This window comes from Myxine glutinosa, chromosome 5, assembly GCF_964187855.1.
Source record: "Myxine glutinosa chromosome 5, kmMyxGlut1.1, whole genome shotgun sequence".
In the NCBI taxonomy this organism is placed as follows: Eukaryota; Metazoa; Chordata; class Myxini; order Myxiniformes; family Myxinidae; genus Myxine; species Myxine glutinosa.
The window spans coordinates 138,800,016-138,944,194 of record NC_136265.1 but is presented as its reverse complement, the minus strand read 5'-3'; the positions used below and the strand labels follow the sequence as shown (position 1 = coordinate 138,944,194).

The 144,179-nt window shown below is 44.4% G+C and overlaps 5 protein-coding genes across 5 annotated transcripts; 2 read left to right on the top strand and 3 right to left on the bottom strand.

Moving 5' to 3' along the window:
• Nucleotides 1-73,945: 73,945 nt before the first annotated feature.
• LOC144892162 (limbic system-associated membrane protein-like) lies at nt 73,946-88,545 on the bottom strand. Its single transcript, XM_078777414.1, has 5 exons — nt 88,125-88,545; nt 81,450-81,728; nt 74,738-75,022; nt 74,120-74,365; nt 73,946-73,986 (listed from the first exon to the last, which is right to left on the bottom strand). Exons 1-5 carry the CDS (start codon nt 88,231-88,233, stop codon nt 73,946-73,948), a joined length of 960 nt encoding a protein of 319 aa, XP_078633540.1. The 5' UTR covers nt 88,234-88,545.
• Nucleotides 76,780-78,655, top strand: LOC144891977 (uncharacterized). The gene is made up of 4 exons (XM_078777102.1): nt 76,780-77,099; nt 77,397-77,772; nt 78,094-78,617; nt 78,652-78,655. Exons 1-4 carry the CDS (start codon nt 76,780-76,782, stop codon nt 78,653-78,655), a joined length of 1,224 nt encoding a protein of 407 aa, XP_078633228.1.
• On the top strand, nt 78,652-79,949 carry LOC137422211 (uncharacterized). The gene is made up of 2 exons (XM_078777214.1): nt 78,652-78,860; nt 79,080-79,949. The coding sequence occupies exons 1-2, from the start codon at nt 78,709-78,711 to the stop codon at nt 79,654-79,656; spliced, it is 729 nt and encodes a 242-aa protein (XP_078633340.1). The 5' UTR covers nt 78,652-78,708; the 3' UTR covers nt 79,657-79,949.
• Nucleotides 88,546-100,061: 11,516 nt separating the features above from the next.
• On the bottom strand, nt 100,062-105,959 carry LOC144892061 (uncharacterized). The gene is made up of 3 exons (XM_078777213.1): nt 105,807-105,959; nt 101,434-101,595; nt 100,062-100,777 (listed from the first exon to the last, which is right to left on the bottom strand). Exons 1-3 carry the CDS (start codon nt 105,936-105,938, stop codon nt 100,610-100,612), a joined length of 462 nt encoding a protein of 153 aa, XP_078633339.1. The 5' UTR covers nt 105,939-105,959; the 3' UTR covers nt 100,062-100,609.
• LOC137428381 (uncharacterized) lies at nt 105,949-142,647 on the bottom strand. Its single transcript, XM_078777413.1, has 3 exons — nt 142,322-142,647; nt 139,263-139,667; nt 105,949-105,965 (listed from the first exon to the last, which is right to left on the bottom strand). Exons 1-3 carry the CDS (start codon nt 142,428-142,430, stop codon nt 105,949-105,951), a joined length of 531 nt encoding a protein of 176 aa, XP_078633539.1. The 5' UTR covers nt 142,431-142,647.
• Nucleotides 142,648-144,179: the final 1,532 nt, after the last annotated feature.

The following is a 144,179-nucleotide window of genomic DNA, read 5'->3' as shown; positions in this document are numbered from 1 at the left end:
CTCATCATCGCAGAAAGTGCCGCCCGATAAAATCCGGTGCCACACGCATCCCTGTGTTAATCATCTGAAATATGTCCTCCATCAAGTGGCTTCAGCAAAATTATTTGATGAGGTACCTCATTTGACTGGGCACCTGCCCTGTCGTGCGTTCACCTGACGTGGGTGAGCAACAGGTGGACGCACATGAGCCACGGTGATGGCCACTGCTACGTGGCTAGAAGGTACCGGGTATCCACTGCTATGTAACTATGGGTGATGGTACCTATCAGGGTAGCTAAAGCTGCTGCTGTTGGCAGGCCAAGCTGTGATGTTGGTAAAATTCTCCCTCGATACCAATATTACCTTGTTTCGCTCAACATTATTTATTTATGCAGTGAATAATGATAACATTTGTGCTAATTTTGAATCTTCTTTCTGAGTTTACTCACAAGAATTGTCTTACCACCTTTTTTTTTTTGTTTTTTGTATACAGAATCGAGGCTCGTGAAAGAGCTAACATTTATCACACAAACAAATCAAACAGACAAACAAAATATAAAAAAAGAGGGAGCGGTAGACAAGATGGGGAGAGAAGGGGAAGCACACAAACACAACATTTGAGATCAGGGACATCGGGAGATGTGTGGGAGGGAGAGGGCTTGGGGGGAGGAGGTGTGCGAAGGGGGAGGGGGGTGGGAGAAGTACAAAACACAAGGACACCAAGGACTTCTAGGAAAGAAGTTGGTATTTCAAAAAAGTGGATTTGGGGTGAAATTAGCAGGGGTAGAAAAGATCAATGTTTGGGATTGGGGAAGATAAGAGATGGTGGTGAACAGCCGTTTTAAAGACCTGGGGGGAGGAGTGGGATTGAAGAGAGTGAGGGAGTTTGTTCCAGAGGCGGGAGAAAAGAAGAATGAAGGGGTGAAGGTGAGCAGAGAGTCTTGATTTTGGCAGTTTAACCATAAGAGGGTTGCAGGCAGATCTTGTGCGCCCTGTAGGAATATTTGGGGGACAGAGCCCAGAGAGAGCTGGGGGGGGGGGGGCAAGGCCGGAGAGGAGTCGGTAGAAGACGGAAACACCACCAACCTGCCTGCAGTGAGTGAGTGAAAGGCCTTCGGAGTTAGCTTCATCACGGGAGATTCCGATGATTCTGAACGCTTTGGTTTCAACAGCGTGAAGCCGAGCTAGGTGTGAGGCAGGAGCACCAGCCCAGAAGGGAGAGCAGTATTCCATTGAGCTGCGGATGAAAGCCTTGTATGTGGTGAGGAGCTCAGGTGTGCCAAGGAAGGACTTCGCACGACGGAGGATGCTGACGAAGTCGGACTTCTACATGGATTAATTAATTAATACTATCTTGAATTAATTGTTGTTCTTGCAGGAAAATCACAGAAAGTTTGTATAAAATGTCTGAACCATTTTCATCTCTTTATACATATGGAAAATGTATTCCTTGAGCTGAATAATGAGTAATGCTGTATTGGGAATTGTGAGGTGGAAAGAACATGTGGTCGAACCAAATTCTTTTTTTAGCAATGCTTGTATGAAATCAGATGTACATCCGTCAGGCTGACAGATATCCAAAGGGAGTACTGCAGTGAGAATCATGTTAAGAAGTAATGTTTGCTCAGGGAGACCCGAAAGGAACTTTTTTCTACAATACATCTGTTTGCTTATTTCTCAAAGCATACCTACGAGTTCTCATGGTTTGCAGGAGCAAAGCCAGATGGAACCATAATGTGTGCAAACCCCCATCTTTCCCTTGAGAGGGACTTCCAAGGACTTTTACATGCATAAAAGGGAAGTCGGAAAGCTGGGAAGAAAAAGAAGAAGACGACTGACCTGCTCTAGGTTCTGCTGCGCAATTCTATGTTGTAACCAAGTGAACTCTGTGACATTTTGTATGTAATCTGTGCTTATTAAACCGAGATTTCTTCTTCCTAATGATATTTAAGAAATTCTCCTAAAACCAACCGATTGGACATTGATGAGACGAGCACACCTCTACTCACCTCTCTTCTTCCGCACCTCATCTCTCTCCCAAATAATCCTTCTTTGACAATACTGGCTTTGGAGGCCAGATTTGAAATGTGGTTTTCCCAGGAAAGATCATGGCAGATAGTGAGACCCAAAAGCTTGAGTGACAGAACTTCTTGGAGAGGATTATTCAGAAAGTAGATGGGAGGGTTGTCCAGTCAGTCTTTTCGGAGAGACATCGTAAGAGTGTGAGATTTGTCAGGATTGAAAGACATGTTCTACTTGTTTGCCCAGTCTGTGATTTTGTCCAGGTCTGCAGAGAGTGAGGAGGCTGCAGACTGCCGATCTGAGGGATGAGGAATGGAGCGACAGAGAGTAGAGTCATCAGCAAAGAAATAGGGAGGATTTTCAAGAGAGTCAGAGAGATCATTGATGAAGACCAGAAAAAGCACAGGGCCCAGAACACTGCCTTGGGGAACTCCAGCCTGAACAGGAAGAGGAGATGAGAGCAACCCATTCAGGGCCACACGTTCACTACGACTAGAGAGGAAGTCCGCCAGCCATGCGTGGAGATTTCCATGGATACCAAAGGAGGAGAGTTTGGTGAGCAGAGCGGGGTGCCAGACCGTATCGAAGGCACGTGATATGTCAATGAGATTTCCTTCCGTTGGATGGGCTTTCCAGGGGACGAAGGCAAGTTGTTTCTGGGCAACAGCCTTACCACAAGATTCCGTGTACCATGGACGGGAGGAAGGGTATGACAACTGAAGACGAGATGGGATAAATCTGTGCACGAGAGAGAGCAGTTTACTTTGGAAGAATTCCCAGGATGAGTTGATGTCAGAGGCGGTAGAGATGGGAGACCAGTCCAGGTGATTGATGGCTGCTTGAAGACCGTGCCAGTTGGCCTGAGTGAAATGCCAGACTCGTCGACGCTGAGGAGGTCTCTGAGAATGGTCAGAGAGATGTCCACTTTAACAAGCACATGATCAGATGAGCCGATTGGAGCAGAAGAAGAGCAGCAGACATTTTCAGGGAAGTTAGTCATAACCAAGTCCAGAAGAGAAGATGCTCCGTTGACTGAGATCCGGGTCGGGAAATTGACAGACTGTGTCAGTCCCATTGAGTCGCAGAAGTTCTTTGCTGAGGAGCCATGGCTGGTGAGAGGTACCCACACCCAGCCAACTGGCATGGTGACAATTGAAATCACCACATATGAGGAAGAGAGAGTTGGGATGGGTAGATAGAAGTTGGTCCATATTATCAGACAGCGAGCTGTAGATGGAGTCATCACTGTTTGCTGGACGGTTTGGTGGACTGTTTGGTTTATTATATGTGATGGAGACCCAGACCCAGAGCTCACCGTCCGGCAGTTTTGGAAAAGAATTGACACTTTGCAGGATTTCCAGACACCATGATGGAGAGGAATAAAACTGTCGGGTTCGCTTCAGTGCCATTTCCTACATTCCTTTTGGTGTATGACTAACCAGTACCCTCACCTGGGTCGGCTTCAGAGGAGTTTGAGGAGCTCACTGGATTTTAATTCCTCATCAACATTTGAAAAGTTGCGTTTGTGAAATAAAAATTTGAAATGTTACGTTCATGCTCTTGTTGCTGTTGTTGTTGTTTTTTAGTTGCACGGTATGGTTGATTAAGTACTTTAAATAAACTGTAATCGCATTCATTCAATAAACATTGGAAAGGGCACCTCACCACAATGACACTCATGAAAGTTGCAAATCATAAGGGAATTTCAGTGAGCATATACTGTAGAAGAATGGAATCCTTTGCCACAGAAAGGATAAAGTTGCGGAGTAAAGAAACTAAATATTATCGAGTGGAAACTGTGCAATTTGCTATTTTATGAAAATGAAACCTTGCAAGTGAATGACATATTTGAGGTTCATATAGAAGTGGCAAAACAGAATGTCCTAAAGAGTGAAAAACTCAAATTATTCCAAATCAACAATGAGAAACATAACACAACATTACAAATCTTAACACAAAATCAAATCATGCCCAGTTATGTGATTGATCAATAGACACTTGTGGTGAGTTGAGACAGCACACCAAAAATAAAACAAATTTTCACACAAAGTTATCATTAAAAATTGTCCTGGAAATCTAAATGTAGGCACCTTTTGAACAAATATCACAAGGTTCATTGGTACACATGTACACACGAGAAGTTTTGGCCTACACCATGCAGATATGAAGATGATGACCAAATACCAAGATCTCAAACATTAGGTCAAAAGATCTTGGAAACGAATTACTCTCTTTACAGAAACTACATTATATTTAGTGACTCCGACGTTTTCCCCGATTCCACTTGATCAGAGAGAGCAGCTTGCAGGATACACCTTGCAGCAGCAGCTTGAAGCAGTGCCATTTAATTTTTTCTTTGTAACAGTTGTTGTCCTAATCAGGAAGGCTAACTGCAAAGTGTCCTAATTAGGCTAACCCTCGCTCTAGTAGGGAAAATGGCCTTTAAAATGCATGTTGTGTTGTTCTAATCAGGAAGAGTAAAAAGTCATTTATTAGAACCATCGTGCTTTTTCAGGTGCTAATACTAACACACACACACATCTCGTTTTTTCATTTCTGTTCCTCACAATTCTATCCCTCTCTTTCAGACACACACACACACACACACACACACACACACACACACACACACACACACACACACACACACACACACACACACACACACCATTCAAGAAACTCCCTCATTCGTACAATTAAGTGAAAACTATCATTACTTGTATCTGAACGCACAGAAAACAATATAATTCCATATATTTTGAATGTTTTAATATCACAATATCATGAAATCTGGAACAAAGACAAAGACATGCAGTACCATAAAGTGTGGTGAAATTGAACACTTTTTTTGAAAGTTTTTTTTACAAATTTGAAGAACCTAAACAAAATAAATGTGTGGTCTTACTCGGTTTAAATCCCATCCAGAGTGTGACCTTTCCAACACCCCAATTTGATGATCATCAGATTTGGGGTTGATGGATATTCTTTTGATTTTCCCGGATTTCAAAGTCACGTCGTGCTTGGAGCATGTGAACACTTACCGATTCACCAGGTGTAAACGCCTCCCAAGTGATGATATTCATCAAAGTCTTACCCTAATTAGAGGGGGCTGTGAACTCTTTAGAAGTTTTTAAAAACGATGTATGTTATTAAAACATTCATACATACGGACAGACAAACACTGTTCTCGACAGCTTTGCCCCATTGGAGAAAAATAGTTTCAACAAGTGAATCCTCTTGGATTGCGCTGAGGTTCGGGCATGGAATTTCGAGCCTTGATCATGGTTCGAGCCTCGATCTTGTATACAAAAATAATAATAATAATAATAAGAACCTTGGGCCGAATCTCGCGCTTCACCAGTGCGCGTGCGCGAATTTACGTCACGTCGGCAGCGAGAAGGGGTTCCCCAACACGAACCAATCAGGAACTGCCACGTCACACTTATATGATCTCAGAATTCCTGTGACAGGAATTCGCGTTACACTGGCTGGAAGTCATTCGCTAGAGGCGCTTCCTCAGCGCTAATAATCTTATAATTAAACCCATTTTATTATCTGCAAATGTCAGCAATAATGAAAAAAACCCAAAACAGTTATCAATCATCCACTCACCTGAAGCTTACGCCAAAGCCAGATGACAACAAAATCAAGGATCTTTGGCAAAACTATAACAAAAAAGAAAAAACCCCACAAGGAGTGATCTTTCCAAAAGGCAAATGTTGATTTTTGTCTCAGTGGTGTAGAACCACTCAACAAATGTTTTCTCCTGTTCAGGCAGACAACAAAACATGGGAATTAAAAGCAAACCCACATCGAGCGAAAAACAAGTGAAACTATATGATCCAACAACATATTTGTTGAAATTTGTAAAACATCTGAATCGAAAAAGAAACATAGGGGCAATGCATCTGGCGCTCACCTGGAAGAATAAACAGTATACTGCACCGACTAAAGGTATTTTAAACCAATTTCAATGCTTGCTCGAAGACAGGGCAGTATGTAGAATCATACTAAAACAATCATAAGACTTTAAACAAACAAACAAAAAATACCTTTTTGGGGGCAACCCTCGACCCTCTCCCCAACCCCGTATACCTCCTCAGATCCCAATTTTTATTTTGCCTTGAACACACATTGGTACATCATGGATGATGAAGGTTGTGGTGAAGTTTCATCGAAATTGTGTGTGTAGGTTCTGAGAAAAAAGCAAATACCTGTTCTGGGGGCAACCCCCCCCCCCCCTCCTGTAGACCACATTAGACCCCGATTTTTTTAAATTCCAGGAATAAACTCTGTTACAGCATTGGTGATTAAGGTTGTGGTTAAGTTTCATCGAAATTGTAATTGTAAGGTTGTGGTCAACACACAAACAAAAGTCTTCCTTAAAAAGCATACCATCTGTCAGAAATTTTCTACAGACTTACCGGTGGATTCGAAAACATGCTGTTTATCCAATCGATCACTCCCTGCTTTGGTGGAGGCACAAACAGTTTCCCAAAGAAAATCGAGATCGATGCAATGGAAAACAACAGCATAAACAAAACAGCGCTGATACGGTAATACGCAGTTGTTGATTTCAGATTCTGCAAAACACACACCATTTCATACACACAACTGGAGCTCGCAATCACGATAGGTTAATGGTAATATCTGTTCATGATGTACGTATCGAACATTTAAAATGTCACAACATTAATTTAACAACATCCAGTGTTCTCCATAAATAGTGCGGTATGCAGTGTAATTCCGTAGGATTTTTGTGCTAAAATTGATTTTATTTTGCTTTCTCTGATTGATTTTGGGTCAAATTATTGAAAAATGATTGGGTACAAATTTTCCGACCCCTGTACCCCCTCTGGGGGGTCACTTTCCAAATTCGGGGCACACAAACAGACCCCACCCTTATCTCCGCTAATAATGAACCGATTTTCACAATCTGTGTCTTTTTAGGGGGTTTAGATGATACCGAGTCCATTTAGCACACAGCCAAAGTCAATGGAAGTGATTTTATGAGCCCATGGCCCCCTCTGGGTGGTCCCTTTCCATTCCAGATCTAAATCCCATTGAACACATGTGGGGAGATTTGAAATAGCAGTTGGGAGAAGGCACCCTTCAAATCTGGGAGAACTGGAGCAGTTTGCCCAAGAAGAGTGGGCCAAACTGCCAGTGGAGAGGTGTAGGAAGCTCATTCATGGCTATAGGAAGTGCTTGACTGCAGTTATTTTGTCCAAAGTCTGTGCTACGAAATATTAAGTCTCGGGAGTCAATAATTTTGTCCTTGCCATTTCTTTTTATTTTCTGATTTAAAAGGATATATTAAGTTCTGAATCACAAACAAAGGTTCTGTTATATTAACAGTGAAATACAGAATTGCGGAGACCAAATACTTTTGTCAATTTCAACTTATTTTTGGAGAAAATTGTGAGTTATTTGAAAAAGGTGCAAGGGTGCCAATATTTTTGCTCAGCTCACAAGCCTCTCCTCAGTGAAAGACACATGAAAGCCCGCTTGGAGTTTGCAAAAAAGCACCGAAAAGACTCTCAGACAGTGAGAAACAAGATTTCGTGGTCTGATGAAACCAAGATTGAACTGTTTGGCTTCCGTCTGACCACTCTGCCATAAAGCCCAGATCGATGGAGTGTTGCAGTGATGGTTGTCCTTCTGGAAGTTTCTCCCATCTCCACACAGGATCTCTGGAGCTCAGCCAGTGACCCCCTGATTGCTCAGTTTGGCCGGGCGGCCAGCTCTCGGAAGAGTCCTGGTTGTTCCAAACTTCTTCCATTTAAGAATTATGGAGGCCACTGTGCTCTTGGGAACCTTGAATGCAGCAGAAAATTTTTTGTAGGCTTCCCCAGATCTGTGCCTTGACACAATCCTGTCTCTGAGCTCTGCAGGCAGTTCCTTCGACCTCATGGCTTGGTTTTTGCTCTGATATGCATTGTCAGTTGTGAGACCTTATGCAGACAGGTGTGTGCCTTTCCAAATCATGTCCAATCAATTGAATTTACCACAGGTGGACTCCAATGAAGGTCTAGAAACATCTCAAAGATGATCAAGAGAAATGGGAGGCACCTGAGCTAAATGTCGTGACACACACACACACACACACACAGACACACACACACACGCACGCATGCACGTTTGCACGCACGCACACACACACGGACGGAGGGGAAAACCATAGTCCCCCTTTCGCTCCGTGGTGCGACGGGGGACAATAAACGAATTACTAACTTCTAATCTGGTGTGTGGGTGTATCTACGCATAAGGAAGAACGCTATTGAAAATTGGGTCGCCACGTCAAAATCCAAGATGGCTGCCGCCATGTATGTCTGAACCTTGTGAGCGGAATATCTTGAAAAATAAGCGAAGTACCAACTTCTAATCTGGTGTGTGAATGTATCTCCGCATAAGGGAGAACGCTATTGAAAATTGCGTCACCACGTCAAAATCCAAGATGGCCGCCACCATGTATGTCTGAACCTTGTGAGCGAAATGTCTTGAAAACAAGCATTCTGAGTATTGTGTTGCAATACATGTCCCCTACCGGCAGTCTGTCGTCCGTAAAGCTGTTGGGGAAATTACCAAGGGATATTTACCCACAGGTTCTGAATCATTCCCAATCGCTAATTACCTCAGTATGGGCTCACCTGTGATTCGCACTCGGGACACTGATTTATACACTGCAGACAGGTCAGCAGAAGCACGACAAAATAGGTTGTTGATAAAGAACCTTTCGAGTCGCTAAATATCAGTAATTTATTATATTTTCCGGTTCACGATCAATGATCGATGTGTATATACATGTTGCTCGGCTTGGCTCCGCCCTCCCGAAAGCATGCGCTGTGTCGCGCTTTTGACGTTGGCAGACGAGGCTGAGGGCGCGCGGTGCGGCTTGAGGAGAACTCTAGAATAAACAAGAGATATCCATTTTTTAAAATTTAATATTTTAGTTTAATTAACGATATCTGCCAAACCACGTGCCCTATCGCAAATTCCAAAATGACCTTTTAGTAGACTGACATGCTGAACAGATCTGTGAAGTTTCCCCTCGATTGGATCAAAAATGAGGGAGCGGCTCGGTTTTAAAGGTTCATGCTTAAAAACATCATAACTCTGAAACCATGTGATGCATGACGTCATGCTCGCTGACTTTTTTTTGTTTGTCATGGGTATGCGATTCTTCCTGCAAAGTTTGGCCTCGATCTGTTTAGCCGTTGCAGAGAAAAAGGGGTTTTCGTGTTTTCACGAAAAACAATATGGCGGCCGAACGACGTGACCTGTGATGTCATAATTACCATTAAAATATTCTACAGACAGAGTCCCCCCTACCGTGAAAATTTGATCTCAATTGGTCCTATTATTGCAGAGAAAATGGTTTTTAAAGGAAATTAAAACTTAAAATGGCACTGAGTTAAGGATCATCAGAATTATCAGAATTCCCAAAGTTCAAAGTACCATAACTTTGTGAAAAATGATCGAAACGTCGTGAAATTCGAACTTGATCTGTAACTTATCATGAGGAAACCATGTGCCAAGTTTGAAATCATTAGCATTAAGAGTTTATAAAACAAGTCCGTAAAACTGTTCTTTGCGTGATGGACTGACAGACTGACGGACGGACAGACTGACAGACTGACAGACAGACGGAGGGTTGGCGTGCAAACCTATAGTCCCCTCCGGTGTACACCGGCAGGGGACTAATAAGCGAAGTACTAACTTCTAATCTGGTGTGTGGGTGTATCTAGGCATAAGGAAGAACGCCATTGAAAATTGTCGCCACGTCAAAATCCAAGATGGCCGCCGCCATGTATGTCTGAAACTTGTGAGCGGAATATCTTGAAAAACAAGCATTCTGAGTATTGCGCTGCAATACATGTCCCCTACCAAAGTTCAAAGTGCCATAACTTTGTCAAAAATGATCGCATATGCAAATTTATGCACGGTTGATGCTGGTTTTCAAACTTGATCTGAGGTATGCTGAGACACATGTGTGTCACGCCTCGCCTCGTTGATAAGCCTGCAAGGTCGCTCCGTGGAGCGGCCTGCATGTATTGCACTGTGTGAATTATATAATTACCAACTCACGGTCTGAGGTACTCGCGATTCAAGAGATATCCATTTTTTTTAAATATTTTCGTTTAATTAACGATATCTGCCAAACCACGTGCCCTATCGCAAATTCCAAAAGGACATTTTAGTAGACTGACATGCTGAACAGATCTGTGAAGTTTCCCCTCGATTGGATCAAAAATGAGGGAGGAGCTCGGTTTTAAAGGTTCATGCTTAAAGACGTCATAACTCTGAAGCCATGTGACGCATCACGTCATGCTCGCTGACGTTTTTGTTAGTCATGGGTATGCGATTCTGCCTGCAAAGTTTGGCCTCGATCTGTTCAGCCGTTGCAGAGAAAAAGGGGTTTTCGTGTTTTCACGAAAAACAATGTTTTGCATTGATTTTGCAAACTTTTTTGCTTGCATTTGTTTGTTTTGCATTTGTTTTGTTTTGTTTTGCAAATTTGCAAATTTTGCACATTTGCAAACAACATTGCCAAACCACGTGACCTGTGACGTCATAATTACCATTAAAATATTCTACAGACCGAGTCCCCCCTATGGTGAAAATTTGATCTCAATCGGTCAAATGATTGCAGAGAAATTGGTTTTTAAAGGAAATTAAAACTTTAAATGGCACTGAGTTAAGGATCATCAGAATTATCAGAATTCCCAAAGTTCAAAGTGCCATAACTTTGTCAAAGTTTGAAAGTTTGAAAGTCCCAAGTTTGAAATCATTAGCATTAAGCGTTTAGACAAAAAAGTCCGGAAAACTGTTCTTTGCGTGACGGACTGACGGACTGACGGACTGACGGACGGAGGGACGGCGTGCAAACCTATAGTACCCTCCGGTGTACACCGGTAGGGGACTAATAATGCGCTCATGCGCATCGTGTATCGTGTGTGCGCAAGTGCTGTTCAACAAGTTGATGCATGAAGGCTTTCTACAGAGCATTCAAGAACCTGTGCGCTGTATAATCATGATCACTGTTTACATGGCAGATTTTCCACAGAATTTCTGGAAAATTTAAACTCTCCTACTATGACTGAGTGATTCGGACGTAGAATATTTCAGAGGCATAACATTAACAATACGTATTATAATAACCGATTATTACATACTTTATTCAAATGATTGTCCGTGCTCGTGTTGAGCGTCATTGATGTGAATTTGCCAGGGTTCGAAGCGCCGCCCTACCGGAGACCCAGACTCACATCCGACGCTATAACATGACCATTTCGTGGTGGTCGGTAAAAATAAACTGGCTTCACATCCGTAAAGTGTTGTTTGTAAAGTTAATCTGTCGCGTTTAGTATTACTAGGGCATGCCCGTACTATATATATATCTAAAATTATATCCCCCCCCTATTTACATGAAATGGTTTGGTCCAAAGCGAACGGCTTGCGAGTGGTGACAATCCCCCCCCTCTATTTACATGCAATGGTTCGGTCCAAAGCGAACGGCTTCCGGAGTTTGGTAAAGAAATCGCCATCGCGTACACAAACGCGCAGGAAAGCGAATGAATCGCAAATTCGTTTTTATTAGTTGTAAAACATAATGCCCAATTATTCAATTAGCGCCAACGTATTTTGGCTGTTTGCAATTTAATCGCAAGGCAAAGTAGAAAGAGAAGAGGGAAAAAAAGAAAAGCCTTGCCTTGCTGCAAACAGCTGCTGCAAACAACAACAACAGGGAAGGCTGCACTGTCCGGAAGTTGGCATATCGCAGTTACGATTATTTTAGTGTTAATGGCCAATTATTCAATTAGCGCCAACGTATTTTGGCTGTTTGCAATTTAATCGCAAGGAAAAGTAGAAAGAGAAGAGGGAAAAAAAGAAAAGCCTTGCATTAACGCATTAACGCTTGCATTGCATTAACGGTTCGGCACACGTGATAGCTCGCTGCTCTCTGATTGGTTGAAGCGTTTTTTGGACATAGCTCGGTAGGTACTTGTCCGATTAATTTCAAACCTTGAAAAGGCACATCCTCGGGTCCCCAGCAATATACCTGGCAAGTTTCAAGTATATCGGACCCGTGGTTGTCGAGAAACAGCGGTCACAGACAAACACACAGACACACAGACACACAGACACACAGACACACAGACACACAGACACACAGACACACAGACACACAGACACACAGAGATTACTGGAATTATAGATAGATTCAGCAATGACGGCGAGGGGAAAGCGTAAAAATATATTATATAAATATTGCGTGATGTCACCACAAGAGGCGGAGCGCCGCGGCATTGACGCCCTCTTTAACCGCATCCCATCGCATGAACAAAGAGCGCGAGTTTCATTGCCTGATATTGTTATTATTATTACATAGCACAGTTTTATTTAAAATAAGCACTGAAACCAAACATTACATTGACATAAAAAACAAAAGCCTGAGCAGGAAATATATTTGTGCAAACGGTATATGATGACGTCACATCAATCAGCCAATAGACGCTGCCTAATTAACAAACGGCTTCAGTTCCGCATGATACTTTTTCTTTAAATCACAAGAATACAAGATCAGCAGTTAAATCAAAGAAATAAAGTTAAATAATGTGCATATTCCTCCGTCGCAGTTTTGATGTTGGTGCTAATCCGATGGAACATTGCCTGAAGTTGAACTGTGATGTAATCACCAGGAATGAACGCGGGTTCACGGAGCATGTACTCCACGGTCACAGTGAATAGATTAATAAGAACAATGACAACAGTGTGGGCACCAGCCCTATGGAGGAGTGGTCCAATGGTATGACCATGCATTGTGGCCCTTCGGGGTCATGATGCATGCGTTTGAATGACCATGTGCTTCCCCCTCGGGGTTGAGGCACATGTGTATTGTTATGGGGACAGCCTTGTTGACGCTGTGCCTTGACCATGGGGTCAAGGTGCACGTCCGAGGCTGTTCAAATGTTAGGACTTTTTACCTTTTTTCATTGGAAAAAAGGCAGGCCTTCGGACGGGCCCTAAAAGGCCTATGGAGGAGTGGTCCAATGGTATGACCATGCATTGTGGCCCTTCGGGGTCATGATGCATGTGTTTGAATGACCATGTGCTTCCCCCTCGGGGTTGAGGCGCATGTGTATTATTATGGGGACAGCCTTGTTGACGTTGTGCCTTGACCATGGGGTCAAGGTGCACGTCCGAGGCTGTTCAAATGTTTGGACTTTTTACCTTTTTTCATTGTAAAAAAGGCAGGCCTTCAGGCGGGCCCTAAACGCCTATGGAGGAGTGGTCCAATGGTATGACCATGCATTGTGGCCCTTCGGGGTCATGATGCATGTGTTTGAATGACCATGTGCTTCAGCCTTGGGGTTGAGGCGCATGTGTAATGTTATTGGGACAGCCTTGTTGACGTTGTGCCTTGGCCATGGGGTCAAGGTGCACGTCCAAGGCTGTTCAAATTTTGATTTTTTACCTTTTTCACGTAAAAAAGGCAGGCCTTAGCTTTGGCCTAAAATAAAGCCGATGGAGGAGTGGTCCAATGGTATGACCATGCATTGTGGCCCTTCGGGGGCATGATGCATGCGTTTGAATGACCATGTGCTTCCCCCTCGGGGTTGAGGCGCATGTGTATTGTTATGGGGACAGCCTTGTTGACGCTGTGCCTTGACCATGGGGTCAAGGTGCACGTCCGAGGCTGTTCAAATGTTTGGACTTTTTACCTTTTTTCATTGTAAAAAAGGCAGGCCTTCGGACGGGCCCTAAACGGCCTATGGAGGAGTGGTCCAATGGTATGACCATGCATTGTGGCCCTTCGGGGTCATGATGCATGTGTTTGAATGACCATGTGCTTCCCCCTCGGGGTTGAGGCGCATGTGTATTGTTATGGGGACAGCCTTGTTGACGTTGTGCCTTGACCATGGGGTCAAGGTGCACGTCCGAGGCTGTTCAAATGTTTGGACTTTTTACCTTTTTTCATTGTAAAAAAGGCAGGCCTTCAGGCGGGCCCTAAACGCCTATGGAGGAGTGGTCCAATGGTATGACCATGCATTGTGGCCCTTCGGGGTCATGATGCATGTGTTTGAATGACCATGTGCTTCAGCCTTGGGGTTGAGGCACATGTGTAATGTTATTGGGACAGCCTTGTTGACGTTGTGCCTTGGCCATGGGGTCAAGGTGCACGTCCAAGGCTGTTCAAATGTTTGATTTTTTACCTTTTTTCACGTAAAAAAGGCAGGCCTTAGCTTTGGCCTAAAATAAAGCCGATGGAGGAGTGGTCCAATGGTATGACCATGCATTGTGGCCCTTCGGGGGCATGATGCATGTGTTTGAATGACCATGTGCTTCCCCCTTGGGGTTGAGGCGCATGTGTATTGTTATTGGGACAGCCTTGTTGACGTTGTGCCTTGGCCGTGGGGTCAAGTTGCACGTCCAAGGCTGTTCAAATGTTTGACTTTTTACCTTTTTTCATCGTAAAAAAGGCAGGCCCTAGCGCGGGCCCTAAAAGCGCCTATGGAGGAGTGGTCCAATGGTATGACCATGCATTGTGGCCCTTCGGGGTCAGGATGCAAGTGTTTGAATGACCATGTGCTTCAGCCTTGGGGTTGAGGTGCATGTGTATTGTTATTGGGACAGCCTTGTTGACGTTGTGCCTTGGCCATGGGGTCAAGGTGCACGTCCAAGGCTGTTCAAATGTTTGACTTTTTACCTTTTTCATCGTAAAAAAAGGCAGGCCCTAGCACGGGCCCTAAAAGCACCTATGGAGGAGTGGTCCCATGGTATGACCATGCATTGTGGCCCTTCGGGGTCAGGATGCATGTGTTTGAATGACCATGTGCTTCAGCCTTGGGGTTGAGGTGCATGTGTAATGTTATTGGGACAGCCTTGTTGACGTTGTGCCTTGGCCATGGGGTCAAGGTGCACGTCCAAGGCTGTTCAAATGTTTGACTTTTTACCTTTTTCATCGTAAAAAAGGCAGGCCCTAGCGCGGGCCCTAAAAGCGCCTATGGAGGAGTGGTCCAATGGTATGACCATGCATTGTGGCCCTTCGGGGTCAGGATGCAAGTGTTTGAATGACCATGTGCTTCAGCCTTGGGGTTGAGGTGCATGTGTATTGTTATTGGGACAGCCTTGTTGACGTTGTGCCTTGGCCATGGGGTCAAGGTGCACGTCCAAGGCTGTTCAAATGTTTGACTTTTTACCTTTTTCATCGTAAAAAAAGGCAGGCCCTAGCACGGGCCCTAAAAGCACCTATGGAGGAGTGGTCCCATGGTATGACCATGCATTGTGGCCCTTCGGGGTCAGGATGCATGTGTTTGAATGACCATGTGCTTCAGCCTTGGGGTTGAGGTGCATGTGTAATGTTATTGGGACAGCCTTGTTGACGTTGTGCCTTGGCCATGGGGTCAAGGTGCACGTCCAAGGCTGTTCAAATGTTTGACCTTTTACCTTTTTTCGTCGTAAAAAAGGCAGGCCCTAGCACGGGCCCTAAAAGCACCTATGGAGGAGTGGTCCCATGGTATGACCATGCATTGTGGCCCTTCGGGGTCAGGATGCATGTGTTTGAATGACCATGTGCTTCAGCCTTGGGGTTGAGGTGCATGTGTAATGTTATTGGAACAGCCTTGTTGACGGTGTGCCTTGGCCATGGGGTCAAGGTGCACGTCCAAGGCTGTTCAAATGTTTGACTTTTTACCTTTTTTCATCGTAAAAAAGGCAGGCCTTCGCGCAGGCCCGAAAAGCGCATTGTGGCCCTTCGCGGTCAGGATGCATGTGTTTGAATGACCATGTGCTTCAGCCTTGGGGTTGAGGCACATGTGTATTGTTATTGGGACAGCCCTGTTGATGTTGTGCCTTGGCCATGGGGTCAAGGTGCACGTCCAAGGCTGTTCAAATGTTTGACTTTTTACCTTTTGTCATCGTAAAAAAGGCAGGCCTTTGCGCGGGCCCTAAAAGCGCATTGTGGCCCTTCGGGGTCAGGATACATGTGTTTGAATGACCATGTGCTTCAGTCTTGGGGTTGAGGCGCATGTGTATTGTTATTGGGACAGCCTTGTTGACGTTGTGCCTTGGCCATGGGGTCAAGGTGCACGTCCAAGGCTGTTCAAATGTTTGATTTTTTACCTTTTTTTTTATTAAAAAAGGCAGGCCTTAGTGCTGGCCTCATAAGCATCATGAGGATATCCATTGCAATAACGCGCGCACGCGCATCGTTTATCATGTATGCGCATGCGTTGTTCAAAAAGGTACCCCAACAACACCAACAACAACACGGTCCTCTAAAAGAGCTGCTCGTCGCAGCTAAAAACATGGCATAGAAACTTAATGCTCGTGGAAAAGCTTGTATGCTGAATAAAAGGAAAACCTGGTGTTGGCCTCAAGGTAAAGGTGACTGGCTTCTTCTCTTCGGGTCTTCAAAACAAGCCACTGTCGTGACGATGAAATAACACCAGGTGGGTTGACTCAGCCTGTAATCCTTCCAAGGTCGTCAAAATGAGTACCAGCTTACTGGTAACACAGGACACTGCATCAGCGGTGCCGCTTTCCCAGCAATGATGCAACCAGCAAGCACAGGCTGCATTCAAAACAATTCAACATCATGTTAAACACTTGATAGGTCAAATTTCCCAAATTACAAAATTGCTGTTTCCATGGCAACTATTGTTTATTTGGATTTTGCAAGTACCATGCTATTGTGCAAGTGCACGTGCACGTGCACGAAGTGCACGATATCTTTCTTGTTTGTCTGTGTGTGAGCAGGGTATCTCAAAAATTAATATCGGCGAAACTTGGACAGGTTGGGTATGTGACAAGGATGAAATGATTAGATTTTAGTGAAGATCCGGATTCTAGAATTTTTTAAAATTTAAAGTGATTCTTCACCATTGAGCTTTGGTCCAAATACAAGATATTATGCGTATATATATATATATATATATATAGTATATATATATATATATATTATATATATATATATATATATATATATATATATATATATATATATATATATATATATATATATATATATATATATATATATATGTTACGGAACCCAACGTTGGCCTATAGTTCCCCTTTGAGGTGGGATTAGTCCCCTCGCTTGTCACTGACCGACGTGGTCCCTGAAGCTGCACCGCGACCTCCGGAAAGGCCGGTGAGCAGCTTCGTTCGTGACCGCGGATAAGGTGTTAATTTGCCGAGCGGATGGCAGCCGCGGCCCGAACCGTTAACAAAGACTAACCCGATTCTGAACGTTGGCCAAACCGTGCCACAGGTGTCCAATGAGGGAAATCACAAAGATGACGGATGTGAAGAAGAAGAATACAAGAGGTAGGAAATAAGAATATGATTTATTATTACTATTTACAACCAAAAGAAACCAAGGAGTAGGAAGGATAATAAAATAAAGGCAGAAAGAGGGACGGACCAGAAGGACACAGTGAAACTTGGCTTACCTATTACAGTCTTACTTAGAAACCCAAGGACAAGACAAAAGACAGACTACAATCACACTTACACGACTGGGGAATGGAGGCAGGAATGACTGGAAGGAGGAATGGGAAGGTTCAGCTGGGGCAGATGGTTCGGGCTTGATCCCGCACGGGACGTCGGGCTGGACCTCGACGGTCACCGATGCCGCCGATCCTGGTTCCCGCGGGGTAACGGGTCGAAGCTGCCTGGTGGAGCCCACGCTGCCTGGTGGAGTCAACGCTGCTTGTGGAGCCAAAGCTGCTGGTGGAGCCAAAACTGCTGGTGGAGCCAAAACTGCTGGTGGAGCCAAAACTGCTGGTGGAGCCAAAACTGCTTCTCTGGCTCACCTCAGGACGCGTCTCCCTTCTCTCTCCGAGGGCTCGTCTCGACTCATCTGCCGTCTCTGGCGCAACTCTCGGTGGGGGCTGATGCAACGGGTTTTATAACCCCGCCCTCTTGAGCCATACCCACTCATTCTTGGTTGGTCATAGGGGCTTCTTGGCTCCACCTCTTGATGACGATGGGCGTGCCACGCCCTTCTTCTCCGAGTTGGAGCACATGGGCAATGGCGGCAAATGCAGTTGGCAATAGAGGCTTTGGGAATGGGGCTTTGGGAATGAAAGGGGATCTACCTTATTTCACTTGGTGCAATGGAGACTGTCAACTAGTGGGAACAGAGCCTTAACCTACACAGAATAAGGAAATAACTGCCAACAAGGAGGAAATCTATGATTGGCTAACGTGATTGTATATGACCTAACTACGGGACGCCCTTTGACCTTTATACACAACTAGAGGAAGGAGGGTGATATTTTTACAACAATTTACACAACAATAAAATAAACACAATTCTCATATCCACAACACTGCACCCTCCCCCTCTTAGGCACGTCCCGGGCCTATTACTTTTACTTTTACTTTTAGTGTGGCACGTAGGTGTGGTTTCCTCTACATTTAACCTGACCCTGAGTGTGACAGTTTTAAAACACAAATAAATATGTCCCGCTGCTCCATTGCACCCTGCCTAACAGACTCACGCCCACAACTAACCGAATTGCGGAATGGTCTTCAAACTATACATTTACGATGGGGGAGTATTATTTACAGTTGACGCTACTTTTATTTACAATACGCAACCCAGGACCTGTGATTGTTCTTTTGGGGGGGAGACAGTCTGCCCTGCATCGACGCACCATAAAGCACCCAAAGCGCACCAAAGCACCCTCAAGCACCAATCGGTGCACAGTCATCATAGTTCAATAAAAATAACTAACCAAACCCCTGGTGCCGGTCTTGCTCTTCGGCTCCCTCTGCTGGCTAATGCTCTCTTCCAGTTGTTGTCATCTTCTTTGCTGGCGGCCTATTTGGACATAAAACTGGCACAAAACGTGTCCGTTTTTATTTATTTATGGCCCACAGGGCCGACTATTGTGGTTCACCTGTGTGGCATCGGTGCCCTGTGACCAAGGTCCGCCAGCAAGATCTCGGGCCTTCAGAGCCGGTTCCAGCAGAGGGGCCATGCCCCAACCCATGGGGTCCACAAGTGGTGCTCAGCCACAGACATGTGGTCCATAAGGTGGTGCATCGATGCAGACAGCTGGTTCCGGGAGTTTCGGGCGCACAATGGCGGACTCCCGCACGCTCCCCTCGGCGCCCAGTGGCACACAGTCCTCGTGTGGGAGACAAGGGGGGGAAAAGACAGGTGAGCGAGGGGTAAGGTCACAAGGGTACACATCAATAAAGGCAATGCAAGACGAGGTGCGTACGGAGAGCGAAGTGAGAAAGCTCGTCCCTACCGTACGTCACCCCCCCCCCCCTGTCACCTACTCTACCCTTGCCCTTACCCCATATTTACAACAATCTACACATTACAAATTCGTCACTACTGTCTCGTCTTCCCCATATTTCCCCTATACCAAATTCGTCTTCACTCCCACTACTTCAAAATTTGCCATCACCAATTCATCATCAATCCTCATAAGGAGGGAGAGATGGAACATCAAGCACAATGTCACACCCACATCATGATGCGTCTCACATTCCAAACATTTGCACAATAAAAGTAACAAAAACATCCATGGCATGATGTGGAGTAGCATCATTACCTCAGGTGAGTGGATGTAGATGGTGCAAGGAGACTTCAAACCTAACTATCTTCTAAATGACATCAACACACTTTACACTACCCAGGGTCTTTCCCTGCCAATCCATTGGCCAACTTACACTATGGGTTCTGAAAACCAATTCCCATTGACCAAACTGTGGTGCTTCTCAATTTGGGGTCTCACTCCCCCGATTCATCTCCCGGTGCCCTTGCACAATTTCCGGGCTGAGTCGTGTAGCTCTCCCAGCAGGTCTACCCACCTGCACACCTCCACCACTGTAGTTGCCACCCGAGCCTACCTAGCTCCTCACCCTAACCTATCTAACTGGGGAAGGCCCCTCCTGGCTCTGTCACCCCTCGGTGCCTTCTGGCACTGGGCTACCCGGATCCGTCCTCTGGATCCTCGGGCCCCATCCACAACTCTACCGGCTCCCAGAGCCCACCTGCGGCCTCACCTGGCCGACATCCTCACAGTGGTGGAGTGCTCAACCAACTACACACACTAACAGGCTACACGCCCAGCCATTTCCACGACACTAATGCACCCATTCAACCATCATTCTTCCACCACGCACCACAGATGCCAATATCCAACCACAATTTACCTGTACCCTCTACCTAACTCTTAGACTACCCTCCCCGGGTATTCGTGATGGGGGTCCACTCTTCCCCCATTCACACCTTCGCACCATCCACTCCACTCCACAGTTTCCACCATACTCACTCCATGACCATCCATTCCATACTCCATATATTCCACACTCCATGTATTCCACACAACCATTCTCCATTCACCTGTAGTTGCACACCTGTGCAATCTCACCTGGTGCCACCTGCACCCTCCTTCCTTCCTGGACCATTTGGTCAACACCACACACATCACCACTACTCAGTCATACACTGCTCCATACACCTGTTCAGTTGCACACCTGTGCAATCTCAATCGTTCTTCACTCACTGCTCCATACACTTCCACGCTCAATACACTTTCGATCCTCAAACACCATTGCCTCAGGCACCCAAATTCTCCCACGGTCACACACACATCTCTCCCGAGCATTGCCTAGCAATTCCTCATTTGCTCGATATCAACACTCACTCATACACTTTTCACAATACACTTCTGAATACACCTCCAACACTCACACGGCATCATCTGAACTACCTGTTGCCCTGCTAAAACTCGCGCTTCCCAGTCGCCCCTTTAAACTATTGCGCTCCCTCGTCATTATAATCCAACTAATCTACCTGCGTCCCCACTACAGGTATCATTGTCACTACCTAACCTTAGCGTTACCTATGGTCAATCTCTAGGTCCCTACACACTATATCCTAACCCTCCCGGGCTAGTTTTCACTGCCACAAACCCCATAACTAGTGCTCCTTTGCCCCCGTTGTGAGGGATGGCAGAGTTGCCACCCCACCACATCAGGCATCTCTCACTATAAATTTTGCTCTCCAAATTCCAACCAATCAAAAATTTTCTATCCCAACATTTCAAATCTAAAAACACTATCACCATCATCACAGTCCGCTATATCCTAGCCTCGGTGCGTCATGACATCATTAAACTCGGCTTCGCAAAGCCGAGCAATGAATTCGGGTGGTTTGGTCGCCTGCAGGTTGAATCTGTCCGGCTTTCGGTTCAAGGGAGGTGGTTTGGTCCGGCCGAGATTCCACGCACCATCTCGGCACGGTACCTTGCAGTCCCGGGCCCGATGACCGAGGCTCGCCCGGTCGGAAACTCGCCCCCGCCAGGGGGCACCGTTCCGCTTCCTCCTACTCGCCCTTGAACCGGACCGGTCGCCTCGCCCGACAAGGCCCGGACTCGACCGTGCGGGGTGGGGCCAGGCCCGAATCATGCGCGACGCTCCGAAGCGGGGCGACGCAGCATCGATCTGCGCGAGGCTACGCATCCAACAAAGCGCTCCGCGCACCGAGTGCCCGCTATCCGTCGCCCTAGCTGCTAACCCGGTCAACATCGATGCTTCACTTGCATGCTCACACCACACGACCCGTTTCACACTCACAAAGCCCGGCGTTCCAACGCCGTCCGTACATTCCACCAACGCACTCCCTGTTACACACCACACCTCCCGCGCACCTTCTTGCGCATACCCGCCGTTCGCACACCTCGGTCCACACCTCTTCTCCGTTACGTCCTCTGTAACACTCACCATGGGCGTGCACTCTTGCATCCACCCACTACCGCACTCCGATGTGCTCCCTCGCACTCGTGCCACAACCAACTCAGGTGTGCTTTCTCGCACACCCTTGCCGTTCATCCCATACGTGCATCCTCGCACCCGCTCCACCACCAACTCACTCCTCGTGTCACACTCCGTACACCCCGACGTGCATTCTTGCTCGCACTCGGTTTCACTCCCACACTTTATAAAACACCCACTCGCCGACGCACACTTTTTCCTCACACGCGCGCCATTTCCACTCACACGGGACCCTTCACCAACGCCCGGGTGCCATATCGATCCCAATCGCGCGACAATTCTCTTCGCGCCAAACCCCCTAGCTACTGCTCCTTTGCCCCCTTGTAACATTGCCGTGCTATTTCTCACCTCTTTCTCCATATGCTTCTCACCTCGCTTTACCTCCTCGCTTACACCTCGTCTTATTTCCTCCCCCATCTCCTCCATTTCTTTAGTAGATGCCGCCCTCATCTGTTCTAATTCATCCCTCTGAGCATCCAGTTTACCTTCTAACCCGATTTTCACCTCCTCTATCTGGTTCCCCATCTGTTTGATTTCCCGGGCGGATTGCTCCCCTTTTTCCCGCAATTTGCCTTCCATCTTATCTTCTAGCCCCGTTAACCCATTCTTCACCTCTTTTATCCCGTTGTCTAACCCTACAAATTTATTGTCCAACCCCTTAAAATTATTGTCTAACCCCACAAATTTCTTGTCTAAACCCTCAAGTTTATTTCCCAACTGTTCGCTGGTACCCCTCGCTTCGTCCCTCATTGCCCCCATTTGGCCCCCCATTCTGTTTTCCATCCCTTCCATCTTTTCATCTATTTCCTTACTTTGCACCACGAAGCATGCCCTGATTTGCGCCATAAAGAGGTCCAAATTCACCGGTGCTGTTACGCTCACGGGCGCGGCTAAATTTGGTGCCGCTGCAACCACGTGCGCGAGGGCGCCATTTTGCGCGCCTGATACCTCCTCAACCACCTCCTTGTTGTTCTCCTCCTCCCTTTCTCCCACATACATTTCCCCGAGATCCTGGGTTACCCCTAACCCCTCTTCTAGTTCTCCCACTGGCATCCGATCATCTTGACCATCCATGGCACGATTTTCAAATTTTGAATTTTATAACAAAATTTTGGCCAACTCGTAATTTGAGCGCGCTAAGCGCTTCAGGTCCGTATCTCGCTCCCGGCACCAATTGTTACGGAACCCAACGTCGGCCTATGGTTCCCCTTTGAGGGGGGATTAGTCCCCTCGCTTGTCACTGACTGACGTGGTCCCTGAAGCTGCACCGCGACCTCCGGAAAGGCCGGTGAGCAGCTTCGTTTGTGACCGCGGATAAGGTGTTAATTTGCCGAGCGGATGGCAGCCGTGGCCCGAACCATTAACAAAGACTAACCCGATTCTGAACGTTGGCCAAATCGTGCCACAGGTGTCCAATGAGGGAAATCACAAAGACGACGGATGTGAAGAAGAAGAAGACAAGAGGTAAGAAATACGAATATGATTTATTATTACTATTTACAACCAAAATAAACCAAGGAGAAGGAAGGATAATAAAATAAAGGCAGAAAGAGGGACGGACCAGAAGGACACAGTGAAACTTCGCTTACCTATTACAGTCTTACTTAGAAACCCAAGGACAAGACAAAAGACGGACTACGATCACACTTACACGACTGGGGAATGGAGGCAGGAATGACTGGAAGGAGGAATGGGAAGGTTCAGCTGGGACAGATGGTTCAGGCTTGATCCCGCACGGGACGTCGGGCTGGACCTCGACGGTCACCGATGCCGCCGATCCTGGTTCCCGCGGGGTAACGGGTCGAAGCTGCCTGGTGGAGCCCACGCTGCCTGGTGGAGTCAACGCTGCTTGTGGAGCCAAAGCTGCTGGTGGAGCCAAAACTGCTGGTGGAGCCAAAACTGCTGGTGGAGCCAAAACTGCTTCTCTGGCTCACCTCAGGACGCGTCTCCCTTCTCTCTCCGAGGGCTCGTCTCGACCCATCTGCCGTCTCTGGCGCAACTCTCGGTGGGGGCTGATGCAACGGGTTTCATAACCCCGCCCTCTTGAGCCATACCCACTCATTCTTGGTTGGTTGTAGGGGCTTCTTGGCTCCACCTCTTGATGACGATGGGCGGGCCACGCCCTTCTTCTCCGAGTTGGAGCACATGGGCAATGGCGGCGAATACAGTTGGCAATAGAGGCTTTGGGAATGGGGCTTTGGGAATGAAAGGGGATCTACCTTATTTCACTTGGTGCTGTGGAAATGTAACTCATTGATTGTAACTCAGTATAACTCATTGGTTGGAAGCAGGTACTAGCAGGTGGTTGTAAGAATGTCAGGAATGTATCTCGCTCTGTCGAAGCTGGGAGTCCTTTTGTCCACCTTTATTACGACCCCGGGCTAACACACATTCCCAAGCCCGCACTATTTGTTTTTGGACATCGGGATGCAAAGAGGGTGAAGAACCTCCCCAGCAGGGAGGCGGTTGTGGATGACCAAGGAGCTTCAGCGCACGGAGGATTAACATTCAGCGCACGGAGGATTAACTCCAATTTGCCCATATAAGCAAGAGCAAACTTTGAGTCAGGAGGACTTGCCACAAGAACATCTGCCCGACGGACGAACGAGTATGCAATGGGAAAGCAGCGCCAGGAGAGCACCGGCCAATGAGGAAGAACCAACGACTTGAATTACTAAATTCGTTATGGTATTGTAGTTCCTTATTATATTGAAACAAGTGAACTAGTAGTTAATAAAGTCTTGATCTTTTGTAAACCTGTTTCCGGTCATTGGAGTCTCGAGTCCCAAACACACTTCCACGACAACTTGGTGGCTACCGTACGTGGATCGAGTGGACATCGCCAAGGTAAGCATGGCTTCTTGGGGATTGTCCATTATGAAATACGAACCTGTGTTTAGTTTTTGTACATACATGGTGGAGGAGGTGGTGTTGGACTTCCCTACGCACCGATACCACGATATAGGTAACGTAACGATAATCCGAGGAGTGTAACGTATTTTTGCGCTGTGTAAATAGATGCGCCAGTTCGACGCTGGTTATTAGAAGCCTTACCATGAACTAGGAGCAAGATCGTGCCATGAGTGCACCATGGGACGATCTGCTTCCAGGACGTGTAAGGCCGGTACACTCGTTTACCCACCAGCACACGGATAAAGTACTACTTTTTTTTTGCACTTGTTCGAAGCACTTGACTTGATCGGCGCTTGGCGAGCGACAGGGAACCGGGAAACGGAATTATATTTATATATATATATATTTCCAATATGGTACACCGGCCACAACGATTTTAGCGATTATCCGAGTTTTTTTTAACGATTTCTGTAAATACGTATTTTTCCTGCGCTGTGTAATTCTTCTGACACGCGCCACGAAGAAACGCACCACTGATGTGCATGAGGCGATTTGTTTGCCGGGTCGGTAAGGTCCGTACACGTGTACAATCGTGTACACCCGTTTTAAATAGAGAATTTTTTTTCAGTTTTCCCGCCATAACTAAAACCTGTTGTGTTTTTTTTTGACGAAATTTGCTAGATAAATAGCATGGGTGACACGGATTAAATGATTTTATGATTATGAATTAATGAGAAAATGATTTTATATTTAAATATAAAAATTGATCTGCTTGGTGTTAGTTTAAGGGCTGTTCCAAATTTATCTTGATTATGAGACAAAAACAGCAGAATGGGAATCAACAGACAATGGAACAGCTCGCGACGAGTGTTTGTGGGTGACAACCACCCTCTGGTCGAGGCTCATAGAAGGGGTGATGCTTACTGATTCGGCACGCTTAAAATAGGTGTTAATGGTGGGATGTCAGAGGTTTTGGCGTGGGCTTAATAGTCACACTGTTTGAAAAATAATGCTCGATGCAACATGATCCTAAAAAGAACCCATCCCTACATCTACCCCAGAGACAGACAAAAAGAGATAGACAGAGTGAGACAAAGTGAGAAAGAGAGACAGACAGAGAGAGATAGACAGAGAGAGAAAGAGAGAGAGACATAGAGACAAACAGAGATAAAGATGATAGTCAGACACATAGAGAGAGACAGACAAAAAGAGATAGACAGAGTGAGACAAAGTGAGAAAGAGAGACAGACAGAGAGAGATAGACAGAAAAAGAAAGAAAGAGAGACATAGAGACAAACAGAGATAAAGATGATAGTCAGACACATAGAGAGAGACAGACAAAAAGAGATAGACAGAGTGAGACAAAGTGAGAAAGAGAGACAGACAGAGAGAGATAGACAGAAAAAGAAAGAAAGAGAGACATAGAGACAAACAGAGATAAAGATGATAGTCAGACACATAGAGAGAGACAGACAAAAAGAGATAGACAGAGTGAGACAAAGTGAGAAAGAGAGACAGACAGAGAGAGATAGACAGAAAAAGAAAGAAAGAGAGACATAGAGACAAACAGAGATAAAGATGATAGTCAGACACATAGAGAGAGACAGACAAAAAGAGATAGACAGAGTGAGACAAAGTGAGAAAGAGAGACAGACAGAGAGAGATAGACAGAAAAAGAAAGAAAGAGAGACATAGAGACAAACAGAGATAAAGATGATAGTCAGACACATAGAGAGAGACAGACAAAAAGAGATAGACAGAGTGAGACAAAGTGAGAAAGAGAGACAGACAGAGAGAGATAGACAGAAAAAGAAAGAAAGAGAGACATAGAGACAAACAGAGATAAAGATGATAGTCAGACACATAGAGAGAGACAGACAAAAAGAGATAGACAGAGTGAGACAAAGTGAGAAAGAGAGACAGACAGAGAGAGATAGACAGAAAAAGAAAGAAAGAGAGACATAGAGACAAACAGAGATAAAGATGATAGTCAGACACATAGAGAGAGACAGACAAAAAGAGATAGACAGAGTGAGACAAAGTGAGAAAGAGAGACAGACAGAGAGAGATAGACAGAAAAAGAAAGAAAGAGAGACATAGAGACAAACAGAGATAAAGATGATAGTCAGAGTCAGACACATAGAGAGAGACAGACAGAGAGAGATAGACAGAGAGAGAAAGAGAGAGAGACATAGAGACAAACAGAGATAAAGATGATAGTCAGACATATAGAGAGAGACAGACAAAAAGAGATAGACAGAGTGATGACCAAGTGAGATTGGATTGTGGTTTCAAAGTTTTGTTGTTGTTGTTTGCACGCATGTTTTTTGCAAGCACGTACGGGCGAGCACGTACGTGCGGGCACGCCCTAGTATATATAAACCAGAGGTAATATTAAGTTATGGAATTAATTGCTTTCAACAATGCAAAGGGTGACAAAATATGGGATTTTAATGGGATTTTTTAATGGGATATTGGTTTAGGAATGTTTAGAGGTCATTGCAATGTGATAATAACTTGTTGGAACTTGCTGTTGGCACTTGTTGGAACTTGCTGTTGGAACTTGTTGGAACTTGTTGTTGGATCTTGTTGTTGGAACTTGCTGTTGGCACTTGTTGGAACTTGTTGGAACTTGTTGTTGGAACTTGCTGTTGGAACTTGCTGTTGGAACTTGTTGGAACTTGTTGTTGGAACTTGCTGTTGGAACCTGTTGGAACTTGTTGTTGGAACTTGTTGTTGGAACTTGCTGTTGGAACTTGTTGGAACTTGCTGTTGGAACTTGTTGTTGGAACTTGTTGGAACTTGTTGTTGCAACTTGCTGTTGGAACTTGCTGTTGGAACTTGTTGGAACTTGTTGTTGGAACTTGTTGGAACTTGTTGTTGCAACTTGCTGTTGGAACTTGCTGTTGGAACTTGTTGGAACTTGTTGTTGGAACTTGCTGTTGGAACTTGTTGTTGCAACTTGCTGTTGGAACTTGCTGTTGGAACTTGTTGGAACTTGTTGTTGGAACTTGCTGTTGGAACTTGTTGTTGGAACTTGTTGTTGGAACTTGTTGTTGGAACTTGTTGTTGAAACTTGCTGTTGGAACTTGTTGTTGGAACTTGCTGTTGGAACTTGTTGGAACTTGTTGTTGGAACTTGTTGTTGGAACTTGTTGTTGCAACTTGCTGTTGGAACTTGCTGTTGGAACTTGTTGGAACTTGTTGTTGGAACTTGTTGTTGGAACTTGTTGTTGGAACTTGTTGGAACTTGTTGTTGCAACTTGCTGTTGGAACTTGCTGTTGGAACTTGTTGGAACTTGTTGTTGGAACTTGTTGTTGGAACTTGTTGTTGGAACTTGCTGTTGGAACTTGTTGTTGGAACTTGCTGTTGGAACTTGCTGTTGGAACTTGTTGTTGGAACTTGTTGTTGGAACTTGTTGTTGGAACTTGTTGGAACTTGTTGTTGCAACTTGCTGTTGGAACTTGCTGTTGGAACTTGTTGGAACTTGTTGTTGGAACTTGTTGTTGGAACTTGTTGTTGGAACTTGCTGTTGGAACTTGTTGTTGGAACTTGTTGTTGGAACTTGTTGTTGGAATGAATGGGAACATTCAAATGTTGGGTTTTGCTAACATTTCCACAACGTCGCTACAACGTTTCACTTTCGTTGTTGCAACGTTTTGCTCCAACGTTTTGGGGACATTCGAATGTCAAGTGAATCGAATGAGAATTCAGGAATTATTTCATTATTAACGATTAATGAAGTACTTATTTAATTAATTACATTTCTTATTACATTACAGTAATTACATTACAGTAATTACCTGAGGTAATTACAGTAATTACAGTTCCGGTAATTACAGTAATTACAGTAATCATTACAGTAATTGCAGTAATCTTATTACAGTAATTACATTACATTAACTCAGGCACCTTTTGAGTAAGGAAGCTGATATTTGGACATGACACTGACCAAGTGATGTGGCTGTCAAGGAAAATATTGATTTATTGATTAATCATTTAATAAATTAACTCGTTGATTTATAAATGACTTATTTAATTAAAATTCCTGAGAGATACATCTTCGGATGAAATACTTGCAGATTGGTTATGCTATGAGCCAATTGATTAAGGAAAATATTTTGTGATGGCCATATTGGCAATTTCGTGGCCATATTCGTGGCAACTCAGTTAGTGCCACTGCACCTTTAAAATGCATCCCTGCGTTCATTTTTCGATCGATTGAGTTGAAATTTTGAACAATCGGATCTGGACTGTCGTTGTTAACGACTCTAGCACGCACTCGTCCAATCAGGATGGAGCGGTATGGTCCCCGGATCATCACTGCCCGCAGTTTTAATTAATTTTACTTTTTCTCTTGGTCATATAATTTTGAAGACATGCGTGTCATGATAGAGGAAATGTTTGTTCTGTTGAACGGAATAAATGTTGTTTATTTGTGTGGGAGTGTATTTTTGTGTATTTCTTGTGTATTTTGGATATATTTTCACGACTAATTCCAGTTAACATCCTGCAAAATTTGCTCGTTTGCTGGCCGAGTCGAAATTGCGTTGAGTTTCTATGGCATGCGCCATTAAAAGCGCTGTGTAATGGTTGAGCTCCTTTTATTTCGGTTTGGTCATGCGGATGAGCAAACAAAGTGACAAATGCTGCGGCTGGAGCAGTAGAAGCGATGTTTTTTTAAATGGAAACGATGTAATGAGTAATTAAAAGTGGGAGGGGGCAACACCACGCATACCTCTTTTAAGGTGTGTATAAACCCTGGAATATTTCAGCAATCAATACAATGCTGAAACTATGTAAGTTAAGTTAATGAGTAATTTACTGAGTAATTTAATGAGTAATTTAATGAGTAATTTAATGAGTAATTTAACGAATAATTTAATGAGTAATTTAATGAGTAATTTAATGAGTAATTTAACGAATAATTTACTGAGTAATTTAATGAGTAATTTAATGAGTAATTTAATGAGTAATTTAACGAATAATTTAATGAGTAATTTAATGAGTAATTTAATGAGTAATTTAACGAATAATTTAATGAGTAATTTAATGAGTAATTTAACGAATAATTTAATGAGTAATTTAATGAGTAATTTAATGAGTAATTTAACGAATAATTTAATGAGTAATTTAATGAGTAATTTAATGAGTAATTTAATAAGTAATTTAATAAGTAATTTAATGAGGAATTAAAAGTGGGAGGGGGCAACACCACGCATACCTCTTTTAAGGTGTGTATAAACCCTGGAATAAACGTGGGAGGGGGCAACACCACGCATACCTCTTTTAAGGTATGTATAAACCCTGGAATATTTCAGCAATCAATACGATGCTGAAATGATGTAATTTACTGTGTAAGAGGGTCGACCTTGGGTTTGTTTGGGTTTGTTGTTTATTTTGTGGATGTGTATTTTTTGTGTATTTTGGATATATTTTCACGACTAATTCCAGTTAACATCCTGCAAAATTTGCTCGTTTTCTGGCTGAGTCGAAATTGCGTTGAGTTTCTATGGCATGCGCCATTAAAAGCGCTGTGTAATGGTTGAGCTCCCTTTATTTCGTTTTGGTCATGCGGATGAGCAAACAAAATGACGAATGCTGCGGCTGGAGCAGTGGAAGCGATTTTTGAATTGTTCAATGATTATTCGATATTGTTATGACTTATTGTCAATAGGTATACTGAGTGGCCATGAGGTAGCCTGTTGCTATGTACAGTTTTATTCTATTGTTGATTATACCACATAATTGTGGTGATAAAGGAAATGTTCGTTTTAAATAGATGATTATGATATGACCATGACTATAAAATCATGATGATTATTATGAATGATATCATAGGGTTCAAATGCAGAATGATTGCATGAACTTGGGAAAGAACTTTCAAGCCCTATGGGATAAATTGGGTGTTACAAGCAATGGAGCTTCAAAATTTAGCATGATTGAAGGAATTTTACAGTCTTATTTCAGTAGTTTTACGAAATTTAAATTGCCAAGAGATTTTGGGTACTATTAAAGAAAAAAAAAAAATGATGAGATATTTTTTCCAATGAACTTTAATATCTGCCATCCATTTTGGCTGTCTCACGAATGAAGGATGAGTTGCCTTTAGTGGTTGCAAAGAAAATTTGTGGAGACCAGGCAAAATGGGGAAATATGTCAGATATGACCCTAGGACAGGACGGTGATTCATCAATTGACATGAGGTACGAACCAGAGGTGACGACCGATGAGTCGATCTCAGTCAATGGATGGACCTGTCCTGACATCATTGGGGAAAGGGCTTATGCAAGGAGTCATTCAAAATGATTAATTTGATTTATTGATGAATATTGATGAATTAATTGAAATTGAATAATTGATTGAATTGTTAATTGATTGAATCTAATTGATTGAATTTAATTGCATAAATTGAACTGAATAAATTGAATTGAATATATTGATTGTTTGATTGATGAAAATGCGGTCTCAAGAAAGAAGCTTTGATATATTTGCGAGATATTATCAATGTGGAGACAACCTGGGAAAATTGAGCAAGGTGGTGAGTTTATATACAGATATATATGTGCGGTTACCATTGTGTGATTTCCCCGTCAAACAGAGCGGACACCTGAGGATTCACCCATTTCATACTGACCCTCCGGCTCATCTGCAAATACTGATCTGTGAGATTGGATTGTGCAAAAGCCACAGCTGAGGGAGATTCTCTGGAAATCACCGTGTGAACAGGTGGAGAGATCCTTCCTGGAGGTACGAGTGAAGCTTTAGAGGAACCTGGAACAAGCTACAACACATCCAACGCTACTTTGATAAAAGGCAGAATGGGAAATGGAGCCTGCAAGAATACACAAGGACAACCAGAAATTCCACAAAAAGGTACTTGTACACATCATATGTACGACCGTTATGGTGCCGAAGCTATAAGACAGGTCGAGAATTGGTATTTGTGGACAAAGGGACATGATGAGGAGTTTCCAAGAGATGGTACATTCGAGCGAAGTCGATTGGAAAGATTGGAACAAAGATTGAAAGCCAGGAAGAGACAGAATCTAACGGTAGACTGGCTTGCATTCCATCTTTGGGATGGTGAATCCAGACAACGGGAACAGCAAGAACGGATAACGGATCTAGAACTTAAAATAAAAAGGATACAGGATACAGTGGAGGAGACAAATGCACAACTGCCCTCGAAATTAGGAACGAAAGTGACAGTTGTCCCATCAGATTTCCAGTTGTCTCCCCAAAAAGGACGGTACAGAGAATTTTTTCGTGTTTCAGGAGATAACGAGAGATTGCAGTGGCAACTCAGGGATGTAGAGATGCAGCCCAGCAATACAAGTGCACAGGTGCACAGATCAGACAACGACAGAAACCGGTGTTTCAAATGTGGACGGATGGGACATTGGAAAAGAGGATGTCCGTATACCAAAAGGAAGACAAGTTAATAGGGTAAACCAAGATCAAGGGTACCAGTGCTGACCGATACCTCAGACAATGATTAGGCCTTCATTGCTGCAAATCCCAAATGATGATTGGCCTCAACAGATTCGATTACTGGACAAACATGAATAACTGTCGATGATTCTTGTGTCTGAAAAGTTTTCAGAGCAAGAATGATTCATTTTTTCTTTTTGCTTGTTAACAAATTAATAATTAATTGATCAAATGCCAAAATTGGATCTTCTATTTTGGGCACAGCAATTTTAAATTTACAAAGTTTGGAACAATTGCGTTGCAATTTTTGGCAAACCAAGTAACAAGAGTCACATGATGATCAGGTGGGAATTTCGGACTATTGTTCCGCACGATTGATAGGTCAATGGTCGACTGACATGCAAATGGGTGTGTAGTCAAAATTTGGATAGATTATTGTGAAGGCAGAAAGGGTAATTTCAATGTGACATCATAAGGGTTTTCTAAGAATGGACTTTTGGTTTATTTGTCTATAAGCATTTTGAATTTGATTGACAAATTTTATGAAATTGAAATAAAATTGACACCCATCTGATCTGTAAATAATGGTTCCAACGCAAACAAATATGCATAATGCATGTGTGTGTGTGTTTTTGTGTATCAATCTTACAAGATTGTTGACACCGACAGTGTGCCTGTCTGGAAATGGATAGTTATATGTGGATGGGATTGGGATATGTGGATGGGATTGAATATCCAGAGAATCCGTAAAATAAAATAGAAATATAATTTGATTATGAGCATTATCTCTTTTGTCAAGGGAAATGGAATATAAAAATTTGATGTGCTGGGTTATGAGCAGCCATTAATTAATAGTAAAATTGTGAGTAATTTTGGGATTCCATTTTTGATAGAATGTATATGAGAATAACATCTATTTATGGATATGAGCTTCATAAAAGGAAATGAGGAAGTACAAAATCATCCAAATTTGGGAGAGGTCTTACACTGACTTCCCAGAATACTCTGCTCATGGATTTTATATATATAAACTTGAATTTTATCAGCATATAAATTGTGCTGTATGTATGGATGTGTTTTAGGCATAGATGATATGGGAAAAGAGTAAAGAAAATTTTGCTGGTTTGAACTATTGTGGGTTTTCAGTTCTGGAGTTTAAACAAAGTCACTGGTTAACAGATGAGAAAGGATAGTAAATAAATTATTCTCTGCTGGGCAAATTAAGTACGATATTACTAAGACTTATGAGAGCTATTGTTCCGCCTTACAGCAGTGGAAAATTATTGGAAAAAATTAGATCCAACATAATGAATCTATAAAAGAATGTGATAGGGATAATATCCTCAATTTGTACTAATTATTTGATTGTGGGTAAAGGAATTAAGTCATCGTAGTGGATTGTTAACAGCAGCCTGAAAATGTCCTGAGAGTGTGCATCCATGTAATCAGAAATCCCAGATTTGTTTTTACAAACAACATTTTGGTAGAGGTCTTGTGTGGAACACTTCCTTGGTAGATAAAAAACGGTACTGCATGCTGGCAGCCACTTTTGCGGCCAGTTAGGCCAAACAAATTGAGAGGAAATTGTAGTTAAATACGTAAGTTACACATGGCTATTTGTAAAAAGGAAATTTGTTGAGATGGGAAACATTTTTTCGAAGGTTTATTAAGGTGTTATAATATGACATGTGGCAAGGCAAACTATTGGATGGGAAAATTAGATCTGGCTATAGAATAAATTTATTGACCCCTTGAAGTTAATCCTTCAAATCATTGTTTCACTGGCATTTTTGTTCAAATTGGAAATAGTTTGGTAGAGCTTTGGTTAAAACCTTTGGTTGCGGTATCTTGGAACGAATTGATAAACCATAGGAGATTGATAAGAATAGAAACAAATATGGACCCAAAATAGAAAGTTGGATTCATGCCTCTCATTGCAAGCAAGCACATGGGGCTAAGGTGGACGATCCCACAGAAAATGAGGCTGCACCTAGCAGCCCAGCAGAACATTCAGTGGTAGAAAAATGATAGTCATGATTTACAGTCATTTGAATTACATTTTAACACCCCTTGCATTGATAAACATTACATTTTCAACATGTGATATTCCTACTTGGAATAGTGACATTTATTTGCCTACATGACATACAATTACCTGCTGATATTAATACAGCATGAGTGAAAAAATGTATCACAACTACACCCATGATCAGGGGATTGAGTTCAACCCCGGGAGATAGGGGGATCAGGGTAAGACAAATAATCTGATTATGTTACATATTAAGGGATTTTCTTTATTTACCTTTTAGGAAGTTTGTTAGTTTGGTATATAATGTTAAATGTCATCGACATATAACTATGTCATAGATATGAATATATACAAGGAGTAGCAGACTTGTTTGTTGGTTTAGTAGTTATATTGGCAATTGTTTTAGTGGTGGCTTGCTTGAAAGCCTTAGTGACGGTGTGTTTGAATAAGGTAACCAACAACACGATGATAACACATGAAGTGACAAATGAGGAAAGAAATGTGGAACCAAAAAAGGAAGACTTTTATGGCGACATAAACAGTAGAATTAAGATAATGGCATAACGACAATGTTATGAGTTGTGTCAATTACAATATCAATGAACTCATATCACCACGAGTGACACACTGTTAGGAAAAAAAAAAAAAAAAAAAAAAAGAGGGAAAAGAAAAAGTGGAGAGGAATTATGGTAATTATACATTATGCTTAATTTGTTGGTTTGGGAAAATTGTTGTTGGGAATTAGGTATTCCCGTTTGTGATTGTAATCATATACAATGCTATTCTTAGTTTAGTAATAAAATACATACCTGATTGAATATTATTTGTGTGACGCATATAAATGAATATAACTTTTTGTGTTAAGGAAAAACAACAAATTGTTGAATGTGAAACTGTCGGAAGATATACATGATTATGCTGATTTCATGGTAAGATGTACCCTATCTGATTCAGTGTGTGCGGAAAGCAGATTCAGATATGACTGAGCATAAGGATAAGACGAGATCACATTTTGGAGGGATTGCTAACGGAATTGGGAAGAAGAAAGAAAGAAAATTTGTGGCTAAAAAATGAAGTTAATCGTGGCATACACCCTCTTTCTCAAAGAATGATGAAGACATTCTCCCGTGTAACTTGGAGATGGATGCTTACCTTCACCAAGGAAATTTATGTGACCATCTGCCTGGATCACACTGCAACATATGAAAGAAAGGCGATCACTTACTCTTGTTCGAAGGCTTGGAACATTCATCACATCAGAAGTTGCAGGACAACGACATTTTACCTGCAACCTCTGTGAAATGCGGGAACATATGTTATTACTTCACCAACTTGCGGGGAGCCAGCATGGAGCTGCAAACAAATGGCTGTGCCTTTTCACAACAGCTGTGCACAATTCCGCTGGTTGCTCATGGTATGGACCATGGATGACCTGAACACCATGGTCCCAACATCATTGTGGATGCATCCGGCATCCCTGTTCCACATCTTGCTGGCCAATCAACGTCACACCAATACTTGCTGCCCACTCATAATGAGGGAAGAGGCAAGTCGACTACAACTGGGCGAAGGCCTTGTTCAGGAATTATTATGGTTTACAGCAAAAGTGGCAAGAATGCTACATGGAGAGCAGGGTCAGTCTATGACTCCGCACTGTTACCACAACAGCGAAATCCTACACGAAGTAGTGCAGGTGTTATGAAGACAGAAAATGTTTCATACCTGGATTCAAACACAAGTGATCAGCCCTTCCTTTCAAACAAAGAGTCAACATTTGTGTGGAGGCAAACGTTTTTGCCAGATGTTGCAGATGCTTTACAAAACTTGAAAATGAAGTGAAATTGTTGTATCTTGGTGATGGTGAAGTGTTGTTTTGAAAAGATATTTGTGATGCAAATGCAATAGATTGAACAATATGGAAGGAGTCAATGACCAACGAAATGTTTTGTGATTCTTGCAGGATGACGGTGTATGCCCAAGGGAATGTAATTACCAAAGTTGTGGTTTGAGTACTTGTATTGATATTTACTTATACTTGTATTGATATTTACTTGTAGTGATTGATTATTTACTTATACTTGTATTGATATTTACTTATACTTGTATTGATATTTACTTGTAGTGATTGATTATTTACTTATACTTGTATTGATATTTACTTGTAGTGATTGATTATTTACTTATACTTGTATTGATGTTTACTTGTAGTGATTGATTGTTTACTTTTATTGATGTTTAGATTAATGGTTAATATAAACAAAAACAAAAAGATGAGGGAATTGTGGAAATGTAACTCATTGATTGTAACTCAGTATAACTCATTGGTTGGAAGCAGGTACTAGCAGGTGGTTGTAAGAATGTCAGGAATGTATCTCGCTCTGTCGAAGCTGGGAGTCCTTTTGTCCACCTTTATTACGACCCCGGGCTAACACACATTCCCAAGCCCGCACTATTTGTTTTTGGACATCGGGATGCAAAGAGGGTGAAGAACCTCCCCAGCAGGGAGGCGGTTGTGGATGACCAAGGAGCTTCAGCGCACGGAGGATTAACATTCAGCGCACGGAGGATTAACTCCAATTTGCCCATATAAGCAAGAGCAAACTTTGAGTCAGGAGGACTTGCCACAAGAACATCTGCCCGACGGACGAACGAGTATGCAATGGGAAAGCAGCGCCAGGAGAGCACCGGCCAATGAGGAAGAACCAACGACTTGAATTACTAAATTCGTTATGGTATTGTAGTTCCTTATTATATTGAAACAAGTGAACTAGTAGTTAATAAAGTCTTGATCTTTTGTAAACCTGTTTCCGGTCATTGGAGTCTCGAGTCCCAAACACACTTCCACGACAGTGCAATGGAGAATGTCAACTAGTGGGAACAGAGCCTTAACCTACACAGAATAAGGAAATAACTACCAACAAGGAGGAAATCTATGATTGGCTAACGTGATTGTATATGACCTAACTACGGGACGCCCTTTGACCTTTATACACAACTGGAGGAAGGAGGGTGATATTTTTACAACAATTTACACAACAATAAAAGAAACACAATTCTCATATCCACAACAATATATATATATATAAATAATGTTATGTTTGTGGAGGGTAGACAATGATTATCTTCGAGCCAGGTAGAGTGTATAGATTAGTGTGCTCCAGACTGTCGGGAAGAGGAAGAAACCCCATTTAATTAGCAGGAAATTTGTGTCGACCGGATGTAGTGTAAGTGTGTCTTCGTCTCCATGAGAGGAGTGGGGTTTGTTAATTAGCGAGGGATTATGGGTAATTAATCCCCTGTATGTAATTGCCTCTAATATTTTCCTGTGTTCCTGATGACACCGCACTACACACCTTGTAAGAAATCGGCCATTATCCACACCAATTAAAAAACAACCGGAAACCAGGCATCAAGCAAGACCGCTGATAACACCGACTTGGTTGAGCACACAGGCACAGGCAGGGCAATGAACAATGCCCTGAAGAGCAGTGATTGGTCTGGGATTTGATTGGCATGGGGACTGGTAAGATGGGACTCGCTGATAGAAGCAGGGACGGAGATGTTCAGGGATGACATCAGAGCCTCAAGTACAAAATAGTTGGAACAGTGGACATTTTCTCTTCTCGCTTCTTCTCGTTCTGTATACCATAGCGAACGGTCTCATTTTGTCTTCTTGCGATCACACGATGTTGCGAGGCCAGCTGGTGGTGCCCCGATGTGGCTTCCTGCCGGTCTTCTTCCAAAGTCATTGTAAGGGAAGGGAACTAATTAATGTTGCACGAAAGGGCCTATCTAAGTGTTTATATGTGTGCGTTGCCATAAGGGACAAAGGAATGATTACCAGGTCTGACACACAGGGGTGTTGTCTTACTCCCTACAACTATTTAACATACGAACATCCTTGTATGTTCACAGGTATACTCTTACCCCGACAAACCGCCTAAAAACACAGAACTTATTACAGGTAGATTCCCTATCGCGACAGTTTCGATACCTACCAAAACAGATCTACCTGGCCCTAGATATTCCTTTACTCCCCGACATAACAGTATTTTGGTTGGTCTATGGCTTTTCAGACCAATTAACTCAAATCTGCAGGACCAGTTGAACTTAAACGATCCTATTGGTTTCTCTGGGTTTCAGACAAGTTGCATCTAATGGTTCATAATGGTTTCAACCGAATCTGGTTAAATTTCCCCTGGAAACTCCACTGGTTCCTGTAGAAACCAATAGAAAGTGTGATTTCCAATAGAGACCCAAAGAAATGTCCTCCTGGTCCCTATTGGTTTGTATGGGATTTTCGACACGGGCATGCTTCGTGAGCACGCCAACAAAGGAAAGATATTCGTCGAAGGCGACGAATCACTCCATCATAACCCAAAAAAGAGTTGATCTCTGACAATTGTTCACAATTTACCTCTCAGGAAGTTGAAACCTTTCTGAAAGACAGAGGCATAACCAACAGTGTCAGCAGTATACAGTTTAAGTACAAGTAATAAACTGTACTTGTACATATTCTGTTACTGTACTTGCACTTAATCTGTTACTGTACTTGTACTTAACCTGTTACTGTACTTGTGCTTACCCTGTTACTGTACTTGTGCTTGTGCTTAACCTGTTACTGTACTTGCACTTAATCTTTTAATGTAATTGTACTGAAACTGTTACTGTACTTGTGCTTAACCTGTAACTGTACTTGTGCTTAACCTGTTACTGTACTTGTGCTTAACCTGTTACTGTACTTGTGCTTAACCTGTTACTGTACTTGTGCTTGTGCTTAACCTGTTACTGTAGTTGCACTTAATCTGTTGAGGTACTGTACTTGTACTCAAACTGCTGTTGTCCTTGCACTCAAACTGTTACCACGACTCGTATAACTTGGACTCAAACTGCTATATTGTCCTTGTACTCAAACTGTTACAATGACTCGTATAAGTTGTACTCAAACTGTCACTGTAATTGCACTCAAACTGTTACCATGACTAGTATAACGTGTACTCAAACTGCTGTTGTAATTGCACTCAACCTGTTACCATGACTCGTATAACTTGTACTCAAACTGCTGTTGTAATTGCACTCAAACTGTTACCACGACTCGTATAACTTGTACTCAAACTGCTGTTGTAATTGCACTCAAACTGTTACCATGACTCGTATAACTTGGACTCAAACTGCTATATTGTCCTTGAACTCAAACTGTTACCATGACGATTATAACTTGTACTCAAACTGTTACTGTAATTGCACTCAAACTGTTACCATGACTCGTATAACTTGGACTCAAACTGCTATATTGTCCTTGAACTCAAACTGTTACCATGACGATTATAACTTGTACTCAAACTGTTACTGTAATTGAACTCAAACTGTTACCACGACTCGTATAACTTGGACTCAAACTGCTATATTGTCCTTGTACTCAAACTGTTACAATGACTAGTATAACTTGTACTCAAACTGTCACTGTAATTGCACTCAAACTGTTACCATGACTAGTATAACGTGTACTCAAACTGCTGTTGTAATTGCACTCAAACTGTTACCATGACTCGTATAACTTGGACTCAAACTGCTATATTGTCCTTGAACTCAAACTGTTACAATGACTAGTATAACTTGTACTCAAACTGTTGCTGTAATTGCACTCAAACTGTTACCATGACTCGTATAACTTGGACTCTAACTGCTATATTGTCCTTGAACTCAAACTGTTACCATGACTCGTATAACTTGTACTCAAACTGTTACTGTAATTGAACTCAAACTGTTACCATGACTCGTATAACTTGTACTCAAACTGCTGTTGTAATTGTACTCAAACTGTTACCACGACTCGTATAACTTGTACTCAAACTGCTGTTGTAATTGTACTCAAACTGTTACCATGACTCGTATAACTTGTACTCAAACTGCTGTTTTAATTGCACTCAAACTGTTACCACGACTCGTATAACTTGTACTCAAACTGCTGTTGTAATTGCACTCAAACTGTTACCACGACTCGTATAACTTGTACTCAAACTGCTGTTGTAATTGTACTCAAACTGTTACCACGACTCGTATAACTTGTACTCAAACTGCTGTTGTAATTGCACTCAAACTGTTACCACGACTCGTATAACTTGTACTCAAACTGCTGTTGTAATTGTACTCAAACTGTTACCACGACTCGTATAACTTGTACTCAAACTGCTGTTGTAATTGCACTCAAACTGTTACCATGACTCGTATAACTTGTACTCAAACTGCTGTTGTAATTGCACTCAAACTGTTACCATGACTCGTATAACTTGTACTCAAACTGCTGTTGTAATTGCACTCAAACTGTTACCATGACTAGAATAACTTGGACTCAAACTGCTATATTGTCCTTGAACTCAAACTGTTGCCATGACTCGTATAACTTGTAGTCAAACTGCTGTTGTAATTGCACTCAAACTGTTACCACGACTCGTATAACTTGTACTCAAACTGCTGTTGTAATTGCACTCAAACTGTTACCATGACTCGTATAACTTGTACTCAAACTGCTGTTGTAATTGCACTCAAACTGTTACCACGACTCGTATAACTTGTACTCAAACTGCTCTTGTAATTGCACTCAAACTGTTACCACGACTCGTATAACTTGTACTCAAACTGCTGTTGTAATTGCACTCAAACTGATACCACGACTCGTATAACTTGTACTCAAACTGCTGTTGTAATTGCACTCAAACTGTTACCATGACTCGTATAACTTGTACTCAAACTGCTGTTGTAATTGCACTCAAACTGTTACCACGACTCGTATAACTTGTACTCAAACTGCTGTTATAATTGCACTCAAACTGTTACCATGACGATTATAACTTGTACTCAAACTGCTGTTGTAATTGCACTCAAACTATTACCACGACTCGTATAACTTGTACTCAAACTGCTGTTGTAATTGCACTCAAACTGTTACCACGACTCGTATAACTTGTACTCAAACTGCTGTTGTAATTGCACTCAAACTGTTACCATGACGATTATAACTTGTACTCAAACTGCTGTTGTAATTGCACTCAAACTGTTACCACGACTCGTAAAACTTGTACTCAAACTGCTGTTGTAATTGCACTCAAACTGTTACCACGACTCGTATAACTTGTACTCAAACTGCTGTTGTAATTGCACTCAAACTGTTACCATGACTCGTATAACTTGTACTCAAACTGCTGTTGTAATTGCACTCAAACTGTTACCACGACTCGTATAACTTGTACTCAAACTGCTGTTGTAATTGCACTCAAACTGTTACCATGACTCGTATAACTTGTACTCAAACTGCTGTTGTAATTGCACTCAAACTGTTACCACGACTCGTATAACTTGTACTCAAACTGCTCTTGTAATTGCACTCAAACTGTTACCACGACTCGTATAACTTGTACTCAAACTGCTGTTGTAATTGCACTCAAACTGATACCACGACTCGTATAACTTGTACTCAAACTGCTGTTGTAATTGCACTCAAACTGTTACCATGACTCGTATAACTTGTACTCAAACTGCTGTTGTAATTGCACTCAAACTGTTACCACGACTCGTATAACTTGTACTCAAACTGCTGTTATAATTGCACTCAAACTGTTACCATGACGATTATAACTTGTACTCAAACTGCTGTTGTAATTGCACTCAAACTGTTACCACGACTCGTATAACTTGTACTCAAACTGCTGTTGTAATTGCACTCAAACTGTTACCACGACTCGTATAACTTGTACTCAAACTGCTGTTGTAATTGCACTCAAACTGTTACCATGACGATTATAACTTGTACTCAAACTGCTGTTGTAATTGCACTCAAACTGTTACCACGACTCGTAAAACTTGTACTCAAACTGCTGTTGTAATTGCACTCAAACTGTTACCATGACGATTATAACTTGTACTCAAACTGCTGTTGTAATTGCACTCAAACTGTTACCATGACGATTATAACTTGCACTCAAACTGCTGTTGTAATTGCACTCAAACTGTTACCATGACGATTATAACTTGGACTCAAACTGCTGTTGTAATTGCACTCAAGCTGTTACCATGACGATTATAACTTGCACTCAAACTGGTTGTAATTGCACTCAAACTGTTACCACGACGATTATAACTTGCACTCAAACTGCTGTTGTAATTGCACTCAAACTGTTACCATGACGATTATAACTTGGACTCAAACTGCTGTTGTAATTGCACTCAAACTGTTACCATGACGATTATAACTTGTACTCAAACTGCTGTTGTAATTGCACTCAAACTGTTACCATGACGATTATAACTTGTATTCAAACTGCTGTTGTAATTGCACTCAAACTGTTACCATGACGATTATAACTTGTACTCAAACTGCTGTTGTAATTGCACTCAAACTGTTACCATGACGATTATAACTTGTACTCAAACTGCTGTTGTAATTGCACTCAAACTGTTACCATGACGATTATAACTTGTACTCAAACTGCTGTTGTCCTTGTACTCAAACTGTTACCATGACGATTATAACTTGTACTCAAACTGCTGTTGTAATTGCACTCAAACTGTTACCATGACGATTATAACTTGGACTCAAACTGCTGTTGTAATTGCACTCAAACTGTTACCATGACGATTATAACTTGTACTCAAACTGCTGTTGTAATTGCACTCAAACTGTTACCATGACGATTATAACTTGTACTCAAACTGCTGTTGTAATTGCACTCAAACTGTTACCATGACGATTATACCTTGGACTCAAACTGCTGTTGTAATTGCACTCAAACTGTTACCATGACGATTATAACTTGCATTCAAACTGCTGTTGTAATTGCACTCAAACTGTTACCATGACGATTATAACTTGTACTCAAACTGCTGTTGTAATTGCACTCAAACTGTTACCATGACGATTATAACTTGGACTCAAACTGCTGTTGTAATTGCACTCAAACTGTTACCATGACGATTATAACTTGGACTCAAACTGCTGTTGTAATTGCACTCAAGCTGTTACCATGACGATTATAACTTGCACTCAAACTGCTGTTGTAATTGCACTCAAACTGTTACCATGACGATTATAACTTGTACTCAAACTGCTGTTGTAATTGCACTCAAACTGTTACCATGACGATTATAACTTGGACTCAAACTGCTGTTGTAATTGCACTCAAACTGTTACCATGACTCGTATAACTTGTACTCAAACTGCTGTTGTAATTGCACTCTGAAATCTCTGACACACCTTCAACAGCTCTCCCTATTTCTTCCACCTCTTCCACATCTTACCCTACCCCTCCTCCCCCCTGTTCTGTATCTGATGCTCCCCCTTCCTCTTCATTAACGGTATGGACCTCAAACATCCGGGGCCTTCGTTCAAACTTAACTGATCTCTCCATACAGGTTGCTTCTGTCAAACCAGACGTGATCTGCTTAACAGAAACTTTCCTCCTTTATGATGTCTCTGATTCCATAGTATCTCTCCCGGGCTACTCCCTCCTCCGGTATGATAGACCTGAGCCTCGTCCTGGAGGCGGGGTTGCTATCTTTATCAAAAACTCTCTTCCTCACTCGCCCTGCACTGCACTCTCTCCACCTCACCCCCAGGAATACCTCTGGCTACGGCTTCCCCTTCGCTCCCACCTCTTGTTCATATGTGTGTTGTACCGTCCACCAAACAGTGATGACTCCATCTACATCTCGCTGTCTGATGATATGGACCAACTTCTATCTACTCATCCCAACTCTCTCTTCCTCATATGTGGAGATTTCAATTGTCACCATGCCAGTTGGCTGGGTGTGGGTACCTCTCTCACCAGCCATGGCTCTTCAGCAAAGACTTCTGCGACTCACTGGGACTGACACAATCTGTCAATTACCCGACCCGGATCTCAGTCAACGGAACATCTTCTCTTCTGGACTTGGTTATGACTAACTTCCCTGAAAATGTCTGCTGCTCTTCTTCTGCTCCGATCGGATCATCTGATCATGTCCTTGTTAAAGTGGACATCTCTCTGACCATCCTCAGGGAGCCTGCTCAGCGTCGACGAGTCTGGCATTTCACTCAGGCCAACTGGCACGGTCTTCAAGCAGCCATCAATCATCTGGACTGGTCTCCCATCTCTACCACCTCTGACATCAACTCATCCTGGGAATTCTTCCAAAGTAAATTGCTCTCTCTCATGCACAGATTTATCCCATCTCGTCTTCAGTTGTCATACCCTTCCTCCCGTCCATGGTACACGGAATCTTGTGGTGAGGCTGTTGCCCAGAAACAACTTGCCTTCGTCTCCTGGAAAGCAAATCCAACGGAAGGAAATCTCATTTCCTTTCACAAAGCCCGAAACAAGTGTGTGTCCACCCTCAGGAGAGCCAGGAAACAACATCTCTCCGTTCTCAAGACCGAACTCTCTTATCTGTCTCCCTCTTCCAAATCCTGGTGGCGTCTGGTCAAATCCGTTTCTGGTGTTTGTTCTCCCTCCATCCCCTCCCTTACCTCAAACGGCTACACAGCTGACTCCGCACGTGAAAAAGCTGAATGCCTCAACTCTGTGTTTGCCTCTAAATCTTGTGTCCCAAACCCATCCCTCTCTGTACCCACCATACCCAGTCGTACCCTGCTGCTCCTGGACTCCGTGTCCTTTCCTCCTGACAAGGTGGAAAAGTTTCTGTCAACCCTCGACTCTGATTCTGCAACTGGACCCGACGGCATCAGCCCACGGGTCCTAAAATCCTGCTCTGCCGCTCTATCTCACCCTCTCTCTGTTCTCTTCACCCTCTCTTTTGCTCAAGGTCAACTGCCATCTGCTTGGAAATCAGCCAACATCACCGCTTTGCACAAAAAAGGTGCAAAAACAGATCCTAGCAACTACAGACCAATCAGCCTTCTCCCAATTATCAGCAAAGTAATGGAATCCATCATTGCTTCGGATATGAAATCTTTCCTCTTCTCCAATGGCTTGATCTCTGATCATCAATTTGGTTTCAGACCAGGTCACTCTACTCTGGACATGCTGCTTCTGCTGTCTCAACAATGGATGGAGGTCCTCAATGCCAAACAGGAAATTAGAGCTGTCTCCCTCGACATATCACGTGCCTTCGACACGGTCTGGCACCCCGCTCTGCTCACCAAACTCTCCTCCTTTGGTATCCATGGAAATCTCCACGCATGGCTGGCGGACTTCCTCTCTAGTCGTCGTCAACGTGTGGCCCTGAATGGGTTTCTCTCATCTCCTCTTCCTGTTCAGGCTGGAGTTCCCCAAGGCAGTGTTCTGGGCCCCGTGCTTTTTCTGGTCTTCATCAATGATCTCTCTGACTCTCTCGAAAATCCTCTCTATCTCTTTGCTGATGACTCCACTCTCTGCCGCTCCATTCCTCTTCCCTCAGATCGGCAGTCTGCTGCCTCCTCACTCTCTGAAGACCTGGACAAAATCACAGACTGGTCAAACAAGTGGAACATGTCTTTCAATCCTGACAAATCTCACACTCTTACTATGTCTCTCCGAAAAGATCGACTGGACAACCCTCCCATCTACTTTCTCAACAATCCTCTCCAAGAAGTTCTGTCGCTCAAGATTTTGGGTCTCACTATCTGCCATGATCTTTCTTGGGAAAACCACATTTCCAAGCTGGCCTCCAAAGCCAGTCGCCGACTGGGCATCCTCCGTCGTGCGAAGTCCTTCCTCGGCACACCTGAGCTCCTCACCACATACAAGGCTTTCATCCGCAGCTCAATGGAATACTGTTCTCCCCTATGGGCCGGTGCTCCTGCCTCACACCTAGCTCGGCTTCACGCTGTTGAAACCAAAGCTTTCAGAATTATTGGAATCTCCCGCGATGAAGCTATCTCTGAGGGCCTTTCACTCACTCACCGCAGGCAGGTAGGTGGTCTTTCTGTCTTCTACCGACTCCTCTCCGGCCTTGCACCCCCAGCTCTCTCTGTGCTCTGTCCCCCAAATATTCCTACAGGTCGCACAAGATCTGCCAGCAACCCTCTGATGGTTAAACTGCCGAAATCTCGGCTCTCTGCTCACCTTCACTCTTTCATTCCTCTTTTCTCCCGCCTCTGGAACAAACTCCCTCACTCCCTTCAATCCCACTCCTCCCTCCAGGTCTTTAAAACAGCTGTTCACCACCATCTCTTATCTTCCCCCATCCAAAACCTTGATCTTTTCTACCCCCGCTAATTCACCCCAGATCCACCTTGTTTGAAATTCCAACTTCTTTCCTGGAAGTCCTGGCAGTGTCCATATGTTTTATACCTCTCCCACCGCCCCCTTCCCATGCCCCCCCCCCCCCCTCAAAGCCATCGCCCTCTCTCAGATCTCTCGATGTCTCCATGTCTCTCGGTCCCTGCTCTCAAATGTTGTGTTTGTGTCCTTCCCCCTCTCTCCCCATCTTGTCTACCGCTCCCGATGTTATATGTTTTATGTGTCGGTTTGTCTTTCTGTGTGATTAATGTTCGCTCTTTCACGAGCCTCGATCTTGTATACAAAAAAAAAAAAAAAAAAAAAAAAAAAAAAAAAAAACTCAAACTGTTACCATGACGATTAGAACTTGGACTCAAACTGCTGTTGTAATTGCACTCAAACTGTTACCATGACTCGTATAACTTGTACTCAAACTGCTGTTGTAATTGCACTCAAACTGTTACCATGACGATTATAACTTGTACTCAAACTGCTGTTGTAATTGCACTCAAACTGTTACCATGACTCGTATAACTTGTACTCAAACTGCTGTTGTAATTGCACTCAAACTGTTACCATGACGATTATAACTTGGACTCAAACTGCTGTTGTAATTGTACTCAAACTGTTACCACGACTCGTATAACTTGCACTCAAACTGCTGTTGTAATTGCACTCAAACTCTTACCACGACTCGTATAACTTGTACTCAAACTGCTGTTGTAATTGCACTCAAACTGTTACCATGACGATTATAACTTGTACTCAAACTGCTGTTGTAATTGCACTCAAACTGTTACCACGACTCGTATAACTTGTACTCAAACTGCTGTTGTAATTGCACTCAAACTGTTACCACGACTCGTATAACTTGTACTCAAACTGCTGTTGTAATTGCACTCAAATTGTTACCATGACGATTATAACTTGTACTCAAACTGCTGTTGTAATTGCACTCAAACTGTTACCACGACTCGTATAACTTGTACTCAAACTGCTGTTGTAATTGCACTCAAACTGTTACCATGACGATTATAACTTGTACTCAAACTGCTGTTGTAATTGCACTCAAACTGTTACCACAACTCGTATAACTTGTACTCAAACTGCTGTTGTAATTGCACTCAAACTGTTACCACGACTCGTATAACTTGCACTCAAACTGCTGTTGTAATTGCACTCAAACTGTTACCATGACGATTATAACTTGTACTCAAACTGCTGTTGTAATTGCACTCAAACTGTTACCATGACGATTATAACTTGTACTCAAACTGCTGTTGTAATTGCACTCAAACTGTTACCACGACTCGTATAACTTGCACTCAAACTGTTACCATGACTAGTATAACTTGGACTCAAACTGCTGTTGTAATTGCACTCAAACTGTTACTATGACGATTATAACTTGTACTCAAACTGCTGTTGTAATTGCACTCAAACTGTTACCACGACTAGTATAACTTGTACTCAAACTGCTGTTGTAATTGCACTCAAACTGTTACCACGACTCGTATAACTTGTACTCAAACTGCTGTTGTAATTGCACTCAAACTGTTACCATGACTCGTATAACTTGTACTCAAACTGCTGTTGTAATTGCACTCAAACTATTACCATGACGATTATAACTTGTACTCAAACTGCTGTTGTAATTGCACTCAAACTGTTACCATGACGATTATAACTTGGACTCAAACTGCTGTTGTAATTGTACTCAAACTGTTACCATGACTCGTATATCTTGTACTCAAACTGCTGTTGTAATTGCACTCAAACTGTTACCATGACGATTATAACTTGTACTCAAACTGCTGTTGTAATTGCACTCAAACTGTTACCATGACGATTATAACTTGTACTCAAACTGCTGTTGTAATTGCACTCAAACTGTTACCATGACGATTATAACTTGGACTCAAACTGCTGTTGTAATTGTACTCAAACTGTTACCATGACTCGTATAACTTGTACTCAAACTGCTGTTGTCCTTGTACTCAAACTGCTGTTGTAATTGCACTCAAACTGTTACCATGACGATTATAACTTGTACTCAAACTGCTGTTGTAATTGTACTCAAACTGTTACCATGACGATTATAACTTGTACTCAAACTGCTGTTGTAATTGTACTCAAACTGTTACCATGACTCGTATAACTTGTACTCAAACTGCTGTTGTCCTTGTACTCAAACTGTTACCATGACTCGTATAACTTGTACTCAAACTGCTGTTGTAATTGCACTCAAACTGTTACCATGACGATTATAACTTGTACTCAAACTGCTGTTGTCCTTGTACTCAAACTGTTACCATGACAATTATAACTTGGACTCAAACTGCTGTTGTAATTGCACTCAAACTGTTACCATGAGACGATTATAACTTGTACTCAAACTGCTGTTGTCCTTGTACTCAAACTGTTACCATGACGATTATAACTTGTACTCAAACTGTTGTTGTCCTTGTACTCAAACTGTTACCATGACTAGTATAACTTGCACTCAAAAACAGGTTGTTGAAGTCATACAGAAGTTCAGTGGTTGTACCAGAAATATGGTTTTTGAAATAGCATTTCTCCGCTAATATGGAATCAGTACTCAGATGTAATAACTATCGTGGTTTTATGGTTAATTCATGGCATAGCATTGTTTCATTTCATCATCTATACACTGTTATCCACTGAGTTGCAGAATATATTTGGTTAAAGAAAGGGAATGTGATGTGCATATAGTGGACACAAGGGGGCGCCATGGATATAAAGGGCTGGTACTGAGGGAAGAAGGAGGAAGAAGAGTGAGGATGACGTACTATACTGAACGCACCTTCTTGATTTTGAATGAACAAAACCTGCTGAACTCTTTTGATTCCTTCACTCTCCGAATATGTATGACAACACTAACCTCTTTAGACACAAAGTTAACCATTGTGTAGGTCCAGAGGAAGAGACCTACAAATATTTTTCCTGCATTAATGCCAGAGTAATAAATAAATAAATATATAATTTAAATCCCATTGCAGTGGATCCATTTGTTGGTGTTTTTAGTTTTCATTTCTGCAAGATATTTTATTGAAGCCGTGTTCTTATTGTGGTGTGACGTAATCACCTGTTGATGAGCACCATTCACATGCTCAAGCACTTTAATCACATTTCACAAAATCTCTCCTTTTACAAATATAATTATATTTTCAAAAACAACACTCGGAATGTCCTTTATGTTTATCTGTTCAATATTTATTCATATTTGCGAAGATTCAGAAGAGGTGGAAGAAAGAGAAATGCCAGAAGGTATTGCAAATCATTAAATCACCAGAATATGAAAACATGATTATAATATATTGATTCATTTAGAGCAGGTTATAACTTGTAATTTAAGCCAAACATACTGAGAGGTATTATTGTTGAGAAAATGGCTTCTTGGGAATAATAATGCTTCGTATAGTGAACTTATTTCCTCATTAAATGTAGTAGCATAAGCGTGGCGTAATTAATAGTGATATTAGAAATGAGTCGCTTATGTAAAAGATAGACATCGTCTCCCTTTCCCAGTTTTTGTGTCTGAAATTATCAACCCTTTGGACCCAATTTTAATGTCCTCACCAAGGTAAATCTGTCTCTATTTTCTTTTGAAGCATTTGACAGGCCACCAGCGCTAGTTTGGGTGCATTAACGAGAGTTGGAGGTACAATCGGCCTGAATAGACCAATGTCGGTGACAGTCGGAGGGTGAAGGGTCACGGATGGGCTTGCCCTGCCCATGGACTAAGCCAGACACCAATGGTAAGAGAGAGAGTGAAGGGACCTGGCAAACCAGCAATATTTCGGTTTTCCTGAAGGAATGAAATAGTGGAGTGAGGAAGGAAGTGGAAGAGTGCTTGGAAATCTCCGAAGGAGAAGCTTTGTCCCTCGATTGCTCCGAGAATGCCAGAGCCACACCCCATCGAAGCTGGAGCTGTGCCCTTCTCTCTTTCTTTTTGTCTCTCTTTCTTTTTGTCTCTCTTTCTTTTTGTCTCTCTTTCTTTTTGTCTGTCTGTCTGTCTCTCTCGCTCTCTCAATCTCCATGGCAACGGGACGTTCACCCTGCCCAAGTAGCTGGGACTGGACCTGACTCAGCCTGCAATACTGTTCTGGTTTTCCAGAAACTCTTTTGTCTTGTGATTCCCACTGTTGTCTCCCTTTCATGTTATGAATGATTCGGCCCCGTCAAGTTATATAAATCAGTTCTCTATTTGTTTCTTCGTTCATTTGGCATGTATTTGGAGTTGGGTGAATGTTTTTTTTTTCCAATTATTCATTGTCATTGCTTCCTTCTGTTTCCTTCCCCCATTAGTCAGGTTCACGATGTTTTTTCGTTCAAAATCATGGTAGATTAGCAAACCTATACATTTTTGGAAACGTTATTACATGGAAAATCTGAAAATCAATGTTTACATTTGCCTATTCCGACCAATTCGATTCGACCAATTCGACCAATTCGACCAATCGACCAATTCCATTCGACCAATCGCTTCGATCGACCATTCGACCAATTCGATCGATTCGATTCGATTCGATTCATCGAATTCGATTCGATCGACCATTCGACCAATTCGATTTGCCAATCAATTTGACCGACCATTGCTTGTGTGGAACGGACTGTGAAAACGATGCGGACTATATTGTCGGATACGACACACAGGACAGTGATGACGAACTCTAAATGGCATATTCTGTAATCGTGTATGTTTGATGCCATTGACCGCCTGTGTATATTTTGTCATTGACTGCCTGTGTCGATGTGAAGTTATACTGACTGCATGTGTATATATGATTTTGCTGACCGCCTGTGTATGTTTGGTGATATTAATTATTGTGACACATTTTGATGTTATTAACTGCCTGTACAAAATGATAACATGTATTTGATTATGCAACTTATCGCGAATATAAAGACAGTATTTTGCAATTCAAAACCTTTGATTCGTGTCTTACCATTCCCCATAGCACTAATTTGATACTTTCATTGGATTTCTTGTCCCTGAAAATATAGGTTTAGTATATTTTAAAAAGTTTTTAGGGTAATTAGAGGCAGAAATAGAACAAAATATGTATTTTACAGTGGCCATTTTGAAAATCCAAAATGGCCGCCATACAGGTATCTCTCCAAATGTAAACATTGATTTTTAGTTTCCTTATGCTATAACCTTTCCAAAAATGTATAGGTTTGCTAATCTACCATGATTTTGAACGAAACATAATTTATTGGCATAGTGAACCTGACTATATCGTACTTTAATGATGTCGTGCGAGAGTAATCTGGATCTTGCTCTTTTGGTAATCTTGATGTTACAGCACGAGATTAACGCTGGAACGAGATTGGACGTAATATTGCCGAGTTTTGCCATTCATAAAATGTCTGTACTAAGAGAACCATATATATGTGGGAATGATGGGGAACGTGTCAAAGAATGTTGTTCCAATGGGGTAGCTCCTGTTGTTCCGTTGAAACAACACCAGGTGGGTTGACTCAGCCTGTCATCCTTCCTAGATCAGCAAAATGGGTACCAGAATACTGGTAACAGGACAGGGGCACTGCATCAGTGGCATAGCTGCACCTCCTGAAAATGATGCAACCAGCAGCCACAGGCTGCATATGAAACAACAATTGTCTCCAACGATTTTTGATAGGCCTGAACCCTACCCAAGCGATGAGTTGCACTTTACATCAAGAACTCAGTTTCTCTCTGTGCATGAACTGATCTTACACCTCGCAACCTCCTGGAGTAGTTTGGCTGAGACTTCCTCTTTGTCAACACCTCTTGTTTGTCTGTGTGGTATACCGTCCTCAAAACAGTGATGACTACATCGACATCTCTCCTTCTCCCTCTGTGTTTTTGTCTCTCTGTCACTCTATCTCTCCCTCAGACAGCATGGATCAACTTTCAACCAGTCATCCCAGGGTTCTCTTCCGAATATGGGGCAATATCAGTGGCCATGCAAATTGGCTGGGTGTTGGTATACCTCTCACCAGCCATGGCATTCGGCAAAGGATTTCTGTGACTGCATAGGACTAACTCAATCTGTGAACTTCCTGACCTGGATTTCTCCCAAAGCCAAATCCTCCCTGGACTTGGTGATTACAATCTTCCCTGCCAATGTCTCCTACTCTTCATCTGCTCCAATTGGTTCTGTTCAACTGATCATATTCTTGGGAGAGTCAACATCTCTATGGCTATTTGCAGAGATCTTCCCCAGCACAGGTGAGCCTGGAAGTTCACTCAAGCTGATTGGCAGGGACGGTAAGCAGCCATCTCACTTCAGGACTGTCTCCTATATCTACTCGTCTCGTATATGCACAGATCCATCCCCTCTATTCTTCAGTTATTCTCCCTTTTCCCCCATTCATGGTACACAGAATCCCGTGGTGAGGCAGTTTCTCTGAAACAACTTGTCTTCTCTTCCTGGAAAGCAAACGTGACAGAAGGGAATCTCAGCTCATTCCACAAACCCACAACTTGTGTGTCCACTCTCAGGAGAGCCAGAAAACATCATCTGTCCAGCCTCCTTCCTTTCCTCCAATGGCCTCATCTCAGATCACTAATTTGGATTCAGACCACGGCAATCCACCTTGGATTGTCCACCAATCCACCAATCCACGCTGTTCCTACTCACACAACAATGGATGGAGGCCCTCAATGTCAGACATGAGATCACGGTATTTCTCCAGACATATCTCAAGCTTTCAATACAGTCTGGCCTTACTCTTCAAACTCTCCGCCTGTGACATCCAAGGCCAACTTCGCACATTGCTTCCTGACTTCCTCTTTTCTTGTAGCCAAAGTGTGGCTCACAGAGGAATCGTTTCATCTCCTCTCACTGTTAAGACTGACTGTGTGTGGTTCATATATTTTGTATCATAACCTTTTGGTTTTATAACTGCATCAAAACACGTGACTACTGGGAGTTTGGCGCAAACACCATGAATCATCTTAAACCTCCAGATGTGTTGTCTTGGTTTAAATTGCTTGGCCCATCTTATTCAACATACGACCGGTTGTAGCGACAGACCCTTGTTTGAGTTATCTGCATGCCAAAAACCCGAGTCAAATACGGTTTGGGAGTTCCCGGCGGATGTCGATTGTCCGTCACTAAATTAGGTGTGGGTGGGAGATTTTACCTGGCAACCACCACGCAGAGGTCTACCTTGGTGCATCAGGATTCCGATCAGGACACCGATTTGAGTTTGGCGACGCTTACAATATAATTGGATACAAATTCCTTGGGGTAAGTCGAGGTGATGATGATATATAAGGAGGAAAGCTGAGTGAGACTTAAATGGCTTATGCAGATAAACAGACATTGGTACCTCCGCCAATGAAGGTGCACGGAGGTTATGTTTTCACTCCTGTCTGTCTGTCTGTCTGTCTGTGAACAAGATATCTCAAAACGTTGTGGATGGATTCAGACGAAATTTGGCGGAGAGGTAGCATGTGTGACAAGGGCAAAATGATTAGACTTTGGTGAAGATCCGGATCCGACTAGCAGAATTTTTTAAGTGATTCTTCACCATTGGCAGATAGGGCCAAAAACGATACATAGCACGATATGTCAAAAAGTTTTGATGTATTCAGACGAAGCTTGGACAATTTGGGCGTGTGACAAGACCGAATCGATTATATTTTGGTGAAGATCTGAATATGGATTCGGATACGAGAATTATTGAATTTTTAAGTGATTCTTCACCATTGAGAGATCGGGTGAAAAGTGATAATTAACATGATATTTTAAAAAGTTGTGGACCAGTTTTGACTAAACTTGGTGGACGAGTTGGTTAGGTGACGAGAACAGTCTCTTTATGCGTTGACGCCTAATTTCTGTTTCCAAAAATTGTCTCTGAAGATACTGAAAACGAACTTGGGCAATGAAGAAGGCTACGAGAACAAGGTTAAGATAACCTTGCATCATAATCGCCGAGATAACCACCGAGCATCAAGATAACCTAACATGTCTTTGTCCTAGCATGTCCGAGCATCTTGAGATAACTAACCTCGCATCAAGATGCATGTCTTTGTTGAAGAATAAAAATTCCGTGAAACAGCGCGTTGGAGAAGAAAAATGCTCGAGTCGTACACAGGAACACTGCAACCACGGGAAACAGTGCGGTCAATACATAACCTATGACACGGACGTAGCGGACTACTTCCGCTCGCTCGTTTGCGCCTGCGCGAACAGACTCGAGGGTATACAAGGTCAACAAACTTTCGTGAGCTATTCCCCGGCTCGTGGGGTACGTGTAGACGCGATGACAAGGGAGAAGAGTCTTGATCGCATGCTCGATAAGCTGTGTTGAAACGCGAGGTATGACTTCAATGACCCCGATTATTCACACCTTCTTATGGATTCACAAGGGAATTTTTTTTCGCTAAATTGCTTCCCAATCAGGCTGGCCAAGCTTAACATTCAACTGAAGATTTGTAATTTGTTCAGGGTGGATGATATAACTCAATGAAACTCAATTTTCAATTGATCTTCTGGAATATTTACCATCTACATAAGAATGCTGGCATGCGGTCGATCTACCTTGTGATGTAACATCCTGCCTGCGGAACATCAATTTGAAAGTTTTTACATGTCGCTACTAAATAAACACATTATATTTGGAGGAAATAACAATAGCGCAGCATATTTCATGGAGTCATCATGCATGCTCATATGGGTTCCAAATTTTCCAGATTGACCTTCCCCACCTGGTTTAACAAGATTCTCACAAAATGTTGTTTCATAATCCCAAACAGGTCTCAGTGGCACTTCGGGAATGTCATGCACTCCGAGTCTAAGAGGTGGCTGGTATGATTCTGAACCTGACCGAGTCTTCCCAAAGACTAAAATTGGTTCATACTGCTTCACACTCGACCCAAAGTGGATGGAGCAATGATCATTTGACATATAAATGATAAGTGTTGGCAAAAATGACAAAGAAGGAAAGAGGAAAATAGATAAAGGGAGAGGTAATCTGGACATTGTACCAGCAGGAGTGAGGGGCAGGTTGGGTAAATGAAAATGGAGAGAGATACGTGAGGATGGAGGGATCTAATTCCCAATTCTCTCGTACACCTGGGACTCAGGGATGTGGGAAGTCTTTGCCAGCCCCATGTAAATCTTGTCATCATTCTGATCCTGTTGCATGAATACAAGAGTTTTCAAAAATGATTATTTATGATCAAAAATAACAAAATGATCAAAAAAGTTTCAGTTTTCAAAATTGATAAAAAATGATCAAAATAATGTGTCAAACTATCATTATGTTATGTTCGGATAATATATTGTTACGTTTTTGGAGGTAGATATTAAATACCTCAGTGAAGCCAGGAATGTATCGTTTAGCGTGGACCATGTGCCGCGAAAAAGAAGAATCTCCATGTAATAAGGAGGGAATCTGTATAGAATAAGATCGTACATGTGTCTCCATACAAGGGGTGAAGCTAGGCTAATTAGGTCGGGCTTAAGGATAATCCCCAGTGTGTGATTACAACAACAACAACAACAACAACAACAACAGGCATTTTAAGGCCATTTTCCCTGCAAGAGCGGGGGTTAGCCTTGCGGTCCCCATGACAATTTTCTCCAAATTGTCATGGTTCCCTGTTTGAGGCAATGTTTTTATGGCCGGATGCCCTTCCTGACGCCAACCCTTTGAGTCGCCTCTTACGACACGCAGGGATACGGTGTACCTATTCTAAACCGGGGTACACACCTCCTGTAATGACCTCCTGTAATTTTTGCTTATGTTTTTACATTCAGTCGGCCAGCCATGCAATCGGCCCCATTATTATAACATCACCGACAAGGCGACAGAAACACAGCACATTCCATCGGGCAAGGAAACCTTGCCCCACGACCGCCGATGTCATCTGAACATTCCCGAATGGCAACTAGACTCCACCCTGATGACTTGTAACGGATAAACCACGCCCGAGCTTCGTGACTGGTTAAGGAGCCATGAGATAATGTCATGGGACGTCAGGTTTGGTTGGGGAGTGACGTCAGCGAGGGACAAAGGAGGATGCATGCTCCCCCCCCCCCCCTGGTCTCTCTCTTGTTCTGGCATGCGTGGTGAACAGTCGCATTTTTGACTCCCCTTGGTTCTGGCAATCGGATCGGGCGGTTGCTTTTGTTCATTGTCCCTGGCTTGGCTGTTCCAGGCTCGTGTGCGATGGTGGAGAGGAGGAGGAAGAAACAGACTCGCTCTCTCTCTCTTCTGCCGGCTTTGGGATCGAACGGGGGGATGTCTGGCTGCCTGCTGCTGGCTCGGTGTGCGGCCAGCTTGACCAGCGCCATTGTTCGGGCACTTCGACGAGCGGTCCTCGAAGCGACCGATCCTACCAGGGTACTCGTCGAGACCACAGAGCTGAGTACCAAAGACAAACAGGGGATTATATTTTTAGTTTCTTTAATCATTCCCTTGTGTTACGGATTCGTCACTTCCGCTGGGGTGGTTTTCACCCACTGGACATGTTTCTGATATTATGTATTATTATTATTTTCAAAAGGTTTATTATTCACGAACGGTTATCAAAAGTTAAAAAGGATAACTGTAAGTGAAACAGGAAACCGAAGGAGAAGACAATGAGGTGAAGAGGAAGAAGCAGCGCGAGCAAAGCCGGAGAGGACGCGTGACATCAGCGCTCCGCTACGAGCAAGGTTTACCGACAGCCACGAGGGGATTTTGAGTTCCTAGAAGGGACATCCGGCGATAAGAATATTCGCTGGAGTGGAGAAATCTGCGTAGACAGATTTGGGGCACTGAGATTCCGACGAATCCTCGCCTCGTCACATCGGCTCAAGCCAGAGCCGTCGGCCATCTTGAACCCTGTGCTTCGGACACCTGTGAAGGTTTGCTTCGTGTCATCTTCACCCCCAACATTCTACCGGCTGTCAGGGATGTGTGTGTGCGACCGCTTCGTCTCCAATTATGTTGCGGTTTGCTGAGGGAGCGGTGAAGGTGCACCTCTGGAGGGCTCCGTTGTACAGTTTGGCGGGAAGAGCACCCTTGCCCACTGTACACGCTTCGGGTAACGACTGGAGAGCGAGATTCGGGCTTCGACCGGATTTCGTTCTATCGACCGCTGGAGTGAATCACAGTCGCCTTGGGAAAAGTGATAGAGACATTGAGGAGTGTACTTTCACTCGCGGGCCGTGCAGTGAATTATTTGACTTTATATAAGATATATATATATAGTGCACTCTTAATGGCCATCTGTTATACCGTTATTCCTGTGTGCGATTTCTTATACAATTTTGTTCATTTTTAATCATTGGTGTGGTTTCACTATTGATTTTCAACACAGGGTAATATATCTTTCTGCCAGGGCTCCTCTCGTAGTTCGGAGGTTACCGAGACCAGGAGATTGTAGAGGACTCCGTAACAGAAATTGGGGGCTCGTCCAATTGACTCCAATTGACAATTGGGTCTTCATCCGGGATCTAAAATTCGGGATCCGGTTACCGGGATCTAAAAACCGGGACCGGGACCGGGATCTAAAAATCCGGGATCTAAAACTGTTACAGACGTGGCTTAGATGTTATTTACCGAGCGGTTTTGGTATGACCACGTCTGCACAAGTTACCCGATTATACTCGAACGTTGACTAATCGCGCTACGCTAGGTCAATAAAGGCAATAAAGGAAAAGGACACACGGCTGGGTTTCAAATGACACGACACCCAGGGTTCAGTTCTCAAGACCTCCGGAGGAGGTTATATTGTTACGGAAGGTTAGATTACAAGGACGAGAGGTACAGCATAGAAAGACAAGCACTTAGACACACTCTTATATTATTCCCAACAGACGACAGATAAACGGGACAAAAGGCTGACTCACACGGGGTTTGATGGCTAGGAAAGGCAGGATCGATGGCTCCAGGTGCACCTGGGCTCAAAGGTCAGAATCGACTCGGTCCGGTCCAGAGATGCGGGAGGTTTCACAGCGCTCGAGGTGGCAACTTCTCTCTCCAGGCTGGGGGCGCATCTGACCTCACATCCGGTGAGTCCTTCGTATCCCCGGCGGGGAGTGACACGCCCTCGGCTCGTTAGCTCCGCCCCAGATGGAATCGGCACGTCGCCTCTCATTGGGTGCGTGCGGGGGGGTTACCGGCTCCGCCCTTGACGGGGGACTGACAAGGAGCCCCTTCGTGGTAACCCCGTGGAGCGCATGGTCCGGCGCGCATTGTCAATGGCGGCTAACCGAGCCGGTGTGATGACGCACACTCCCCCCGCGCAGCGTCGTTGTTGTTGTAATTGTTGTTGTAGTTGTAGTTGTAGTTGTTGTTTGGGGAAGAAGATGGAAGGAGGTATGGGAAAGGTCCTAAACTCACTACTGGTGCCATATAATCACATTCTGGTGCAACGAAGAGTCAGAATTAATGGAAAGGAGTCCTTAACTGACATAGACTAAGAATAACTAGCAAGATGTCCGAAAGTTGTCTACGTGTGATGCGGTGGACCTGGGCACGACATTTAATGGGGGAAATAGGGGAAGGTCGGCTCTACTGATTGTTGTTTACAGACAATGGGACTAGGGGATGGGGGATTGGGGATAGTTGGGGAGTATTGGGGAAATAGGGGAATATTTACAAGCGGATATGGAGGCCAAATTCCATATTCGCAACATTGCACCCTTCTCTACCCTCGGGGCGTCCCGACCCGATAAATTTTTACCTACTTTAGTGTGGCACGCAATGTAGTTCCCTCTACTATTAACTCTACCCTGAGTGCGACAGTTTTACAGATATTCACAAATGAGTAAATATGTCCCCCTGCGACGTTGCACCCTTCTCCTCACAGAAACACACCCACAGGATAACCGAATCCGGAAAGAATCCTCAAACTAAACATACAGCCGGTAGGGAGCATTATTTACACAAGACTACGCTGATATTTACACTACGATCCAGGACCTGTTTTTGGAGGAACACATGCAGATGTTATGCATAGAGGGAGCACGCATGCTAGCATCGATACACCAACCCACGAGTGCTCTGTGGCCTACGGCCTTTAATAAGGTGCAGAGCACCCCTTCCAAGCATCAAGCACCACCCCATCACACAGTGAGCACCATCCGGTGCACCAATAAAGTGTTTACAAATCACCGGTGGTGTCGCAGCCGGCCGATGTTCTGCCGCTGGTCTTGCCTTCATGTGGTGCACTTGGCCTTCTTACTTCTTTTAAAAAATAAAGAAAGGCGCCAACCGCGTCCATTTCTATATTGTGGCCTTCAGGGGGCCAACTATAAGTGGTTCACCTGTATGGCATAGGTGCCACGTTGACCCATAGGTCCATCCACGGGTGGTGCTTGGCCGCAAAAGAGCTGCGGTCCATTGTGGGTGGCCACAAACATTGCGGTCCATATGGTGTATCGATCCAAGCAGCAAACAGCGAAAGTGCAGGCCCACAACTGCGAAGCCAGCACCTCTCTCTCCTCTCTCTCTACCCCAAAGCCAGATCCTCGGAGGTGGGAGACAAAAGAAGCAGACAAGTGAGTAAGGTGGTAAGGGCGCAAAAGTGCACGCAATGCAAGGTAATGCACACTGGGGGCACATGGGAACCAGGTGAGACAGGTACGTTCCTACCGTACGCCCCCCCCCCCCACCAGGTAACCTACATGGCCCCTCCCTTACCCCTTACTGTATCCACAAAACACAACACTACCCATAAACATCTACTTTACAAATCCACAAACGTCCCTACTGTCTTCCCCGTTCCTCCCATAAACCAAATTCGTCTTCTCTCCCTCCTAACCAATCAAATTTGCTATTTTCAACTTTCATCAAAATTTGCCATCTCCAACTCAACATCAAAATTTGCCATTACCAATTCATCATCAGTCCCTCCTAGGGAGGGAGAGATGGAATCACCCCAATGTCTCATCCACGTCGTGATGCGTCTCACAATCCACACAGCAATTCCATTTCCTGCAACAAAACAAAGAAAACACAGGTGTGGAGTCATCATCATCACCACTGGTAAGTGGCTGCGTATGGTGCGACAGGTTCATCAATCCTAACTATTTCCTAAATGACTTTAACAACTTTACACTACCCGGGGTCTTTCTCCGGCCAAACCATTGGCCCTCTTACACTATGGGTTCTAAAAACCAATTCCCATTGGCCAAACTGTGGTGCTTTTCAATTTGGGGTCTCACTCCCCTGATTCATCTCCCGGTGCCCTCGCACAATTTCTGGGCTGTGGCGTGTACCTCTCCCAGTGGGTCTACCCACCTGCACACCTCCACCACTGCAGTTGCCTCCGAGCTTACCTGCTCCTTACCCTAACCTAACTACCTGGGGAAGGCCCTCTGGCGCTCTCCCCACTCAATGCCCTCTCTGGCACTGGGCTGCCCGATCCACACCCGGGATCCTCAGGCACCCACTCACAACTACCGGCTCCCAGAGCCCACCTGCGGCCTCACCTGGCCGACATCCTCACAGTGGTGGAGTGCCCAACCAACTACACACACTAACAGGCTACACGCCCAGCCATTTCCACGACACTAATGCACCCATCCAAACATCATTCTGCAACCGCACCACAAATGCCAATATCCAACCACAATTTACCTGTACCCTCTACCTAACACTTACACTACCCGCCCCGGGTACTCGTGAAAGGGGTCCACTCTTCCCCCATCCACACCTTCGCACCATGCACACCACTCCGTACCACTTACTCCAACTCTCTCCACACACCTGTACTTGCACACCTGTGCTCTCACACCTGGTGCCACCTGCACCCTTCTCTCCCCAAGCGCATTCGCGCTGATCCACAACACTCACTACTCATACACGGCTCCACACACCTGTCCAGTTGCACACCTGTGCAATCACACCTGTTCAATTCTCACACACACGGCATCATCTCAGCTAACTACTCCCTTCTGAAACTTGCGCTTCCAAGTCGTCCCTTTAAACTATTGCGCTCCCTCGTCATTATCATCCACACTAATCTACCTGCGTCCCCACTACAGGTATCAGTCACTAACTAAACTTAACGTTACCTAATGTCAATCTCTTCTAGATCCCTACAATATAACCTAACCCACCCGGGCTAGTTTTCACTGCCATACACCCCATAAACTATAGCTCCTTTGCCCCCACATGGGAAGGATGGTGGATTTGCCATCCCACCACATCGGGGGTCTCTCACTACCAATTTCGCACATCAAATTTCAACAAATTAAAAATTTGCCAATCACTACCCATCATCTGCCAATCACTACTGCCAATCCCTTGCCAATCATCAAATTTTGTTTTTCTCTAATTTTGGGTCCAAAACACTAACCTCATCACCCAGTCTACTCACTACTGCCTCTCGGTGCGCCAATTCCCGTCCAAAGCCCGGCTTCGTAAAGCCAAGCCATGAATGCGGATTGTTTGGTGACAGTGGCTGGACACGTCCCGCATTCGGTGCAGGGACGGGGGCTTACCCGGGCCGAGATCCCACGCACCACCTCGGCGTGGAGCCATCCAATTGCCCGATCTCGACCTGCCGGCACGTCTCACCAAAAAGTGGTCGCCATGACGACCCTTTCTATCCAGCCGCCCGCTCCGCCTATTGGAGCACAGACGCGGCCGCTCAAAGCGAGGCCCAGCGTGGATCGCGCACGGCGGTCCTTTCGAACCCGCCGTGGCTCGGATCCCCGCTGGTTCTCGCGGCACGCGAAGCCCGGCACGCACCGAGGGCCCGATTCGGCTATAAGTCGTTCTAAACTCTACCCCGTCTAACGTCGATGCTTCACCTGGACGCTTACACCCCGCAGCCCGTTCCTTGCTCACACATCCAGCCGTGCCCATGCTCCTCGTACCTTTCCTTACACACCCAGGTACACCCATTCCACTCACAGCCTTGGTCACACACCTGACCACCGAACACTTTGGCACACATTCGTTGCTCGCACACCTCACCAATACACCTCTTCGCGCCCCCTCCTCAGTCACCTCCTCTGTGACAATCACAGGTGTGCCCTCATTCGCACACCCAACCACGTGCCTCACTACCAACTCAAATGTGCCTTCCCACACACGCTCTACCATTCCAGGTGTGCATCCTTCCATCCCAGGTGTACATCCTCGCTCACCTGTCACAACCAGCTCACTCTCCTTGTCACTCTCACTACTCTCACCTCCATTCTTGACAGCGCACTCACCCTTACTCTTGACAGCGCACTCTTTCCTCATGCACCTGTCCGTCACACACCTTTCTCGCGCACACTCTTGCGCACACTCTCCCGTCACACCCTCTGCAACACTCACCACAGGCGTGCATTCTTCCTTGCCTTTGACAGCGCACTCTTTCCCCATGCACCTGTCCGTCACACACCTTTCTCGCGCACACTCCTGCGCACACTCTCCCGTCACACCCTCTGTAACACTCACCACACCACGCTCCCATGTGCTCCCTCGCACACGCGCTACGACCGACTCACTCTCGCCAGCACCCTCACTCCTTGGCACGCACTTTTTCCTCACACACCCCAGAGTCGGACTTTCTTGCACACCTCCTTTTTCGCACACCAGACCTGTCGCACACTTCACCAACGGCCTCTCACGAACACCCGGGTCTATCTCGACCCCCAAGCTTATTAAATCCCCTGGCGCATCATACGCACGACCATATTGGTCACCACTTACACCGGGTCCTCTTCCTCTTCGCTTCTCCTCCATCACCTGCGAATCCCTCATCCGGTTAATGAGCACATCATCACGATCCAAACACAGACTTTGGACCAATTCTTTTATCTCCTCTTTTATCTCCTTCTTATCCTCTCTCCGTCGCTTCTTAATTTCGCTCACCCCTTCTTCCACTTCTTCTAATTTCTGCTTCACCTCCTTCATTCCCCGGTACGTCTCCTCAAGCTCGTCCTCCAAGGCTACCTTGACCGTTTCCATGTGCGTCCTCACCTGCCGGTCCTTCGTCTCCATTACCTCTACCACCTCGTCCAACCTCGTTGTCAGTCCCTCACGTACCATCTGACATTCCCTCTTCGTCGCTACCAAGTCATTTTTTAGGTCATTTTGTGTCGCTTTTAAACCTCCTATTACCGCTGTGTTCTTCTTTACCTGGTCCGTTAGTTCTTTTTGTCCCTCCGTCAGCTGTTCCACCTCCTGCGTCAGGACCTCTATGCCCCCTTGTAACTTTACAGTCCCCTTTCTCACCTCCTTCTCCATGTGCTCCTTACAGTGCCTCACCTCCTCGCGCACTCCTCCGACCTCCTCACTCACTCCTCTTCTGATCTCCTCTCCCATCACTTGCATCTCCTGCCCAGATGCCACCCTCATCTGCTCCATTTCCTCCCTGTGAGCATCCAGTTTGGTTTCTACCCCCATTCTGACCCCCTCTATCTGCTGCCCCATTTGGTTAACTTCCCTTTCCGCTTGGTCCCTCATGTCCCTCAATTTGCCTTCCATCCTGTTTTCTAACCCCTCTAACCCATTTTTCACTCCCTCTATCTGATTCTCTTGAGCGGTCATTCTGTTTTCTACCCCCGTTAACCCATTTCTCACCTCTTTTATCCCATCGTCTAACCCCTCAAAATTTTTGTCTACCTTCTCACCAGTACCCCTCGCTTCGTCCCTCATTACCCCCATTTGCTCACTCTGAGCATCCATCCAGTTCTCCAATCGCTCACTATTCTGGGCCATAAGGGCCTTCATTTTCTCCATAAATAGGCCCCAATCCATCGGCGGCGCTGCCACGGTCGCGGGCGTGGACGCCGTGGCCATCTGCGAGGCACCATTTTGCGCGCCCGCAATGTCGGGCACAACGACGCTATTTTGTGCGTCTGCTACCCTCGCTGCTTCGCTCTCCTCCTGTCCCTCATGTCCCTCAATTTGGTCCTGGACCGACCCTGCCTCACTCTCCCCTACCGGACCCCAGCTGTCTTGGTCTGCCATAGCGCGACTTTCAAAATTCGGGTTTTTATACAACAAAACAAATTTCGGCCGTTATAATTTCGTCGAGCGCAGTAAACGCGCTCTGAATCGATTCTCCCTCCCTGGTTTGGGCCTAACAACGCGCGGGAAACGCGCTCCGAATCGATTCTAATTGTTACAAATTTGGGCCTAATAAATTTAGTCCCGGGTTCGAATTCCACTCCTCGACACCAATTGTTACAGACGTGGCTTAGATGTTATTTACCGAGCGGTTTTGGTATGACCACGTCTGCACAAGTTACCCGATTATACTCGAACGTTGACTAATCGCGCTACGCTAGGTCAATAAAGGCAATAAAGGAAAAGGACACACGGCTGGGTTTCAAATGACACGACACCCAGGGTTCAGTTCTCAAGACCTCCGGAGGAGGTTATATTGTTACGGAAGGTTAGATTACAAGGACGAGAGGTACAGCATAGAAAGACAAGCACTTAGACACACTCTTATATTATTCCCAACAGACGACAGATAAACGGGACAAAAGGCTGACTCACACGGGGTTTGATGGCTAGGAAAGGCAGGATCGATGGCTCCAGGTGCACCTGGGCTCAAAGGTCAGAATCGACTCGGTCCGGTCCAGAGATGCGGGAGGTTTCACAGCGCTCGAGGTGGCAACTTCTCTCTCCAGGCTGGGGGCGCATCTGACCTCACATCCGGTGAGTCCTTCGTATCCCCGGCGGGGAGTGACACGCCCTCGGCTCGTTAGCTCCGCCCCAGATGGAATCGGCACGTCGCCTCTCATTGGGTGCGTGCGGGGGGGTTACCGGCTCCGCCCTTGACGGGGGACTGACAAGGAGCCCCTTCGTGGTAACCCCGTGGAGCGCATGGTCCGGCGCGCATTGTCAATGGCGGCTAACCGAGCCGGTGTGATGACGCACACTCCCCCCGCGCAGCGTCGTTGTTGTTGTAATTGTTGTTGTAGTTGTAGTTGTAGTTGTTGTTTGGGGAAGAAGATGGAAGGAGGTATGGGAAAGGTCCTAAACTCACTACTGGTGCCATATAATCACATTCTGGTGCAACGAAGAGTCAGAATTAATGGAAAGGAGTCCTTAACTGACATAGACTAAGAATAACTAGCAAGATGTCCGAAAGTTGTCTACGTGTGATGCGGTGGACCTGGGCACGACATTTAATGGGGGAAATAGGGGAAGGTCGGCTCTACTGATTGTTGTTTACAGACAATGGGACTAGGGGATGGGGGATTGGGGATAGTTGGGGAGTATTGGGGAAATAGGGGAATATTTACAAGCGGATATGGAGGCCAAATTCCATATTCGCAACAATATATATATATAGTGCACTCTTAATGGCCATCTGTTTTACCGTTATTCCTGTGTGCGATTTCTTATACAATTTTGTTCATTTTTAATCATTGGTGTGGTTTCACTATTGATTTTCAACACAGGGTAATATATCTTTCTGCCAGGGCTCCTCTCGTAGTTCGGAGGTTACCGAGACCAGGAGATTGTAGAGGACTCCGTAACAGAAATTGGGGGCTCGTCCAATTGACTCCAATTGACAATTGGGTCTTCATCCGGGATCTAAAATTCCCTAAATTTCGTCCGGGATAGAATTCCCTAGCATTCCCAAATTTTCCAATTTTGGAAATTTTTTCAACATTCCCAAATTTTTCAAAAAACAACCAAAAAAAAAATTTGTGTTTTTTTTGGAAGTTTCTTGTGTGAAGGTTAACAGGTGTTAACGGATAGTCACCATGGAGTTTGACGCAGAGAAGTTTACAGCAACCCCTAGTGAGGCACAGTTCCGAGCGTTACTAAAATCGGAACTCTTGATATTGGGCAAACATTTTAGCTTGGAGGTCCGAGCTAAAATGAAGAAAACAGAGATGCAGACAGTGGTGATGGAATCTATGGTGGAATGAGGAACATGGAGAGAGTGAGCCTTGGATTGGTTACGAGAAGAACAAGAAAGTGTGGAGCTCCAAAAAACGGAGATGCAATTGAAGAGCCAGGAAAGGTTAGAAGAGGAAAAAGCAGAGGAAAGGAGAGTGGAAAGAGAACTCCAGGAAAGGTTAAAAGTACAAGAAAGAGAACTCCAGGAAAGGTTAGAAGACAAAAAAGCAGAGGAAAGGAGAGCTCCAAGAGAACTCGAAGCAGAGGAGAGAAGAGCCGAAAGGGAGTTAAAGGACCGTGAATTGGTGCGTCAGCAGGAAATTAAAGTCAAGGAGCTGGAGTTAATGAGAGAACGGGAGTTTGACGCAGAGAAGTTTACAGCGACCCCTAGTGAGGCACAGTTCCGAGCGTTACTAAAATCGGAACTCTTGATATTGGGCAAACATTTTAGCTTGGAGGTCCGAGCTAAAATGAAGAAAACAGAGATGCAGACAGTGGTGATGGAATCTATGGTGGAATGAGGAACATGGAGAGAGTGAGCCTTGGATTGGTTACCAGAAGAACAAGAAAGTGTGGAGCTCCAAAAAACGGAGATGCAATTGAAGAGCCAGGAAAGGTTAGAAGAGGAAAAAGCAGAGGAAAGGAGAGTGGAAAGAGAACTCCAGGAAAGGTTAAAAGTACAAGAAAGAGAACTCCAGGAAAGGTTAGAAGACAAAAAAGCAGAGGAAAGGAGAGCTCCAAGAGGACTCGAAGCAGAGGAGAGAAGAGCCGAAAGGGAGTTAAAGGACCGTGAATTGGTGCGTCAGCAGGAAATTAAAGTCAAGGAGCTGGAGTTAATGAGAGAACGGGGAGAGGTATCACCCATGCCGACTGGTTCGACAACTAGTCAAAACACCTGGGATGTTGGCAGACATGTGAGGCTGGTTCCACCCTTCAATGAAAAGGCGGTAGCCAAGTTTTTTTTACACTTTGAGAAAGTGGCTCAAATGCTAAAATGGCTGGAGGAGTCCTGGACCATATTAGTGCAAAGTGTTCTGGTGGGTAAAGCTCAAGATATTTATTCGGCTTTACCGATTGACCAATGTGCAGATTATGAGATAGTGAAGAAAACCATTCTCAAGGCCTATGAATTGGTCCCTGAAGCTTACCGGCAAAAATTCCGTAACGCCAGAAAGAGGGAGAATGAGACCCATGTGGAGTTTGCCAGAATGAAAGAAATCATGTTTGATCGGTGGTGTGATTCAAAAGGAGTCGGGAAAGACTTCGAACTATTGCGACAATTGATCCTGGTGGAGGAATTCCAACAGTGTGTCCATGAGGACATTAAAGTACATCTGGAGGAAAGGAAAGTACCAAAGTTGTATGAGGCGGCAACCATGGCAGATGACTATGCCTTAACACACAGGATGAGGTTCCATAAACCTAACTTCCTGCCTAGAGTTCACATGGAGAGTTATGATACATCTGGTGCGGAGAACGAAGATTCAGGGAGGCGGCCTCGAGATGACTATGAGGACCACTCTGATACTACGACTTCTAGAAATCAGAAGACAACAGGTCCAAGGCAGACTTATCCTCCGGGGGGCTTGAGGCAGACCACGAGGTTCTCCTCCGGGCCTACTTACGTTTTTTGCCATAAACCTGGGCACTTGATGTCCCACTGTTATGCTCTGGGAAAGGAAAATAAGGAGCGGAGTTCGACTAGTACCACTCCGAATGCAATGGCAAATGTGAGTAATCACCCTCAAAAGGGTTACCAACCATTTATTTCAGAGGGGTTTGTGTCACTGCATGGAGCCTCGACTAACCGGAGACCTGTTAGGGTATTGAGGGACACCGGAGCACATCAATCTTTAATGCTTCAAGGCATCTTGCCATTGTCAGAGGAGACGGCAACTGGTGATAGTGTTCGTTTACAGGGGATTGGTGGCTGTGTTAGAGCTCCACTTCATGCCATCCATTTGGAGTCCGATGTGGTGTCAGGACCGGTCAGCGTAGGTTTACAAGCCACTCTTCCTGTAGAGGGAGTATCTGTTGTTATCGGGAATGATTTGGCCGGTGGTCAAGTTTATGGTAACCCGATGGTTGTTAAAAAGCCCAGTAGGGAAAATAACACCACACCTGTTAGGGATGGCAACAAATTTAGCAAGTTATTTGTAGGTGGACTGAACTTCAAAACAAAGGAAGATATTCAGGAGTCTGCCTTCAGCAAATATGGACCGCTTTTGGAAGTGCTGCTGATAAAAGTCCGGGAGACACAAAAGTCAAGAGGGTTTGGCTTTGTCACCTTTGAAAACTCAAAGGACGCCAGAGATGCAGACAAGGATTTGAATAGCAAGGAGTTCGGGGGTCGGACCATAACAGTATGGAAGGCATTTCATAAGTGTCGTGGGATCTACAGAAGAGGACCACGGAGTAGTAGTTTTGGTGGTGGCCACAATCGATATTATTATGGAGGCTCCCAGAGTTACGGCAGCTCCCGAAGGAAGGATTGTCAGAGTAGTGGCCGAGAAGGAGACCGCTATTCATGTGACTACCATGACAAGCGGTCCCACCGTAAGTATTATGAAAGTTCGGAAAAAATTGAAGCACTGAATGCTGCGGAGCCGCCGAGCCAAGATTCCTACACAGATTAACTGTGAACGCCACATTCCTAAAGGCGCCCATGTAGTGAACTTTCCTGCATGGACTAACCGTGAACGCCACGTTCCTAAAGGCGTCCATGTAGTGAATACTTCCAGGCCTCACCACCCCAACCATCATGGAACCTGGCTTTCAGCTCGGCCTCCCGGGAAAAGTGTTGTAGTTCTGCTTGACTTGGGATTTTGATTACTACCCCTTAACCTTCATTCAAAAGAAACAAAAAGTAAAATCAGAGGGCGATGAGATGGAGTTTGGCTTTGCAGGAGTCCAACTGGGAAATTGAACATGTAAAGGGCAGGGACAATGTCGTTGCTGATGCTTTGTCCAGAGTGAATTAACTTTAGAAATCTGTGGGTTGTGTGAAATTTTGTTGATTTATTTTTGAGATGTTGACAATTGTTGCTCACGGGAATTGGTGATTTGGGTTGTGAGTTTATTTTTGTTTGTTTAAAGAGTTTGCATGCAAAGAAAATTTTCTCTGTGTTCAAACTTTCTTTCTTGAGGGGGGGAATTGTTACGGATTCGTCACTTCTGCTGGGATGGTTTTCACCCACTGGACATGTTTCTGATATTATGTATTATTATTATTTTCAAAAGGTTTATTATTCATGAACGGTTATCAAAAGTTAAAAAGGATAACTGTAAGTGAAACAGGAAACCAAAGGAGAAGACAATGAGGTGAAGAGGAAGAAGCAGCGCGAGCAAAGCCGGAGAGGACGCGTGACGTCAGCGCTCCGCAACGAGCAAGGTTTACCGACAGCCGCGAGGGGATGTTGAGTTCCTGGAAGGGACATCCGGCGATAAGTATATTCGCTGGAGTGGAGAAATCTGCGTAGACAGATTTGGGGCACTGAGATTCCGACGAATCCTCGCCTCGTCGCATCGGCTCAAGCCAGAGCCGTCGGCCATCTTGAACCCTGTGCTTCGGGTCATCTTCACCCCAACATCCTAACAGCTCTCGGGGATGTGTGTGTGCGACCGCTTCGTCTCCAATTACGTTGCGGTTTGCTGAGGGAGCGGTGAAGGTGCGCCTCTGGAGGGCGCCGTTGTACAGTTTCGCGGGAAGAGCACCCTTGCCCACTGTACACGCTTTGGATATCGACTGTAGAGCGAGATTCGGGCTTCGACCGGATTTCGTTCTATCGACCGCTGGAGTGAATCACAGTCGCCTTGGGAAAAGTTATAGAGACATTGAGGAGTGTCCTTTCACTCGCGGGCCGCACAGCGAGTTATTTGACTTTATATAAGATATATATATATATAGAGTGCACTCTTAATGGCCATCTGTTATACCGTTATTCCTGTGTGCGATTTCTAATACAATTTTGTTCATTTTTAATCATTGGTGTGGTTTCACTATTGATTTTCAACACGGTAATATATCTTTCTGCCGGGGCTCCTCTCGTAGTTCGGAGGTTACCGAGACCAGGAGATTGTAGAGGACTCCGTAACACTTGTTTGTATACGAGTCTGAGTGGAGATGTCTCAATAAAGAAATTAGTTATCCTTCACCTTTCGTTTTTGTTATTCTTGCATTAATTTTATTAAATTCATTATTTGTTGCAATTTACTTTTGTGTCGTGTCTGTTTACTTGTTTGTGGGTCGAGTAATAAAACCCCGTGGCGGCCGTCGAATTAGATAAGGCTTCGGGCCTTTCCCAGGCGCGCAAAAAGATAATTCCGCCAAGTTTCGGCATTCGCCTCGGAGTGAAAGCAACGTTTGGTATCTGTCCAGGGCTGGTCTTTATCAGCTACGGACTTGACAATATCAATGGTATATCCTTTATGAGACATAACACACAGAAATTATGGAAATGTGTTTATTTACTCCATCACCAGCCATTTATAAATATGGAGAAAAAGAACGGAAGAGAGAAAGGGGGTAAAGAGGAAAAGGAGGTTGGCAGGATAAAATATCCAGAAAGGTATGAGCAAAGGGATCATATCGATCTCTTTTGTCCAGTCAACTTCATTTTTTTATGTTACCTTCATTTTCTCTACATTCTCATGTTCCATTCTTTGCATAAATTAATTTTCTTTCTCAAAACCCTTTCCACCCCCAAATCTACCCCACCTGTTCCACCACTCCATCACTTTTTATACATATGTAATATGCAAATTAAACCAAATATGAAACTTGTTGAAATGAATATATTGTGAACAGAGCAATGAGATGACCGGAGAGTGATCACACTTGCTCGCCATTTTAAGTTAATCTTTAGATATCTTCCCAGAAAAGTGCAATAATTGAACTCCATGACGAGGTGCAATGTGCAGATAGAAATGCAGGAGATTAAATAAACATCAAAATAGGTTTGATTAATGATGGGCCAAGCTCCCCCTTGCTGACCCCACAAGAAACCTTGGATAATGGCGGCCGTTATAGAAGAAGGTTTCATGAATGAAAAGGAAGGAGGAAGAATGTTAGATTGATTTGTAGTGTTCAGTTGAAATGCAACATTAAATGGGGCTCACCTGATCGTGGATATTGCTTGTCCCTGCACGACTTGCTCTTCCTGCACAAGGAAAAAATTTAGATCAATCAGCAATTTGATGATGACAAGAAAATACAGCGACAGTAACAAGATCCTTACCTCAAACAGCTGCACAGCGAACACCGCACGTGAATAAGCCAAATGCCTCAACACTTTGTTTGCCTCAAAATTTTGTGTCCCGAACCCATCTCTCTCTGTACCCACATTACCCAGTCGAACCCAGCTGCTCCTGGACACTGTGTCCTTCTCTCCTGACAAGGTGGAGAAGTTTTTGTCAAACCTCGACATTGATTCTGCAACTGTACCAGAGGGCATAAGCCCACGGGTCCGAAAACCCTGCTCTGCCGCTCTATCTCACCCTCTCTCTGTTCTCTTCACCCTCTCTTTTGCTCAAGGTCAACTGCCATCTGCTTGGAAATCAGCCAACATTACAGCTTTACACAAAAAGGTGCAAAAATAGATCCTAGCAACTACAGACCAATCAGCCTGCTCCCAATAATCATCAAGGTCATGTAATCCATCATCGATTATGACATCAAATCCTGCCTCTTCTCCAATGGCTTGAGCTTGGATCATCAATTTGGATTCAGACCAGGTCATTCTACTCTGGACATGCTGCTTCTGCTGTCTCAACAATGGATGGAGGTCCTCAATGCCAAACAGGAAATCAGAGCTGCCTCCCTTGACATATCACGTTCCTTCGATACGGTCTGGCACCCCGCTCTGCTCACCAAACTCTCCTCCTTTGGTATCCATGGAAATCTCCACGCATGGCTTGCGGACTTCCTCTCTGGTCATCATCAACGTGTGGCCTTGAATGGATTTCTCTCATCTCCCCTCCTGTTCAGGCTGGAGTTCCCCAAGGCAGTGTTCTGTATGGGCCCTGTGCTTTTTCTGGTCTTCATCAATGATCTCTCCAACTCTCTGGAAAATCCTCTCTATCGCTTTGCTGATGACTCCACCATCTGCCGCTTCATTCCTCATCCATCAGATCGGCAGTCTGCAGCCTCCTCACTCTCTGCAGACCTGGACAAAATCACAGACTGGTCAAACAAGTGGACATGTCTTTCAATCCTGACAAATCTCGCACTCTCACTATGTCTCTCCGAAAATACTGACTGGACAACCCTCCCATCTACTTTCTGAACAATCCTCTTGAAGAAGTTTTGTAACTGAAGCACTTGGGTCGATATACGCCATGATCTTTCCTGGGAAAACCACATTTCCAAGTTGGCCTCCAAAGCCAGTCGCTGACTGGGCATCCTCCGTCGTGCGAAGTCCTTCCTTGGCACACCTGAGCTCCTCACCACATACAAGGCTTTCATCCGCAGCTCAATGGAATACTGTTCCCCCCTCTGGGCTGGTGTTCCTGGCTCACACCTAGCTTGGCTTCACGCTGTTGAAACCAAAGCTTTCCGAATCATTGGAATCTCCTGCGATGAAGCTAACTCCGAGGGCCTTTCACTCACTCACCGAAGGCATGTTGGTGGTCTTTCTGTCTTCTACCGACTCCTCTCTGGCCTTGCTCCCCCAGCTCTCTCTGTGCTCTGTCCCCCTAATATTCCTACAGGTCGCACAAGATCTGCCAGCAACCCTGTTATGGTTAAATTGCCAAAATCTAGGCTCTCTTCTCACCTTCACTCTTTCATTCCCCTTTTCTCCCGCCTCTGGAACAAACTCCCCCACTCCCTTCAATCCCACTCCTCCCTCCGGGTCTTTAAAACAGCTGTTCACCACCATCTCTTATCTTCCCCCATCGAAAACCTTGATCTTTTCTACCCCCGCTAATTCACCCCAGATACACCTTTTTGAAATTCCAACTTCTTTCCTGGAAGTCCTTGCAGTGTTCATATGTTTTATACCTCTCCCACCCCCCCCCCCCCAAGCCCTTTCCCTCCCACATTTCTCTCGATGTCCCTGTTCTCAAATGTTGTGTTTGTGTTCTTCCCCCTCTCTCCCCATCTTGTCTACCGCTCCCCTTATTTTGTGTTTTATGTGTCAGTTTCACTTTTTGTGTGATTAATGTTAGCTCTTTCACGAGCCTCGATCTTGCATACAAAAAAGAAAAAGAAAAGCGAAAACCATTTTAAAATCTTCTCTGAAAAAGCTGAATCGATGGATGTGGAAGATTAAATCACTGTGTGTCTGATCAAAGCAGGGTTGTCTCAAAATGGAACAGCTTCGACCCCAACCATAAATGATTGCAGATATAAACCATGCATCTAGTTGTTTTTAGAATCAATAGGTCAAAGGTCAAGGTCATCACTAATGTGAAAAAAATTCTAGCTATAACTTTTGAACAAATAAGCGTCGAGACTTCAAATCAGTGCGAAATTGTTCTTCGTCAAATTATCTTTCAGAATTGTGCTCTCAGGTATGATGTGCGACCTCTCGTGCCATATTCATCTTCATTGATGCAATTAATGCACAAATATGGTCATTAAATATCCTAATAATCAAAAATAATGAAAGTATGGATAATGGCAATGTATGTGACATAATAGGGTGAAGGCATGATAGGGGTGTCTGGGCCATAACAGCAGTGGGTCAAAATAGTAGCGTTTTCAATTAACGATTGTATTTTTGGTCAGGATGACCGAACGAGGCAAGACTATGCGATCTATGAATGCTGTTTGTTTATAAAGATTTACACGTGCAAATAAAAACATTCAATTCAAATCATTCACCTTCTTGCGGTTTCCATTTCTTTCTGTAGATACAGATTCCAATGGTAACAAGAAGAAGAAATAGGCAAAGGGAAGTTGACCATGCAACCACAGTAAAGATGATCTGAGGATTCTTTCTTCCTGATCCTTCATATAAAATGTATGCCCGTGCTGTACCGTGAATATTCTTCACCAAGCAGGTGTAGTTTCCTTCTGGATCATCTTCTGTTCGTTTCAAAAAACTGAGATATCGTATCTTGTTTTGATCAATTGCAACCAGTGTGGCCTCACTCCCATTAACCTTGCGTCCATGTGGGTTCATCCACGTGATAGTTGGACTCGGTTTGGCCTTAGCTTCACAAAGCAGCCCCCAAGAGGTGCTGGAGTTCAACTCTGGCTGGATCCGCAGGATCTTCGGACGCACTGAGGGACCAAATAAATATAATTAATATAAATTACAATACAATGCAGAACATCAACAACAATTTTACTTCACATGACCCGAATATACCAAAGACTAAACAAAACAATATTTATCAAAATTCCTCATCAGATGATAATTAGCACGTCTGTATAGAATTATAAACTTGCCCTGATGTACAATAGAAATGTTTATCCATCACAACAAAAGTGTTCAAGTTTCTGCCTCAACTCTTCAAAAGTGACAAAGTTGAATGGAAATGAGATCCTCAGGGTGAACGGAAGAGTTGGAATAAACAAAATAAGAAGAATGAGGCACGAGGAGATGGACGAGACAATCACAAACCACAAGACCTCCCCCGTTCGGTGCCTTACTGGAGGGTATGTCGAAGATCACATTCCCCGTGGCGTTTCCACAGTTGTTCTTCACCAAGCAGGTGTAGTTTCCTTCTGGATCATCTTCTGTTCGTTTCAAAAAACTGAGATATCGTATCTTGTTTTGATCAATTGCAACCAGTGTGGCCTCACTCCCATTAACCTTGCGTCCATGTGGGTTCATCCACGTGATAGTTGGACTCGGTTTGGCCTTAGCTTCACAAAGCAGCCCCCAAGAGGTGCTGGAGTTCAACTCTGGCTGGATCCGCAGGATCTTCGGACGCACTGAGGGACCAAATAAATATAATTAATATAAATTACAATACAATGCAGAACATCAACAACAATTTTACTTCACATGACCCGAATATACCAAAGACTAAACAAAACAATATTTATCAAAATTCCTCATCAGATGATAATTAGCACGTCTGTATAGAATTATAAACTTGCCCTGATGTACAATAGAAATGTTTATCCATCACAACAAAAGTGTTCAAGTTTCTGCCTCAACTCTTCAAAAGTGACAAAGTTGAATGGAAATGAGATCCTCAGGGTGAACGGGAGAGTTGGAATAAACAAAATAAGAAGAATGAGGCACGAGGAGATGGACGAGACAATCACAAACCACAAGACCTCCCCCGTTCGGTGCCTTACTGGACGGTATGACGAAGATCACATTCCCCGTGGCGTTTCCACAGTTGTTCTTCACCAAGCAGGTGTAGTTTCCAAAGGTGGGCGGTCCGCTTCGAAAGTCCGCTTATCCGCTTATCCGCTGCAGCGGACTAACGTTTTCGAAGCGGATAAGCGAATCGGAACAACCCCCGGAAACCGAAGCGGATAAGCGTAAGCGGACTACCGAAAAATTAAAGCTCATCGCGATTCGCCAAATCAGCTGTTAGCCTGAGCCGTTACTCTAGAATTGTGAATATTTATTTAAGTGAATAATCTATCTATAATTCCAGTAATCTCTGTGTGTTTGTTTGTTTGTCTGTGACCGCTGTTTCTCGACAACCACGGGTCCGATATACTTTAAACTTGCCAGGTATATTGCTGGGGACCCGAGGATGTGCCTTTTCAAGGTTTCATATTAATCGGACAATTACTTACCGAGCTATGTCCAAAAAACGATTCAACCAATCAGAGAGCAGCGAGCTATCGCGTGTGCCGAACGTGGCGAACACACTCTGCCTCGGATGGCACATTTGAGAGCGTATTCATTTATTTCACGTTTGCAAACTATGTTGGCGCTATGTTGGCGTTAAACTATGTTTTAAAACTAATAATAAAACTAATAAAAACTAATTTGCGATTCATCGTAACTGCGATATACGACCTTCCGGAGCTCCTGTGAGAGCGTGCGCCATTACGGATAGTACGGGTACGTGCATGCCATATGTTGGCGTTAAACTATGTTTTAAAACTAATTAAACGGACAAATTTCATGTCATGTTTCATGTAAATAGAGGGGGGGGGGGGGATTGTCACTGTACTCGCAAGCCGTTCGCCGTTCGCTTTGGCGTTGCGAATGAACCAAACCATTTCATGTAAATAGAGGGGGGGGTTCTACCGTACTCGCAAGCCGTTCGCTTTGGCTTTGCGAATGGACCAAACCATTTCATGTAAATAGAGGGGGGGGGGGTTCTGTGGTCGTTACTGCCACGTGGTTTCAAAGTTTTTTTTTGTTGTTGTTGTTTGCACGCATGTTTTTTTGCACGCACGTACGGGCAAGCACGTACGGGCAAGCACGTACGTGCGGGCACGCCCTAGTAAGTGAAAACTGAATATTTTATTGGACGCTAGAGCGGCAATACGTCAAGATTGAGAGATTTCTGACTCTCCAGCCCAGCGGCAGTGCCAGGGACAGGCACACGAGCGACGCAAACCAGCAGTCCCAGCACAGCGACATCCACAACCCGGCGGTCAACATGATGGGGGACGTGGAGGACAGTCACGAGATCTGCGCCCTGACCCCTCAGCTCGCGCGCAGCGAGAGCAGGATGTCGCTGGACTCAATCGAGTCGGCTGAGATCAACGTGACAATGGACACAGACAATTCCAGCCTCAGCCAGAAGTGGAGGCACATCGCCCCCTTCTTCAAGGTCGTGGACAGCAAGGCCACGTGCACCAAGTGCTCAAAGACACTGAAAGCCCAGCCCGGATCAAGTTCAAACTTGAAGGTGCACTACCAGAGGTACCACGCTGCCCAGCACAACGACCTCAAGGCGGCCCTCGACGGCGGCAGCAGACGCGGCCGCCACAAGTCCTTCCAGGACATGGCCGGCGCCAGGAGGCAGGCCAGCATCGAGGAGACCTTCAAGGAGAAGTTCAGCCAGAAGAAGTTTCTCGACCTTTACTATAGGTAGGTAATTTTATATTTTAATTAAACTCATTTTCATTTGTCAACTTAAAGTAAGAATATATTAATAACTTCGGAATAAATCGGTCCGTTCTATTCCGATTTAATCGGAATTTATCGGATTCAATCGGAGGCACGTTAATAATTATAAATTCAATGTTAAAGTTTTTTTGACTGTTCAAAAATATCTTTCAACAATTTATATGTCTCATATAAATAATTTATATGAGACATATAAATTGTTAAGAGTTTTCATTCATTATATCAATTTATAATAAATTGATATAATGTATAATTCAGGTCCTTCATTGGCTGCATGAAGCCCGCCTCGGAGACAGACAACGAGCACAACAGGGCCCTGTGGGCGTACGCCTGCCCACAGTTCCAGGTCCCCTCCCGGCGGAAGCTCACTCGGGACATCAGGGCGATGGGGGACCAGGCCAAAGCCGACCTGACGGACCTCCTCGCCAAACAGGAGTTCGTCGCCACCACGGCCGACAGCTGGTCGGCAAGCAACAGGGCCTTCCTGGGGATGACGGTGACCTGGCTGGAGAGGGTCACCTTCGAGAGGCAGTCCGCCGTCCTCGGGATCAAGGAGATCACCGTCAGCCAGACGGGCCAGTACCTGGTAGAGGCGATCTCCGAGCTGCACGATGACTTCGGCATCAAAAGAAAGGTGTGTAAACTCTGTAGTTTTAGAATTTAAAATTGTTTACAAAATTTATTTTCAATAGATTACAATTAACAATAAAAGTATGCGTTTTTTATGACAGTGTTTAAATATAATAGTCAAGATTAATTAGATTATTCAGGCAACTTAAAATGAATTGTTTTAGCAAAATATAATGTGTATTAAGTGACGTATTACAGTAATACGTCACCTAATACACATTATATTTTGCTAAAACAATTCATTTTAAGTTTGAAAACTTTTAATATTAACTGTAAGTGAAAAATGGAAAAAAACGTTGTTTTAAAACAGTATTTTGCTTTTCAGGTTGTCAGCACCACCACTGACAACGGCGCCAACTACATCAGCGCCTTGAATCACTACGGGGCCCTCGGGCACGATGACGAGCAGCTAGACGTGGTGGAGGTGGACCCAGAGGTGGTGCAGACCAACACCATCCTCGTGGTGGACGCCCTGGAGGAGGTGGACCAGCAGGAAGAGGTGGTGCACGTCCCCAAGCATCGCCGCTGTGCGGCACACACAGTGAACCTGCTGGCCTCCAGGGACGTCGAGAAGGTGCCCGGCTGGAGCGGCCAGCCCAGGCCGGCCTTCAGCAAGCCGGCCGCCAAGGCCCAGGGCCTGTGGAACGCCCAGAACAGGAAGACAGTGACCGCCAATGACATTAAGACGGCCCTGGGCAAGAAGCTTGTGACCCCCGGCGTCACCAGGTGTAACTCTAGCCACGACGCCTACAAGTGCCTGCTGACCGAGGTGCTTGACATGGACAAGAGGAACAACCTGAACCAGATCTGTCAGCGGCAGCACCCCCACCCCCTGCCGCACATCACGGAGTACGACGTGCAGATCTGGTCAGAGTACGTCAAGGTGACCGCCCCCCTCGCCGCCTGCCTAGACGTACTCCAGGACGAGGAGAAGGCCTACATGGGGTGCCTTCTCCCCCACCTCCAGGTGCTCAAGGACTCCCTGGAGGCGCTGTCCATCGACGGCAGCATCGTCCACGCCCAGAACCTGGTGGCCAGCCTCCTCCAGCAGCCGTCCTGCGCCAGGAAGGGAACAAAGGGCTTTGATGGCAGGTTAGTTCTTATATTATTATTATATTTTATCGCAACGAGTTGAAAATTAATAAGTGCTTCTTTCTTCTTATATTATATTATTATTAAATGATTTAAAAATCCTTGCCGGTCTAATGATTCATTTGAAATGAATTAAAATCAGTTGAATGACATTTAATTTTTCAATTTACAAATCTGAAATTATTTGACATTTGTTTTATAACTTTTCTTTTACTTCAGGTTCAGCCACCTCTTCGTGGACATGGACCTTTTGATGGCCACGGCGCTGCACCCCCAGCACAAGCTCGCCACGGTCAGGGCCATCTGCAGGAGGCAGAACAACGACGCCATCTGCGACCTGGTGAGGGACAAGCTCATCAGGGACCTGCTCGCCCTCGTCCTGCCTGACGAGCACCTGGACCCTGCCCCCCAGCAGGGACCCCAGCCCGGCTCGAGCAGTACGGACTACCTGTTCGCCATGGAGGAGGGGCAGCAGGAGGAGAACCTCGAGGAGAAGATCAGGGAAGAGGTCAACAACTGGTCGAGGAAGCCGCTGAGGGGGAACCCGGGGCTCTCGCCCAATCTCTTCCCGCTCGAGATCCGTGATGCTTGGGTAACTCTATTTCTCAGGCATAACACGCCGCTCCCGAGCTCTGCCTCGGTCGAGCGCGTGTTCAGCTACGGGTCGGACATCCTCAGGCCTAAGAGGTCGGCCCTGGCTGCACCGAACTTCGAGGCCCTCGTCTTCATGAAGGGCAACCTCCAAATCCTCAAGAAGGCCCACGAGGTGGAGGTGGAGGAGGAAGACGAGGACTAGTCAACAGACTGCTAGTCTGTTGACTAGTAGACTCTCTTGTCAAAGAAAGGATGGGCAAATTGATTTTTCTTTAATGTTACTTGCATATATTAAAATTATATTTAAATTAACTGTAGAGTAGAGTAGAGTCGAGTGGAAAACTTTATTTCAATAAATTTTGAATAAATTTTATTTAAATAAAAATGTATATTTTTGATCTTAAAAGCTTTGTTTGTCTTTGTAGTAGTTAGAAATGGCTATTTAGGCTTAAAAAGCATTAAATTCCCTTTAGAAACGTCAAAAATCGCTTTAAAAACGTCGAAGCGCTTTAAAAAAAAATCGAATCGAAGCGGATAAGCGGATAAGCGGTAAGCGGACTAAGATTTTCGGCCGCTGAAGCGGATAAGCGAATCGGACTACACGGGCTGGCGGAGCGGATAAGCGGTAAGCGGACTTAAAATTTTCCGAATCGCGCCCACCTATGCTAGTTTCCTTCCGGATCATCTTCTGTGCGGTTCAAAACACTGAGATATCGTATCTTGTTTTGATCAATTGCAGCCAGTGTGGCCTCACTCCCATTAACCTTGAGTCCATGTGGGTTCATCCACGTGATAGTTGGACTCGGTTTGGCCTTAGCTTCACAAAGCAGCCCCCAAGAGGTGCTGGAGTTCAAGTCTGGCTGAATCCGCAGGATCTTTGGACACACTGTGGGACCAAATAAATATACTTAATTTGGCCGAGGTTGAGATCATTTATTCCTGTAACATGAAACACCTTGCATATGCATGCCTACAGAAAACAGACTTATGGAATGCCGGCTATATTTTCCATCCAATCATCATGCAACTTCATTGAAAAGTGTCCATGCTAAGGTGCTCCCATGTTGAAAATGTTGCGCAAATCGCTCAAGTCATTGCATTAAAACGAATTTAAAAGCGAATAAAGGTGAAAAAGTGAGGGGTGGGTGGAAGAAAAAAAAGATTTCCTGCTACATGAAACACTGCAACCAATTCCTGGAGATAAATGATTTTTTGGAATGCTGTCCGCCGCATTTTCCATCCAATCATAATGGAAATCTGCATGAAGATAGATTTTACCATTGCAAACATTTCTTGTTAAGTGAACTTGGTTGTGGGATGGCTTTGAAGGCCACAAAATACAAGTTGATGAATCTTTCCTTCGTGTTGGGAAAGGAGGTGCACAGAGCACACTGCACAAGCATATCTACACTTGCCACTGGAGAGCTCAAATTTTCCGAGCCTGAATTTAAAAATCTGTGTGGAATAATTGGTGCCGTTGTGGTACAACAGACAACATAGAAGACAATGAAGACTAAAATATTATCCTGAACTTTGTGAATGACCAGAACTTTCAGTGAGGTCCTTTTTCATCGCAGTCACACAAGGGCCTCGGCAGACGTTCCACAACCTGGTCACAGCTGGTTGTGGACATCTATTAATCGTATAGATTATAATACATGGCAGAACATCAACAACAATTTTACAATTGTACTTTACAATACCCTAATATACCACAGACTAAACAAAACAATATCTATCAAAATTCCTCATCAGATGATAATTAGCACGTCTGTATAAAATTATAAACCTGCCCTGATGTAAAATAGAAATGTTTATCCATCACAAAAAAGTGTTCCAGTTTCACCTCAACTCTTCAACAGAGATGAAGTTGAGTAGAAATGACATAAATATGGCAAACGGAAGAGTTGGAAGAATCAAAATGAGAAGAATGATGCACAAGGAGATGGACGAGACAATCACAAACCACAAGACCTCCTCCGGTCGGTGCCTTACCGGAGGGTATGACGAAGGTCACGTCCCCCATGGCGTTCCCATGCTTGTTTTTCACCAAGCAGGTGTAATTTACTTCTGGATCTTCTTCTGTGAGGTTCATCGAACTGTGATATTTCATCTTGTTTTGAACAATTATTTGACTCCTTGTAATCTTTCTCCCAATAACAAGTTGTCCGTGTGGGTTCAACCATGAGATGTTTGGACTCGGCTTGCCCTCGGCCTCACAAACCAGACTCCAAGGGTTCACATCTGATCTCATCTTCAGGATTTTCGGACGCACTGTGGAACCACAGAAACACATTCTGTTTAAAGTTCTACACTGTGTTACATCAAACACTGGTAAAGTTTATGCTTTGGTGAATTAACCCTTTAAAAGTATTATTCTTCATAAAATCTGAAACAATTTCCTGTAAATGTGTCGATCCACATCGTAACTACCAAGGATGTTCCAGAATTTTCTATTTGGTTATAACTTCAGATTAACTGCAGTAAACTTGTTAAAATTTACATTTTTATCCTCACATGTTCATAATTTAATGACCAACTTGTAGTGAAATTATACCAAAGTTGAACCGAGGAGAGTTACTCGCTTCGGCCACTGAAGGGCATCTATAAAACCTGGGACGTCCGCGACGCGAAGCCACACCTGTGACATTTACTTTACATGTAGTCGTGAATGGTACGTATATGCTAGACTCGCACATATATGCTAGACTAGCTTGCTTTGTCTATTATTATCGGTCCGCTCAGTATGATACCAAGATCCTGATATCTACTGCATGATTGTATTTTACAGGATGATGTCAAAGATCTAATTGAGATTAAACCTACCTTTGGGACAAGTTGTGGATCTGGTTGATTTCCACAACACTTAATCTCAATTAAGATCTACGGAAGTGGCGGGACACAAGATGATCAACGTACCGATACTCGGCTCCGACCCACAAGCTGAGGAGTCGGGCTCGGTGTTCGCTCACTGGCTCAAAACGCTGAAGAACCAGTTCGGCGCCCATGATGCCGTACCCACCACTGAAACGGAGCTGTCTGTGCTACAGACCAAAGTCGACCACAACGTTTACAGGAGCATTGTTCGATGTACGACGTACGATACCGCCGTGGCAGAACTAAAGCGACTCTACATTAAGAAACGGAGCGTGGTGTACAACCGGCATCTGCTCGCCACGCGACGTCAACAGCCAACCGAGTCGATCGACCGCTTCGCTCAGGAGCTGCGGCACCTCCTCGCGGACAGTACTCAAGAGGTACGGACACACGAGCAAGTCCAGGACGATCTTGTCCAAGACGCTTTCGTCTCTGGAATCAGCTCTACAGATCTGAGACTCAGGCTCCTGGAGACAGCTGACCTAACGTTTGCGGAGGCTCTGCGGGTGGCCAACGTTTACACTGAGGCCCGGAAACAATCCACCGCTTATGACCACTCTCGGATCGTTGCGGCGACTACTCAACTCGCGCGATTGGAGAGGGCTACCGCCGAGGATACGGGTGCGGACTCGACTACGGCCGAGTCCCTGGCCGCTCCCGAGGTGGACTCGGATTCCGGCCTAGCAGCAGCTACAGCAGCCAGGCCCAGGCCTGACCGGAACGCGACGTGTTACTTCTGTGGCAACCGGCAGCATCCCAGGTCAGCGTGTCTGGCTCGGGAAGCCATATGCCATTTGTGTTCTACGAAAGGACACTTTGCTAAAGTCTGCAAGAAGGCCGCGCGGGGCACACGAGCACGCGCGACCTTGAATGGGCTTATCGCGGAGCCAGCGGACCGAGCACGGAGCAGGGCGCCTCACCCGGCCTTGATGAGCTGTCCTCCTCCTCCCGGGCCCCTGGCTGCACGCATGTCCTTGGTGAAATACATCGGGCCGCCACAACAAATGTCGCGAACGCGACCAGCCGCGGAGCGATCGACCTTGACTGGCGTTTGAACACCTTCCTCAAACAAACAAATAGTTCCGGCTTTGAAAGCTCCTCCTATTGTGCATGCGCATGCGCCATCTGACGGCAGTGAAAGTACAATTGACTGCGATCTTTCGCACGTGACACGAGCGCCCTCTGACGGCAGCTCGTACGACCTACACGCTCTTGATCGAGCACATGTTGACTGCGATCTTTCGCACGTGACACGAGCGCCATCTGACGGTGGCTCGTACGAACTACACGCTCTTGGATCGGCACGTCCAACTATGCGTTTGGCACGGGGGCCCTCCGGAGGCTCCTTCGACGACCGGAAAACTGCAGCCGGTGTGGGATCCACGCATGAGGCGCGATCTTCTTGCTCGGACGGCGCAATACCTGCCGGATCTTCTGGCCTTGATCAGGCCATTATCCCGCTCTTGGTCGAAGGCATTTTTGCATGGGCCCTAATCGACACAGGATCTACGGATAGTTTCATCGATCAGCGGCTGGTGCGTCAACATGGTTGGCCGGTCATCGGGACTACACGACGGATGTTCATGGCCTCCCAGGGACTTCGGCTCAGCACGAAGGGGGAATGTCGATTAAAACTTGTGATAAAGGGACGCATGTTTTCCGATGTACATCTCATGGTCTTGCCTGCCTTATGTGCTGACATCCTGTTAGGACACGATTTCCTTAAGCGACATGGACGTTTGGAAATTGAATTCAGTGGGACGGACACGCTTGCTGTGTGTGCACTCGCGAAAATGGAAATTGAGCCTCTTTCGCTGTTCCCCAACCTGACCACTGACTGCGCTCCTGTAGCAGTAAAGTCGTGGCGCTACTCACGAGTGGACGCGCAATTCATTGCGGAAGAAACGGCCCAACTCTTAAAGGACGGTGTTATCGAACCTAGCTGGTCGCCGTGGCGGGCCCAGGTCTTAGTGGTGCGAAGTGAGGCCCATCGCCGGCGCATGGTAATCGACTACTCACAGACGGTTAATTGCTTTACACAGCTGGACGCCTACCCCTTACCGGGGATGGACGCGCTAGTACGACTGGTGGCCCAGTACTCCGTCTACAGCACTCTCGATCTGCGTAGTGCGTATCATCAGATCCCCATCTCTAGGGCTGATCGCATCTACACCGCCTTTGAATCGGGTCAAAGGTTATACCAGTTCACCCGATTGCCTTTTGGGCTAACGAACGGGGTCGCCTATTTTCAGAGGGCTATGGACGACCTCGTTACTAAGGAGAACTTGACAGATGTCTTTGTCTATCTGGACAATCTTACGGTTTGTGGGTATGACCAGGAGCATCACGATGCTAATCTGAGGCACTTCCTCGAGGTCGCACATCGGTATCGCCTAACCATGAATGAGGCTAAGTGTCGTTACTCTCAACGCATGATAGATCTTCTGGGGTACACCGTGACCCATGGCTCTGTCTCTCCGGATAAGGAGCGGCTGCGACGTTTGCTCGATATGGCCCCGCCCGGCGATCGAGCTTCGCTGAAGCGTGCTCTCGGGCTGTTCGCCCACTATTCGAAGTGGGTGCAAAATTTCTCCGCGAAGCTCCGCCCCCTCGTGGCCTGCGACATGTTCCCCATGAGCCCGGCGGCCTTGGCGGCCTTCGGGGGCCTTAAGGCCGACATCGCTGGCGCCGCTGTGGCGACAATCGACGAGAGCGAATCTTTCGTCGTAGAAAGTGATGCCTCGGATCATGCGATAGCGGCAACTCTCTCCCAATGGGGGCGCCCGGTGGCTTTCTTGTCGCGGACTCTCACCTCCGCTGAGCGGAGGTGAGAGTCCGCGAAAAGAAAGCGTATGCGATCGTCGAGTCGATTCGGCGGTGGTGACCGTACTTACTCGGGCGATGCTTCCAAATCATCACGGACCAACAAAGCATTGCGTTCATGTACGACACCTTACATGCTCAACGTATTAAGAATGAGAAAATCACTCGCTGGCGTATCGAACTCGCTGACTTCTGCTACACCATCAAATACCGCCCGGGGAAGGACAACCTGGTCACCGACGCCTTATCGAGGCCGGCTACGTGCGCGGGGATCGTAACTTTGGAGGGGCTGCACACTCTGCACGACACTATGTGTCATCCAGGGGTGACGCGTTTTGCTCATTTTGTGCGTAGTAGTAATCTGCCGTACTCGGTTGAGGACATCCGCCGGATCTGCCGTGACTGCGCTATATGTGCGGAACTCAAACCGCATTTTTACAACCCTCCCATGGGGTCGCTGGTTCGGGCTACTAGACCGTGGGAGAGATTGGCAATGGATTTCAAAGGACCGTTGCCGGTGTCGAGCAACTCTCGTGATCTGCTCACTATCGTTGATGAGTACTCGCGATTCCCCTTTGCTTACACATGCGGGGATATGATGGCTGCCATGGTCATACGGTGCCTGCAGAATTTGTTTTCTATGTTTGGGTATCCGGCCTACGTGCATACCGATCGGGGTGCGGTGTTCCTGTCGCAGGAGGTGAGGTTTTTTGCTCCAAAATAATGTTGCTTCGAGTTACACCACACCGTACAGACCCCAGGCGAATGGGCAGATCGAACGCTTCAATGGGATTATATGGAGGGCCGTCACGCTAAGCCTCCGGACCCTCGGCCGTGGTCTCGATAAATGGGCTTGGTCGCTACCTGCGGCTCTGAACTCGATCCAGGCTCTCCTATGTACGGCCACCAACCAGACTCCTCACGAACGACTGTTCCACCACCCTAGAAGCTCAGGTAGTATCCGATCTTTACCCCACTGGCTCGCTGAGCCGGGGCCGGCTTATCTCAAACGAGCGGTGCGCACGAGCAAGTACGACCCCTTTGTGGATAAGGTGCAGGTACTCCAGGCTAATCCCGAGCATGCTCGTGTGCTGACGGCAGATGGACGCGAGTCCACTGTCTCCGTACGCCATCTCGCCCCTTGTGGAGTCATCAACCCTTATAGGGATATCGACGAACCGATCTACGAGTCTATGGACTCCACCGAAGCTTCCTCTATGGAACCTTTGCCGTCACCTCTGTCGTCACCTACACCCCTGCCTGAAGGCTGTGAGGTCCCCCCTCCGACACCTGCCTCCAGCGGCTACTCCGACGGGGACTCCGGGCTTGGGGACGCCACACCCGGTAGTTTCCGGACGCGGGCTGGCAGGGTAGTTCGCCGCCCCGACCGCTACGGGTGGACCGACTGACATGGAATGACGTACCCTAATCAATTAATGCTGATGCACGCTTACGATCTGCCTAGCGGCAGTATAGTTCTAACGGCGGGGAGAATGTAGTGAAATTATACCAAAGTTGAACCCAGGAGAGTTACTCGCTTCGGCCACTGAAGGGCGTCTATAAAACCTGGGACGTCCGCGACGCGAAGCCACACCTGTGACATTTACTTTACATGTAGTCGTGAATGGTACGTATATGCTAGACTCGCACATATATGCTAGACTAGCTTGCTTTGTCTATTATTATCGGTCCGCTCAGTATGATACCAAGATCCTGATATCTATTGCATGATTGTATTTTACAGGATGATGTCAAAGATCTAATTGAGATTAAACCTACCTATGGGACAAGTTGTGCATCTGGTTGATTTCCACAACACAACTCATGTAATTATGATTAGGAAATGTATCAAAATCAAGGAAATCGTTTGATGAATGAAACTTGTGAGTATGTTCGTTGGAATCCTCTGCATTTACATGAGTTACCTGCACTGTAACAACTTGATTCAGGTGTTCAGGTATTTAAAAAAAAGGGGAAGAAAGTTGTAGATTGGATTTATACAACACCTTTTATGGTAAAAACTGCCTTAAAGGATTTCCTTCTATTAAAACTACAACAGTATTGGAAGAACACATACCTCCGCCAGAATGAACAGTTTATGTTTTATATTCCACAGACAGGCCAGATCTGGATCCAGATCTGAACCAAAATCGAATCGGCTTGTTGTTGTTAACGACACAACTCAACCAGCAAGTTTTGTCATAACTCCTCCACAACTTTTTGAAATATCATGCTAATCTGTTTTGGCCCCATCTCTCAATGGTGAAAATTCACTCATATCCGGATCCGGACTCGGATCTTCACCAAAACCGAATCTATTCGTGCTTTTCACACACCAAACCTGTGCACCAAGTTTTGTCTGAAACCATCCATATCGTTTTGAGATATGGAGTTATATATCGTTTTTAGCTCAATCACTCAATGGTAAAGAATCACTTAATAAATTCTAGTATCTGAATCCAGATCTTCACCAAAATCTAATCATTTCGTCCTTGACAAATACCGAAACTTTCCACCAAATTTCATTCAAATCCGACCACACATTTTTGACATATCCTGTTCACCGACAGACAAACAGACACAGGTGAAAACATAACCTCGGTCCACCTTTGGTGGCGCAGGTAACAAAAGTTGTTTCACATCGTGTAACAGTGTAAATAAAAGTGACGTTCACTTAATATGCATTCAAAACACTTTATAAATAACATGATACAAACTTTCTACAAAGTCAGTTTTCAAACAATTCGACATAAATGTTAAATTAACAAGATACAAGTGCTATGTAGGTCTTATGTTCAAAATTATATTCTTTACTTTCAATATCAACTCACAATTGTAAATTTTGTTGTTGTTCTTTTTATAATCATTATTATTATTATTATTAATGACTGAGAACATTATAAATTGCAGCAAAAACCGAGAACACATTTTGATGGTAATTTCAAGTTGATATACTTTACATTTACTCACCATCGACTTGAAGGTTTGTTCGTTTTGTGTGACGTGTTTCAAATCCATTTGTATGTCCATTTGACTCTCTCCATTCAAACCGACACACGTACATCCCCTCATCCTCCATTGTCAGGTTTCTGATCCTCACCGAGCAATCACCTTTACGTGGGTTCTCTACAGGTTTGATCCTGTTTATTAAATGCCCAGATTGGGAATCTGATGAATTGCTGTAAACTAAAATTTTTTGGGGGATTTCTTTGTTCAATTTGTACAACAAGAAATGTAGAGATGTGAATGTGCTTGGTTTACTGTGACTAAACCGACAGGTAAGAACTACATCCTCGCCCCAAAAACCGATCACTTCCTGATCTGCACAAATTCCAATTTTAACCCTTCTAGATCTTTCCTCAATTGTACAGTTTTCCGTGTCCAGAATTCGTGATTCTGTGGGAAATAAAAACACCACCAGCACTTATGTTGATAATCACCAAGTTGGTCATTCTGTAAAATCTATAAACAACTAACACGAAGATATAAAACAGTTACAACCCAAAAAGGAAGTTTAAAAGTTTAATTTTTGATTGAGGAAATGTATTCAAAACGTAAAAAAATCGAAAAATAGCAAAAACTGGAAAAACAACAACCAGATGAGGATTTTATCCAAAGACAAAGTTTCCGAAGATTCATCTGAGACAAAATGTCTATAAAGTGACATCTAAATATAATGTACGTGTGGAATAGGGAAGCGGTGATTTGGCAAGATTAATACATTTATAATTGATAAAGAAAGAGAAAAAGGAGGTAAGAGTAATATTAGGGTAAGATTCAAGCTCAGGACTACAGACTTTGTGTTTTCCGTGAGGCCGAGTGAAACAAGATCGAGGGAGGCCATATATGTCCATATAAGTAAGGATGGCCATATATGTAAGGAGGCCATATATGTAAGGATGGAGAAAATTTACCATGTTTGTGTACATAATAAATAGATGGTCAAAGTTATGGAATTGTCAATTCGTTATGGTAATTGTGAACACTTTAAATAGGTTTTGTTTGAAATACATGAAGGTCTTCCATCAAATTAAATTAACGTTTAATAAGGGAGAGGGAGTGGTGTGGGGTCATGGATGATCAGAAAAGTAATAAATGACTTACCGGTTATTACAGATCCCGAGATCATCATCAGAAGAGCGGGATAAATGATAAAGATCATTGTCTGAAGGGAGAAGAAGATCCTCAAATTGGTGCCGATGTGAAATTGGTACCTGAGATCAGAGATTATGAATCGAGCACCGAGTTCCAGATCCCGATATCAAACACTCCCAATAACACCAAGAGCACTTGTGGACAATTCACTTCACATCCAATCAGAACGTTCCACAATCTCCTCCCACAAGGGGGCGGAGCCTGAACGATATCGAGGAGGTTTGAGACAAGAGAGGTCGAGGTGATAAAATAATAAAAACCGCAATTATCCCTCATGGACACTCATTGTTAGCATGTCTGAATTTCCTCATAATAAAAATACATTTGCAACTATTGTCCACAAACTAACTTTGGAGACATGTCTGCAGCTTTGTCAGAAAATGGAGAAGGAAGAAATCGAATGCGTTCAGATTGCAGAACTTGAACTGGGAACGTTTTGTCACATTTGTTCCACCAATCCTGATATTTTTATCCATGGGTTTTCCGGTAATTTCTCAATAATTAAAATTTCAGGATCTTTCATTGTGTCGATATTAAAGGATCTCAATCCCACACCTAATCCCTCCAGGATCTGGAATTAAAACGAATATGGTCTACAAAGTACACCCCAATGTTCTCAAACGAACAAACCAAACTAACCTTCGGGGCAGACTTCGTGATTCTGGGGCCCAGGGCAGAAGTCAAGGATAGGGCCCTCCACACCAACCCCCCAATCCCCACCACAGCCGCACACACCCCACCCCACACCCCCACCCACACACCCCAACCCCCACACCCCCTCTATTCCCACCCAACCCATTCTGAACAAGAATAAAGAGTCCAATTTTAACAATGCATGTCCCTTCAATAACACACCACAGTTTGCGATTTCACTTCACTCTATTCTCCAACATTCACCAACACAACACAGAAAATGTAGTGATTACAATGAAGAAGAAAATTAATAATATAACATGAATGTAATGTTTCTAAATTCATTTGACATCACAGTGTTAGTGCATTGTGTAAGGTTAAAAAATGACAAACTCGAGCTATAACTCGGAAATAATGAGGTTAGTGAGGTGCAAATGTTTTTACCTGTTAGTCCTAACGTTACCACTGCTGCTTCATTCTCCGTTTTACTATTGAAGAAATTGGAAACTGTTAAAAACTTTCATGTGACTTCTCATCTACTTTTAATTTTCTAGTTTTTCTGCAGCACTTCGATCATTTTGTTTCATCGCTTCCGGCTATCTTTGACTAGGGCCGAGGTAGGCCGTAAAATAACGTCACTCCATTGATGACGTGTGTGCATCAATTTTGAAAAAATAAATTACGACCGGGGAATCACGTTAGCTCATCTATCATGGGTCGAGGTTTGGGCGACATTACATCATTTACGTCATTACCTCAATTATCATGACGTAGTTGTTCCACAGTTCCCACATTTCTCGAGGGAGGGTATTTACTGCCCATGGCAATAGTATCGCCTGAGTGACTTGGAGGGAGACATAATTCCTAGAATAGACATAATTACTCGACTAGGCATAATTCCGAGACTAGACATAATTCCGAGACGAGACATAATTCCAAGACCAGACGTAATTCCTGGACGAGACGTAATTCCTGAACCAGACATAATTCCTAGACCAGACATAATTCCTAGACTAGACATAATTACTCGACTAGGCATAATTCCGAGACTAGACATAATTCCTAGACCAGACATAATTCCTAGACTAGACATAATTCCTAGACTTGACATAATTCCTAGACTTGACATAATTCCTAGACTAGACATAATTCCTAGACTTGACATAATTCCTAGACTTGACATAATTCCTAGACTAGACGTAATTCCTAGACTTGACATAATTCCTAGACTTGACATAATTCCTAGACTAGACATAATTCCTAGACTTGACATAATTCCTAGACTTGACATAATTCCTAGACTAGACATAATTCCTAGACTTGACATAATTCCTAGACTTGACATAATTCCTAGACTAGACATAATTCCTAGACTTGACATAATTCCTAGACTTGACATAATTCCTAGACTAGACGTAATTCCTAGACTTGACATAATTCCTAGACTTGACATAATTCCTAGACTTGACATAATTCCTAGACTTGACATAATTCCTAGACTTGACATAATTCCTAGACTAGACGTAATTCCTAGACTTGACATAATTCCTAGACTTGACATAATTCCTAGACTTGACATAATTCCTAGACTTGACATAATTCCTAGACTAGACGTAATTCCTAGACTTGACATAATTCCTAGACTTGACATAATTCCTAGACCTGACATAATTCCTAGACTTGACATAATTCCTAGACTAGACGTAATTCCTAGACTTGACATAATTCCTAGACTAGACGTAATTCCTAGACTTGACATAATTCCTAGACTTGACATAATTCCTAGACTTGACATAATTCCTAGACTAGACGTAATTCCTAGACTTGACATAATTCCTAGACTTGACATAATTCCTAGACTTGACATAATTCCTAGACTTGACATAATTCCTAGACTTGACATAATTCCTAGACTAGACGTAATTCCTAGACTTGACATAATTCCTAGACTTGACATAATTCCTAGACTTGACATAATTCCTAGACTTGACATAATTCCTAGACTAGACGTAATTCCTAGACGACATAATTCCTAGACTTGACATAATTCCTAGACTTGACATAATTCCTAGACTAGACGTAATTCCTAGACTTGACATAATTCCTAGACTTGACATAATTCCTAGACTTGACATAATTCCTAGACTTGACGTAATTCCTAGACTAGACGTAATTCCTAGACTTGACATAATTCCTAGACTTGACATAATTCCTAGACTTGACATAATTCCTAGACTTGACATAATTCCTAGACTAGACGTAATTCCTAGACTTGACATAATTCCTAGACTTGACATAATTCCTAGACTAGACGTAATTCCTGAACGAGACATAATTCCTGGACTCGACATAATTCCGAGACGAGACATAATTCCAAGACTGGACGTAATTCCTGGACTAGACGTAATTCCCAGACTAAACACAAATAACTAGTACGTATTGTGGATGTTGTCCTGTTTGTAAGTGGGCTAAGGCTAAATCACGTTGAATTTTCTAAGAATTGAATTCGTCCAATGGAAATATTCTCTGTCTGAGTGAAATGTAGCTTTCACTTTGATAACCCCTTCGATATCGTCAGGAGATAGCGGATGTACAAGATATTCATTATCTACTCTTGTGTGATCATGTAGCCCCTGATCCTCATCATTCACTCTTCTTCCTCAACATTGTGACCAACATTAATTTATTTATTCAGTTTGATTAATTTAGAGTTAATTAAACTGTTTTATTTTCGTTATCTTTGTCCTTACATCTCATTTTTATTGACCTTATTTTCCTGTCATTCTCGTTATCTTTAAGTTTCCACTTAACCCCAGCCTGTAGAGCTAACCGCCAGTATAGCGAAGCAACTCCTGGTTATTTGGTAATGTCTTCCTGGAAATTGAATAAAAGAAGAGAGAAGAAAAACTAAAAAGGAAGTTCTGCATCGACAATAGAACCACAAGAACAGAACACTGTACAGCAAATAAAAACCACAACAATCTGATAAATCAGGACTGTACATCTTTCACATTCACCATATTTAGAACATGTTTGATCCGCCAAGGATACACATTTAAAATGTTCTCCAACATGTAATTCATGAAGCATCACTTATTGTTTCAAAATTTGACGAAATGTCTCATTTTCCACGTTTAAAGTGAGATTAAGTGGGAGTAACCCCACTTTTGGCCTTTCCTTGGGTATCTTCATCTCAGCACCCAATTAGTGACCTCTCCAAGCATGCAAAAGAGAAAAATCCCACGTGGTAAAGAGAGAACGGTGTCCATGACAACAATTTCACTCCATTTTCATCAAATTGGATATTTTTGTGATTTGATTATTGCAAAAACATCAGGAATTTTTCAAAATATCAAATTTAAACTTACACAGCTTATTTGTACATTTGTAGTCTATGTGAATAAAATCAGGTCAAAATTCTTTAAAGGTCAAGTTCAAGGCCAATGCCATCCAAACATGTGAAACACATATATGGCAGCAATTATGAAACGCATCAACCAAATTTGTTTTGCACAACATTCAATCTTATGAAAAGCGTGGTGTTGGCTTCACGGATAAGGTGTCTCTGGCTTAAGGTAGCTGTTCTCGAGTTTAAGCTGCTATGGATTTCAGAGATATGGAGACTTAAGGTGTAAAAGTAGAATAATATGTTACGCAACTCATGACACTTGCCATCATACATGTTTGCACTTCCTCGAGAGGTCATGTGACAGTTTCAGGGAATTGTATTCCAAGCGGTGCCATGGACCGCGCACCAATACGTCTCTCTACATGCATGGGTTGCAGGGTGTTTCACGTATCAGGAATACATGGCCTCCCTCGATCTTGTTTCACTCGGCCTCACGGAAAACACAAAGTCTGGAGTCCTGAGCTTGAATCTAGCAGAATCAGGTTTGTGATTGTCCTGATCCTTGATCCTGATACAGTTTACGTTTTGTCTCCCACTGATAGGCTGGATCTGCATTGGGACCTGAACCAATATTGTTCTTGTCACCTACCCAACTACAACAACAACAACATCACATTTGTGCAGCACAAGGCTACGAGATGGCATCATTTGCCTATAATGGCATGGATGTGTCATTGATGCAATGCCCTCTATAGGTTTTGGAACGGTAGGAATTTGCAATGTGGCAAGGGTGCCGGCGATAGTTTGCTTACTCTTTGCGAAGGACACAGTGGGATGCCTATCATCTACTAACGAATACCTGGATATTGTTGTTTCATATGCAGGATGTGGCTGCTGGTTGCATCATTTCTCTGGAAGCGTGGCTGTGCCGTTGATGTCGTATGCCTGTTACAAGTAAGCTGGTACTCATTTTGCCGACCTCCGAAGAATGACAGGCTGAGTCAACCCACCCGGTGTTATGTCAATGGCACGACAGGGGCTTGAATTCAAGACCCTAACATCTTAAGCCAGTGACCTTGACCGTGAAGCCAACATCAGGCTTTGTCTGCAGAGGGTCGCCAAGTTTAACGTCCACCCAAGGGACGGCACACACATTCATGAACTACGCTGCATGTGAAACCCCGGGGTAACAGTTTATAGCTCCCTCTACCTTCTTCCTCCGCCCTTCTGTTGGCATTTCCCCTTTCTCCTGCTGTTCCCTTTGCAGTGTTGTGTCCTGATCTGTTAAGTGACCTTGCTCTTCCATGAGCCAAGACCTTGTATAAAAAAAAAAAAAAAAAAAAAATCCACCAAGTTTTGTCATAATCCGTCCACAACGTTGAAATACCAGGCCCGATCTCTCAATGGTAAATAATCACTTTTTTTTTTTTAAATAAAACATTCTCGCATCCGGATACAGATCTTCACCCAAATCGAATCAATTCATCCTTGCCACACACCCAACTTATCCACTAAGTGTCATCAAAATCAGTCCATAATTTTTTGATATGTACTGCTATTTTATTTTATTTTTATTTCCCCCCCAAAAAAGTGAATTATTTTTCTTTTTTATTTCATTTAATTTTTTGAGATATCTTTTTTGCAAACAAACAGACAAACAGGGGTGAAAACTTCACCTCCATCCACCTTTGGTGCCAGAGGTAGCCAGTGGGTTTCCAGGGCACACTCTGTGAGCTCCCGCTGTGTGCTCCATCACAGAAAATGTTTTGCACAATAATTTAAAAAGAGTAATGCTCCGCAAATGGCGAACACATGCTGGGCCAAATGTGACAAGTTTGGCTCAAAGAGGCCGAGAGAAGCCGTTTTTGATTGGCCGCATAGATTTGTGAATGAAGTCGTGTTTATGTGACCAACTGCATTGAAAGGAATCATCACACTTCGTTTTATTTAAATGGTTCAAGTTCTTTATAGGCCGCGTAAATTATTGAAAGATCAAAATCCTTCTTGCTTTCCTTCACGACACTCGACTAACATTGAAAATAACATGTCCCTGCCGATAAATTCTCAGTCACGAAACTAATTTAATTTTCCCCTCTCATCATCGCAGAAAGTGCCGCCCGATAAAATCCGGTGCCACACGCATCCCTGTGTTAATCATCTGAAATATGTCCTCCATCAAGTGGCTTCAGCAAAATTATTTGATGAAGTACCTCATTTGACTGGGCACCTGCCCTGTCATGCATTCACCTGACGTGGGTGAGCAACAGGTAGATGCACATGAGCCACGGTGATGGCCACTGCTACGTGGCTAGAAGGTACCGGGTATCCACTGTTATGTAACTACGGGTGATGGTACCTATCAGGGTAGCTAAAGCTGCTGCTGTTGGCAGGCCAAGCTGTGATGTTGGTAAAATTCTCCCTCGATACCAATATTACCTTGTTTCGCTCAACATTATTTATTTATGCAGTGAATAATGATAACATTTGTGCTAATTTTGAATCTTCTTTCTGAGTTTACTCACAAGAATTGTCTTACCACCTTTTTTTTTTTTTTTTTTGTATACAGAATCGAGGCTCGTGAAAGAGCTAACATTTATCACACAAACAAATCAAACAGACAAACAAAATATAAAAAAAGAGGGAGCGGTAGACAAGATGGGGAGAGAAGGGGAAGCACACAAACACAACATTTGAGAGCAGGGACATCGGGAGATGTGTGGGAGGGAGAGGGCTTGGGGGGAGGAGGCGTGCGAAGGGGGAGGGGGGTGGGAGAAGTATAAAATACAAGGACACCAAGGACTTCTAGGAAAGAAGTTGGTATTTCAAAAAAGTGGATTTGGGGTGAAATTAGCAGGGGTAGAAAAGATCAATGTTTGGAATTGGGGAAGATAAGAGATGGTGGTGAACAGCTGTTTTAAAGTCCTGGGGGGAGGAGTGGGATTGAAGAGAGTGAGGGAGTTTGTTCCAGAGGCGGGAGAAAAGAAGAATGAAGGGGTGAAGGTGAGCAGAGAGTCTTGATTTTGGCAGTTTAACCATAAGAGGGTTGCAGGTAGATCTTGTACGACCTGTAGGAATATTTGGGGGACAGAGCCCAGAGAGAGCTGGGGGGGGGGGGGGGCAAGGCCGGAGAGGAGTCGGTAGAAGACGGAAACACCACCAACCTGCCTGCAGTGAGTGAGTGAAAGGCCTTCGGAGTTAGCTTCATCACGGGAGATTCCGATGATTCTGAACGCTTTGGTTTCAACAGCGTGAAGCCGAGCTAGGTGTGAGGCAGGAGCACCAGCCCAGAAGGGAGAGCAGTATTCCATTGAGCTGCGGATGAAAGCCTTGTATGTGGTGAGGAGCTCAGGTGTACCAAGGAAGGACTTCGCACGACGGAGGATGCTGAAGAAGTCTGACTTCTACATGGATTAATTAATTAATACTATCTTGAATTAATTGTAGTTCTTGCAGGAAAATCACAGAAAGTTTGTATAAAATGTCTGAACCATTTTCATCTCTTTATACATATGGAAAATGTATTCCTTGAGCTGAATAATGAGTAATGCTGTATTGGGAATTGTGAGGTGGAAAGAACATGTGGTCGAACCGAATTCTTTTTTTAGCAATGCTTGTATGAAATCAGATGTACATCCGTCAGGCTGACAGATATCCAAAGGGAGTACTGCAGTGAGAATCATGTTAAGAAGTAATGTTTGCTCAGGGAGACCCGAAAGGAACTTTTTTCTAGAATACATCTGTTTGCTTATTTCTCAAAGCATACCTACGAGTTCTCATGGTTTGCAGGAGCAAAGCCAGATGGAACCATAATGTGTGCAAACCCCCATCTTTCCCTTGAGAGGGACTTCCAAGGACTTTTACATGCATAAAAGGGAAGTCGGAAAGCTGGGAAGAAAAAGAAGAAGACGACTGACCTGCTCTAGGTTCTGCTGCGCAATTCTATGTTGTAACCAAGTGAACTCTGTGACATTTTGTATGTAATCTGTGCTTATTAAACCGAGATTTCTTCTTCCTAATGATATTTAAGAAATTCTCCTAAAACCAACCGATTGGACATTGATGAGACGAGCACACCTCTACTCACCTCTCTTCTTCCGCACCTCATCTCTCTCCAAATAATCCTTCTTTGACAATACTGGCTTTGGAGGCCAGATTTGAAATGTGGTTTTCAGCAGGAAAGATCATGGCAGATAGTGAGACCCAAAAGCTTGAGTGACAGAACTTCTTGGAGAGGATTATTCAGAAAGTTGATGGGAGGGTTGTCCAGTCAGTCTTTTCGGAGAGACATCGTAAGAGTGTGAGATTTGTCAGGATTGAAAGACATGTTCCACTTGTTTGCCCAGTCTGTGATTTTGTCCAGGTCTGCAGAGAGTGAGGAGGCTGCAGACTGCCGATCTGAGGGATGAGGAATGGAGCGACAGAGAGTAGAGTCATCAGCAAAGAAATAGAGAGGATTTTCAAGAGAGTCAGAGAGATCATTGATGAAGACCAGAAAAAGCACAGGGCCCAGAACACTGCCTTGGGGAACTCCAGCCTGAACAGGAAGAGGAGATGAGAGCAACCCATTCAGGGCCACACGTTCACTACGACTAGAGAGGAAGTCCGCCAGCCATGCGTGGAGATTTCCATGGATACCAAAGGAGGAGAGTTTGGTGAGCAGAGCGGGGTGCCAGACCGTATCGAAGGCACGTGATATGTCAATGAGATTTCCTTCCATTGGATGGGCTTTCCAGGGGACGAAGGCAAGTTGTTTCTGGGCAACAGCCTTACCACAAGATTCCATGTACCATGGACGGGAGGAAGGGTATGACAACTGAAGACGAGATGGGATAAATCTGTGCATGAGAGAGAGCAATTTACTTTGGAAGAATTCCCAGGATGAGTTGATGTCAGAGGCGGTAGAGATGGGAGACCAGTCCAGGTGATTGATGGCTGCTTGAAGACCGTGCCAGTTGGCCTGAGTGAAATGCCAGACTCGTCGACGCTGAGGAGATCTCTGAGAATGGTCAGAGAGATGTCCACTTTAACAAGCACATGATCAGATGAGCCGATTGGAGCAGAAGAAGAGCAGCAGACATTTTCAGGGAAGTTAGTCATAACCAAGTCCAGAAGAGAAGATGCTCCGTTGACTGAGATCCGGGTCGGGAAATTGACAGACTGTGTCAGTCCCATTGAGTCGCAGAAGTTCTTTGCTGAGGAGCCATGGCTGGTGAGAGGTACCCACACCCAGCCAACTGGCATGGTGACAATTGAAATCACCACATATGAGGAAGAGAGAGTTGGGATGGGTAGATAGAAGTTGGTCCATATTATCAGACAGCGAGCTGTAGATGGAGTCATCACTGTTTGGTGGACGGTTTGGTGGACTGTTTGGTTTATTATATGTGATGGAGACCCAGACCCAGAGCTCACCGTCCGGCAGTTTTGGAAAAGAATTGACACTTTGCAGGATTTCCAGACACCATGATGGAGAGGAATAAAACTGTCGGGTTCGCTTCAGTGCCATTTCCTACATTCCTTTTGGTGTATGACTAACCAGTACCCTCACCTGGGTCGGCTTCAGAGGAGTTTGAGGAGCTCACTGGATTTTAATTCCTCATCAACATTTGAAAAGTTGCGTTTGTGAAATAAAAATTTGAAATGTTACGTTCATGCTCTTGTTGCTGTTGTTGTTGTTTTTTAGTTGCACGGTATGGTTGATTAAGTACTTTAAATAAACTGTAATCGCATTAATTCAATAAACATTGGAAACGGCACCTCACCACAATGACACTCATGAAAGTTGCAAATCATAAGGGAATTTCAGTGAGCATATACTGTAGAAGAATGGAATCCTTTGCCGCAGAAAGGATAAAGTTGCGGAGTAAAGAAACTAAATATTATCGAGTGGAAACTGTGCAATTTGCTATGTTATGAAAATGAAACCTTGCAAGTGAATGACATATTTGAGGTTCATATAGAAGTGGCAAAACAGAATGTCCTAAAGAGTGAAAAACTCAAATTATTCCAAATCAACAATGAGAAACATAACACAACATTACAAATCTTAACACAAAATCAAATCATGCCCAGTTATGTGATTGATCAATAGACACTTGTGGTGAGTTGAGACAGCACACCAAAAATAAAACAAATTTTCACACAAAGTTATCATTAAAAATTGTCCTGGAAATCTAAATGTAGGCACCTTTTGAACAAATATCACAAGGTTCATTGGTACACATGTACACACGAGAAGTTTTGGCCTACACCATGCAGATATGAAGATGATGACCAAATACCAAAATCTCAAACATTAGGTCAAAAGATCTTGGAAACGAATTACTCTCTTTACAGAAACTACATTATATTTAGTGACTCCGACGTTTTCCCCGATTCCACTTGATCAGAGAGAGCAGCTTGCAGGATACACCTTGCAGCAGCAGCTTGAAGCAGTGCCATTTAATTTTTTCTTTGTAACAGTTGTTGTCCTAATCAGGAAGGCTAACTGCAAAGTGTCCTAATTAGGCTAACCCTCGCTCTAGTAGGGAAAATGGCCTTTAAAATGCATGTTGTTGTTGTTGTGTTGTCCTAATCAGGAAGAGTAAAAAGTCACTTATTAGAACCATCGTGCTTTTTCAGGTGCTTGTGCTAACACACACACACACACACACACACACACACACACACACACACACACACACACACAACATTCAAGAAACTCCCTCATTCGTACAATTAAGTGAAAACTATCATTACTTGTATCTGCACGCACAGAAAACAATATAATTCCATATAGTTTGAATGTTTTAATATCACAATATCATGAAATCTGGAACAAAGACAAAGACATGCAGTACCATAAAGTGTGGTGAAATTGAACACTTTTTTTGAAAGTTTTTTTTACAATTTTGAAGAACCTAAACAAAATAAATATGTGGTCTTACTCGGTTTAAATCCCATCCAGAGTGTGACCTTTCCAACACCCCAATTTGATGATCATCAGATTTGGGGTTGATGGATATTCTTTTGATTTTCAGGAATTCAAAGTCACGTCGTGCTTGGAGCATGTGAACACTTACCGATTCACCAGGTGTGAACGCCTCCCAAGTGAGGATATTCATCAAAGTCTTACCCTAATTAGAGGGGGCTGTGAACTCTTTAGAAGTTTTTAAAAACTATGTATGTTATTAAAACATTCATACATACGGACAGACAAATACTGTTCTCGACAGCTTTGCCCCATTGGAGAAAAATAGTTTCAATAATCTTATAATTAAACCCATTTTATTATCTGCAAATGTCAGCAATAATGAAAAAAACCCAAAACAGTTATCAATCATCCACTCACCTGAAGCTTACGCCAAAGCCAGATGACAACAAAATCAAGTATCTTTGGCAAAACTATAACAAAAAAGAAAAAACCCCACAAGGAGGGATCTTTCCAAAAGGCAAATGTTGATTTTTGTCTCTCAGTGATGTAGAACCACTCAACAAATGTTTTCTCCTGTTCAGGCAGACAACAAAACATGGGAATTAAAAGCAAACCCACATCGAGCGAAAAACAAGTGAAACTATATGATCCAACAACATATTTGTTGAAATTTGTAAAACATCTGAATCGAAAAAGAAACATAGGGGCAATGCATCTGGCGCTCACCTGGAAGAATAAACAGTATACTGCACCGACTAAAGGTATTTTAAACCAATTTCAATGCTTGCTCGAAGACAGGACAGTATGTAGAATCATACTAAAACAATCATAAGACTTTAAACAAACAAACAAAAAATACCTTTTTGGGGGCAACCCTCGACCCACTCCCCAACCCCGTATACCTCCTCAGATCCCAATTTTTATTTTGCCTTGAACACACATTGGTACATCATGGATGATGAAGGTTGTGGTGAAGTTTCATCGAAATTGTGTGTGTAGGTTCTGAGAAAAAAGCAAATACCTGATTTGGGGGCAACCCCCCCCCCCTCCTGTAGACCACATTAGACCCCGATTTTTTTAAATTCCAGGAATAAACTCTGTTACAACATGGGTGATTAAGGTTGTGGTTAAGTTTCATCGAAATTGTAATTGTAAGGTTGTGGTCAACACACAAACAAAAGTCTTCCTTAAAAAGCATACCATCTGTCAGAAATTTTCTACAGACTTACCGGTGGATTCGAAAACATGCTGTTTATCCAATCGATCACTCCCTGCTTTGGTGGAGGCACAAACAGCTTCCCAAAGAAAATCGAGATCGATGCAATGGAAAACAACAGCATAAACAAAACAGCGCTTATATGGTAAAACGCAGTTCTTGAAGATTTCAAATTCTGCAAAACACACACCATTTCATACACACAACTGGAGCTCGCAATCACGATAGGTTAATGGTAATATCTGTTCATGATGTACGTATCGAACATTTAAAATGTCACAACATTAATTTAACAACATCCGGTGTTCTCCATAAATAGTGCGGTATGCAGTGTAATTCCGTAGGATTTTAGTGCTAAAATAGATTTTTTTTTGCTTTCTCTGATTGATTTTGGGTCAAATTATTAAAAAATGATTGGGTACAAATTTTCCGACCCCTGTACCCCCTCTGGGGGGTCACTTTCCAAATTTGGGGCACACAAACAGACCCCACCCTTATCTCCGCTAATAATGAACCGATTTTCACAATCTGTGTCTTTTTAGGGGGTTTAGATGATACCGAGTCCATTTAGCACACAGCCAAAGTCAATGGAAGTGATTTTATGACCCCATGGCCCCCTCTGGGTGGTCCCTTTCCATTCCAGATCTAAATCCCATTGAACACATGTGGGGAGATTTGAAATAGCAGTTGGGAGAAGGCACCCTTCAAATCTGGGAGAACTGGAGCAGTTTGCCCAAGAAGAGTGGGCCAAACTGCCAGTGGAGAGGTGTAGGAAGCTCATTCATGGCTATAGGAAGTGCTTGACTGCAGTTATTTTGTCCAAAGTCTGTGCTACGAAATATTAAGTCTCGGGAGTCAATAATTTTGTCCTTGCCATTTCTTTTTATTTTCTGATTTAAAAGGATATATTAAGTTCTGAATCACAAACAAAGGTTCTGTTATATTAACAGTGAAATACAGAATTGCAGAGACCAAATACTTTTGTCAATTTCAACTTTTTTTGGAGAAAATTGTGAGTTATTTGAAAAAGGTGCAAGGGTGCCAATATTTTTGCTCAGCTCACAAGCCTCTCCTCAGTGAAAGACACATGAAAGCCCGCTTGGAGTTTGCAAAAAAGCACCGAAAAGACTCTCAGACAGTGAGAAACAAGATTTCGTGGTCTGATGAAATCAAGATTGAACTGTTTGGCTTCCGTCTGACCACTCTGCCATAAAGCCCAGATCGATGGAGTGTTGCAGTGATGGTTGTCCTTCTGGAAGTTTCTCCCGTCTCCACACAGGATCTCTGGAGCTCAGCCAGAGTGACCCCCTGATTGCTCAGTTTGGCCGGGCGGCCAGCTCTCGGAAGAGTCCTGGTTGTTCCAAACTTCTTCCATTTAAGAATTATGGAGGCCACTGTGCTCTTGGGAACCTTGAATGCAGCAGAAATTTTTTTGGTAGGATTCCCCAGATCTGTGCCTCGACACAATCCTGTCTCTGAGCTCTGCAGGCAGTTCCTTCGACCTCATGGCTTGGTTTTTGCTCTGATATGCATTGTCAGCTGTGAGACCTTATATAGACAGGTGTGTGCCTTTCCAAATCATGTCCAATCAATTGAATTTACCACAGGTGGGCTCCAATCAAGCTGAAGAAACATCTCAAAGATGATCAAGAGAAATGGGAGGCACCTGAGCTAAATGTCGTGTCGCACACACGCATACATACACACACACACACACACACACACACACACACACACACACACACACACACACACACACACACACGATGGACTTTTTTTTATTTCATATGATGATGCTTTTTTTTTCAGGTTACAATTGTGGGTGGAGTCAGGCCAGCTGCCCAACCAATGCGTATAGAGAAGACACACCACATAGACACTGGGGAGCCTCATGAGTGGAGGAGACCAACGGGCCGACCATGTGCCTCGTGGTTGCAGCAGGTTGATTGGCATCTCAAGGAGATAGGGATGGGCCAGGTATCATCCTGGGGGATGGCCAGATGGAGGCCCCTGGAGTACCTTCGGAAAGTGGATGCGGAGACGCGCTGCTCCGGCACGTGCACCCATACCTCACCTGACCTGACCTGACACTACATACACAGATTTATTCAATAGATATTGTTATGTCGGGTGGGGTAGCAATATGTAGAGCCAGATAGATCTGTGTAGGTAACGTGCTTCGTCTGTCGCGGTAAGGAATCTACCTGTAATAAGTTTCATGTGTAGGCGTTTTGTCGGGTAAGAGTATACTTGTGAGCATACAAGGATGTTCGAGTGGTAAGTAGCATAGGGATTAAAGAATAAAGCCCCTGTATGTCTCACCTGGTCAGCCAAACCTTTGTCCTGTATGGCAATGCACACCTGTAGACACTTCGTTAGGATCTCCTTAGTGCAACATTAAATGACTCCCTTCCCTGACAGTGACTTTGAAAGACGAACAGGCAAGGAAAGCAGGTCGGGGCACCGCCGATGATGGCCGCCGCCAATTACACCTCCGACAGGCCTAACCACACCGAGTGCCACGCGCTATCACCAGCTGCACCTACAAGCTATCACCATGCTACATGCTACGAGCTATCGCCACGCTACGGTCCTGTGATTGGTCGGCACGCAGGGTGCGAGAGGCACGACGCTGGAAGGTTCGGTGGAAGTCGCTGGTTGGTAGCGCGCCAAAGCTGACGTCACCGAAAAGGTTATTTAAGAGAGCGCCGAACGCCATTTTTCAGTTGGTTTGGAGAGTCTCTTGCGGTTCGTGCTCTTGTTTGCGCAGCTAGTTTTGTTTGGACATCCGGCGCCTCATCTTGTGCAGCCCGAGTTGAGTTGAGTCATAGCCCGAGTGGAGTTCGCTTGCTTTTGGCACGTTTGCTTCGGGAGAGCCGACTGGGACGTGGCAGGCCGATCGTGTGTGAAGATCGACCTCGCTTGGAGCCGCTAGCCTGCATTGGACGCATGGTGCTTTTCCTGCTGTGGGACCACGTGGTGCTTGGAGTGGTGCTCGGTGCTTTGGAGCTTGGTGCACGGACCTCGTGAGCGGCGGGAGGCTTGGAGCGGGGCCTGGTGGCGCGTGAGCGGGGCCTGGTGGTGCGCGAGCGGGGCCTGGTGGTGCGCGAGCGGGGCCGACCGGGGCCGTGTTACACTGCAAGACGACAAGACCAGATAAGACTGCACACTACATTACCCATTTCCCCCAAACATAACGAACGTTTTTATTTTGGTGATTCTTATCCCTCGGTTGTATTTGAGGTCTGTGTGTGTGTGGACGTCCCGATTAGGAATTAGGTTTATCGTCGCGTTTCCCTGTCCCGATTCTTATTGTGAATAAATCCTTGTATTATTTTGCTGTACATACTTGAACGCAGTTTCCCATGTGATTGATTTAATAGGTACGGCTGCAGGGCTCTAGCGCCCCCCTCCATCCCGCACGCTTTGGTGTAGCTTTTTGGTTCAGGAGTCCGCCATTGAGTTTTCACCTCAGGGGTTAAGGCCTTCGAGGTCGGCTTCCGTGACCGTCTGATGTTAATCAAAGACGGCCGCGCGACAATATAATCACAATACTGTTCTAAGCCTTTAAGGGTAGAATCCGATATACAATGAGGAACTTCTTACATGGGCGGCGACAGTTATAGTCTTGTCAGGTCAATCAAACTTGCTGGACAATGTAGGTTTAGATTCCATTCACGTTGTTTCAAGTGATCAAATGGAAAATATGTGCATCGACATACACTGCTCTTTATCTGTAGTGTGGAACCATCTTACACTCTCCATGTCAGGATTGCTGGTCTTACTTTGTCTCACTCAAACTAAAGCTACCGGCCTAACTTTAATCTCTTTCTCGCAAACAAACATCATACACTTTTCTTCTATTTTATTTAAGGCCTGGCCTCGATGAGGGCTACATAGTCCGTGCCTGGAGCCTTCAACATAAAAAATTTTAAAAAATAAATTCTATTATTTTTTAAAACCATTTTCTATTGTAATTCGTCCTTTTATAAACCCATTGTCCTATTACTTTAATAGACTCTTGCAATCTACAAAACCCATTGTTGAAACTAAATCGGTATAACAAAGCACTGAGACCCACCATAGCACTGAGATGAAATGATATGGCCGCCATCTTGGTTTTCTGGTGGGCCTAACACATTAGGCCTGTAGGTTTCTGCTGATTATACACTGCCAGGATTTGGTGCATCACACTCCCATTGGCTTTGTTTGGGTCAAGTGTTATTTACAATTAGGGACCCCAAAAATTTACAATGAGTGGCTTTAAATGTTCATTTCCCAATCGGCCCGTTACCCGATTTTGTCGCAGGTTGTGACTACAGTGCGGTCATTCTTGTTTGTCTAACAAATTGCAGAACAAATTATAAAACAGCATCATTGACTTACCGGAGGAAGCCGTTGCCAAATCCAACGAAGAGAATGAACTATCCCAGCCAGCACCAAGAAACAATGAATTGAACTCCAGCAAAAGGTGACGAATTGCCAGAAGCATGGGGGAGCTTCCTGGTTTTTTGGCATCCAAAACCAATCAAAGATCGATTTCTCCTGTTCAAACAGAACACAAAAAATGAGGAATATAAGACAAATGTAGTTCAAAGTCAGTGCACACATTGGAGGAGACCTGATCAATCTTTAAACCCATAAATAAAATCCACCATTCAATCCACTTTTTTTTTTTTAAGTCAAAGGTATTGGCCACCAGAAGTTTGTTCCTCAAGAACAAACAATGAAACAACAATTTTGCTGTGAAATTTTGGAGTTCTATACAATGTGTTTTGAGCATCAGGAATCAGAGCTTGTGCCGATCAAGTACATTCTCCATCATGACTATGCTCCCGTACAAACAACCCTCTCTGTGAGGCAATTATTGGCAGAAAAACATGCTGCTGTGCTAGTGCTGGAATATCCTCACGACTCTCCCGACTTGGTTCCATGCGATTTTTTTCTTGTTTCCAAGACTGAAAACTAATGAAAGGAACTCATTTTGTATCAATCGAAGAGATCCAGAGAGCCATCACCAATGAGCGAAATGGCCTTTCAGACAATGACTTCCAAAGGTGCTTTGAAGCATGGCAGCGACGTTGGCAAGCATGTATAGACAGGCTCCCAGATTACTTTGAAGGCAACCACTGAACTTAATTGGTACGTTTACAATAACATTTTTTATTGCTATAATCCTGGAACTTTATTGTTGGACCTCGTATGGCATTATAATTGAAAAAGTTGTCGACGGATTCAGCCAAAACTTGGTGGACACGTTGGGTGTGGAACAAAGCCGAATTGATTCGATTTTGGTGAAGATCCGGATCGGGATAAGATAATTTGAAGTGATTGTTCACCATTGAGAGATGGAGCCAAAAACTATATGCAGCAGGATATTTCAAAAAGTTGTGGACGGATTATAACAAAACTAGGTGGCTGGGTTGAGTGTCTGCCAAGGGCGATTTGATTGGATTTGGGTGAAGATCGGGATGCAGATACGAGAATTTTTTTCGTGAATCTTCACCATTGAGAGATCGGGCCAAAAACGATTTCTAACACGATATTTCAAATAGCTGTGGACGGATTATGACAAAGCTTGGTGGATGAGTTGGTTAGGTCTCAAGAATAAGCCGATTACATTTTGGTTAAGGTGCAGATGTAGATCCGGCCTATCAGTGGAAAACAAAATGTAAACTGTTTAGTCTGGCGGAGGTATGGTTATATGTTTATGTAATGGTTGGAGTGTCTGCTCTGAGTTTGGGAGGTTGGTGGTTTGAACCCATCCCTGTCAAAGTCACACCAAATACTTTTTTAAATGGTGCGTGCTGCTTCATTGCTTGAAACTCAGCATTTAAAAAGACAGAGCATCATGGACAAACAACGATACATTGGTAACCATTGCACAGGCTTGATCGATCTCATGGCCTCCTCCTGCATTGAAGTTCTGAGTGAGGGAATTCTTATCTTACGATAATTCACCAAATGTCCGTCTGTCCGTTCGAAGGTTCTGCAAAAACGGCTGAACCGATCGCAACAATATTTTGGGAGGGTATTCCTGGGACCCCTTGGAGTAAAATAGGGTGTATAGTTTTTGCAATTTTTCCAATTTTCCAGGTTTTCCAAACACGATGGAATAATATTTACCAATATTAACAGTGATGTGGCTTTTGTTGAAATTCTACGTACCAGGAGAGAGTAGATCGACTCCTGACGAAACTCTTCCCATACGCGGATACTTGAGGCGGTGCGGAATTGTTTATGTTTATTGTGCTCTATAATTTATGATGTGCTATAATGCCTGCTATATATAATATATAGATGGCGCGCGCTGTTGTAGGTACCGTTGAAAATTAGAAAAAATTTTTTAAAATGTTGACGCGCGCTGACCAGAGACCGGAAATATATTTTTCTCGGCCTAAACGTGCGGCTCCGAAAACGAAAAACAAAAGAAACACGTCAGCATCTGCAAAGTGACTGAGAAACAGGTGTAGCAGCCGCTTCCATGTTACAGATTCGGCGCGCAATCTTCACACATAAGGCCCCATGAAAAAAAGTATTATCTTATCACCCTCGCGCGCGCGCATCACTTTTGGTAGAATTGCGATATTTTCTTTTTTACGATCGTCTTTTCAGGCTTTTTTTCCTCAAAGCGGACGATTCCTTCCGAATTACAACGAACGATTCCTTTCGCGCTCCGGAAGTCATCGGATCGATAGTTTTCACCCCTCAGCCCAAATTGGGCTAAGGGGTATTGTCGTCCGGGCGTCCGTCAACTTTTGGTTTCCGTCAATTTCAAACCACTTTTCAAACCACAAAGTCAAATTATGTTTTTAATTATGTGGTGATGAGGTGTTTTGAATTACTTGGTGGTGAGGTGTTTTTAAATGATGTGGTGGTGAGGTGTTTTTAATTTCGTGGCTGTGAGGGGTTTTTATTACGTGGTGAGGCTGTGAGGGGAGAACGGCTTGTCCGATTAAATCCATTTTTGCAGTGTGTGTTGGGGTTGAGTAGAGGAAGGTTCCTTTCGAAAATGGGCACGCTGCGATTTTCAATAGCCATCCGGGTGTCCGTCAGCTTTTGGTTTCCGTCAATTTCGAGCAGAACGGCTTGTCCGGTTAAATCCATTTTTGCAGTGTGTGTTGGGGTTGAGTAGAGGAAGGTTCCTTTCGAAAATGGGCGCACTGCGATTTTCAATATGGCCGCCACGGCAGCCATCTTGAAATTGGTTTCCGTCAATCCTTTGTTTTCACTGACGTCACAAATTACCCATCTCGCATTGCGTGGCGGCCATTTTGATACCCAAGCTAATCTGTCCGTGTGCGCTGATATTGATTTGTTGCGTTGGTTTATGGTGAATGCGGATCGCAAAAAGTCTGTTTTATAAAGTAATTTTGTTTGTTTTGTCACGTTCATGTGGAGTGTGGTGCCATCTAGTTTATATTACGTATTGTTGCCCAACAAACACAGAACATTCGGTTTAAGTTTGCCGTGGACCAGTGAACTGGTGAACACCTGGGCAGTGGGTCAACCTGCAACCAACTACCTGTAGAACAGACTTGGAGTGTACGTAAGGATACGGTAGATCCAGGCTTGAGTATGGCTAGCAGTGCGAGTGCCAACCTTGGCTACCAAGAGACGCTCCCCCCGGACGTTCTTGTTCGTTACAAAGAGAAGATTTCTGTCATTGGGTGTGACCCTTATGGTCTATCAAATGATCAATTTGAGAAGAATGTGAGCAAGTGGCCTCAGGTGACCCACATCGACGTGATCAATTACCTGTTGTTCAGCAAATCGGCCTATACCAAAGATGAGTTGAAGAAGTATAAATCCCTTGAGGCATACAGGTTGTACCAAGATGGATGGGTGCGACAAATCCTACACAAAGAACTGAATGACGTCCACTTGATTCGATCCAAGGTATTAATATATTAAACAAACATGTATTTTTTAAAGCTGCTTGTGTTAATGTTATGGACCTGATTGATTAAGTGCCCTCCATTTGTTCAAAAACCACTGCAGTTTTAAGCTGTGCATGCATGTGTGCATACTTTGTAGACATGTGACGCACAGTGCGAAGTGAGTGCCGCCATGTGTGCTTTGTGCATATGGCCATAAGTCATCACCTATATTTATCATGTAAGCAACGAATACAGAGCACGTTCTTCACATGATAAAATCGAGATTCATTTTGACCGAGTTGATAAGAATACATAACTTTAGAAAGTTTATTGGACAGTTTCAAATTCAATACTTTTATGTTCCAGGTTTCGCATTCCATATAAAACATGTTCTTACTTACTGTTAACAAAATGCTCGGAGCAGACAGGTGTGCGATCCCACTGTGATTCTGTTTGGATGTCACTGCGATTGATGGCAGCCTTCCACAAACGCCGCCTCTCTTCACTTAAATTTCTTGTTTCCTCACCCTGATTCAGTAGAAGTTTGGGCGTTTTGTAAAACTTAACTCCTGGCCTAACGCCTGGCCTGTTTGAACAACGAAATACGCCGCAAATTGGCATGACTGGTCGTGAACAAAAACTATTTAATGTGAATCCGCTGACGACGTTGTTCGAGAGGGTATCAAAATGGCCGAGGTGTCCCAGGGTGCCCTGCGCGCGTGCTCCGATGACGTCACAAGAAAACAAAGAATTGTTATCGAGGAGGAAAAACACCTTGGCGATGTGGGGTATGTGATGTATGAAGCTGCAAATATTCACCGTTGTATCCCTACACCGTGACCGCATGGTATCCATACGCTCCAGCTCGGATGGCGCTGCAGTTAATCGGGCCTGTATCGGCAGAGTCAATAAACGTGTGCTACAATCGATCGTAGTTTGTCGAGATACCTGACATGGCGACGAGGATAAACATCTAGAGCATGACTTCTTTCGGCCATATCGATGAATTCGACCCTCATGAGGGAGATTTTGACACGTATTCTGAGCGGTTGTCTTTCTACTTCGAGGCGAACGGCATCGCGACCGAAGCCCGGATGAAGGCCGTCTTCCTGTCCGTTTGAGGAGGTGAGACGTTCACACTTGTTAAAAACCTGATTCGACCTCCGACAATCCAGGAGCTCACTTATGCAGAGCTGAAGGCCGCTTTGAAGGAACATTGTAATCCATCTCCTTCAGTCATCCTGTGTCAGTTTAATTTTTACATGTGCAGCCAGCAGGAAGGTCAGTCGATCGCAGACTTCATTGCACACCTCAAAAAACTGTCACATCTGTGTGAGTTTGGGGACACGATTGATGACATGCTCCGTGATTTGCTGGTGGTTGGCATGTCCGATGACCGCACTCGTAGACGCCTGCTTGCTGAGAGAAGACTGACGTTCCAAAATGCCAGAGACAATGCCATTTCCATGGAAAGTGCTGAACGCAACGCTACAAGCATCGGTGCCACTCGCTCATCTGGTACCCGCCCTGCTGTGAATTGGTTGGATCATGATCAGCCAAAACGTTGGAACAAGTCTCTTCGTCAGAAGCCAGTGCAGTCTCAAACCCACAACAAATGTTTTCTGTGCAACGGAAAGCACCCTCCGGAGACGTGTCGGTTCAAAGATGCCACCTGCCATTTCTGTTCGAAAAATGGCCATATTGCTCCAGCTTGCATCACTCGCAAATCGGGAAAAGGGAAAGCTGCTGACAAGAAGATTCATCAGTTTATCGGTTCGGAGGAACCTGAGTTTGACCAGGTGAGCCCTGTTTCTGACAACTCAGAATCGTGTGACCTGTTTCACATTGATTCTCACCATAAGCGGGACCCTCTTCTTGCCACTGTTGTCGTCAACAATCGACCATTGCAAATGGAGGTCGACACTGGTGCAGCCGTCTCGCTCATCAGCCATGCTGTTTTCACAAACCTGTGGAGTGATGCTGACTGACCCCATCTGAAACCTACTACCTATGGACTCTCCACCTATACAGGTGAGAAGATTGTTCCCTGCGGTACATGTGACGTCACGGTGGGCTACGATAACCGTGAGTTTCACCTACCCCTGATCGTCATTCCTGGAAAGGGCCCTTCCTTACTCGGCAGGAACTGGTTGAGCATAATTCGACTGAAGTGGAAAAGCATTCATCAACTCCGGGCAGCCAACGTTTCTCCTACCGCAGCATACACACTCAAAAATGTGCTGGATACGTACCCGGATGTCTTCAAGGATGAGCTTGGAACCTTGAAAGGACATACGGCTAAACTCAGTGTTGACCGGGATGCCAATCCTAATTTTGCAGAGCTCGCCCAGTCCCTTTCGCCCTGCGGGAGCGGATTGACAAGGAACTGGATCATCTTGAAAATCTGGGCATCATCGAGCAAATCCAGTATGCCGAATGGCGCCCATCGTTCCGGTCATAAAATCGGACCAGTCCATCCGCATATGTGGAGATTATAAAATGACCGTGAACAAGTGTTCTTCATTGGATAAATATCCATTCCCGAGGATCGAAGACCTCTATGCTCATCTCACGGGAGGCAAGACTTTTACTAAACTCGATCTCAAATCCGCCTATCTACAGCTCCGCTTGGACGAGATTTCGAAACAGTATCTTACCATCAACACACATCCTGGGTTGTACAGGTACCACCGACTCAGTTTTGGAGTGAAATCTGCACCTGGAATTTATCAGCGTGTCATGGACAGTTTGTTTGCTGCCGAATGCAGCGTCGTTTGTTACCAGGATGATATTCTGGTTACTGGTCGTACAGATGCGGAACATCTACAAAACCTGGATAGAGTTCTGAAGAAGATTTCGGACTCCGGCCTACGTTTGCGTCGAGACAAGTGCAAGTGTATGGTGCCATCAGTCACGTACCTGGGTCATACGATTGATGCCGAGGGTCTACACCCGACAGATGAGAAAGTCCGAGCTATCAAGGATGCTCCTGCTCCATGAGACGTGACCGAATTGAAGTCATACCTCGGTTTGCTTCAGTTCTATGGTCGTTACATCCCGAATGTGACCGACGTTTTGGGCCCCCTTTATTGGCTTTTGAGGAAAGGAGTCTCCTGAAGCAGGGGGGTCAACTGAACAATCAGCATTCAAGACCTCTAAGGATCTGCTCAAATCGTCCAATGTTCTCGTTCATTTTGATCCAGAGAAGGATCTTGTGCTGACATGCGATGCCTGTCGGTATGGAGTGGGGAGTGTATTATCACACGTGATGCCTGATGGTACGGAAAGACCTGTTGCATTTGCATCCAGAACGTTGTCCCCGGCAGAGAAGAACTATTCCCAACTTGACAAGGAAGGATTGGGAATCGTTTTCGGCATCAGCAAATTCCGCCAGTATCTTCTTGGACATCATTTCACGATTCGCACTGATCACAAGCCGCTGATCAGTCTGTTTGGTTCAACTAAGGCGACATCTGACACACTACCGCCCAGGATCATCCGCTGGTCCCTGTTTCTCGCTGCTTATGACTACACCATATGTTATAAGCCCGGTTCGTCTATCGCAAATGCAGATGCCATGAGTCGGTTACCCCTTCCAGAATCCGTTAATGATTCTCCTACACCAGGATCCATTATCGCACTGATGGATCATCTGGAAGATTGTGCTGTCGACGCCGGCCAGATTCGCACTCATACTCGACGAGACCTTGTTCTGTCCAGAACTGTCCAGGCTGTACAGCTTGGATGGCATTTGCTACCTGAGGGTGACCCAGCTTTTGCGGCTTTTAAAGCACGTAAAAACGAACTCGGCGTGGAAAATGGTTGCCTACTCTGGGGATGTCGTGTCGTGATCCCGGAAAATCTGCGTTCCAGGGTCATGGATGAAATCCATGACTGTCACCTCGGGATTGTGAAGATGAAGTCACTCACTAGAAACTATGTGTGGTGGCCGAATCTTGATGCTGATATCGAACATCATGTTCTACATTGTTACCCCTGCCAGAGCACCCGGAATACACCTGCGAATGCGCCACTGCATCCCTGAGAATGGCCCAGCGAACCGTGGCATCGCCTCCATCTCGATTATGCCGGGCCTATTAACGGCAGCATGATTCTAATCATCACGGACGCGCACACAAAATGGATTGATGACTATGTGACGCGTGGTACTACGTCAGCCATTGTCATCGAAAGACTCAGACGCTGTTTCGCCACTCATGGTCTCCCCAGGATGATCGTGAGTGATAACGGTTCGTGTTTTTCCAGTTCCGAGTTTGCCGAGTTCACACGTCGGAACGGCATCAAACATATGTTTGTCAGCCCACATCACCAGGCTTCAAATGGCTTGGCCGAACGATCCGTGGGAATCATCAAATCTGGATTGCAGAAACTTCAGGAGGGAACCCTGGAAACAAAGCTTTCTCGTCTCCTGTTCAAATACCGCATCACGCCACAATCAACAACCGGTGCAGCTCCGTCTGAGTTATTGATGAAACGACACTTGAGATCGACACTTGACAATCTCAAACCAGACATATCATCAAACGTTTATCAGAGCCAGCTTAATCAAAAGTTGGTGCACGATAAGACGTCCAACAGTCGCTGTATCAACATCGGAGATCCAGTGTTTGCCCGAAATTTTGGTGCAGGTGTGACGTGGCTACCGGGGGACATCATCGAGAAGCCAGGTCCACTGTCCTGCGTGATTCGCCTGCAGGACGGCCGCGAAATTCTTCGACATCAGGACCACATAACCTACCGTCACTGTGAGTCGATAGAGCCTGCAGCATCGTCACAGTCAGGACAACAGTTTGACCTGCCACTGCCGGAGATCGTCGTGGCCGCTCCAGCCGGCTCGGATGCCCCGAAAACCTCTGCGAACGCCACACCCTTCGTGGAGACCAAAGGAATCACCTCGGACTCTGTATCCACTGGTCCACCACCACCCAAAGGGATCACTTCGGACTCTGTATCCACTGGTACACCGCGACGCTCAATGCGTAAGAGAAAAGCACCCAACCGGTTGAATATTTGAACATGTTTTTTTTCACGTTGACACATGTTCTATTTTCACGTTGACACGTTCTACTTTCACCTATTTTCATTATTTTCATAATCGTTTGCACACATATTTTCACATGTTTTGGAAATGTTGCTTTTGAAATGTCAATTCTGGAAATCTAGCACGTATTGCTCTTGGTAATTTTGGACTTAAAGGGGAGGATGTCATGTATGAAGCTGCAAATATTCACCGTTGTATCCCTACACCGTGACCGCATGGTATCCCTACGCCCCAGCTCGGATGGCGCTGCAGTTAATCGGGCCTGTATCGGCAGAGTCAACAAGTCAAGTGAATCCACTTGGATTCCGCCCAGGTTGGCACATGGAAATTATGATGTAGCATAATTATCATCTCGGGTCAAGATTTGAAATTATGCCATGGTTTTTGTAAAATTGCTACTAGTATTCACATTATGTACTTTCACCAAAACATACATCATCATAGAAACATACATAGAATTTGGGTCCTCTGGGTCATTTGGGTCCTCTGGGTCATTTGGGTCCTCTGGGTCATTTGGGTCCTCTGGGTCATTTGGGTCCTCTGGGTCCTCTGGGTCATTTGGGTCCTCTGGGTCATTTGGGTCATTTGGGTCCTCTGGGTCATTTGGGTCCTCTGGGTCATTTGGGTCCTCTGGGTCATTTGGGTCCTCTGGGTCATTTGGGTCCTCTGGGTCATTTGGGTCCTCTGGGTCATTTGGGTCATTTGGGTCCTCTGGGTCATTTGGGTCCTCTGGGTCCTCTGGGTCATTTGGGTCCTCTGGGTCATTTGGGTCCTCTGGGTCATTTGGGTCCTTTGGGTCATTTGGGTCATTTGGGTCCTCTGGGTCATTTGGGTCCTCTGGGTCATTTGGGTCCTCTGGGTCATTTGGGTCCTCTGGGTCATTTGGGTCCTCTGGGTCATTTGGGTCCTCTGGGTCATTTGGGTCCTCTGGGTCATTTGGGTCCTCTGGGTCATTTGGGTCCTCTGGGTCATTTGGGTCCTCTGGGTCATTTGGGTCCTCTGGGTCATTTGGGTCATTTGGGTCCTCTGGGTCATTTGGGTCCTCTGGGTCATTTGGGTCATTTGGGTCCTCTGGGTCATTTGGGTCCTCTGGGTCATTTGGGTCCTCTGGGTCATTTGGGTCCTCTGGGTCATTTGGGTCCTCTGGGTCATTTGGGTCCTCTGGGTCATTTGGGTCCTCTGGGTCATTTGGGTCCTCTGGGTCATTTGGGTCCTCTGGGTCATTTGGGTCCTCTGGGTCATTTGGGTCCTCTGGGTCATTTGGGTCCTCTGGGTCATTTGGGTCCTCTGGGTCATTTGGGTCCTCTGGGTCCTCTGGGTCATTTGGGTCCTCTGGGTCATTTGGGTCCTCTGGGTCATTTGGGTCCTCTTGGTCATTTGGGTCCTCTGGGTCATTTGGGTCCTCTGGGTCATTTGGGTCCTCTGGGTCATTTGGGTCCTCTGGGTCATTTGGGTCCTTTGGGTCCTCTGGGTCATTTGGGTCCTCTGGGTCATTTGGGTCCTCTGGGTCCTCTGGGTCATTTGGGTCCTCTGGGTCATTTGGGTCCTCTGGGTCATTTGGGTCCTTTGGGTCATTTGGGTCATTTGGGTCCTCTGGGTCATTTGGGTCCTCTGGGTCATTTGGGTCCTCTGGGTCATTTGGGTCCTTTGGGTCATTTGGGTCATTTGGGTCCTCTGGGTCATTTGGGTCCTCTGGGTCATTTGGGTCCTCTGGGTCATTTGGGTCCTCTGGGTCATTTGGGTCCTCTGGGTCATTTGGGTCCTCTGGGTCATTTGGGTCCTCTGGGTCATTTGGGTCCTCTGGGTCATTTGGGTCCTCTGGGTCATTTGGGTCATTTGGGTCCTCTGGGTCATTTGGGTCCTCTGGGTCATTTGGGTCATTTGGGTCCTCTGGGTCATTTGGGTCCTCTGGGTCATTTGGGTCCTCTGGGTCATTTGGGTCCTCTGGGTCATTTGGGTCCTCTGGGTCATTTGGGTCCTCTGGGTCATTTGGGTCCTCTGGGTCATTTGGGTCCTCTGGGTCATTTGGGTCCTCTGGGTCATTTGGGTCCTCTGGGTCATTTGGGTCCTCTGGGTCATTTGGGTCCTCTGGGTCATTTGGGTCCTTTGGGTCCTCTGGGTCCTCTGGGTCATTTGGGTCCTCTGGGTCCTCTGGGTCCTCTGGGTCATTTGGGTCCTCTGGGTCATTTGGGTCCTCTGGGTCATTTGGGTCCTCTGGGTCATTTGGGTCCTCTGGGTCATTTGGGTCCTCTGGGTCATTTGGGTCCTCTGGGTCATTTGGGTCCTCTGGGTCATTTGGGTCCTCTGGGTCATTTGGGTCCTCTGGGTCATTTGGGTCCTCTGGGTCATTTGGGTCCTCTGGGTCATTTGGGTCCTCTGGGTCATTTGGGTCATTTGGGTCCTCTGGGTCATTTGGGTCCTCTGGGTCATTTGGGTCATTTGGGTCATTTGGGTCCTCTGGGTCATTTGGGTCCTCTGGGTCATTTGGGTCCTCTGGGTCCTCTGGGTCATTTGGGTCCTCTGGGTCATTTGGGTCCTCTGGGTCATTTGGGTCATTTGGGTCCTCTGGGTCATTTGGGTCCTCTGGGTCATTTGGGTCCTCTGGGTCATTTGGGTCCTCTGGGTCATTTGGGTCCTCTGGGTCATTTGGGTCCTCTGGGTCATTTGGGTCCTATATTCCTATCCTATAACATATATATCTCCTATAACCTATCCTATAAATATAGATTTGATGACGTCATGTTTACACATCTGAGCGACAGAAATGAGCGACAGAAATGGGTGACAGAAACTAGCTTCACTTTTGAGCGCCCGAAATTCCCAGGCAAACGCTATAACGCACCAGGTTTACAACCTGTGCGTTAATAAACGTGTGCTACAATCGATCGTAGTTTGTCGAGATACCTTAAAGGGTATTAATGGTATGAATATATTGTTTTTTAATAACATTAATACCATGCTATTATTGTTAGTTTTGTTATTCGAAGTGGCCTTGGAAAAACGCCACGATAAAGCTAACTTAATTTGGATATACACCTCAACATGCAACCCCGTTGACTGCAATGGTGGGGAAAACCTGCTCGGGGGAGAAACCCCCTTGGGGAGGGGGCAAATTAATGTGCTACAACCTTCATTGTGTAACCCTTCGTCATCCTGTCAAGTTTGGTTGAGATTGGATAAGTAACGACGGGATGTATAGGGGTCAAAAATTTATCAGAGAGACAGACAGACACCAAATGGCCTATTTTAGTATGATGAGAAATACGGGGCTCTTCTTGGGCATTGACAATATTGTCATCCGCCCCTCATCCCCCTTCGCACGTTTCTCCCCTGCCCCCGCACGATCCCACAACCCCCCTCCCCCTTGCTCGTTGCCACAACCCCCCCACCCCCTTGCACGTTCCACAACCCCCCCCCCCCCCACTTGCGCGTTGACACAACCCCCCCGCCCTCCCCCCTTCACACGATACCACAACCCCATCTGTGTTGTTCCACCAAAAGAACACCAATTCAGCTCAATTCAGAGTGGCTTTTATTGTGCGAGCAGCAAGCACAACGCCGCTTCCCGGTCCCGCCAACCTGGAAGTGACGTGTACACTGTACATCCATATCCGCTTGTTATATGTTGTCGACGGTGAGGTATCGATGTTGCATACATCACGCCATCATTTCGGTGAATTCATCAGTTTATTAACCCATGAGCAAAGTGCAAAGCACAGTTAAGGAGTTGGTTCACCATGTCTGTCTATGATCGAGGAGCAAACTTGATTTCAATTTAATTTGATATTTTGAACACAACGACACGAATGAGAACATGAAACGGCAGATTAGCAGAAGTTTGACTGGAATTGGTACGGAATCTCGTCCCGAGCGCACAGAGGAGTAAGGTAATTGTGTTAGTCTGTCTGTCTGCCTGTCAGGAGAATTAAATTGAAAATCATTCCAAACACGATACCACAACCCCATGGAAAAAATTGAGACCTAGCTCATTGTCACCGATTCCCCATGTGGAATAAGATATAATAATGATGATGTCATCAGTGCCTTGGGTATGACGTCATAATTCGTCAAATACAACACATCCATCCGATCATTATTTTAAAAAATGTATCAACTGTTGGTCTGATGGGCACGAAATTTTCACCATAGGAGCGCCTCCTCCTTTATAATATTTTAATGATAATCATGACGTCATAGGTCATGTGTTACAGGCGCCATCTTGGAAAAACCGAAAAACGTTGCACCTCTATATCTCCAAAACCTCCTATGTAAAAATTTGAAACGTGGCTCATTGCAAATAACTCCATATGTGGAATAGGTGTTGTTAACGATGAAGTCATTGGTGCCATAATTATGACGTCATAATTCGACAGGGACAATGCTTAGTCTGATCAGTTTGAAATTTATTGAGCATGATCTATGCAACAATTATTTAGAGAATATAAATGTATGATGTCATCGCTCACGTGGTCTGGCAGCCATATTGGATCAAAAAAAAAGAAACGTTCAAAAACAGAAGAGTTGGCTCACACCAAGTTGACTGCGCAGGGGAAGTATTCTATGAATACCATCTAGTATTTTCTTTGTTTTGTTCCATTTCTGACATGAAACTTCCCTTTTATTATTGTACTAGCGAGGTACCCGTGCTATGCACTGGTGGGTGGTCAAAAGCAAACAAACAATGTGGAAACGGTGAATGCTAAACTATAGAACCAATAAATTTCACATTCCTGTGCCACCTTCAGTCGAACGTCATACTTGGACAGCCGGTTCGTGAATGACTTGCAGAAAAAGGTACCCGTCTGTATGGTTCTATCCCCATTCAATGGTGAATCTGCATATGGTGAATCCATTAAATCCATGAATGTTCAATTCCGGATTCGGGAGTACGTCAGTATCGAGTCAATTTCAAAATCATAATTTTATGGAGGAACTTGTGAAAACTCCTACCTTACAACATCCGGTGGGACCCCAAAAACGTTACACATAAGGTTTGCCCGGGCAAGCTCCAAAACTGAGGGAGTAGTTTGGGGACAGATGGACAGACAGACACTCCTGTTTTATAATATTGTTACGAATTCGGGGGTCGGCGCTCCCCTTACCAAGGGAGGATTAATCCCCTTGTCCTTTAAGCTGGCCGTTCCCCCAACCCTAGAAGTTATAACGCTCCTTCTGGTCGGGAGCAGCCAGGGTGATTGGTCAATGAAGTCCCAAATACCTGAGTGCTACCCCCGGCCGTGAAGCAGGGAGATAACTCCTGACATGCTGAACAGATTTGTGAAGTTTCCCCTCGATTAGATAAAAAATGAGGGAGGAGCTCGGTTTTAAAGGTTCATGCTTAAAAACGTCATAACTCTGAAACCATGTGACGCATGATGTCATGCTTGCTGACTTTTTTGTTCGTCATGGGTATGCGATTCTGCCTGCAAAGTTTGGCCTCGATCTGTTCAGACGTTGCAGAGAAAAAGGGGTTTTCGTGTATTCACGAAAAACAATATGGCGACCGAACCACGTGACCTGTGCCCTCATAATTACCATTAAAATATTCTACAGACCGAGTCCATCATATGGTCTAAATTTTATCTCAATCGGTCCTATTATTGCAGAGAAATTGGTTTTTAAAGGAAATTAAAACTTAAAATGGCACTGAGTTAAGGATCATCAGAATTATCAGAATTACCAAAGTTCAAAGTGCCATAACTTTGTCAGAAATGATCGAAACGTCGTGAAGTTCGAACTTGACCTGTAACTTATCATGAGGAAACCATTTGCCAAGTTTGAAGTCATTAGCATTAAGCGTTTAGAAAAAAGGTCCGGAAAACTGTTCTTTGCATGACGGACGGAGGGATGGCGTGCAAACCTATAGTCCCCTCCGGTGTATACCGGTAGGGGACTAATAAGAAGAAGCAAAAGGACACAGGGCAAGCTTACACAGTCTTAAATATCACGCCCAGGACAATACAGACAGACCTACACGAAAGGACTCCCCCCCCCCCCCCCCTACACGAAAGGGGAATAGCAGGAAGGAGGAGAAGGTCCAGGCAGATGGCAGGGGAGGAAGGTCTGGGCAGATGGTTCCGGCGTTGAGGTGCGGCTCCGGTCCACTCGAGTCCGGCTCCGGGTGTTGACTCGACCGTGGCGAGAACCCGGGCAGCAGCGAGCGCCTACCGTTCGGCGCGCGCAGACCTTATACATGGCGGGGGGGGGGGGGGGTTGGGGGGGGGTAGTCCTTCGCACGGCCGCATGCGTAGTTAAATGCAATCGATGATGCAATTCCAATTGCTTACGTGCAATTGCAACAATCTCTCACTCCCTCCTTCTCTCTTCGAACTCGCTCACAACTCCTCCCCACTCCGAACTTGTGCTCCACTCTGACTCCGAACTGTATAAGGGCGCCGCGCTTGCGCTTATATCGGGCGCGTCAAAATCAAGCCGCCTGCTTTTAGACACACCCACCGGTGAGCTCGCCTCGGCCCTGGTTGGTCGCGAGGGCTCACCGACTCCTCCCTTCGTGACACATTGCTGGGGCCACGCCTCGCCCCGACAACTCCTCCCCCTTTTTCTCCGCTCTGACCGCATGGTTAATGGCGTTTGGAGCGAGCACTGCGGCAGCGAAGGCTCAATGCAGTGAACGCTGCTGGCAAAGGCGCGCAATACAATTTGGAGGGAGGCAAGCCGCAAAATGAATGGCATTTGAAAAGGGGCCTAGGTTATTTGATTAATGCAACGCAGAGTCAAACTATTGGAAACAGACCCTTACCTGAAATACATACGAATGAAATAACTGAAAGGTTCCTATGGTGTCCTACGTGTTGCTTTTCGACTAACTATGGGTGCAACCTTTTTAAGTGAAGAGAATTATTTACAAGAATTATTATTTACAAGTGAAGGTTCTAAAAACCGTAACACTGCACCCTTCTCTCCTCCAGGCACGTCCGGTGCCGACAAAACTTTAACTTAGTGTGACACTCGGGTGTCGTCACCCTCTACTTTTAACCTCACCCTGAGTGCGACATTTTAAACAATTAAGTATGTCCCGCCTGCTGCGTTGCATTCTACCTAACAGATTCACGCCCACAGAATAACCGAATTGCGGAATTAATTTTCAAACTAAACATTTACGGTGGGGAGCATTATTTACAAAGACACTATTTTGATTATTTACACTAAAACCCAGGACCTGTATTTTGGGAGACAAAAGCAGAACTTTTGAGAAGAGGAAAGGTCATGCACTGCACTGCACCGGTACACCATACCCACATGCACAGAAATGCATAATCAAAAAATAAGGTGCACTAAAAAGCACAAAAGCACCACCATGCACGAAAAGCACCAATAAGCACCACCATGCACGAAAAGCACCAATAAGCACCACCATAAGTACAGTCATACACATTTCAACAATAATCAAATGGCGTCTTCTCAGGTGGGTCGATGGCTGCTGGGCCGATGTTTCTGGGCGTTTTCCTTGCTTGCTGCCTATTTAATAACAAAAGGGCACAATAGCGTCCACTTTTCTTTTAATTACGGCCAGCAGGGGCCAACTAAGGGTGGTCCACCTGCATGGCTTAGGTGCCACCTCAACCGTGGTCCGCAAGCAGATGCCGCTGGCCACAATGGCCGGTCCCCAGCAGAGGTGCCAGGCCCTAAAATGTGGGGTCCATATGTGGTGTTCGGCCACAAAAACGTGTGGTCCATAAAGTGGTGTACCGGTCCAGGCAGGCAAGCAGCAAGGGTGCGGGCGCACAACTGCGACACCTGCACACTTTCCCCTCGGCACACAAAGACCACGGTCCATGAGTGGGGAAGGAAGACAAAGCAGGGTTAGCGGGGTGCAAGGGCACAAGGGTACACATCAATACAAGGAAATAATGCAAGGTGAGGTGCGCCGGAGAGCGAGCCGAGAAAGCTCATCCCTACCGTACGTCCCCCCCATGTCACCTAATCTACCCTTGCCCTTACCCCGTATTTACACAATTTACAAATCCGTCGCTAACGTCCTGTCTTCCCCATATCTCCCCTAATTCCAAATTCGTCATCAATCCCTCTAAACCAAATTTGCCATCAATCCCAATTCCTCATCAATCCCTCCCAAGAAGGGAGAGATGGAACCACAACCACAATGTCACCCCCACGTCATGATGCATCTTACAACCAACCAAACATTTGCTCAAATCGGTGTGGAGTCTGTCACCTCGGTAAGTGGATGCAAATGGTGCGAAGAGATTTCCAATCCTAAACTACCTTCTAAATGACATTAACACACTTTACACTACCCGGGGTCTTTCCCTGCCAAACCATTGGCCGTCATTAAACTATGTGGTTCTAAAAACCAATTCCCATTGACCATGCTGTGGCGCTCATCAATTTGGGGTCTCACTCCCCCGATTCTACTCCCTGTGCCCTCGCACAATTTCAGGGCTGGATCGTGTGGCTCCCCTAGCAGGTCTACTTACCTGCGCACCTCCGCCACTGCAGTTGCCTCCCGAGCTTACCTGCTCCTCACCCTAACCTACCTGGGGAAGGCCCTCTGGCTCTCTCACCCCCTCGGTGCCCTCTCTGGCACTGGGCTACCCGGGTCCGTCCTCCGGATCCTCGGGCCCCTTGAACTCTAACTCTACCTGGCTCCCAGAGCCTACATGCGGCCTCACCTGGCCGACAGACAAACAGTGGCGGAGTGCCCAACCAACCATTCTCACTAACAGGCCACACACCCAGCCCATTTGTCTCACTAATGCACCCCTCCAGCAGTACTCTGCTACTCTTGCACCACAGATGCCAATATCCAACCACAATTTACCTATACCCTCTACCTACTCTTAAACTACCCTCCCCGGGTACTCGTGGAGGGGGTCCATCCTTCCCCCATTTACACTTTCGCACCATACACTCCACTCCACGTATTCCACACTCCCACTCCACACCATCCATTCCCTACTCCATTTATTCCATCTAACCATTCTCACTTGCCACCATGCAAGTCAATCACCCAGTGCACAATCACATCTTTCACAATACTCTGCTCAACACACTTTCACTTCTCCAAACCATTGCCTCACTTCATCACCCTCACTACAAACACACTGCATCATATAATCTACCTGGTTTCCCCTCTGAAACTCGTGCTCCCCGTCTTCCCTTCTACTAAGCACTCCCTCGTCGTTATCATCCATCTAATCTACCTACGTCCCCTACTACCTGTACAAAAGTCCCTACTTTAATCTAACGTTACCTATGGTCATCTCTAGATTCTATCAATAACCTAACCCTCCCGGGCTAGTTTGTACAGCCATACCCCATAAACTATAGCTCATGTGCCCCCAACGTGTGAGGGATGGTAGAGATACCACCCCCGACACTGGGTATCAATTTCCAATTATCTCTAGTGCCAATTTCAAATCACTATTTCCAAATACTATTACCAATTCCAATTTCGAATCACCGGTATCAATTCCAACTCCTCTACGTCGGGTATCAATCCAAACCAAAACACGATCATCATCCATTAGTCCGCTAAACTTGAGCCTCTCGGTGCGTCCATGCATTTTCAAAGCTCGGCTTCGCAAAGCCGCGCGATGCATACGGGTGGTCTGTCTCCTACAGGTTGGGTCCGTCCGGCATTTGGATTCAGGGGAGGAGGTTTGGTCCGGCCAAGGCTCCAAGCACCATCCCGGCGCAAGGCCTTGCGCTCCCAAGCGCGATGGCCTAGCCTTGCCCGGCCGGAGCACCGCCACCACAAGGGGGCGATGCTCCGATCCCTCCTACCTCCCCTCGAACCGGGCCGCCCACTTTGCCTGGCAAAGCGCGGAATCGACCGTGCAGGGCGGGGCCCGGCCCGAATCGTGCACGACGCCCCGTGTAGGGGCGAAACGGCACCGATCCCGGCCGGCCCCCGCAGCACACAAAGCCCGTCACGGACCGAGAGCTCGCGTCAGCTATACGTCGGGCTAGACGCTAACCCGGTCAACGTCGATGCTTTACCCGCATGCTCACATCCACACGCGTTCCTTCCCATACTCACAAATTATCGCGCGCCAACGCCTTTCGTACATCCCGCACACTCCGTGCATTCCATGCATTCCTCTCGTGCATCCATTCTCCTCGCACACTCTGTCATCATACACTCCTCCGTTACACACCTCTCTCGCGCACCTTCTTGCGCACCCTCTCCCGGTACATACTCTGTACCACTCATGGGGGTGCACTCTTGCATCCACCCATTCAGCGCACACCTACTCAAGGGTGTGCAAGCCCTCGTCGCACACCCAATCACGCACTTCACCACCAACTCAGGTGTGCCTCCTCGCACACTCGCCACAACCAACTCATTCTCCGTGTCACAATCACTCCCACTATCACACTCTGTCATGCATTCATTCTCACTTTCGCTCTCTGTAATACACTCGCTCCCCGGCGCACACTTTTTTCTCACACGCGCGCCATTGCCATTCACACCGCACCACGGACCTCCCACAAACGCCCGGGTTATGCTGGAATCCCAAGCGTGCGAAAATTCTTTTGGCGCTAAACACTTTCCCGCCAAATCTCTTAGCACCATATATGACCCGGCTCACCTTGGCGCTTCTTCTTCCTCGCTCCACCACCTGCAAACTTTCATTTTGGTTATTAAGCACGGCATCATGATGTGAGCACGGACTTTGCATGCATTCCATTTCTTCACCCCGCGAGTGCTCTTCTAAGTCCGGCGTCTGCTTAATCCCAATTTCCACTATTATTAATTCTTTAATTTCTCTTTCCTTTCCCTCGATGACTGCTGGCTCTATTAAAAATTTCTTCTCTACTTCGGCGGTCGCCGGCTTCCCCATACCCCAGGTCGCAATTTCTATACCCGCCCACGTGACTTCGCTCTGCTCAACATTGCTCAACCCGCGCTCCTCGAGTCGCACTACCTCGTCGCGTACCGGTGTGCCTTTCCCGCTCGCCCCGCGGTCAATGTCTTTCTGTATTCTTTTCACCGTGGCGTTTATTTGCTCCTGAAATCCATCCGGGTTGTACCTTGCTTCGTGCCTCACTTTTTCCATGTCGATCCCCTGGGTAGCCATCATTGCATCGAATCCCTTACTGTCACCCCTCATAGATGCACCGAAGTGCACCATCAAAAGGCCCCAGACCATTGGCACTGCGGGCCCGACCCTCGCCGCCATGTGCGAGGCGCCGCCATTTTCTTTGCCAGCTACACCCACTACGACACCCTCTTCAACCCCCTCTTCCATCTCTCCCAATTGTTCCCTGGGGTCCTGGGTTGACTCTAACCCTTCCTCTACCCCCTCATTTCCCCCCACCGGCATCCGATCGCCTTGGGTATCCATGGCATGACTCAGTTTGGATGTTAAATAAAAATTTTGGCCGCTCGTAATTTTGACCAAATTTTTTCACAGTGTCCAACATTTGGTTCGGGTCCCAAATCCTACTCCCCGGACACCAATTGTTACGGATTCGGGGGTCGGCGCTCCCCTTACCAAGGGGGGGGGGGTTAATCCCCTTGTCCTTTAAGCTGGCCGTTCCCCCAACCCGAGAAGTTATAAAGCTCCTTCTGGTCGGGAGCAGCCAGGGTGATTGGTCAATGAAGTCCCAAATACCTGAGTGCTACCCCCGGCCGTGAAGCAGGGAGATAACTCCTGCTCGGACCGCGAACAAGATGGAAATTGCCGAGCGGTTTAGCAATCCGAAGCCCGAGCCGTTATCAAAAAGACTAACCCGATTCTGAGCGGTTGGCCAAATCGTGCCACAGGTACTCAATGGAGAAAAGACTAAGACGATCGAATGGAGGAACAGAAAGCAAAGTAAGTAAGAACACAGAATTTATTAACAATACTGAAGAGGAAACGAAAGAAGGGCATATACAATAAGAAGAAGCAAAAGGACACAGGGCAAGCTTACACAGTCTTAAATATCATGCCCAGGACAATACAGACAGACTTACATGAAAGGGGAATAGCAGGAAGGAGGAGAAGGTCCAGGCAGATGGTAGGGGAGGAAGGTCCAGGCAGATGGTTCAGGCGTTGAGGTCCGGCTCCGATCCACTCGAGTCCGGCTCCGGGTGTTGACTCAACCGTGGCGAGAACCCGGGCAGCAGCGAGCGCCTACCATTCGGCGCGCGTGGACCTTATACGTGACGGGGGGGGATAGTCCTTCGCACGGCCGCATGCCTAGTTCAATGCAATCGATGATGCCATTTCAATTGCTTACGTGCAATTGCAACGACCTCTCATTACCTCCTTCTCTCTTCGAACTCGCTCACAACTCCTCCCCACTCCGAACTTCTGCTCCACTCTGACTCCGAACTGTATAAGGGCGCCGCGCTTGCGCTTATATCGGGCGCGTCGAAATCAAGCCGCCTGCTTTTAGACACACCCACCGGTGAGCTCGCCTCGGCCCTGGTTGGTTGTGAGGGCTCACCGACTCCTCCCTTCGTAACACGTTGCTGAGGCCACGCCTCGCCCCGACAACTCCTCCCCCTTTTTCTCCGCTCTGACCGTATGGTTAATGGCGTTTGGAGCGAGCGCTGCGGCAGCGAAGGCTCAATGCAGCGAACGCTGCTGGCAAAGGCGCGCAATACAATTTGGAGGGAGGCAAGCCGCAAAATGAATGGGATTTGAAAAGGGGCCTAGGTTATTTGATTAATGCAACGCAGAGTCAAAGTATTGGAAACAGAGCCTTACCTGAAACACATACTAATGAAATAACTGAAAGGTTCCTATGGTGTCCTACGTGTTGCTTGTGGACTAACTATGGGTGCAACCTTTTTAAGTGAAGAGAATTATTTACAAGAATTATTATTTACAAGTGAAGGTTCTAAAAACCGTAACAATATAGATTTTTTTTCTCTTTCCTGTTTTCAAATCATTGCCAGAAATAATCAGCAGTTTCTGTGCCTGGTACATTGAGTTGCAGTTTTAAACTGGGGATGAGGGTAACGGAGTCGAAAATATATATTTATAATGTAAGCAGGTTGGGTTTAAAATGACAGCATAGATGGGGTAAAAACTGACAGTACAATTGTGTTAATATCTGACAGCCCAGTTAGGTTAAAACTGACAGCACAGTTGGGGTACAAATGACAGTACAATAGTGTTAATATCTGACAGCATAATTGGGTTAAAACTGACAGCACAGTTAGGTTAAAAACTGACAGCACTGTTGGGTAAAACTGAGAGCACAGGAAGGTTAAAAATGACTGCACAGTTGAATTAAAATCTAACAGCACAATTGGGTTAAAACTGACAGCACAGTTGGGTTAAAACTAACAGCACAATTGGGTTAAAATGACGGCACAGTTGGGTTAAAATCTAACAAGACAATTGAGTTAAAACTGACAGCACAGTTGGGGTACAAATGACAGTACAATAGTGTTAATATCTGACAGCATAATTGGGTTAAAACTGACAGCACAGTTAGGTTAAACACTGACAGCAAAGGAAGGTTAAAACTGACAGCACTGTTGGGTTAAAACTGATAGCACAGAAAGGTTTAAAATGATGGCACAGTTGGGTTAAAACTAACAGCACAATTGGGTTAAAAATGATGGCACAGTTGGGTTAAAATCTAACAGCACAATTGGGTTAAAACTGACAGCACAGTTGGGATAAAAACTGACAGCACGCTTGGGTTAAAATGACAGCACATTTGGGTTCAAAACTGACAGTGCAGTTGGGTTAAAATCTAACAGCACATTTGGGTTCAAAACTGACAGTACAGTTGGGTTAAAAGCTGACAGCACAATTGGGTTAAAAACTGACAACACAATTGGGTTTGAAAACTGACAACACAGTTAGGTTTAAAATGACAGCACAGTTGGGTTAAAAACTGTCTAAGTTGGATCAAAACTAAAAACTAAGTTGGATTGAAAACTGACAGCACAGTTGACAATCAAGAGATAGCCTAGCTTTTTCCAATGGTGTGTCGACTCTGTCAGTTCCGGTTCGACAATGCCATCTGTCTGTGCACAGTTCCGGTTCGACAATGCCATCTGTCTGTGTTGCAAGTTTAAAAAAGGATCACATGTATCCATAAACAGCTGCACAGAACCGATACATCACGAATTCGTTACTGTTGAGTAATAACATGTCCAACAACAGCAGTAATTAAATTAATTTGTTTATTTTAAAGAATGGTTTTCCATCTCTATAGAAACAACAGCATTTAAACAAGTTGCATTTCAAACTGGCTTGTTCATAAAACAATTTAATATTGTAACAAAAAAACGTGTGGGTCGATATTGCGTTATCCTCAGAACACCACATGAAGAACGTTCGGACAATTTGTCAACTCATATGAAGTGATTTCTTCTGTTAATAAACTTCATTCATCATATCTCAAAACTAAGAAAAAGTTCATATTTCACACACAATGCCTGTGAAATGTGATACACACTAATCCTGAAATTATCCAAACATGGTGACGTCAATGGTACCTTGGAAAGGGTTCAAAAGAAAAATTGGTTTTGGGCACCTGCAAGTTATTAGCTCGGCTACAGAAAGTGGAAGAAGGTTATTTTTTACCCCTGTCTGTTTGCTTGTCTGTCTGTCTGTGAGCAGGATATCTCAAAAAGTTATGGACGGATTCGGGCGAAATTTGGTGAACAGGTTGTGTATAATTCTGTGTCACCAGGTTGTGTATAATTCTGGGGTCAAAGGGTGTACAGGTGGAAAGGATTAATTTATTGGATGTTGGTGAAAACCTGGATCCGGATACGAGAATTTTCTGAGTGATTCTTCACCATTGAGAGACGGGGCCAAAAACACTATATAGCACAATATCTCAAAAAGATGTGGACAAGTTCCGACCAAACTAGGTGGAAGAGATGGTTTGATGAAAAGAACAAGCCGATTATATTTTGGTTCAGGTCCGAATCCAAAACCAACCCATCAGTGGGATACAAAACATAAACTGTTCAGCCTGGCAGAGGGATGCGCTCTACCGAGTGCCGTTCTATTATTTGAATATAACAATATTTGAGCCCCATTCCATGCAATTAAAAGTATTGACTGAAAAGCCTCACTCATGTTCCCATGCTAAGTTTGTGTAAGCAACTATGCCTCAAAACTACACACATATATTTAAGAAATGGAAGAAATTTAAGAAATTTAAGAAAATATATAATATATATAGATGTATACAGTAGGACATAGCGATATATACAGTCACGTGAAAAAGTAAGTACACCCCATGTAAAGTTTTGACTTTTTCAACATATACTGAAACGCAAAAGAAACTTACCACCTTTGAAACCTTTAAATATCAACAATAACACTGCGTGTAGTAAATGTGTGAACTTATTTGTGGACAATAGTGTCCTCACTGTCAGACAAAACGGTCACGGATGGTCACTTGAACCTTCAATGGTCACTTCATAGCACAGCTGTTGAACAGCCGTTTTGACTGTCAGTGATTAGCCAAGGGGTACGGGATGATTTTAATGAGCTGCACGTGATGTCTTGATATTGGCTTTAAAAAGGCCAGTGCAAAATGGGCATTTCAATCAACATGCCACGATTGTCAAGGGATCAACGGCAGCGTGCCCTGGGCATGCTGCAAGGTGGACTGAGCTACCGTGAGGTGGCACGTCGCCTTGGCTGTTCACACCAGACGATATCGGCCCTGGTGGACAGAGACACCCTCCACAACTCTGCAGATGACAGACCTCGATCAGGGAGGCCAAGAGTCACCACTGCAAGGCAGGACAGGCAGATGGTCCGAAGTCACCTGCGGGATCGATTCCGTCCAGCATCCCGCACTGCGGCAGAAACTCCGGGGCGTGCAAACCCACGGATCTCCAATGATACTGCACGAAGACGACTGCATGACTATGGCCTGACTGCCAGAAGACCATACAGAGGAGGCCCCGTGATGACGGCTGCCCATCGGCCCAACCGACAGACATGGTGCCAGCAGCATCAGCGGTGGACCTTGGCACAGTGGAACGTGGTCGCTTTCAGCGATGAGTCAAGGTTCTGTGTGGACAGTCCTGATGGGCGTGAGCGTGTCTGGAGAAGAACTGGCGAGCGATATGCCGATTGTTGCGTGCGTCAAGCCAACAGGTGGGGTGGCCCAAGTGTGATGGTGTGGGCCGCCATAACAGGCCGGTACAGGACGCCACTGGTGGTTGTGGATGGGAATCTTAACGCCCAGCGGTATGTGGATAACATCCTGCGACCTCATCTGCTGCCATTCCTGCTAGACCACCCAGAACTGAGAACCTTTCAGCATGACAACGCTCGTCCCCATGCTGCTCGCTTTACCACTGCATTTCTCCAAGGCGAGAACATCAACACCATGCAGTGGCCTGCGCTCTCCCCTGACCTGAATCCCATCGAGCACCTGTGGGATGAGCTTGGGAGATGCGTAGTTGGCAGGGCCAGGACATGGGCAGAGCTGCTTCAGACATTGAGGACTGAGTGGGACAGAATCCAGCAGCAATCCATCCAAAGACTGGTAGGCAGTATACGCCGATGATGCACTGCCTGTATCCAAAACAATGGTGGCCACACACGCTATTGAAAGGGGACTGACATTGCACCCTGTGCTGTTCTGTACTGTAGAACAAACTGATGAGATGGTGTATCTTGGTCAAAAACTTGACATGTCATCAATAAAATGCCAATGTTTCAATTAGCAATTGTTGGTTTGTTTTATTTTGAACTGTTACAATTTTATTACATTTCAAACAAGTGGTAAGTTTCTTTTGCGTTTTCGGTCTTTTTGAAGTTGGTCAAAATGGTCAAAATGGTCAAATCTTTCGGTCAAAATGCCCATTTTGCACTGGCCTTTTTAAAGTCAATATCAAGACATCACGTGCAGCTCAATAAAATCATCCCATACCCCTTGGCTAATCACTGACAGTCAAAACGGCTGTTCAACGGCTGTGCTATGAAGTGACCATTGAAGGTTCAAGTGATCATCCGTGACCATTTTGTCTGACAGTGAGGACACTATTGTCCACAAATAAGTTCACACATTTACTACACGCAGTGTTATTGTTGATATTTAAAGGTTTCAAAGGTGGTAAGTTTCTTTTGCGTTTTCGTTCTTTTTGAAGTTGGTCAAAATGGTCAAATTTTTCGGTCAAAATGCCCATTTTGCACTGGCCTTTTTAAAGCCAATATCAAGACATCACGTGCAGCTCTTTAAAATCATCCCGTACCCCTTGGCTAATCACTGACAGTCAAAACGGCTGTTCAACAGCTGTGCTATGAAGTGACCATTGAAGGTTCAAGTGACCATCCGTGACCGTTTTGTCTGACAGTGAGGACACTATTGTTCGCAAATAAGTTCACACATTTACTACACGCAGTGTTATTGTTGATATTTAAAGGTTTCAAAGGTGGTAAGTTTCTTTTGCGTTTCAGTATATTTCAACATACCGTTATTTGATCTTCATTTCAACAATATTGATAGATAAAGGTGATATAATATTACAAATATCATGAAACATTTACATTTTGTAGTCCATTGTATAACTTAAATAAACATAAATGCAAATTTCGCATGTGGAAAAAGTAAGTACACCCCTACATTTATCACTACTTCAAATACCTAAAATTAGACTCAGGTGCACAAGTTCAGGTGCAAATGATTAGAACATCGTTAGAGAGGATCTTGGAGGAACCTGTCTTATTTAAACCTCAGATATTTAGTTTGGTTTGCTCTTTGTTGTTGAAGTGTGCTGTGTCACCATGCCTAGATCAAAACAGCTCTTTGAGGCCTTCAGAAAGAAGGTTATCGATGCCAACGAGTCTGGGAAGGGATTTAAAAAGATCTCCAAACAATTTGAAATCAGTCATTCGACTGTCCGGAAGATCACCTACAAGTGGAGAAGATTCCAAACAACTGCCAACTTGTTCAGGCCAGGCCGCCCCAGCAAGTTCAGCCTGAGAGCAGACCGCAAGATGCTGAAATAAGTCTTTAAGAACCCCAGAATGTCATCACGGGACCTACAGGTAGCTCTTGCCACTGTTGATGTCAAAGTGCACGAGTCTACCATTAGAAAGAGGCTGCACAAATTTGATCTACATGGGAGGTGTGCCAGGAGGAAAACTTTGCTGTCCAGAAAGAACATCAGGGCAAGACTAAAGTTTGCCAATGAACACCTCGGCAAAGACCAGCACTTCTGGAACAATGTGCTCTGGACAGATGAGTCAAAGGTAGAGCTATTTGGCCACAGTACCAGAAGACATGTTTGGCGAAAACCAAAGACAGCATTTGACCACAAGAACCTGATACCAACTGTAAAGCATGGTGGTGGAAATATTATGGTTTGGGGAAGCTTTGCTGCATCAGGGCCTGGGCAGCTCACCATCATAGAATCCACGATGAATTCTTCATTGTACCAGAGGGTGCTTGAGGATAATGTGAGGCCATCTGTCGGAAAGTTGAAGCTCAACCGAAGGTGGACCTTGCAACATGACAATGACCCTAAACATACCAGTAAATCCATCAAGGAATGGCTGAAAAGAAAGAAATGGAGGGTTCTGGAATGGCCAAGTCAAAGCCAGGATCTAAATCCCATCGAGATGTTGTGGGGGGATTTAAAACGAGCTGTGCATGCAAGAAACCCCTCAAGCATCGCACACCTGAAAGAATTCTGCATGGAGGAGTGGGAAAATATTTCTCCCAGTCGATGTCAGAGACTGGTCGAAAGTTATAAGAAACGCCTGCTTGAGGTTGTTTCTGGCAAAGGGGGCAATACCACCTATTAGAGCCAAGGGTGTACTTACTTTTTCCACATGCGAAATTTGCATTTATGTTTATTTAAGTTATACAATGGACTACAAAATGTAAATGTTTCATGATATTTGTTATATTATATCACCTTTATCTTTCAATATTGTTGAAATGAAGATTAAATAGCTGGATGTTGAAATATGTTGAAAAAGTCAAAACTTTACATGGGGTGTACTTACTTTTTCACGTGACTGTAGATTATAGATGGATGCCAAAGTGCTGAATTGTCAATGGTGGAGGTTAAGATGTCTAATTTTGAACTACAGCGTAGACACAGTTTTCTTCCCCTGAATCATGGAACGTATTAAGATGATTTTCTGATTTTGTTCCTGGAGAATCAGCCTTGATATCTCTCAGGGTGGCATACGTCACCTCACCTTCTTCTTCCTGTAAAAAGAAAATCAGGGATAAATATGGTATTTAAAGTAGTAAATTATATGAATGCTCTTTATTTCATGTTGTTCTCCATTCGACTGAATTAAACAAACAATGCAAACTAGAGAGAGCAATCAGAAATTGCAGACACTCGCCAGGGATAGTTTTGTGTGGTATATTTTGTGGGTGAAATAAATGGAAAGATGTATGAAGTGAAAGGTCGTAGATTGCAAATGAAAGGTCTAAACAGTCGAGATGGAAATCTGTAAAGGTTAAAGGTCTGAAATCTTTAAAGGTCAAATGGTCTGCAGGTCTAAAGGTCATAATTTCTGAAAAGGTAATAATCAGTCTAAATAGGTCAAAATGGTCTAAACTTTTTGAAAGTGTTGAAAGGATCTTAAAAGGTCGAAGGGGGTATAAAAGGTGTAATTTAAGGTCCAAAGAGTCATAACTGTCTGAAGGAGTCTAAAGGGTCTTAAAATGTCTAAAAAGGGTCCACAGGTCAACAGGGAATTTAAAAGGTCTGACAGGTGTGAAGGTCTTAAGGGTATAAATGAGTCTAAGGGACTTAGGAGTTCTCAAGTTTCTTAGATGTATAAGGGTTCTAAAGGGTGTGATTGGGTGTATGGGGTCTACATGGTCTTAAGCATCTTATGGGTCTTTCTGGTCTTAGGAATCTACTGTGTCTTAGGGGTCTATGGAGGCCTAGAGATCTTCTACCATCTTATTGTTCTAACGGTCTTAAAGGTCTTAAGGGTTCTTAGAGTTCAAAGGGTCTTCGGTTTAAAGGTTCTGAAGTGTCTTAGGGGTCTTAAGGTTGTAAGGGGTATAAATGGTCTTAAAAAGGTATTAAAGTTATAAAGGATCTAAAGGGTCTAATGTAATTAATACACATACTCACATTCTGTGCAGACAAACAGACAGACAACCAAACAGACAGACAAACAACCAAACAGCCAGACAAACAAACAGACCCAAATGCAATACCATATCCCCTGACAAAAGTAAAAAATAAATGGGTAGTGAAGGACAGAGAATGAATAACTGATACAGTGCGGTAACTATGGAATGAATGGTACTTACAGGATCCTGATGAAGTGAAGTTCCTGAAATAAATCATCGCAGTCAATCACAACTCAAAATAGATAAATGATTAAAATTCAAATTGTGACAAACTATATTTATCTATATTTACCCAACATAAAAGTCTTACTTATCATCATTCACTTGTGGACTTCAACTATCTCATGATGCGTTTTGAAAAGAATCCCATTGTGTGTCCGAGACAAATTCCACATTACACTGCAATGGAAGCACACCGAGTGTGTTTCTAGCTAGGCATGAGACTTGATTATACAAATGCATGGAAAGGGGGTCGGAGAGGTTGGGCGGTGAGGGAATACTTGGAGGATCAAATAACAATTCGGCTTCAATAGTGAAAATGACAGTTTAAACTTCTGGATGATCGTGGGTGATGATTGTCATAACAAGCTCCACAAGCAATAGAGAAACTGGACTTTCTCTGTCTCACTGAAACCTGGCAACAACCTCTGGACTACTTCTCACTCAACCTCACTACACCCAATGGATATTCTTACATCAATAAACCATGCTCGGAGGGCCGAGGTGGGGGAATTGCCGTAATTCACCGACAAGACATCAAGACCAGCCTCATCTCCATCTAATCTGCTCCATCATTTGAACACCTGGCTTTTAAACTCTCTGGTCACACACAGTCAGTCATGGCTGTCGTCTACCACCCTCCCAAACCACACCCATCATTCCTGTCTGACTTCTCCTACTTTCTGACCCAGCTCTGTTCCCCCTCCCCCTCAATCCTCCTCAGTGATTTCAATATCCACATGGACTCCACTGACTCCACAATAACCACTGACTTCACTGATTTACTCACCTGCTTTAACCTCACTCAACATGTCAACTTTCCTACCCATAACCATGGTCACATTCTGGACCTTATCTGCTCTACTGGATTAATTTTGCACCATCTCTCTGGCTCCGACCTCACCCTCTCTGACCACCTAGCCATCACTATGACCATCAACATCCCCACCCCAGCACCAAGGCATTATCGCACTATCAACTTCCGTAAGCTAAACGCTCTTTCACCTACCTCATTCTCATCCACCCTCTCTGGAAAAATGTCCACTTCTCCCTTCGTTGACCTCCACACCCCTTCTGACCTCACTGACGACTACAACCACACTCTCTCCTCCTGCCTTGACCAGCTTGCACCTATAAAAACCAAAACAGTTTCTTTCACCCATTCTGCTCCCTGGTTTACCCCTGAACTCCGCCTGATGAAAACTCGTGCTCGCCAACTTGAAAGACTCCGCAATAAAACAGGTCTCACAATTCACTCCCAAGCCTACAAGGACCACCTGCAGCACTACAAAGATGCCCTCTCCCGCGCCCGCTCCGCCTACTACTCTCAAATTATCCACTCTGGCTCCGGAAACCCAAAAGTACTCTTCTCTACAATAAACAAACTCCTCAGCCCCCTGGACACCACCACCCAGTCATTCACAGTAGACAACTGCATCTCCTTCCTTTCATTCTTCCAATGCAAAATTGACAACATCTACAACAGCTTAACCACCACCGCACCCGCTCCCCCTCAAACCACCTGCCCCCCCTTATCCTGCCAACCCCTGTCTCAATTCTCCCCAGTCTCCCTACTGACCTCTCTGAACTCCTCATAGGAATGAAAACTGCCACCTGCACTCTTGACCCCATCCCCTACAGCTTTGTCAAGGCCTCCCTTCCTGCTCTCTCTCCACTTATCACTGAAACAATAAACTCCTCCCTGTCTACAGGCATCGTCCCACCATCCCTCAAAATTGCTGCTGTTACCCCCATTGTGAAAAAACCTGGACTCAACCCTGACACCCTAAATAACTTCAGACCCATCTCCAACCTACCCTTTCTGTCAAAAGTTTTGGAAAGCGCTGTAGCCACTCAACTCAAACATCACCTCTCTGCCAATAACCTGTATGAAACATTCCAATCCGGATTCCGCTCCAACCACAGTACTGAAACTGCTCTCCTCAAAATCACCAACGACCTTCTCCTCTCCTCTGACGCTGGCAACCTCAACATTCTCATCCTCCTTGACCTCAGCGCCGCCTTTGACACCATCGATCACACCATTCTCCTCACCCGACTTGAAACCACCTTTAACATTACCGGCACTGCCCTCTCTTGGATCAAATCATACCTCTCTGACAGATGCCAGTTCATCTCCATCAATAACTGCAAATCCCCCACTGCTCCCCTCCCCCAAGGTGTCCCCGAAGGTTCAGTTATTGGCCCCCTCCTCTTCATCCTGTACCTGTCCCCCCCTTGGTCACTTAATCCACCGTCATGGTCTCCAATTCCACTGCTTCGCCGATGACATCCAGCTTTTCATCTCCACAAAGTCCATGTCCACCGCCACCCACTCTATCCTGACAAACTGCATCACTGAAATAAAATCCTGGCTTCAAATCAACTTCCTCAAACTTAACTATGATAAATCTGAAATAATCATCATTGGCCCAAAAACGCTCACCAAATCCACCCATAACTTTGCCCTCAACATCGACGGTTTCCCAGTATCTACCTCCCCTCACATCCGGAATCTTGGCATCATCTTTGACCAAACCCTCTCCTTCGACAAATACACTAAACACATCACAAAGACAGCCTTCTTTCACCTGAAAAACATTGCCCATCTCCGTCCATCCCTCTCCTCCACGGCTGCAGAAACCCTCATCCACGCCTTCATCACCTCCCGTCTGGACTACTGCAACAGCCTCCTCTATGGTTCACCCTCAATAATCACCAATAAACTCCAATACATTCAGAACTCCACTGCCCGTCTACTCACCCATTCCCGGACCCGTGACCACATCACCCCCGTCCTTTACAAGCTTCACTGGCTCCCCATCCCCCAGAGAATTCAGTACAAAATCCTCCTCTTGACATACAAAGCCCTCCATAACCTGGCCCCATCCTACCTGGCTGACCTCCTCTCCAGACACACTCCCACCCGCAACATCCGCTCTGCTGGTACCAACCTCCTGACCCCCCCCCCCCGCCCCCATCCGGACCAAATTCAGATCCTGGGGGGACAGGGCCTTCTCCATCGCTGCTCCCACCCTCTGGAACTCACTACCTCACACCATGAGAGACTCCTCCTCACTCACCACATTCAAAACTTCACTCAAGACACACCTGTTCAACACTGCATTCAACATTTAACCCACAGCATTTAACCCCTGACTATCTCTTCTCCTTCTCCTTCCTTTTGCTTTGATTATTTACCTATTGATTTTTGGCTTTTTGCACTTGTTTTTTGTACTCTGTCAAAGCGTCTTTGGGCTTCTTGAAAAGCGCTATATAAAATAAATGTATTTTTATTATTATTATTAATTTGCCCTAAAAATTGGTGAGGATCAAAGAAGGTAACTGACACTTTCATCCGAGAAGAAAATCTCAATTTGTGAAATGTTATCTCCTTTTACCTTCGTGAGTTACAGGTGAAACAGTTATGATTTGGAAACGGAAGTTGGTTTTGATAGTTGGTGTCCAACTACACATAAGTGCCAATAACATAAAAGCCACAATCTACAAAAATCAACAAGAAATGTTATCATCATTGACTGATTTATTTGATTGAATGATTAATTGATTAAAGTTTGATTCTTTTACAACAGGGTTGATTATAAACAATTTTACATCAACAGGTTCATAATCGCACTGATGAGTAGTCAAAGCAAGCAGTAAAATATCGATGAACCAGCACAAACTTAATGTGAGATTTAATAGGAGGTTATGAGTATACTAGAGGGAGAGTGGCAGGGGGAGGGGGCATAGTGGTGAGAAGGGGCAAGTGAAGAAGAAGAAGAAGAGAAAGTGATGAAGTATTTGCTGGACTTGCTTTCAGAACAGAAGGAGATGTAATATAATGTCATATAAATAATGTGATATAATAGGATATGATACGTACAATGTATTATAATATGCACGATATTATATGTTACGATATAGTACAGATAACAGAATGAACCAGAACGGCACGCAATAGGAGCATACCTCCGCCTGGTTGGCCACATCACTCAATGGTGAAGAATCACTCAAAAAATTAAATAATTCTCATATCCAAATCCATATTCAGATCTTCACCAAAATCGATTCAATTTTGCCTCGTCACACACACAACCGGTCCACCAAGTTTCTTCCAAATCCATCCATAACTTTTTGAGATATCCTGCTATGTATCGTTTTTGGCCCTATCTCCCAATGGTGAAGAATCACTTAAAAATTAAATAATTCTCATATCCAAACAATATTCAGATCATTACCAAAATCGAATGTATTTGTCCTTGTCAGACACCCAACCGGTCCACCAAGTTTCGTCCAAATCCATCGACAACTTTTTGAGATATCCTGCTATGTATAGTTTTTGGCCCTATCTCCCAATGGTGAAGAATCAGTTTAAAAATTCTATTAGTCGGATCCGAATCAGGATTTTCACCAAAATGTAATAATTTCGTCCTTGTGACATACACTACATCTCTGCTAAATTTCGTCCGAATTCGTCAACAAATTTTTGAGATATTTTGTTCACAAACAAACATACGGACAAATGGACAAACAGACAGGGGTGAAAATATAACCTCCATCCACTTTTGGTGGCGGAGTAAAAATACTCCAATATTAATGAAGCCCAGTTCGAAACATTCAGATTTGTAAAGAAAAATGTGGATTCAGATCTTTCACCTTGGTTTTTGTATTTCTTCTGGAAGATATAGAATCCAACAGTGAGAAGAAGAAGAAGAAGTAAAACAATGCTGAGGAGAGTTGTCCAGAGAACCAGACTCCAGGAGACTTTTTGTGATTTTTGTTCGAAGGTCACATATTTGTGATCCTCTCCATGCATGTTCTGTACCAGGCACTTGAACTTCCCTTCAATCAGTTTGTTTGTGATTATCAAACCACTCATGAAATGTTGTGGTTTTCTTTGATACATTTCATCAACTCCCACTTGGCTTGCATTCAGATTGAGTCCTTGAGGGCTCCACCAGGTGATGTTTGGTTCCGGCTTGGCCTCGGCCTCACAGAACAGTTTCCAGGAGTTGCTGGAGTTCACAAACGCTCTTGAGATGTTCAGGATTTTTGGACGCACTGTGGGATCACGTGGTCATGTTTATACACCATATACCGTGGTACATGATACATACATGTACCGTAACATACAATCTATATGATAAGGAAAGTAATATTATTAAAATTGAATTGTCATTTGATATCATGATTATTTCATTTCAATTAAGATGGAAATGTTTATCCCTGATAGCTTCTCCCTCACATTATTTTCCCAATCCATTGAAATATCCAGACCTTCCTGAATCTGATCTCCTCCCTCTCGGTTATCGACCAACTATTGAGGATTTGTTTTATCTGCAAATTTGGAAATCTGAACCTTTTCCTCATTATCAAAATAATTTTTGTAAATTCGAAAAAATATAACGACACTCTTCAACATCACGACGTCGACCGATATGCTTCCTCCCACATTCTTACATCATTATACATACGTGTACGAAGTTTGATTTAAATCCATTCAGCTGTTTTGAAGTATCACAATTTTACCCGACATGACCTCTGACCTCACCAAAATAGAAAATCACCTCACTCCTCACCGTTGATGCCAAAATCTAATCAGTTCAACTTTGTATAATAATATATATTCTTACAAAGTTTGGTCAAAATCCCATCACTTGTTCACAAGTTAGAAGAGTAACATAATTTTTACTTAACATGACCTCTGACCTTTCACCAAATAATGCCAGAATCTAATCGGTTCATCTTTGCATAATAATATATAATCTTACAACGTTTGGTCAAAATTCCATCACCGGTTCACAAGTTAGAAGAGTAACATAATTTTTACTTAACATGACCTCTGACCTTTCACCAAATAATGCCAGAATCTAATCGGTTCATCTTTGCATAATAATATATAATCTTACAAAGTTTGGTCAAAATTCCATCACTGGTTCACAAGTTAGAAGAGTAACATAATTTTTACTTAACATGACCTCTGACCTTTCACCAAATAATGCCAGAATCTAATCGGTTCATCTTTGCATAATAATATATAATCTTACATAGTTTGGTCAAAATCCCATCACTTGTTCACAAGTTAGAAGAGTAACATAATTTTTACTTAACATGACCTCTGACCTTTCACCAAATAATGCCAGAATCTAATCGGTTCATCTTTGCATAATAATATATAATCTTACAACATTTGGTCAAAATCCCATCACCGGTTCACAAGTTAGAAGAGTAACATAATTTTTACTTAACATGACCTCTGACCTTTCACCAAATAATGCCATAATCTAATCAGTTCATCTTTGCATAATAATATATAATCTTACATAGTTTGGTCAAAATCCCATCACTTGTTCATAAGTTGGCATGGCAACATAACTTTTACTTGACATGACCTCTGACCTTTCACCTAATAATGCCATAATCTAATCATTTCATCTTTGCATAATAATATATAATCTTACATAGTTTGGTCAAAATCCCATCACTGGTTCACAAGTTGGCATGGCAACATAACTTTTACTTGACATGACCTCTGACCTTTCACCTAATAATGCCAAAATCTAATCAGTTCATCTTTGCATAATAATATATAATCTTACATAGTTTGGTCAAAATCCCATCACTGGTTCACAAGTTGGCATGGCAACATAACCTTTACTTAACATGACCTCTGACATTTGACCTTTTGACCCCAAAGTATAACTTCATGTTTTCATCATTATACATACCTGTACCAAGTTTGATTAAAATCCCCTCAGCTGTTCTCAAGTTATAACATTTTTACCTGACATGACTTCTGACCTTTGACCTCTTGATGCCACAATCCAATCAGTTCATCTTTGCATCATATATACTTCTACCAAGTTTGTTCAAAATCCCATCACTTGTTCACAAGTTGGCATTGCAACATAAATTTTACTTAACATGTCCTCTGACATTTGACCTTTTGACCCCAAAGTATAACTTCATGTTTTCATCATTATACATACCTGTACCAAGTTTGATTAAAATCCCCTCAGCTGTTCTCAAGTTATAACATTTTTACCTGACATGACTTCTGACCTTTGACCTCTTGATGCCACAATCCAATCAGTTCATCTTTGCATCATATATACTTCTACCAAGTTTGTTCAAAATCCCATCACTTGTTCACAAGTTGGCATTGCAACATAAATTTTACTTAACATGTCCTCTGACCTTTGACCTCTTGACCCCAAAATATAATCAGTTCATCTTTACCTAATTCCACATACCTGTACCAAATGTGACTAAGATCCCTTCAGCCATTCTCAAGTTATTGCAGAAACGAAAACCTATCAGGACGGACAGATAGATGGACGGACCGACGGACAACCCAAAGACAGAATGCCTCCGGCGACTTCGTCCTTTGGCGAAGGTGACAATTGGTAAAGCCGTGTTTAATACCTTAAATATTTATATTTGTATAATTGGATCCACATCTGATCCATATTTAACTTCTCCAACATCGTCGCCACAACTTAAGTTAAACTAACGAGTCTGTCGTTCTCTGATTCCTCTCCTGATCCGTTTATTAAATAAAGGTGTAACATTTACGACTTGATAAACCTCTGGTACCTGTCCTGACAATTCGTGTTCTCATAATAAACATTTTTATTATTGTTATTCATTATTTTACAATATAAAACGATAATCCTCATCATGATTATAATCTGAAATATAATGTGGGAACTTACCATCGACCTGAAGATTTGTTCTTCTGCTTTCGCCGATTGCACATCCATCTTTTTTTCCATTTGATTCTGTCCATTCAAACCGACACTGATACCTTTCCTGATCCTCCATCGTCAGGTTTCTGATCCTCACCGACCCATCACCTTCACCTGGGTTCCCTGCAGGTTCGATCCTCCCTTTGAAATCATCAGCTGTATAGTTTGAGGAACTGTTATAAACTAAATTTTGTTTTGGGTTGTGTCTATTCCCTTTATTTTTGTACAAAACCAAATATAAATCTTTGAAGGTGTTTTGTTTAATGTGATTAAACCGACAGGGAAGAATCACCTCCTCGCCCCTTATACCGATCACCTCTTGTTGTGCACAAACTTTAAATCTAATCACTCCACCTTTTTCCACACTTGTGCAGTTATTCGTTGCATGGATTTCTTGTGCTGTCGGAAATGTAAATAACAATATCAGTTACACACATGATATACATTATGCATAAACTATATAAACAATGAAGGTGAATGTCACACAGTCTATACATTATGCATAAACTAGATAAACAATGAAGGTGAATGTCACACATTATATACATTATGCATAAACTATATAAACAATGAAGGTGAATGTTACAAATTATATAAATTATGTATAAACTATATAAACAATGAAGGTGAATGTCACACATTATATGCATTATGTATAAACTATATAAACAATGAAGGTGAATGTCACACATTATATACATTATGTATAAACTATATAAACAATGAAGGTGAATGTCACACATTACATACATTATGTATAAACTATATAAACAATGAAGGTGAATGTCACACAGTATATACCTTATGTATAAACTATATAAACAATGAAGGTGAATGTCACACATAAAATACATTATGTATAAACTATATAAACAATGAAGGTGAATGTCACACATTACATACATTATGTATAAACTACATACACAATGAAGGTGAATGTCACACATTATATACATTATGCATAAACTATATAAACAATGAAGGTGAATGTCACACATTATATACATTATGTATAAACTATATAAACAATGAAGGTGAATGTCACACATTATATACATTATGTATAAACTACATACACAATGAAGGTGAATGTCACACATTATATACATTATGCATAAACTATATAAACAATGAAGGTGAATGTCACACATTATATACATTATGTATAAACTACATACACAATGAAGGTGAATGTCACACATTATATACACTAGGGCATGCCCGTACTATATATATGCCCGTACTATATATCTATCTAAAATTATATCCCCCCCCTCTATTTACATGAAATGGTTTGGTCCATTCGCAACGCCAAAGCGAACGGCGAACGGCTTGCGAGTACAGTGACAATCCCCCCCCCCTCTATTTACATGAAATGGTTTCGTCCATTCGCAACGACCACAGAACCCCCCCCTCTATTTACATGGAATGGTTTGGTCCATTCGCAACGCCGGCACACGCGATCGTTCGCTGCTCTCTGATTGGTTGAATCGTTTTTTGGACATAGCTCGGTAAGTAATTGTCCGATTAATATGAAACCTTGAAAAGGCACATCCTCGGGTCCCCAGCAATATACCTGGCAAGTTAAAAGTATATCGGACCCGTGGTTGTCGAGAAACAGCGGTCACAGACAGACAAACGTACAAACGTACAAACGTACAGAGATTACTGGAATTATAGATAGATTATGCATAAACTATATAAACAATGAAGGTGAATGTCACACATTATATACATTATGTATAAACTACATACACAATGAAGGTGAATATCACACATTATATACATTATGTATAAACTATATAAACAATGAAGGTGAATGTCA

Excerpts from the sequence above, each read along its gene's own strand:
- LOC144891977 (XM_078777102.1), top strand. The coding sequence starts at position 76,780 with ATGGACACAGACAATTCCAGCCTCAGCCAGAAGTGGAGGCACATCGCC. Across the intron at positions 77,100-77,396 it reads TTTCTCGACCTTTACTATAG|GTCCTTCATTGGCTGCATGA; the intron begins GTAGGTAATTTT and ends TGTATAATTCAG. Across the intron at positions 77,773-78,093 it reads ACTTCGGCATCAAAAGAAAG|GTTGTCAGCACCACCACTGA; the intron begins GTGTGTAAACTC and ends TTTGCTTTTCAG.
- LOC137422211 (XM_078777214.1), top strand. The coding sequence starts at position 78,709 with ATGGGGTGCCTTCTCCCCCACCTCCAGGTGCTCAAGGACTCCCTGGAG. Across the intron at positions 78,861-79,079 it reads ACAAAGGGCTTTGATGGCAG|GTTCAGCCACCTCTTCGTGG; the intron begins GTTAGTTCTTAT and ends CTTTTACTTCAG.
- LOC144892162 (XM_078777414.1), bottom strand. The coding sequence starts at position 88,233 with ATGGAGGATGAGGGGATGTACGTGTGTCGGTTTGAATGGAGAGAGTCA. Across the intron at positions 74,366-74,737 it reads GATCTTCGACATACCCTCCA|TGCGTCCGAAGATCCTGCGG; the intron begins GTAAGGCACCGA and ends TTGGTCCCTCAG. Across the intron at positions 73,987-74,119 it reads CTTGGTGAAGAATATTCACG|AAAGAAATGGAAACCGCAAG; the intron begins GTACAGCACGGG and ends CTGTATCTACAG.
- LOC144892061 (XM_078777213.1), bottom strand. The coding sequence starts at position 105,938 with ATGCCAAAAAACCAGGAAGCTCCCCCATGCTTCTGGCAATTCGTCACC. Across the intron at positions 101,596-105,806 it reads TTTGGCAACGGCTTCCTCCG|AATTTGAAATCTTCAAGAAC; the intron begins GTAAGTCAATGA and ends TGTGTTTTGCAG. Across the intron at positions 100,778-101,433 it reads GCATGTTTTCGAATCCACCG|GAGAAAACATTTGTTGAGTG; the intron begins GTAAGTCTGTAG and ends CTGCCTGAACAG.
- LOC137428381 (XM_078777413.1), bottom strand. The coding sequence starts at position 142,430 with ATGGAGGATCAGGAAAGGTATCAGTGTCGGTTTGAATGGACAGAATCA. Across the intron at positions 139,668-142,321 it reads AACAAATCTTCAGGTCGATG|TGCGTCCAAAAATCCTGAAC; the intron begins GTAAGTTCCCAC and ends GTGATCCCACAG.